The sequence below is a fragment of the Urocitellus parryii genome, chromosome 5 (assembly GCF_045843805.1).
Source record: "Urocitellus parryii isolate mUroPar1 chromosome 5, mUroPar1.hap1, whole genome shotgun sequence".
Lineage (NCBI taxonomy): Eukaryota > Metazoa > Chordata > Mammalia > Rodentia > Sciuridae > Urocitellus > Urocitellus parryii.
The window spans coordinates 32,661,133-32,805,311 of NC_135535.1; positions in this window are offsets into that span (position 1 = coordinate 32,661,133).

The following is a 144,179-nucleotide window of genomic DNA, read 5'->3' on the forward strand; positions in this document are numbered from 1 at the left end:
ATTGAACTACAATGAAATATGCATGTTTAAGCAAATAAAAACCTCACACAAACTTTCTTTTTACCCATAAATATTGGAGTCTACATACACAGTATTGTCATAAAATTGTTTTTAGAATGAAAATAATCAACTATCATGCAATCTTTTTCCCATTGCCCACTATAGTTACCCTTTAGTCTTCAGCAAGTACCATTTTCCATAGTGTCTCTTATCACAATTTGCTATATATAGTGCCAGAAATTATAATTGTGAACAAAGGTGCTTGATTATATACTCCATGAGAACATTTTAAATAAATGCATTAAATTCTATTATATATTTTAAAGCATAAAATTTAATAAATGAGAATTATACTTGGTCCTTATTTAAATATACTATATGTCTTTACAGATAATGGATTGATTAGGAACTATTTGAAAATTGGATATGTTATAAGAAAATTGCAAGACAGTTACATTTATTTAAAGAAATATAGCACTTCCATTTAACATAGTAATGGAATGATTGTTTTATATATATATATATATATATATATATATATATGCTGTTTATTTTCAAAATTAAATATTGATCTCATGGTCATCACTAACATATAAAGTGTCCAAAGTGTTGTACCTGGGTTGAGGGTGTGTAGCTCAGTGGTAGAGCACTTACCTAGCATGGGTGAGGCCCTAGTTTCAATTCCCAGTACCAAAAAAAAAAAAAAAAAACAATGTTATAGCTAATGATTTATAAAATAACGGTAGTAGTTTGTAAATTTTAGATTGTTTTGACTATATCCAATTAAATTTCATAAGAATTTTCAAACTGATAAATTTCAGATGTATTTTTGTAATCAAAGACTATTTTTCTGACTCTGAGTAATTAAGGCCAAAAAGAAATTAAATTGACATATAGGTATATATTTGCTTTGTCTCTTTTCAGTTAATAATGTTAATGAGATTTTTTTAAAGTCTTGTCATGAATTAAAAATTGTTTTTATCAATGACTGTTTTATTATATAAGAACAGAAAATATTTTATTAGAAAAGAGTAAAATTGTTATATTTTGTTGTTACTTAAATACTAGCCTAAGAACAAAAATATTTGCATAAAACATATTTCATTCATATTAGAATCAAAATGAACAATTTTTAAAGCTTAGATACCCTTTAGATTCATTTCTCTGAATGGTGGTATAAATTTTTTAAATATCAAAATAAGTAGAGCACTCTAGTAATAATTTAATTGACATAATACTTATTATACTCTTTAAATCATAACCACAAGAAACATCTCATTATTTTGGTCCATTCTCTGACATTGCTGATATCTTAATTACCATTTGGAGATGGCTTAGTCCAGTGGTTATAGTAGAGAATTTACATTTCCTAAATGACTATCATGAATTTGATGCCACATGAGACACTTCTTATTCATCAAATCATCATTGGTATTTTATTGAACTTGAGATAATAGACAATGGAGTTATGACTTAAATGTAGTATTACTTTTCCCCTCAAAGTCTGTTATCCTAGGCCTGCTATACTGCTCCCCTTGCCAGAAAAATTAGCACTGAATGTTCACTTCTGGTTTCTCATGATTGCTTATTTTTTGACTTGGTACTTCTTTTGATGGGTTTTCAGTTGTCTTTTCCCCCTTTATATATTCTGATTAATTACTCTCTGACAAAAGATTTCTCAGAGTCAGAATGTGAAGTCTCTTCATCTGTTTTTTTAAATTTTCTTTAAGACATTTTAAGAAAGAAAATTTTAATATGCCTTTATACCACAATTTATCATATATCTGTTTGTATAAAAGATGTATTAAGAATTGTAATGCAAAACTAAGAGAACTCATGTATAATGGCATAATTTGGCATGAACATACTTTATATAGAGAGTTATGAAAAAATGTTCTGTGAATGGATAATAATGAATGTAATACATTCCACTATTGTCACGTATGAAAGAAATAAAAAAAAGAAAGAAATTTTTAATTAAACTTTTTATTTTGAGAACATTGTATAATCACTTGACATTTAAACAATAATTCAGGAAGGTAACATATACTGCATACGTCATGTCCCCTAATTGTATCATCTTGCAAAACCATAGTCTAATATCACAAACAGAATATGGACATTGACAAAATCAAGATGCAGAACATTTGAATCTCATCTAGTATACCTGTTACAGCCACATTCACTACCCATCCCCCATTTCACCTTTCTTTAATTTATGACAATCATTAATCTGTTCTTAGTTTCTATTATTTCTGTTATTTCAGGAATCTCCCCCCTCCCCCGCCTCAAGAAGTTTTAACAATTTTATTTACATTAATGGCCATTTTTAATGTTTTCAATTTTCATTTTTTATAGAGCTTTATGATTATACATAGTAGGTGGGTTCACCCTGACAACTTTATACCTGTATGGAAATCAATTTCAGTTTTAAGTTGAATAATGCAGTTATTAGTACAATATGTAATCTTTGGGGATTGGCTTTTTCACTGAGCATCTAACTTCTTGGAGATTCAACAAGGTATCAATAGATAATTCAGGAGTACATTGTATCTATCCTTTGATGAGCTTCTGAGTTGGTAGAGGTATCAAGGGCTGGGAGGGCAGTACACCACAACTCCATAAGGATGGGCATACCTGGGTTTGGGACCCTTTCAGATCTCACCCTATATGCCTCTTCATCTTGTTGTTAATCTGCAGTCTTTATAATCTCCTTTATAATAAACTGCTAAATATGATCCCCTGAGTTACATGAATTAGCATAGAAAATTCATCTCATTCAAAGAGAGAATTGTGGGAACTCTGCTTTATAAATAGTCAGTAGTATGGGTGACTAACATCTGAAGAGGGGGTAATCTTGTGGCAAACTGCCTGGCAGAAATCCTAATTCAGTTGAATCAGAGGATACCAGGTATCCTCAAGTAATGGAAAAATTACTCGATGTGTGGAGAAAAACTGACACCTATGTTTAGTCACAGAAGGGTTCTGTGTTGAAAGAGTAGAGAAGAGGAAAACAAATGGTTTTTCCTTTACAGAATACAACTACTTAGTTTTATAAGGTGCGTTTCATGCCAAACTGATTTCAGGAATGGCAGTACTAGTTCACGTTCTCAACAATATTGGAATGAACCAGTTTGCCTACTTTCTAACCAGCATTTAATATTCACTATTATTTTTTATTTTAGCCATTCTGATGGGTGTATGGTGATTTAATTTCCATTTCCTTAATTGCTAATAAAGTTGAACAATATTTTAGGTGCTTGTTTGTCATTTGTATATAATTTTCAGTGGCATGTCTCTTCATTTTTGGGCATGTTTTATTGGGTTGTTTGCTTTTCTACTGTTGTGTTTTGAGAATTCTTTATATATTTTCTCTAATAGACTTTTCCATATATATGGTTTACAAATATTTTATACCTAACTGGAACTTGTTTTTTCATTTCCTCATAGAGATTTTCACAGAGCAAAAGTTTTATTTTTAAAGAAATCCAATTTTTCAATTTTTTTCTTACATCTCATACTTTTGGTGTCAAGTCTGAAACACTTTTTAACTAGCCCTAGGTTCCAAATATTTTCATTCATGTTTCATATTTTATATTTAAATCTATGATTTATTCAGGATTATTTTCTGCTTTAGCTCTAAGACTTATGTCAAAATTAATTTTTTTTGGCTGTATGGGTCCAATTGTGCTGGCACCACTTGCTGAAAAGCAATCCTTCCTCCACTGAGCTGCTTTTACAACTGTGTATATCAGGCTGAAGGTATATCTCAATGATAAAGAGCTGTAGGTTGAAACCCCAATATTAGGAAAAAAAAATCAGTTGGTAGCTAGGAATGATGTCATTTTCCTATATTTCCAGCACTCAAAATGCTCAGGTGAGACAATTCCTTAAATCTACAAGTTTTAGACCAGCCTGGGCATCACAATTAAAAAAAAAAAAAACAGACAAACTCAATTGTCTATTGCTATTATCAACCTAAGATGAATGACAGACATACCAGCCACCAAACAAAACAAAATAAAACAACACAACACAAAACAAAATTAAAACACATCATTTTATTCAGGAATGCCAAAGGATTGCAATTCAGGATACCCATGCCATGGCAGACCACAGGCATATCTAGGGAGGCAAAAGAAGGCTAAGGCATTTTAAAGGCAAAATGAAAAAATTACGTTAATTGTTTTTTATCCAAGGTAACAAGAGCACCAAGGATGAATTAGTAGAAAAAACAGTTGCTGGTCAGGCATCCTTGAGCAAGTACTCTGGATGCAAATTTGTGGTGACATTTGTACAAAGTTGTGGTTTGGCAAAATCTCTTGTGATAGTCTCTGGTTTTTGGCAAATGCATATAATGGGCCTCCCTCATGGCCTACCAGTTCAGTGTTCTTAGGGTTTCATGTAAGATATTTCATTTGGTATTGGAAATTTTCATACTGTATAGATTTATTTCTGAGATTTCTTTTGTTACACCAAACTATGTCTCTATCCCTCCAACAACACCACACACTTGAATTACTGGAGCTATATATTTAGTCTTAAAATCAGGTAGCCTAATTCCACTCACTTGATTATCCTTTTAAAACTGTTTGTAGGGCTGGGGTTGTGGCTCAGCAGTAGAGCGCTCACTGAGCACATGCGAGGCCCTGGGTTGGATCCTTAGCACCACATAAAAATAAATAAAGATAATGAGTCCAACTACAATTAAAAAATAAATATTAAAAAAACTGTTTGTAGCTCTCCTAGCATTTTCTATTTCCATATCAATTTTAAAATAATGTCCATATAAAAAGAAATATTTCAGCGATTTTTGATAAGAAATGTACTAAATTTGCATACATTTTTAGGGGGCTGATATCTATACTATGTTCAGCTAATCAATGCATAAACATAATATGTTTCTTCATTTTTTAGATTTTTATGATTTATTTTATCCATGTTATATTGTTTTCAGCGTACAAGTTCTAAATACATCTTGTTATACCTATATCTAAATGGTTATTTGTATTAACAGTTCTAAATGTTATAATATTTTAAATTATGGCATTTAGATGTTCATTGCAGATATATAAAAAGACAGTTGATTTATGCATGATTATCTTGTATCATGTAACCATTCTGAACTTACTTCTTAGTTCCAGGGGCATTGTATAGATTTCTTGGGAATTTTTACATAGGTACTGATGCCATTTGCAAATGGGCATCCTGATTCTTGCCCTTTTTTGCATTGTCTGGAACTTCCAGCAATATTTGGAATGGAAGCTATGAGAGTGGATGCGCTTTATTTTTCTGAAGGAGGAAAGTATTTCATTTTTCATTAAGTATTACATCATTGTATTTTTAAATCTACATAGATCTTCTTTTTCGACTTGAGGAATTTATCATCTTGTTTTTCTGAGAGCTTTTATTGTCAATGGGTATTGCATATGGAAAAAAATGATTTTAATTAATATATATTAATAGGATCATCTGGCTTTTGTTCTTTAGCCTGTTCATATATGAGATTGCCACACTTGCATTGGTTATGGTATAGAATATTTTTTTTAAATTATGCTGAATTCTATTTTCTAATATTTTGTTAAGGATTTTTATTTCTATATTTAAGAGGAATAGTATGTTGATTTTAGTTCTTTAGGATAAATACTAAATAGTGATATATCTGGGTCATATGGTGGTTCCATTTCTACCATTTCTAGTCTTTTGAGGAATCTGCATACTGCTTTCCAAAGGTGTTGTACCAATATGCAGTCCCACCCACAATGTACCTTCTTCTCAAATCCTTACCAGCATTTGCTATTATTTACATTCTTTTGCATTCTTGTTAATTGTCATTCTAACTACTAGAGTGAGATAAAATTTCAATGAAGTTTTCTTTTTTTTTTTTTTTTTTTCCATTTCTGGTACCAGGGATTGAACCCAGAGGTGCTCAACCACTGACACACACCCAAGCAGTTTTATTTTTTATTTAGAGACAAGATCTCACTAAATTGCTTATGGCCTTGCTAAGTAACCAAGTCTGGCTTTGAACTTGCAATTCTACTGTCTCAGCCTCCCAAACCACTGGGATTATAGGCTTGTACCATCATGCCCAATATCAGTGTACTTTTGATTTGCATTTCCTTGATTACCAGGGATTGAATATTTGTTCATGTATTTGTTGGCCATTTATATTGTTTTCTTTGGAGAAGTGTCTTTTTAATTCCTTTGCCCATTTATTGATTGGATTATTTGGGTTTTCTTTAGTGTTCAGACTTTATATATTCTGAATATAATTCCCTATTGGAGGAGCAGCTGGAAAAAGTCTTTTTCCATTCTATAATCTCTTTCTTCATACTCTAAATCATTACCTTTCCTATGTAGAAGCTTTAAAAATTTAATGCCATCCTACAATTTGTTCTTGACTTTATATCTTAAGCTTTAGAGTTCTTGTTAAGGAAGTTGGTGCTTGTGCCCATATGTTAGCATGTTGATTCTATGTTATCTTCTATCAATTGCAAAGTTTCTGTTCTAATTCCTAGGTCTTTGATACACTTTGTGCAGGGTGATAAAGAGGCATCTAGTTTCCTTTTTCTATATATGGACATACAGTTTTCCCAGCATCATTTCTTTTTTATAATTTTTAATTTATATATGACAGAATAATGCATCACAATTCTTATTACACATATAGAGCACAATTTTTCATATCTCTGGTTGTATGCAAAGTATATTCATACCAATTTGTGTCCTCATACCTGCACTTTGAATAATAATGAGCATCATATTCCACCATCATTTATAACCGTATGCTCCCTCCCTTATCCTTCTATCCCTCTGCCCTATCTAGAGTTCCTCTATTCCTCCCATGCTCCCTCTCCCTATCCCACTATGAATCAGCCTCCTTATATCAAAGAAAACATTCGGCATTTGGTTTTTTGGGATTGGATAACTTCAGTTAGCATTATCTTCTCTAACTCCATCCATTTACCTTCAATCTCATGATTTTATTCTCTTTTATTGTTGAGTAATATTCCATTGTGTATATATGCCACAATTTTTTTTATCCAACGATCTACTGAAGGGCATCTAAGTTGGTTCCACAGTTTAGCTATTGTGAATTGTGCTGCTATAAACATTGATGTTGCTGTGTCCCTATAGTATATTGTTTTTAAGTCCTTGGGTATAGATGAAGGAGAATGATAGCTGGGTCAAATGGTGGTTCCATTTCCAACTTTCCAAGAAATCTCCATACTGCTTTCCATATTGGCTGCACCAATTTGCAGTCCCACCAGCAGTGTATGAGTGTACCTTTTCCCTCATATCCTTACCAACACTTATTTTTGTTTGTCTTCATAAATAGTTCCCATTCTGACTGGAGTGAAGACTCCTATGGTGCAAGAATTAAAATCAAGAATCAATAAATGGGATGAACTCAAACTAAAAAGTTTCTTCTCAGCAAAACAAACAATCTGTGAGGTAGATAGAGAACCTACATCTTGGGAGCAAATCTTTACTCCTCGCACATCAGATAGAACACTAATCTCTAGGGTATATAAATAACTCAAAAAACTAAGCACCAAAAAATCCAAATAACCCAATCAATAAATGGGCCAAGGATATGAACAGACACTTCTCAGAAGATGATGTACAATCAGTCAATAAATATGAAACAATGTTCATCATTACTAGCAATTAGAGAAACCCAAAGCATCATTTCTTTTAAAACTATTTTTCTCCAACATATGTTTTCGGTACTTTTGTTGAGTATCTAATGACTGTATATATGTAGATGTGTACCTATTCCATTTGTCTTCAGGTCTGTTTTGATGCTAATGACATGCTCTTTTTGTTACTATAACTCTAATATAATTTGAGATCCAGTACTGCAATGCCTTCAGCATCACTCTTCTGTATTGCTCTGGCTATTCTGGGTCTTTTATTTTTCAAATAAATTTGAGGTAGGACTGTTTTTTGTAGTTCTATGAACAATGTCATTGGTATTTTGATGGGGATTTGTTGAAAATGCATAGCACTTTTGGCCACATGGCCACTTTTTTAAAAAAGTATCTTTAGTTTTAGATGGACAAAATACTTTTATTTTGTTTATTTAGTTTTTTTTTTTTTTAATGTGGTGCTGGGGGTCAAACCAAGTACCTCATGCATGCTAGGAAAGCATTCTACCACTGAGCCACAACCCCAGCCCCACATGGCCATTTTGACAATTCAATTCTGCCTACCCAAGAACACCAAGGTAGGTCTTTCCATCTTCTAAGGTCTTCAGTGAATTTCTTTAGTGCTGTATAGTGTAGTTTTCATTGTACTGGTCTTTTAACTCTTGGTTAGATTTATTCCCAAGTTGTTTTTTTTTTTTTTTTTTAGGTTATTGTGAATGGAATACTTTCCTGATTTCTTTCTCAGTAGATTCATTTCAGAGTATGGGGATGTGATTGACTTATATATGTTGAACTAGTATCCTGCTACTTTGCTAAATCCTTTTGTATCACCCCTTGAAGTCATCTGGAAGAGTTTTTTTTTATTTTATTTTAGATGTAAAATAATGTCATCATCAAATAGAGATAATTTGCATTTTTCTTTTTGTATTTGATTTGTATTCCTTTTATTTCCTTTCCTTGCCTTATTGCTGTTGCCAGAATTTTAAGCACATGAATAGGAGTGGTAAGAATAGATATCTTATCTATGATTTTAAAGAAAATATTTTTAGTTTTTCTACATTCAATATGATGTATGCCCTTTATTTTCATATGTAGCCTTTACAATGTTGAGGTAAGTTTCTTCTATCCCTAGTTTCTCTGGCATTTTTAGTAAAAATGGGTGCTAGATTTAGTTGAATACTATTTTTCTGAATCTAATGAGATTATAATTTTTATCCTTAATTCTATTTATGTGGTGAAACAGATTGATTTTTGTATATTGAAGCAAGCTTGCATCCCTAGTATAAATTCTATTTGATTGTGGTATATTATTATCTTAATGTGTTATTTTAAATTCAGTTTGCCAATATTTTATTAAGAAATGTTTGCATCTGTGTTTATCAGGGATATTAGTCTTAAGTTTTTTTTCCTATTAATGTGTGTTTGTATGGTTTTTTGTATCAAAGTTATACAGGCTTCATAGAATGAATTGGCAGTGTTTTCCCACCCCCTTTATATTTCACACAATAATTTCAGGAGGATTGACATTAGTTCTTTAAAGGTCTGGTAGAACTCAGATGTAGATCCATATGATATTCAACTTTTCTACATTGGAAGGCTCTTAATTGCTGCTTCAGTCTCACTGTTTGATATTGGTCTAAGTTTTCTATATCATCATGTTTCAACTTGGTTAGGTCATACGTGTCTAGAAATCTGTTATTATATTCTATATTTTCTAGCTTATTGGAATATACATTTTCAAAATAGTTTTTAATGATCCATTAATTTTCAGAACAGTCTGTGTTGATATCTCCTTTTTCATGTCAAATTTTATTAATATGGGTCTTTTCTCTCTTTAGATTGGCTAAGAATTTATCAATCTTTTCACAGAAACAACTTTTGTATTTTTATAGCAATAGTCACTTATTTCAGTTCTGATCTTATTTATCTTCTATCTTCTAATGATTTTGAAATTAGTTCTTTTTTCTAAGATATTGAGGTACAACATTAGATTATTTATTTGGCACCTCTTTATTGTGTAAATGCAGATACTCAATGATATTAATTTGCATCTTAGAACTGTCTTCATGCTCTCCCAGAGATCATGATATGTTGTATCTCTTTTCTCATTTGATTTAAAAAAATAATTTTATTTTTTCTACAGTCCATTTTTTATTTAAATGTACATTTTTAATCTCCTTGTGTTAAAATGGTAAATGGTTTCTGTTTTAGATCTTGGTTTTGAATCCTAATTTCATTCCATTGTGATCTGATAAGATGTGAAGAATTATCTCTGTTTTTTGTATATGCCAAGATACAAAAGATGTGCTTTATGCCCTAAGCTATGATCTATTTTAAAGAAAGTTACATGTCCGGCTGTGAACAAAGTGAATTCAATTGTCATTGGAAGAAATATTCCACAGTTATCTGTTAGATACAGAAAGAACTAAGAAGTCAAATAATATAAAATAATTGGTTTGCTCTCTTGTTTATACATTTTACCTATTACTGAATTAATTTTGATCTTCCTGTACAAAACTAAAAGTTTCTCATCTTACCTTTAAATGTAATCTAAACTCTTTCACAGATAATGAGTAATATTTTATGTTTATCAGTAACTTCTTTTAAATAATTTTTATATCATTTTCTTTTCTTTTTTATATTTAATATGAGTGAAGAAGGTATTATATTCCTGTGGTGGATGTGATGAATTACCACCAACTGGGTAGTTAAAATGACATGAATTCATTCTCTCACAGTTCTGAAGCCCAGAAGTTCAACCTCAGAATCACTGAGCCAAAATTAATGTGCATCAGTAGGGCTGCACTTCTTCTGCACACTCTGTGGGAAATCCATTTCTTACTCTTTGAGACTCTGGTGGCTACAGGTATTCCTTGACTTATGACCACATTATTTCAATTTCTGTCTCCCTATTCACATTGCCTTGTGCTTGTCTGTGCTTCTAACTTCTGTCCATCTCCTTCTTTTAAGGTTACATGTAGGGCTTTCATCCATTTAAGATCCTCCTGCATAATCCAGGAGCTCTCTGTATCTCAAGCTCCTTAACCACATTTTCAGAGTTTCTCTTACTAGGTAACATTTAAAAGTCTCACAGTTAAGACCTGAAACATTTGTGGGCCATTATTTACACTCCCACAGCAAATTTACCTTATCTTATTTTGGTAATGTTAGTTTTATCATAATATTAAACACTTATGACTCAGTTCATTCAATTATGAAGTTTTAATATAAATCATTATTCTCTTGAGATTTTCGATTCTCTTATTAGCACACATATGCAATTCAAGATCTTCTAAGTGATTTTAGCAAATTTCATTGCTCAGTTGCTTTATTATAGAAAATTCTCCTGAGGTAATGATTTTAATGTATTTTATATAAGATTCTCTTCTTGCTATATAATTGCTTTCATATCAATGTCTTCCAATTATGAATTAAACTATCATGATTTTTAGTGCAATAAAAAGTGTAATTCATACAATAGATTTAAATATGGTTTGAGAGATTTTTCATCTTCTTTTAATTCTCCAAAACATGATATATAAGTAATATTTAGGTATTATTTATATTTTACTTCTTTTAGCCTTCTTTCCAAAAGGCAATAAATTTCAAAAATTCAAATGTGTCTTGGTCCCAATACAGGCATTGAATTTAAATAAAAACAATTTTTAAAAATCAGGAAAACACATTGGAAAGGAAATCCTGTATTGAATGCCATATGTAGAGCACAGTTCTGTTATATGATATTATACCTTTTTATGGTCAAAATTTCTGTGATCCTAGTAAGTGCTTCACCTCTGCCCTCACAAAATGTTCACTGAATTATTTTCTTTGTATAAGGAAAGAGAGCCTTCTAATGTGGGATGTATATTTATTTTCTCTCAGTACAAATAATAATTTATAGAAATAGTTCTTGACACCTCCCTTGGTTTTATGTGTTTAAGAATACTTTTCTGAACTTATTAAAGCCTCAGTCCCTCCCTGAAAGAAAATTGTCCTCAGGGCAGGCTAGGGCAACTAATACCCATCAACATCAATTGGTGGAACAATTGGTGGAACGCAAACTTTCTCATTCATTGAGCCAAGTATATCTACTGCTAAGGAGGTAAAACCGATTGCAGTTTCAAATAAAGATGCTACATCAGTCAACTTTGCATCTCTGTGACCAAAGTACATGAAAAGAACAACTTAGAGGAGAGAAAGTTTATATTGGATTACAGTTTCAGAGATTTACTCCAGAGTGGGCCAATTCCATTGCTCTATGCCTAAGGTGAGGCAGAACTTGGGGACAGAAGGACGCAGCATAGGGACACTGCTCAGAACATGGCAGCCAGAAAAAAGAGGGAAAGAGAGGACGAGGGAAAGGGGCCACAGAGAAGATTAACCCTTACAGAGCATGACCTCAATGAACAACCTCCTCTAGCAGTGGCTGACCTACCTATAGTTAACACCTAATTAGTCTATTCAAACTAGGATGCACTGATTAGTTTACAGTTCTCATAATCTAATCATTTTACCTCTAAACATTCCTGCATTAACACAGGAGCATTTGGGGACACTGCAAATCTATTACAGATGCCATGACAGTACTGTATAGAAGAAATAAAATGGGCATTGAATCAAAGGGTGAATTCAAATTTGATACTAATTGCTTATATAAATTAAGCAAATTATTTAACTTGCCACAGATTCACCTTTGCCATAAATATTAATCAATATTATCTAAACTCAAAAATCCAGTGTGAGAGTGAAAAGAGTGGTTAAATATGTAGTTCTTAGTTAAGAATCAACTGGGAGTAGATGCTCAACAAATTACAATTGCATTTTTAATAATAAAGTTTAAAATTTTAAATCACCTTAAAGGAAAGAAATTCCATCAGCAATGCTGCAAGTGCTCAAAATACTTGAACAAATTATCTTTTAGATTTGTCTTCATGACCAGTATAAAATGAATTAGAAAAGTTAGGCTATAAATCAATAAGAACCCACTATATATTAGGTTCTTTGAAAAGTTGAGAAGTGTTAGAAATCCATAATAAATAATTGAGGCAGTCATTGCTTATAATCAAGAAGAACAAGAACAAAAAAGAATATCAATCATCTATCTACCTATCTACATTCCAAGAATACCAAATTGTCTATTAATAATTATGATAGACTTTCATAATTTTTCTACTAGAGATACATTGTTTTTTTGAGATTAGAGAGAAGGGAAAGATTGAACTATTCTCTACCTCTATACGTTTTTTCAAATTGAAAAGAACATTAGTCTGCTTGTTCAGTATTTTAAAGGACTTTGCATAAAAAGTCAAGTACATGCTCAGAGACAGAGTTTTCAATATTAATAGTGTTCAGAAAAACATATCATTGTCTGTCAATGCAGGAAATGCAGTTTTACAAAAATATTTTTAAATAGTCAACAGTTATTTACATACTTGCAAATTCTTATGTAAGTGCTAAAATATCAAACTGACTTTTGAAAATCTTACAAGTGTGCTTTTATACTCAAAGTTTACTTTTAGTACCAGCAATTTTTATTGTTTTCATGTTTCATATATTCAAATAATAAAATATTTTTCTTAGTTGCAAATTTTTGTAATAATTTTGTCTTCAAAGGCATAATTTATCAGAAGCCTGTCACTAATATTATAATATGCTTTAAGCTATAATTATATCGGAAAATGTGAAATGACAATTTTTTTCTCTTTTTTTCATAATCAGAACCTAAAAGTTATAAAAGTGAATAATGTTTTAAAAATAATGTTTTAAAAATCTATTGCACTTTTTGTCTAATTGGGCACAGTTTTAAAGAGGTAAATAAAATTTGAAGTGAATCATAGTGAATCATTTTATTTACTTGACTTTTTCTCAAGTTATGTAATAAATGCAACATGGTAACATGGAAAAATACAGGGAATTTCTGTAGTTCAAATCATGTGTACTATCGAGATTCCAGGATTTCTTTTACTATGCCACTAACATAACAATGACTTTAAATGTATTTGAGAATCTAAGAAACAACCATAACAGAAATCTGTGCATGATCTACAACTTTTATATGGGACCTTTAAAAATTTAATTAAATTGAAATTTATATCCCAATAAATGAACTCATTGAAAAATCAGTGAGTTAAAAAAATCCAGTTTACACTTGTAAATACTGTTGTTGAATACCTTATCTTAAAATACTGAAATAAATTAAAATTGGTTTTTAAACATAATAATTTCTTTATAAATGAAGGATTTGGCTTATCCTTGGCAAAGCTTCTCCAAATATGCTGATGCAAGGAGGGAGAAAAAGAAACTCACTAAACTCACTAATTCTTACTGTTGGATCACCCTACTACCCTACTCAAAGCCTCATGATCAACACTCCAAATAACCACATAACCATTATTCAGCTATTAGTACCTGAATCCCAGAGAAGCCACCTATCTCTTTCAGCCTTATGTAGTTTGAGAAAGATTCTATGTTGACTAATGTCATTATTATAACTGTATATGCTTATCCTGATGGTTATAAAATACACCTAGACTTCATCACTAACTTTACAAAACTGCCACATTTGAAAACATCTTTCTATTATTTGAGATACCATCACTGGGTATATGCAGATAACTCAAATGAGTAACAGAATTTTTCTTTCTCATGTGTATGTTCAAGTTTATATGGCAGCTCTGCTCAAAGAAGTCTCCAGGAGCTGATGCTTCTTTGTTTTTCATCTTCTATTTCTTGGGATTAGTGTGGTGTGTTTGGTCCAGCAGGGGTCATCACCAAATCTGCAGGGAGAAGAGTGGAAAAGAATCAAATCTCTCTTCTCCCTAAAGGCATGGTCCAAAAGTTTCCCACTTTAAAATGGCCCTAATTTCATCATCTTTCTTTGCCTGTGAATAAGGGAGTTTTACAGATACAGTCCTTATTCAGTAAAAATCCTAATGATATTCATTAAGAAGAGAGGTGAATATTGGGAAAAAACTGAAAAGTTAGGTGTACTACAATGTAGCAGGCTGAAAATGCCTTCTAGAAATTATCAAGTCCTAATTTCACAGACCTGTAAAAGCTACTTTAGAGTGAGAAATAGTCCTTGAAAACTAAGTTGCAACAGATCTTCATAGTTAAGTTAAGGATATTACAGTGGAGAAATTGTCCTGAATTGGACAAGTGGGATTTATATGCAGTCCTAAGGGTCCTTAACAAAGAAAGGCAAAGAAAGGCAAAGGGAGATTTGACATGGATGGAAAAGGAGTAGGCAATTTTTCCAAGACTACCCAATTGTCTATAAGTAATTGTGATAGAATATAAATAATTATGATAGCATGGAAGAAGAGAATGGTGTGATGTGGCCAAGGTCAGAGAATGCTGGCAAACACCAGAAGCTGGAAGAAGCATGAAATGAAATCTCATCTAAAGTCTCTTCTGAGACAGATTTCAGCCTGGTGATACAGATTCCAACTCCCGATCTCCATAACTGTGAGAAAATAGATTTCTATTGTTTTAAGCACCAAGTTACAGATGTTTGTTGTAGAGAATTCAGGAAACTAATACAAACCTCATAATATTAGGGTTTATTTTTTTTTCTTATTATTGTTTTTGTTTTAACCTACTAAATGATGTTAATTGTTTCTTAGGATGCAAACTTCAAAATAAGCCCATCCTAAAAACTAACAAACTGTTATGTAATTCTAATAAAATTCAAATTGTAATATTATTCCAAAAATTGTTATTGAGGAACTAATATACACAAAGCAGGAGTGAGAGAAGAAGAGCAAATCTACATATGTCTACGTACCAGATAAGGGAAAGGTTTGACTTATTGCGTGGGTTAGTTTTGATCTTTTAATCTGTGATCCAGGCCCCGGGGGTGGGAGGGGGAGTCAAGAATAAAAATGTGGGTTTGAGACAAAAGTATATGGCTTAAGGAAAATGGTAAAAATCAAATAGGTAAAAACAAGTTTTCAGAGGCAAAAGCACTGAGTTATTAATTGAGAGTTTGAGTGTGATGCATATCCTTGCTTAAACCATTCTTTTATTCCATATACATACATATGTATGTTACATACATACACATATACACAGTGTGCTAAACTTTGCTAGTTGCTGGATATACAAATGAAAGGAAATATTTCCTGCTGCCTACAAAGTTTCTCTGTATTTGGAAACACATCCAAAAAGTATGGCAAAAATAGTGTTCAAATATGAGCAGGCAGAGAATCAATATAATAATAAAAATATAGGCAACCATCCTTGAAAATTGGTTTCATTATGCCTGAATAAAGTTTTAAAATGTGTTGGAATTGGTAGTTTGAATACAAGTGGTCTTCAAACTGCACTTTGAAGAATGCTTCAGTGAAGCAAGGGAATGAATCCCAGCTGAAGAATAACTGTATTATAAAAAAAAGGGAGGGGGAGACTAACCAGAAATGAGACACAGTAGGTAGAGAAAGACATAGCTTGAAATTCACCTGAACTTACTGTCATGGAGCTATTTCGATTTTAACAGTTATGGCTGCCATAGAAGTGAAAGGTGTACCTTTTCTTGCTTTTTCATGAATGTATTTAATTATTTCTAATTTAATTTACTTGAAAGAGGTAATTAATTATATAAAACTAAACTACAGTGTGGCATTGTATCTTTATACCTTTTTGCCCCATTCCCCATCTGTCACCTACCATTTTTCTGTATTTTGTCACATCTACTTCCCTACCTTTTTGTGCCCACCCCCCACACCCACTATTTTTTTTGTAAGAATGACATGGTTTGAACATGGGTTAAATTATTCCATTAGAAATGTGAGTGGCCAAATATACATGGACATCCAGATAATGGTCAATGGCATTGATTCCATGCTGTTGGTCCAGTGCAACACCAGTGTCTTTTGGCATTGGCCTGAAATAAGAATGCAGCTTTTTAAGGTTTATAAAACTTGATAATCTCCAAATCTTCTACAAAATGGTTTGATGCCTAACACTTATTTATATAAACAAATAAGTTTTTGGTCAAAGGCTCTCAATTTGGTTAATACAAAAGAATCACTTAGAATGTATTTTGAAAGTATTGAGAGAGATGCTTTAGTCCAGAAAAAAAATTAGGATTTTGAAATGTAATTTTTCTATTACAATTTTTTGTTAGACCTTATAGTTATACTTAGTAATTGGGTTTATTCTGACAAATTGACACCTGCATAGAATTCAATTCAGTTCACCTCTTTTTCCCTCCAGTCTTCTCTCCCCTCCCCTGTTCTACTTTATCTTCTCTGCTAGACTTCCTTTCACTCATTTATTTATTTATATTTGATTTATTATTTTTACTTATTTATAAGGGTGTATATTTACATATGCAAATATATATAATTCATTCTGCATTACCTCCCTTTTCCCCTCCCTCCACTCTTCTCTCCATCTCCTTTTCTACAATATTGATTTTTCCTATATATTCATTATATTCTACCCTTTCCTCTTCCTTTCCTTTATTTTACTTTAGCTTCCAACATATGAGAGGAAAACATTATACCTTTGAGTTTCTGAGTCTGGCTTATTTCACTTAATATTATGTTCTCTATTCCTATCCATTTACCAGCAAATGCTATAGTTTCTTCTTATGGCTAAGTAAAATTCCATTATGTATATAATACCACAAATTCTTAATCCATTCTTCTATTGATGGGAACCTGGGTTGATTGCATAATTTTGCTATTGTGAATTTTGCTGGTATAATGCATTGAGGTGGCTGTATTGGTATAGTATGCTGATTTTAGTTATTTTGAATAAATATCAAGGAGTGGGATAGCTCAGTCTTATGATTGTTTTCATTCCTAGATTTTGGTTGTTGGTGTTGTTGCTCTAATTAGTTACATATGACAATAGAATGCATTTTGACACATCATTTACTAGTGAAGTATAACTTCTCATTTTTCTGGTTGTTTATGATGTAGAATCACACTGGTCATGTAATCATATGTACATAGGGGGATAATGTCTGACTCTTTCTACTAGCCTTCATACCTGTACCCTCCTTCCCATTTTACTCTCCTCTGCCTAATCCAAAGTACCTCTATTTTTTCTTAGCCCCACCCCTTATTGTGAATTTGTATCTGCATATCAGAGAAAACATTGTGCCTTTGGTTTTTGAGGACTGGCTTATTTTGCTTTGCATCCATTTACCTGCAAATACCATAATTTCATTCTTCTTTAAGGCTGAGTAATGTTCCATTGTGTGTGATAGTGTGTGTGTGTGTGTGTGTGTGTGTGTGTGTAAAATATTTTCTTTATCTATTCATCTGATGAAGTGCATCTAGGTTGGTTCCATAATTTGACTATTGTGAATAGAGCTGCTATAAACATTTATGTGGCTGTGTCACTGTAATATGCTGAGCTTAAATCCTTTGGGTATAAACAGAAGAGTGGAATAGCTGGGTAAAATGGTAGTTCCCTTACAAGTTTTCTGAGGAATCTCCCTACTGTTTTCACTAATGGTTGCACCATTTTTCAGTCCCATCAACAATGTATGAGTGTACCTTTTTCCCCACATCCTCACAAGATTTATTGCTGCTTTCAAGAATGGTTATACTAATCTGCAGTCTCACCAGCAATGTTCAAGTATATATTTTTCCCCACATCCTCACTAGCATTTATTATTGTTTATATTCTTGATCATTGCCATTCTGACTGGAGTAAGATAAAATCTTATTTTTTTATTGCATCTTCCTGATTGCTATAAATGTTGAACTTTTTTTCATGTAATTCTTGGCCTTTTGTGTTTCTTCTTTTGAAAAGTTTCTGTTTAGTTATTTTGCCCATTTATTGGTGAGGTTGTGTTTTTTGTTGTGGATTTTTTTGATTTGTTCATATATTCTGCCTATCAATCCCCTATCAGAGAAGTACCTGGAAAAGATTTTCTTCCATTCTGTAGGCTCTCTTTACACACTTAATTGTTTGCTTTTATGTGCAGAATATTTTTAATTTAATGGCATCCCACTTATTGATTCTTGGTTTTATTTCTTGGCTTTGGAGTTTTGTTAAGGATGTTAGTACCTGCACAAATACAACAGAAGGTTGACCTTATAGTTTCTTCCAGTACTTGCAAGGGTTCTGATCTAATTTCTAAGTATTTGATCCATTTCAAATTGAATTTTTTGGCATCAGTATTTTTGATGTCCTAAATAAGTCTAAGAAGCAGGTTTTAGGTCCATCAGATGAATATAAAAGCATGTACATTTTCATTTTTACCTTCAAAGTTCTTTATAGAACCTAAAATATTATTGTTGAATGTTAGTTATTATCCGGAGCAAAAATTAATAGAAGAAAAATAATGGGAAACAAATAAACAGAACCTAATGATATTTACTGCAAATTTTAAATGTGGCCAAAAAAGCTAGCAGGGTAGAAATTAAATTAAATAAAAATGTCTAACTTACAAAATTTAAAATGTGAAATTAGCATGACAATATTTCTACATATAAAACAGATGGGTTTGTGTGGGGAGCACACTTACTTTTGAACTGTGTTATAGATTTCAAGGGAAAGAAAATCAAAGACTTATTATACTATTATAGTTATTGTGCACTGAATTATAAATCCAAAAGGCCACTGCACTTATTTAAAATATAACAGTTCAGTCCTACACATCAAAAACCTATATTGGTTGATGGTGCATCACAAAGTACAGATTTTACTGGAGGAGTTTAAATTGTATTCAGATTTGAAGCCGAAAATCTAAGCTTCAATAATTCAGTTCAATTCTTTCTTATTTTTGGATTGCACACAATTCCTAGAAGTATAGTATAGTTTCTGTTTTTCTTTGCATATTTAAAAGCGTGATTTAAAAATGTGCTAAATGTGCCTTAGTTTAGCTGTTAAAATGTTTTTTTTTTCTTGTGAATGCTTATAGATATTGGAAGGATAAGTAACCCCAAGCTATCATACAGAAATAAAAGTTTTTTTTAAATAAACCAAATCATTTGTATTGAATAATGCAAAGGATAACTCTTCCAGTTCTAAAACTTAGCAAAAATTTTTACTAAATGGGAAACTGGTATTACTGCAATCACAAATCTTTGTTTTCTAAATTAGTTGGATTATCTGCTTTCTCAAAGTCATTTATTATGTTCCATTTTTTCCAACTTTACAAGCTTTACTAAATTATGTAATATCTCTATTATTCAAAGACCATGTTTTTTCCTTTTTTTAAGATCTTACACTATAGTTTCTTTGTAAGAAAATAATGACAAAAGGGAGGAGAAGACTCATGAATGTACTCCTAAAATATCACTTAAATAGTGAAAAAAAATTACTCTTTTGCCCTTCTCAAAAAGTGTTCCTCAAAAGAAAACAACAACAATGAAATTCAACAAGATGTTTAATAACTTAAAACTCATTGAAAATATTCAGTTGACTAATACCAATGGATCACATAATCACTTTAAGTTGCTGATGGTGTCTTTTAATTTCTAAGGTTGGCCTCAGACTTGTGATCCTCCTGCCTCTGCCTCCCAAGTCACTGCATTACAGATGTGCACTACCATGCATGGCTCATATAACCCCTTTAAAACAAGCACCAACTTTAGAATGATTTAAAAATAGCTCCAAATCATTCCTATATTTCATTTCCAACTATGAAATTTATCCGAGATACCTGTTATTTCTGTTAGCATGCCTTGAAAAGTGAATGATAGGTACCCTGATGAGCAGTACTTAGTTAATTCAGCTAAATGTTGTTTTTTAGTTGAGAATTACAGAAGTCTGCATGCCCCAATTTTGTTCAAAAACCTTTCCATCCTTGTTTTCCATCCTTTTCTTTTCCTGTTATGCTAGTGACCTCCTCCTCTTCACATGGTGACTGCTCAGCATCAAGTACTATATCCTATGAGGAGAGTGCTCAAGGCAATAAGAGTCCAGGAGCAAGCATGAGTTTGGTTCATGGGCTTCCTGTATACTGAGAAGGAAAATCAATGAAGTCTGTAACAGACTATTTTACATGTTAGTGGTAGGCACTGGGCAACATACCCATCCCTACATTAATTCCTGGTAAAATGGGGCAAGTTCACCAGGATTAGTTAAGCCGGTGTTTCCAATTGGCAGCATTGGCATTTTGTATGAGGTACTTCATTATAGTACAGGAGAGTCTTGTGATCACTGGGAACAGAATGCCTGTGGCCAGACTCCATGACAGCCAACATCACTGTGCATGCAGGATGAAAGAGCAGCCTTAGCACCCACTGGGAACCTGAGATTAGAACACTGAGGTTGAGTACGCTATCCATAGAATAGAGCCTCTGTTAATCAGGGGAAGGGAGGACTGGGCTAGTCTGCCACACCTCTGGAAGATAATATACAGAATGTGTTAGTCTCAATTTCAGTTTACTGTTTCATTGGGAAAACACTTTCATCTCTAAGAATTTTGATTTTATTATCTATGAAACAATGGCTTGGGATTACAGGATGCCTATAGTGCTTCCAGAACAATTAACATCAAGCCTCAGGTGTATAATTTTTTTTTCTTTTTGCATTGGATATTGTGAATGGGGTATGTTATAATTGAAAAGTGATACAAAAAAATTCCTATTAGTTTCTGTAGCTTTTCACTAAAGAGTATTTTGTATTCTTCAATTGCCTTTCATAGCATTTAAAAATCTTTTAAGTAGAACTGGTACAAAATCATGACTATGTTTACTAGCAATTACTCAGTTACCAGTGATTTTCAGGGGAAACAAATTTTGAAAATCCCATGCCACAAAATGAGAAGAATAAAAAATTTTAAGTGATTCAGTAGCCCCACATTCTGTGGCACTTTAAGTCCTTTTGGAAAAGTAGAAATAGTTATTCATTAAACAACAACAACAACAACTCCATGCAAGTAATGCATGAATAATAGAGAGGTCATGGAATCAGTACTGAGTTCAGCTCTTGGTTACAGCATGTGAAACCTCTATGTCTTTGGACCTAATATTTCATATTAAGTTATAATCCTATTTACTATATGACTAATTATTGTTCCTTTATGACTAAAATTTGAAAAGTGTAGAATGGGATTCACTTGTTCTTTTATCAATAAAGAAACACGTGATAAAGGAAAGGTTATAAGTATTAGTCACCAAATTTGTTTAGGTAATCTTCAATAGGTAGTGATTCAAATTTTGGGTTGAAACTGGCATTCCAAATGTTTGCTATTTTTGCATAGATATGATTTGTATTTCTATGTAGATATCACCTTAAAGTTTGTCCAAATGTATTGTCTATTGAAGGTACTTTAGCATTGATAAAATAACAAATTTTGTAATGTAGAAATCTTAAATAAATTTCAAATGATGTATGAGTTAGTTATTTTATTGTTTATTCATTTCTCAAAAATATTTACACATGTTTTTCTCCAGTTATACTCTATATAACAATAAAATACTAAATATTTCACCTGAACATTTGAATTTAATCTAGTAACTTAATAACATTAAAAGATTCTCATAGTAACTAACAAACTATAATTTAATTTCTTAAAAATAGTATTCCAGAAGATACATGTGTGTTTCTGAGTTATAGAACTACAATACTGTATAACGAAGTACCTCAAAACTCTGGCTAAAAAAGGGAGATCAGTAGAGAAAAGAGATTAGGGGTGGAAGGTGGGTATGGAGGACAGAAGGGCTGGGGAGTGATATTGGTCATATTATATTGTTATATTATTTGCATGTATGAGTATGTAACAACAAATCCTATAATTATGTACAACTATAATTCATCAATTATAAAATGTGGGGGGAGGGACTGGCTACAACAAAACTCACAGTCCCATGTGTAAATAGTGGCTTTGAGCTCAGCTGGGAGAGACTTAGTGGCTCTCATGTAAGCTGTGGCCATCTGGGTCTGGGCCTATACATCCACTTGGGTACAGGTCTGCCTCATGAGCTATATCAACAGAGAGCTACAAAAAAAAATTGCATGTTGCTTCAAAGGGGCTTCTAGGGGCCATTACTCAAATGAAATGGCACAAGAACATTTAAGATTTTTGTCCTCTTATGTTCTTTGATATAGACAAAGCAAGTCCCATGGTTATTCCCAAACGCAGTGTATTGTGGACGTATTCTATGCCCCAAGAGAGAGAGAAAAAAATAACCATGCATAAACAATAAATTCATTACATGAAATGTTCATTCGGAAATGATGTACCATTTTGGCAGTCATGTTCGGGAGACATTCCTCAGTATTACACATAATTTTGAAATATAACTATTTGATGCTTAGTAGCTTCAGTGAGAATTTACTAGTTTTCAATACTTTTCCTGTACTAACAGAAATATTAAATTTGTAGGCAGGAATGAAGCCAAAAGTTTATTAATCATCCCTGTCAGGTAGCATGGTTCCATAGAATAAACTTAATTTGGAGGCAGTTCGTAATTATTTTCTATGAACTTCTCAGATGAATTTAGGTGGCCCATGTGTAAACTAAGTTGCATGATTTGATAACAAAAAAACCTGCTCTTTGAAAGTTCCATTCTTGCTTCAAATCATCACTTCATTGTTACCAATACTACTTTACATATGAAAAGAAAAATCCTAATGAGCTGACTTCTCATTTCAAATCTTGAAAAATATACAAAATGAAGTAATTGTTCTCATATTGGAAATCACATTGCATTTCCTTTTCTATAAGGATGATAAAATTAAAAATTATGCAGTAGATATTGGTTTATTCATCACATTTATATTTTCTCTTCAAAATGTATATTTCAAATCCAACTCAACATAAACTCCTAAATAACATTGTGAGAAGCTGATTTTTTTTCACATTTTCCTTATGGAAAGATAACTCTAATATATTAATAATGTATAATCATTATAGTCTTCCTGCTGCATTCATAAAACTTCATTGGAAGAATCATTTAAGATAAATGACTTGGATATTTATATTATGAAGGAGAAAGAAATTTCAGCAGCCATGTCTGAATTATAAACATATATTCTGTCTTGTACATAAGTGTCTATGCATTAATATCTTGAAACTATACTCTTACTGAATTTCATAATACTAGCTCATGTTCCTGCTTCGTAAAACAATAGAGCATTTTGTCACAGTGCCTTTACGATATACATTCATCAAATTATGATTAGCTAAGGTCAAGCTTGCAGCTACAAATAACATCCACAGTATTTGATAAATAATGCAATAAAGTATCATTAACTGCTCACTGTAATGGATGATCTACTTTTTTCCCCTTCTGTTGCTCAGCTATAATCTTTAGGGCTTCAGAAGTCACACTAGAGCTCCAGTAATAATGGGCTTGTTATTGAATCCATTAACTTAATATTTTCCCATTTTATTGCACATTCTAGAAAAAATAACCAATTGACAACATTTATAAATAATGTCATTGAACATTGGCTAAATAGGTTTTTATTATGCTTTCTCCCTCAGTTTTTTGTGTATTATTCATAGATTAATTTAAAAACAGAAATATATCTAAGATATAAATCTATAATATATGCATAAATGTTTTTATAATCCCATGTACAGAAAAAGTCAATATAATGTTTTTGTAAATGCTTTATTTTTAATTCTATTTTTGATAATAGTATTATAGTGTAACTTATATATTAAATACACACAGACATATGTGTTATACATATTTATATAGCAATAATAGTATGAAAAAGAAGGTTCCTTGAACATTCACACTTGTGAATCTAAAAATCAGAGATACATAATCATCATTGCTGATGGATTAGGGTTAGTAAGTAAGTAGGTAGTAAAATGTTCATTGCTGTGGGCTTGAGATCACTTGTAAATTCATCGAGACATAAAGGAATTAATTCAGACAAGTATTTACATTTGTATTTAAAAGGGTGAGAAGCTGGTTATAGTGCCTGAAATGTTGACATTAGATATGTAATATTCATAAAATTGTGCCAATATTTAAGCTAATTTATATGAAATGAGAAATAAATATGGAAAATTATATCCATGCAACTTGCTTAAAATTTTATTCATTTGAGAGCTTAGACTACTGAGAGGAAAATTATTTTTAGTGATATATTTTATTATCTAGGCAAACACAACTGCTGAATTGAGCATTTCATGAATATATTTGTGCAATGTAGTTAATAAGTCAAATGAAGAGACAATTTTTATCAACACTTTGGATATATAATAATGTAAATTCAATTTTTAGTATTTTACTGAGAACCTTTAATCACCATCAAGTTTATTTTCCAGAGTTTCTTCTTCAATTGAGAACAGTAATCCAAATTATTAACTTTTTGAGTCTAAGCAATTTCTCATCTTTTTTTTTTTCTTTTGGCCTATGGTCAAAACATGAAGCAAACTTTGAAATAAGCAGAAAAAATGTAATTGAAAGAGAGACAAATAAGCTATGTATATAATGCTATTTCACAATGTGTACCTGGGATAATATTTCAAAATAAAATATGTTTCACTGTGATCTTAAAGTCCTGAAAATGAGCAGAGACTATTCCATATGGGACAGGGGCAGCTCATTCATCAATGTGCACTTATTATCTATTATGTGACAGAGACTAGGAACATAGGAATGAAAGGCAAGTCCCCTTTCTGCCTAGGCAAAGGCAGTGGTCTTCCCACCTGGACTCTGAACTCTGTGAAGACACACAGGGTGAGCTACCATTGTGTTCGCCACTGTATCTCCTGCGTTCTTGGGAACTAGCTGTACAACAGCTAGTTGAGCCTCAAAAATATAAAGAGTCATGATTTTGTTAGTACACATTTCAGAGGGAGCACATAGGATGCTGTCTTGGTCAAAGATGCAAGACAGAAAGGTTTCCTTAAGAAGCCATTATCTGAAATTAATTTCAATAAAGGAAGAATTAACCAAGTGAATGAAAGGACCTAATGAGACAGGTAGAGGACACAGCATAGAGACAAGAGGAGAACAGACAGACACATCAATTTTATGGTGCTCTTTAGACAGTTTCCCATGGCTGAAGTACAGCAAGAGGTGGGACTGACAAGGCACCAGGACTAAAACTTCAAAATATTATACTTGCCATGTGTGAGCAATTAAGATTTTCTCTTATAGACTGTTGAGCCATTGGAAGGTTATAAGCAAGAAAGGTTCAGGTTAATATTTTCTATTTGTAAAAAGCATTTTAGGGTGGATGATGTAGCTCAGTGATAGACTGTTTGCCTAGCATGAATGAGGTGCTGAGTTCAATTCCCAGCACCACAAAGAAAACAAAATAACAACAAAAACAACAACAAAAACATTTCAGCATCCAATTGAAGGAGCAGAATTGAGAAAGGTATCTCAGGAAGAGATGGTTGCACTAACTGTTGCATGACATGGGCAGGGACTGAAATAAAGAACATTTAATAACAAATTAGTATACATATTTGAAAACTATAATTAACAGGCCAGAGGAATGGGATTTATCCTCAAGGCAAATATGCTAGTATAGAAGAAGCCCAGATGAACTAATATACCTACAATTGTTTTATAATAATATAATTAATAATATATTAATTATATTATTATGTAATTTATATATTTTTTCATTTAATTGATTTACATGATCATGCTATTTTTCAGTTGTCAGTTTAAAAAAATGTCTGATTTAGTTTCAGAAAATGTTTCTGTGTTCCTACTGCGTAAGGAATCCTATGTCATGTTTTAGAAATACGTAACATGTTAAATTTCTATTACTATAACAAATACATAAGAAAATCAACTTACAAAGTAGGACAGATTCGTGGCTTATGGCTTCAGTTCATAATCCTTGGCTCCACTGCCTTTGGGCCTGTGGTAAGGCAGTATATCATGGTGGGGAGCATATGAAGGAGAAAGCTCCTTACCTCATGATGGCCAGGAAGCAAAAAAGAGGAAGAGGAAGAGACTGTAGTACCACAATCCCCTGTGAAGGCACACCCTCAATGAGCTTACTTCCTCTCCCTAGATCTTCCCTTAAAGGTTTCACCTCCTCCCAGTACCACAGGCTGGCAAACAAGCTTTTAACACAGGGGCCTTTGTAGGACATTAACCAAACCATAGCATGTAGGAAACTGGCATAGAAAAAGGTGAAGTATAGAAGAATAAAGATAAAGGATAAGAACTTAAAGGAAATGAAGTGTGTCCAAAATTAGTAGAAATTGACATGGTAAATCAATCATGTAATAGGATCCTGACTATGGTAGGTAAGGAGACAGCTATCTACAGTGACTTGGGAACAGGAGAATACCTGGGGAGGATCTGCGTAAAGAAGCCCTGTAAAAATGAAGTAGCATTCACAAATTTGCATTAAGCTTAGATCCTTTCCCATGCAGAGCACTGGATGTTAAATAGAAAGCTTCTTCTATATCTATCTGATTAATATGTCTAAGCACTTGATTATGCTGATACAGAAAGGAAATCAGGATATGTAAATATTTTCTATGCTTTATTGTTAAATTGGGTAAAAGAAAACATTCTTAAATGATAAAATTGATTTTTAAAATTGCTGAAATTTTATTCTCTCAACAGGAGAGTATTTTTGCAACTTAGATTTCATTTCTGGCTCTATCACCTATTGATGAGAGTGTAAGTTTGATTAATATATTTGGCATCCTTTAAGCTTGAGCTTAAAGTAAAGGCCTGCCTTATTGTTTTTTGTTTTGTTTTGTTTTTCTTTTTATGAGGATTAAGTGAAATGATGCATATGAAGGGCATAATGAGTACCTGGCATAATGTTTAGGTTTAATCTAATCATGATGTTTCATTCCTTTACTATCATAGGCAATGAAGAGATAGTGCTTATTAAAAAAGAGAAAAAAAATCCATGCCTTCAATGAACTTACCTTCTACTGAATGAAATCATTATAATCATTAGTTTATTTTAGCATTGGTAATATTTTCACCTCTTACATGCTAGCAGCATTCCAATGCCTGGCATGATTGGGGAAGGTATAGTTAATGCCACAAACCAATGAGTTAACTTATTTCTATTAAGAATTATTAAGAGAGTAAGTCTATTTAATAAAGAGAAAAAGAAGCACAATATAAAAGCATTTCAAACAATTGATGAGTTTCTAATAGCAGTGAAGCCTTCTGTGGTGCCTCTCATTCTTAGCATATTCTCCTTTAGAGGAAGAAAATGCATTGTAATGTGGATCAAAAATTATTTAACAGAACATATTTAAAATAGATTCTAGTGCTACAGCACATTAGTCAATGTTAACCACAGAAATAAGAAAAAATGAATCATGTAAGAAATGAATGCATTAGGCCTACCCATTTCTAGTGTTTGCTCTTCCAATAATATCTAGGTACCAGCACATTTAGAAGTCATTGAGTCAAAGATTAGGGTACTACTTAGGGAATACTGAGGTACTCTCTCCTGTCCAATGCCTGATAATGAATCTCCACCATTTTTCTACTGTGCTATGGATTGTTCGTTTGTTTATAAGTTTCTCTTGGGATATTTAAGGAGGAACTTTAATAAAAGCCCTATATGTTCTCAGGAAGAAAAAAAATATCTATTTAGATTGGATAATAGTAGTATAGAAAAAGTTATAGCAACATGTAACATCATTAAAAACTGTAGTAGTAATGAGCAAGCTTTAGGTCATAATGATTGAAAGCATAATTTTAATCTATATTAAATTAAAAAACCTCATATTATTTATATAAGGTGCCTTTAGAGTGATAAATATATACAGCTTTTTCATTCACTCATTCACTCAGCAAATATTACCTAATGATTACCATGTGCCAAAACCCATTCTAGACAGTGCAGATATAATCATGAGCCAGTCAGGCATACCCTATATCAGAAACAGGTGGCAGTGATGTTTATGTCAAATATGATAAAGTCTGGCACATAATGCAATTTTCAGTCATACCTATTCATATACCAAGGCACAATTTGGAATAAATTTTCTTAGGATCTGTTTTACAATGACTAATTTCAGTTTTAACCAATGGATTCATCAGTAGCTGAGTGACTGCTAAAGTAATAAGGGAGAATGTGGTCCATATAGAGAAATTGACAACTAAAACCATATTTGGGTCAGGCATAAAATTATATTAACCTACATTTAGGATTTCCTTTAAATACCTTATATGTATTTATCCATTTAACTTTTAGACAAAACTATGAAGTAAGTCTCAGTATCATTTTTATTTTAATTCTAAAGAAACTGAAGAATATGAGGTTATTCTAATTACCTACTGCATTGATAAAAGACAGTACTCAGATTAAAACAAAATAGGCTGATTTTAGAGACCCAATATTAGTTTTAAATCTGTATTGCCACTAGAAAAAAATAAAAATTTTAAAAAAAAAACATCAGATTCCCCTTTCTTGTCTCAAGGTGAATGATTTAGTCTATTTTCTTTGTCTATAAGAGAATACCAAGACTAGATTATGGATAATGGAAAGAGATTAATTTGTTTGATTTATGATTCTGGATGCTGGGGAATCCAAAAACATGGTTCCAGTATCTTGTTGGGGCCATCTTGCTGCATCATAACAAGGTGGAGCACATCACATGGGGAGACAGAGAAACGTGTCGATTCAGATGGCTCTTCTGCCTACAAAGCTATCATAGGGGCCCCACCCTCAGGACCTCATCTAATCCTAATTACTTCCAAGAACCATTCACCTATAAAATTTAGGATTAAGTTTCCAACACATAAACTTTTTTATGTTGTTATTCTTTTATTTTGTTTATTTATATCACCCCCTCTTTTTATTTCAAGTCATTTTTTTGAAGAAACTATATCTTTGTCCTTTACATTGACCACATTTTTAAAATTTGTTCTAATTAATTATAAATGACAGCAGAATGCATTTCAATTCATTGTACATAAATAGATGAGCTTTGAAGAGATGTTTTCAAACCATAATGGAAACTTTCTTAAGCTTTCTTTGCCTTAGTTCTTAATTCCTGTGACTGCATTTGAGGACCAAGGCCTTTTTATCTTCATCAGTCAACAAATTGTACTTAGTATTATATTTTAGATTGATTAGCCTTTTGCTTTCCATTTATCTTCTGGGAATAGTGGAGGGTGAATTGCAAGGTGAATTTCTGTAACTCCAACTTTCTATATAACCCACATTAACCTTAACAGCCATGTACTATCCTCAACACTTTAACCTCACAAGTCTTGGATGAAGAACGTTGAAATAAATTCTTTGTACACTGCTCTATTTTTTTCCTTTCCCCCATTAAACTTAGAATTCACATATATGAAGTTAAAATTTAATATTAAGCTCACTTTGTGCAACCTATCATACACACCAAAGGTCTCAAGAATCTTATGAATCACCGAAGGTACAATAAAAGAAAAATTAACTTCAAATTCAAGCCCAATATCATTACCAATACACAATGGCCCTTCCTATCTACAGATAAAAATAATAATTAATATTATATTGGCCATTCCTCAAAAAAAATGTTAAATTATCATTGGATCCAGCAATTCCCTTTCCTTGCATACACTCAAAATAATTAAAAGTTGGGTCTAAAAGAGTTATTTGTATATCCATATTCATAGCAGCACTTATCACAATAGCCAAAAGGTAGAAGTAACTGAAATGACCATCGACAGATGAATGGATCAACAAAATGTGTTTATGTACACACTATGGAATATTATCTACCCTGAAGAAGGAAGATACTGCAAGGAGACCACAATGTGGTTGAACCTTGAAAATATTATACATTGTAAAATAAGTCAATCACAAAAGGAAAATATTATAAGACACCACTTAAAAATATAGAAAATACTCAAATTCATATTGAGCAGATACTATAATGGTGGTTGCAGAGCTGGAGGAGTTAGTTATTTAATGTATTCTGATTTCAGTTTGGGAGATGAAAAAAATTCTGGAGATAATAGTGGTGATATGGTGATGTTTTCACAATATTGTGAATGTAGTTAATTATACATTTGAAAATGGTTAAAATGGCAAATTTTTATATTATGTATATTGTGCAATAAAATGTACTGAAATAAATATTTAATCACTATTGGTCTTTTATTAAAAAAACTCAGTGAGATGAAAAATTATAAGTATTTTCTGATGTATAAGTTATCCTTAACATTACAGTATCATGTAATTGAATGTATGTGTGTGTGTGTATTGCTATTCTCTTTGACATAGTAAATACTCTGAAAGACCTAGATCTTATTTAAGCCTCATAATAACTTCTGATTATTTATTCTAATTTAATTACAAACTAATGGAAAAATACACTTAATTTTTTAGGGGTAAGAATATAGATAGCTAAATACAGAAAAAAAATATTTTTTTCTTTTAACAAAAGAAAAATCTAAAAAAAAACACAGAAGACTGGAGAGGAACAAATATCATAAATTCCACCAGTGACAATTATTTAAGACTGCATTTTTCCCTACAGTTAGTGTGTGTCTATGTCTGTCTGTCTCTCTCTCTCTCTCTCTCTCTCTCTCTCTCCTCTCTCTCATAGATTGTGTTGAATGATATCAATTTACCTATTCAAGTCTTCTTTATATTTTTCCTATGGATTTACTAATGATTTTCTTTAAAGAATCATAATGTATCTTATGGTGCTAAATTTATGGTTATTCCTCTGATTTTTCTTTTGTCTAGAGACTTACTTTTTGTTTGTATTTACTATATATACTTAGGTGTCTCCCATGTAATCATTCTATAAGTATTTATTGAGATCTTCATTAGATTTTGAGCACTGTTCTAGATAAGGAAATATAATAATATATAGAAATGCCTTTAAATCGCAGGAATATACATACAACAATTTTTGTTTCATTTTTAAATTTAAATATACATTTGGATATTTAGGGGCAGGAAAAGAACATATTTACTGACTTTCCATCTTTTTTACTGACATATTTTTCTATTCAAGATATCTTTTTTTTTCCTTTTAAGTATCATTTCTAGAAGTATATATATTGTCCTACAAGTGGAGCAGAATGTAAAGATCACAACATAGAAGGTTCTCATTGTTGTTAATGACAATATTTATTTTCTTTATTGTTTCAAGGTTTGTTTATATGAAAATCCTGTTGTTAACTTCTAGTTGTAGGACTTAGCTTAACTTCTAGAAATTAACATTTAAAAATAAAAACATAGTCCCGCAGCCAGCATCCACTTCTGCAAGCGGCCGGCATCAGGAGTGGCGCGGCTTGCCCCGCCCAAACCCGCAGGCGGCCTCCGCCATCAGGGCTCTCACAGGAGGCCTGGCTCTCGCTCTGCGAGCGAACGCCACTCCCGCCCTGCGAGCGGCCGCCCCACCCGCCCGGCTCTTAACCACGCAGCAGTATGAAAAGACAAGGAAAGAAAGGACCACAAGCAATGTAGGTCAACTCAACTTTAGAAGAGGCAATAGCTGCATCAGATGGAATGTCAGATAAAGAGTTCAGGATATGATGATCTGGAGTCTCAAGGAAGACATGAAACAGCAAAATCAGACAATGAAAGATCACATTGACAAGGAACTACATAAACAAATACAGGAAGCAAAAGATCAATTACACAGGGAGATAGAGGTAATAAAAAACAAACAAATAGAAATCCTAGAAATGCAGGAAGCAATAAACCAACTTAAAAACTCAATTGAGAATACTACCAGCAGAGTAGATCACTTAGAAGATAGAACATCAGACAATGAAGACAAAATATTTCAACTTGAAAAGAACATAGACAGCTCAGCAAGTCTGCTAAGAAACCATGAGCAGAACATCCAAGAATTATGGGATAATATTAAAAGACCAAACTTAAGAGTCATTGGGATACAGGAAGGCACAGAGCTCCAAACCAAAGGAATAAATAATCTATTCAATAAAATAATACGAGAAAACTTCCCAGACTTGAGGAATGAGACAGAATCCCAAATCCTAGATGCCTACAGGACGCCGAATGTGCAAAATCATAAGAGATCCACACCTAGACACATTATAATGAAGATGTCCAACATACAGAATAAGGAGAGAACTTTAAAAGCTACAAGAGAAAGGAAGCAGATTATATTTAGGGGTAAACCAATCAGGATAACAGCTGATCTCTCAACACAGAGTCTGAAAACTAGAAGATCCTGGAATAACATATTTCAAACACTGAAAGAAAATGGGTTCCAACCAAGAATCATGTATCTGGCGAAATTAAGCTTCAGGATGGAAGATGAAATTAAAACCTTCCACGATAAACAAAAGTTAAAAGAATTCGCAGCTAGAAAACCTTCTCTTCAAAAAATCCTTGGCAAAACATTACAGGAAGAGGAAGTGGAAAATAACATTGAAAACCAACATTGGGAGGTAGGACAGTAAAGGGGGGAAAGTAATCAAAGAGGAAAACAAATCAGGTTTAGTAACATTAATAAACAAATATGGCTGGAAGAACAAACCATATCTCAATAATAACCCTAAATGTTAATGGCTTAAACTCACCAATTAAGAGACACAGGCTAGTTGAATGGATCACAAAACAAGACCCAACAATATGCTGCCTACAGGAGAAGCATTTGATAGGAAAAGATATACATAGACTGAAGGTGAAAGGTTGGGAAAAATCATACCACTCATATGGACTGCGGAAAAAAGCAGGAGTGTCCATACTCATATCTAATAAAATAGATTTCAAGCCAAAGTTAATCAAAAGGGATAAAGAGGGACACTACATACTGCTCAAGGGAACCATACACCAACAAGACATAACAATCATAAATATATATGCCCCAAATAATGGTAAAGCTATGTTCATCAAGGAAACGCTTCTCAAGTTCAAGAGTCTAATAGACCACCATACAATAATCATGGGAGACTTCAACACACCTCTCTCACCACTGGAAAGATCTTCCAAAGAAAAGTTAAACAAGGAAACTATAGAACTCAATAACACAATCAACAACCTAGACTTAATTGACATATATAGAATATACCACCCAACATCAAGTAGTTACACTTTTTTCTCAGCAGCACATGGATCCTTCTCAAAAATAGATCATATATTATGTCACAGGGCAACTCTAAGACAATATAATACCATGCATCCTGTCTGATCATAATGGAATGAAACTGAAAATCAATGATAAGAGAAGGAAGGAAAAATCTGGCATCACTTGGAGAATGAACAATAGGTTACTGAATGATCAATGGGTTTTAGAAGACATCAAGGAGGAAATTAAAAACTTCTTAGAGTTAAATGAAAACACAGACACAACATATCGGAATCTATGGGACACATTGAAAGCAGTTCTAAGAGGAAAATTCATTGCTTGGAGTTCATTCCTTAAAAAAAGAAAAAACCAACAAATAAATGATCTCATACTTCATCTCAAAATCCTAGAAAAAGAAGAGCAAAACAACAGCAAAAGAAGTACAAGGCAAGAAATAATTAAAATCAGAGCTGAAATTAATGAAATCGAAACAAAAGAAACAATTGAAAAAATTGACAAAACTAAAAGTTGGTTCTTTGAAAAAATAAATAAAATCGACAGACCCTTAGCCATGCTAGTGAAGAGAAGAAGAGAGAGAACCCAAATTACTAGCACATGGGATGAAAAAGGCAATATCACAACAGACACTTCAGAAATACAGAAGATAATCAGAAATTATTTTGAATCCTTATACTCCAATAAAATAGAAGATAGTGATGGCATAGATAAATTTCTTAAGTCATATGATCTGCCCAGAGGATATAGACAACCTAAACAGACCAATAACAATAGAGGAAATAGAAGAAACCATCAAAAGACTACCAACTAAGAAAAGCCCAGGACTGGATGGGTATACAGCAGAGTTTTACAAAACCTTTAAAGAGGAACTAACACCAATACTTTTCAAGCTATTTCAGGAAATAGAAAAAGAGGGAGAACTTCCAAATACATTCTACGAGGCCAACATCACCCTGATGCCTAAACCAGACAAAGACACTTCAAAGAAAGAAAACTACAGACCAATATCTCTAATGAACCTAGATGCAAAAATCCTCAATAAAATTCTGGCGAATCGGATTCAAAAACATATCAAAAAAATTATACACCATGATCAAGTAGGATTCATCCCTGGGATGCAAGGCTGGTTCAATATACAGAAATCAATAAATGTTATTCACCACATCAATAGACTATAAAATAAGAACCATATGATCATCTCGATAGATGCAGAAAAAGCATTCAACAAAGTACAGCATCCCTTTATGTTCAAAACTCTAGAAAAATTAGGGATAACAGGCTCATACCTCAACATTGTAAAAGCAATCTATGATAAGCCACAGGCCAGCATCATTCTGAATGGAGAAAAATTGAAGGCATTCCCTCTAAGATCTGGTATAAGACAGGGATGCCCTCTCTCACCACTTCTGTTCAACATAGTTCTCAAAACACTGGCCAGAGCAATTAGACAGACGAAAGAAATTAAAGGCATAAAACTAGGAAAAGAAGAACTTAAATTATCACTATTTGCAGATGACATGATTATATACCTAGCAGACCAAAAGGGTCTACAAAGAAACTATTAGAGCTAATAAATGAACTCAGCAAAGTGTCAGGATATAAAATCAACACGCATAAATCAAATGCATTCCTGTATATCAGCGACAAATCCTCTGAAACGGAAATGAGGACAACTACTTCATTCACAATATCCCCCCAAAAAATAAAATACTTGGGAATCAACCTAACAAAAGCGGTGAAAGATTTATACAATGAAAACTACAGAACCCTAAAGAAAGATATAGAAGAAGACCTTAGAAGATGGAAAAATATACCCTGTTCATGGATAGGCAGAACTAACATCATCAAAATGGCGATATTACCAAAAGTTCTCTATAAGTTCAATGCAATGCCAATCAAAATCCCAACAGCATTTCTTGTAGAAATAGATAAAACAATCATGAAATTCATATGGAATAATAAAAGACCCAGAATAGCAAAAACAATGCTAAGCAGGAAGAGCAAATCAGGGGGTATAGCCTTACCAGACTTCAAATTATACTACAGAGCAATAGTAACAAAAACAGCGTGGTACTGGTACCAAAACAGGCAGGTGGACCAATGGTACAGAATAGAGGACACAGTAACCAATCCACAAAACTACAACTATCTTATATTTGATAAAGGGGCTAAAAGCATGCAATGGAGGAAGGATAGCATCTTCAACAAATGGTGCTGGGAAAACTGGAAATCCATTTGTATCAAAATGAAACTGAATCCCTTTCTCTCACCATGCACAAAAGTTAACTCAAAATGGATCAAGGAGCTTGATATTAAATCAGAGACATGGCGTCTGGTAGAAGAAAAAGTTGGCTATGATCTGCATACTGTGGGGTCGGGCTCCAAATTCCTCAATAGGACACCCATAGCGCAAGAGTTAACAACTAGAATCAACAAATGGGACTTACTCAAACTAAAAAGTTTTTTCTCAGCAAAAGAAACAATAAGAGAGATAAACAGGGAGCCTACATCCTGGGAACAAATCTTTACTCCACACACTTCAGATAGAGCCCTAATATCCATAGTATACAAAGAACTCAAAAAATTAGACAATAAGACAACAAATAACCCAATTAACAAATGGGCCAAGGACCTGAACAGACACTTCTCAGAGGAGGACATACAATCAATCAATAAGTACATGAAAAAATGCTCACCATCTCTAGCAGTCAGAGAAATGCAAATCAAAACTACCCTAAGATACCATCTCACTCCAGTAAGATTGGCAGCCATCAGGAAGTCCAACAACAACAAGTGCTGGAGAGGATGCGGGGAAAAGGGCACTCTTGTTCATTGCTGGTGGGACTGCAAATTGGTGCAGCCAATTTGGAAAGCAGTATGGAGATTTCTTGGAAAGCTGGGAATGGAACCACTATTTGACCCAGCTATTCCCCTTCTCGGTCTATTCCCTAAAGACCTAATAAGAGCATGCTACAGGGACACTGCTACATCGATGTTCATAGCAGCACAATTCATGATAGCAAGATTGTAGAACCAACCTAGATGCCCTTCAATAGATTAATGGATAAAAAAAAAGTGGCATTTATACACAATGGAGTATTACTCTGCATTAAGAAACGACAAAATCATAGAATTTGGAGGGAAATGGATGGCTTTAGAGCAGATTATGCTAAGTGAAGCTAGCCAATCCTTAAAAAACAAATGCCAAATGACTTCTTTGATATAAGGGGAGTAACTAAGGACAGAGTAGGGACGAAGAGCAGGAGAAGAAGATTAACATTAAATAAGGATGAGAGGTGGGAGGGAAAGGGAGAGGGAAAGGAAATTGCAGGGAAAGGGAAGGTGATTCTCAGGGTTATACAAAATTACATACAAGAGGAAGTGAGGGGTAAGGGAAGAATAATACAAGTGGAACAAATGTTTTACAGTAGAGGGGGTCGAGAGAGAAGAGGGGAGGGGAGGGGAGGGGGGATAGTAGAGGATAGGATAGAGAGCAGAATTCATCAGACACTAGAATGGCAATGTGTAAATCAATGGAAATGTAACTGATGTAACTGATGTGATTCAGCAATCTGTATAGGGGGTAAAAATGGAAGTTCATAACCCTTTTGAATCAAATTGTGAAATATGATATATCAAGAAATATGTAATGTTTTGAACGACCAACAATAAAAAAAAATAAAAATAAAAACATAAATCCCTATGTTCAGGTATACAAGTACTCTAGTTCCATGAAGTTCCTAATGTCATCTACTGTCATTTGGCAGAAATCTGTCAAATATTTAATTACACTTAGATAAATTCCTCTTTCTTATCTGAAAATTTTAAAATTTTAGTAAACAGACTTATCAGGTTTAGAATAAAGAAAAAGATTTGGACTATTAAGTCCAACTGCAGTCAACTAATACCAGTAGGCATTGTATCTATTCAAATAGCACTTTGTGTTCCCATTTTTATTTTTTGAGGCGATCTACAAAGGAGTTTCCCTACTGCTTAGTAATGACACACAGCATTTTTGGGCATGGAATCTCCATGTCATCTCTCCATTCTCTCTCTGCTATTATCTCCAGTAGTGAATACAGCTCCTTGAGTGCTCTGTTCTTTTGTGTTCCCGATTTCTATGTCTCTGTATGCAAAGCTGCTTGAAAAGGAGACTTAGGAATAGTAGTTTCTTCTCTTAAATAACCCAGCACTCACTCTCTTTCTCATTCTATTCATAAGAAATCAAAATTAAATGACAAAGTGTAACACTTAACAGAATTTTTTTGAACTGCAAGAGAGAATATGCTGGCAGTAAAGAGTGCTAAACACAGAGAAGTGTTGCCAAGGGAAGTGGATTATCATTCCTAGCATTAAAAGGCACAATTGTTTCCCCTCAGTTTTTGTGTCCTGGAGATAATTTGTTCTTGAGGTTCAGTACATCCTCCGGAGAGTCTGTGAGAAGTATTCCTATACAATGGAGCAGTCCTTCATCGTGCCTACATTACAAAATTAGTCATGTTTTTAATAACCCCAAGAATTAATATTTTGAGTAGTTAGGGTAAGCCTTCAGTAGATGCACCATTAAACAGAAAACTTCACCCCAAATCCTGAAGGTGTACTCCATTTTCTTCTTGAAGGGCAAGTGTAAATAAGCTATGTAGCCAGAAATGACTGGTTTCCAATCTAGGCTTAGAAAACTTCTGAACTGAACTTCATTTCCTCGTTTATGAAAATAGAATCAATAGCAAACATCTTTCAATATATATGTAATGAGTGCAAAATGCTTGTAAGATCAGACTTACTGTCTTGATAGATCATTTTCAGTGTTTAAAGAGAACTGCTATTGTTTTTATTGTACACATTTATGAAAGAATAGAATACCCTTTTAAAAGATTGCAATGTCTCTCTTTATAGCACTATTTCATAAAACTCTTGGATATATAATAAATTAATTCACTTGAGTGCTGGACATTTTATATTGTGTGTACTCAGAAAAATTATTTGTATTAAACTATCACTTTCAATGTATTTTTCCAGATCAATTTCCTTCAGTGTTTCCATATCATCTATGGGTTCAAGTTATAATCCTTTGCATGAAATATAAGTATTCTGTAATTGTGTTTCAACACATTGTTCAATCTCACCTCACACTGGCTGGAACCTGCATGACAGCCAAACACACCTCTCATTTTTATATGTGTACCTTTTGTTTATATATATATATATATTTTTTTTTTTCTACTTCTTCCACAGAAAAGACAATAGGCAAGCAAAGTAACCTAGACCTCTTGCTTCTCTGATAGGTCCTCAAAATAAGAGTCTATACTATTCATTTTTATACCATAGTAATAGTGGTTCCTTCCTTCACCTTCTGAATATAGCCCTCCTTGCCTTATTTAAAAAACAAAAACAAGGGGCTGGGGATGTGGCTCAGGCGGTAGCGCGCTCGTCTCGCATGCGTGCGACCCGGGTTCGATCCTCAGCACCACATACCAACAAAGATGTTGTGTCCGCCGAGAACTAAAAAAAAATAAATATTAAAAAAAAAAAAAAAAAAAAAACATTTTTTTCCTCTCTCTCTTCTTACCTCTTCCCCTCCCTAACACGATTAGGGACACACTTTTATCTTTTCTTCTGCTAATTAATTGCCCTTGAACACATCCCAAACAGGAAGGAAATGCCTACTGAAGATGTGGGAAATAAATATGTCCCAAATTAACAAGTGAATTCTAACAAGCCATCTGGGTACCCTGGGATCCCCTGTCTGAGCATACCTGGAATGTAGCCTTTGAAGACCTCATTTAAAATCCCCCTGTTCCTCCTGATGGGACAAGAAATTCCCTGTGTTTCTCCTTTGCTAGCAAAGCAATAAAACATTTTTTTTTTTTTTTACTTTTTCTCAAAACTGTGTCTTCATTATTATGTTGTCATTATTCGGCACTGGGGACAAGGACCAAGCTTTTGGCAACAACATTATACATAACACGATGCTTGATACCTAGTAGGCACTTACTTTATATTTGGCAAATGTAATAATGAAAGTTACAACTATTATGTACCAGGTTACAACTATTATGACTACTGAATAAAATAATAGCAAGATGTTAAAAGAAGGTGGGTGAAATCTTCCTAAATAGCCTTATTTCAAGTTCTTTATCTATTGGCCTCCTCACTATGAATTTCCTAGCTATTTAAATCTGCTTTACTATGATTCACTCATTAATAGTTGAGAACAGTGCTATATTCCCAAAATACTATTTTCATTCTTTTTGGTGATGACATTTTTGTTTTTCTATTTATTTAATAGGAGTAATAGGGATTGAACCAAGGGGGCACTCTACCACTTAGATATATTTCTCTTCTCTCTCTTCTCTCTCTCCTCTCCTCTCCTCTCTTCTTCTTCTTCTTCTTCTTCTTCTTCTTCTTCTTCTTCTTCTTCTTCTTCTTCTTCTTCTTCTTCTTCTCCTTCTCCTTCTCCTTCTCCTTCTCCTTCTTCTTCTTCTTTCTTTCTCTCTCTCTCTCTCTCTCTCTCTCTCTCTCTCTCTCTCTCTCTCTCTCTCTCTCTCCTTTCTCTCTTTTCTGAGACAGTTTCTCACCAAGTTGACCAGGGTGACTTTGAACTCATGATCCTCCTGCCTCATCCTCCTAAGTTGCTAGGATGATAGGTTTTGAATCTTTTTTATAATCACTAGTCTGAAAAATTACACAGAAATATACATTTCTTCTTTAATCTACTAGGAATATGCTATTTATACTCTTATACAAAGTTTAAATACTTTATTTTATATACATATATATGTATATGGAAAAATAAAGACAACAAAAATATAATGTAACTATATGTCATCAGGATGACAGAGATTCATTCTGGTCTGTTACACTTTTGTGGCCTCCAGTGCTGTACAATCATAATAAATGTTCAGAGTATAGTCAGTCTCAAGAATGATCTCTGAATAATTGAAGATGAGAAAGTTTTGTTAAACTCAAGTTTTAAGGAATGACATAATCAGTTTAGAAATGTTACATTGAAAATGATATAGGATTTGCTGTCACAAACATTCTAAATCTGTTTTCTTGAATCTCAGCACTCTCAGTTACTCATGTGAGCACTGTAACTGAATATCTCAGCCTCAGATTTATCATTTGGGAGGTATATGATAAGGCTTTGTTCTTGATATTCCTGTGAAAATTAAATGGATTAATATGTGAAAATACTGGTACTAAAACATTATAGAGGGAAAATATATATTGAGAAATATTAGCTAATGCAAGCTGTTGCAATTGAATGCAAAGTTGTATAAATACATGGCAAGGCACAATATATGAGATATATTTGATAATATGTTACACATCATTGTCCAATTCGGTTGTTTTATTAGAGTGCCACTATATAAGGACCCAAATCCAAATACATAAGACTTCACATACACTTGGGTTTTCTGCCTATATGAGCTTTTAAAGCAGAAATATTCCTTATTCTTTCAGTAAATGGACTGCATAATTTATCATTTCTGTAGTGAGGTCCCAACAAAAAACTGCCACTGTTTTTACTTTGCATCCTCTATGAAATATGTAACGTAAAAATGATGTGATTTTAAAGTATTAGTTTTGTTCTAGATTAATTGCTTTTTTCCCTTTTAATAAGAAGTGGGAGACACATTATAGGATTAAGATACTCCAGGGTGTGTTTTATTGATCCACTAATACATGATTTGGGCAGTTAAAGCACTTAGCCTTTAAGTTTGCAGCTCATAATGTACCCCAGGCATGAATAAATGGAATAATAAAGTGTACCCTGGAGTGTCTTGGTGTCATATTAAAAATAATAAAACACATGAACTGATATATTCTGAATTGAAATAAAGAAAAGGTTAGCTATGCAAACATTCGGTACTCTGATTTGAATTAAATTGACACTTTGTAAAAGCCTAATAATATGCTTACTACACACAAAATATTATTCTATACACTATAGTTGGTTATATTTGTTTTCTAAAAGTCTTCTAATTGACTTGAAAAAAAAAAATCTTGGTTAATTTCAAAAGACCCAAAAGAAAACATTGAGTATTTAAGTACTGAAGTATCCTACAGAAACATAAAGGTTTCTGATTTCCAAACACTGTTTCTTTCATGATTTGTTATATTATTTCATTTCTGAATCCTTTTTTAAAACTATGTTTTTCTTTTATATTTTATTTTACATTAAAATGTATTACATACTGTCCATATGATAAAAACTGAGCCTGGAACTGTGCCCAAGTATGAGGAATCAAAGGTTTATAAACACATTCTCTACCTTTAAATGTTCAGGGTCAAGAAGTGAAACTGATATACTTGTACAAGCATGGAATAAATTTGATTCTTATGGATGTACACGATGTTGGGCTTTACTGTAGTGTATTCATATAAGTAGACAAATAAAAATGAATTCTATTCTCATGTATAACTAAAAAGAACCATTAAAAAAGGGAAACTGACATATGGGTAATTTCATGTGCAGAGAAAAGTTCTGTAATTCAGAGTCTTATCTTTTGGATATCTGTAGGATAGAGTGGAGAGAGGGAAGTTTTGCAAGAAAGCACACTTTTTGTTGTTGTTGTTGTTAATGAGGTTGAGAGAAAGAGAAAAAGGCCAGTCCTTTTTGCCTTGAGGGGTGTGCTACTCCCGCACAGGAGTTTGGACTTCTCCCTGAAGGCAACAGAAGATTGCTGAATGCTTTTGTTGTTGTTTTATTTTTTTTAGCAAGGGAATCATAAGAACAAATTTATCTTTTCGAAAGATCCCTCTAGCAGCAGTATGGAAGATTGATTGTACTGGAGTGAGGTAATTACTGAAGTTTAAGTGAGAGCTGGTGAGGGACTGAAGAGAGAAAGAAGGAAATGAAGGGCTGCATTTGAGAGAAATGTCTGAGTTAAAGCATTCTTCCAAGATGCACAAAACTTGAACAAGTCTTAGTCACTAAGAAGATATAAGATGTTGGGGGCGAAGGGCACAAAGGAAAGCAAGAGAACTTTTAGAGTATTTAGTCCTCCTTAGTTAGAGTAATAACTAACACTAGCCCCAGGTCAGTTATCACCTTTACAGTTTTATTAATCTTACAAGACTCAGTATAAATTTTATTTCCTGCTGGGAATATATCCTCAGACAGCTGGTCCAATCTCTCTGTTCCCATATATACAGCACTCTGTCCATGATTTTGTAGAATCATTTTGATATATTAATTGAAAGGGCCATCTCCTACTTCCTCGCTACTAAAGAAGTAAGGCAGGAAGCTACCTATTTATCTTAGTATTTCTAGAGCTTAGTATTTCAAAACTTCTTATAAGACATCATCAATATTATTGAAAAAAATTATCTGGGGAATTATGCATGCATATTGATTCAGAGAACTTTCTGGGATTAAATAGGAAAAGAATAAGACAAGCAGATAAACAATCTACTAGGGAGCAGTAGAGCTACTTTCTCTTGATCAGAATTATTCATAGATATTTTGCCCTCAGAACTCTGTTCTGCCCCTACAATGACCTTTCAAATTGTAAATCTACTCAGGTAATTTCCTTTGTTAGCACTTGTCTCTATTTCTTTATTGCTTTCCAAAGGAAAATCAACTCCTTTTAGCAAAGACATTTTGAGGTCTCATACATGCTTACACCTGGAAGCTCACTGAAACCCATCACTGGTGAAGTTTTCACATATAACGTGTGGATTGATTATCTACACTGACATAACTGCATTTGTCTTACCCATCATGTTCATTGGATGCCTGATATTTTTGTGCATGCTATTGTCTCAAGCTAAAGATTTCTATTTCCCTTTCAAGTTCCAGAATGTCACTCCCTGGTAGAAGACTTCTCTACCACTCTGTGAATGAGATTTTTGGCTTTCCCATTCCATAATGCATCTTTATTGTATATGGTAATTATATCATTACTCCCTTGTTTTTAACTCTGAGCTGTACTTCATTTCTGGGGAAGCACTTGTTACAACGTTGCAACTCAATATCCAGTTGAATCAAAGGGAAGCTTTCTTTCTCAAGTCCTTTATACTCCATTCAGTAGTTAAGTGTGCCTCTTCTATACTCTAAATAGGAAATATGAAAGAATAGTGAACTGAAATTGTTCTTTAGGAAACTGAATTGTTAGTCAAAATTTTTTTAAAAGGAAATAAAAAAAAATATTAACAGGCGTTCAGAGTACCTATCCACAATCTGGAATCAGAGAAAATAGTACTAAATCTACTTTTACTAAGTGAGCTAAGCACTTTATGAAAGAATCTAATGGGTAGTCTATTGAAGAGTAAAAAAGCTCTTTAAAATCATAAGCAGACATTTTTCATTTCTTTTTCAAATTGACAAGAAAAAAAGCAGTGCATTATATAGGATGGAATTATAAAAATACATGAATACTTATTTCCAATATGTTTTAAATTTCCAAACATTTAGATATCTTTTTATTGTAGATTTTTTAGAATAACTCAATGACATAAAAACATACTTTGCATGATTTCAGTTCTTCTAAATTTAAGTTCATTATGCTATCCAAGACAGGATCTATTTTCACAAGTGTTCCACATACACTTGAGAACGACCTGTGTTCTGCAGTTGTTGGGGTGGTATTTAGTTGATTGGTAATATTCGTCAGGTGCTTTATTATTTTTGCTTTTTTTCTGTGTATCTGTTATACTATTTACCATCCATAAGAATACTGAAGTCTTGAGGTATAATTTTTGGATTTTTCTATTTTTCTTTGTGGTTCTATCAATGTTTTTCTTCATGAATTTTCAGCTTGGTCATTAGATATGCACACATGTGGAATTATCATGCCTTTTGAAGAACTGACCTTTTGATTTTTATGTAATTCGGGAAAATACAACCTGTTTAAAATTGGGAAAATACAACCTATTTAATTTACTTATATATTGGCTATTTCCTTAACTCTTTGTCATTACTCATTGTCATTCTGAAATCTGTTTTATCTGATATTTTCATATTTACTTACACTTTCTTTTGATCACAGTTATGACTTTTTTAACTTCTTTTTATAATTATATTTAAAGTATATGTCCTGTGTCACTAATAGGAAAAGAATAACTAGGTCTTGTTGTCTTTTTTTTTTTAAATACTTTTTTAGTTGTAGATGGACACAATATCTATCTTTCTTTCTTTCTTTCTTTCTTTCTTTCTTTCTTTCTTTCTTTCTTTATTTATTTATTTATTTTGTATGTGGTGCAAGGCAAGTGCTCTACCACTGAGCCACAGTCCTGGCCCTTGTTGTCTTTTTAAATTTAAACCAATCCAACAACATCCGTCTTTTTAATTATTTATTTATTTATTTATTTATTTTTGTGTGTGTGTATGTGTATGTGTGTGTATGTGGTTCTGGAACCCAAACTAAGCCCTTGCACATGTTACTCAAGTACCCTGCTACTGAACTATATCCCTTTTGTTGGCTCTTTTAGTTCATTTACATTTAATGAAAATTCATTTACATTTACATTTACATCATTCACATTTATTTACATGATTGGATTAGGTTTACTTCTTTATTATTAGGTTCTTGCAATGTTGCTGGTGGTAGTAGATCTTGGCATTTTTTTTTCCTCTATTAATTTCTGTATTTCCTTAGATTATTGAATATATATATATATATATATATATATATATTTTAATTATTTTTTGGCATTCAACTACATATTTTAAGAAGTAAAGCAATAATTTAGGAATATAAACTAAAAATGTAACTTCACAATCTGTGTAGAATTAATATTTCATCACCTGAAATAAAATATAAATTATTTATCACCATATAATTCCCTTTATTTGTGTCATTTCCTCTATTCATATAGTCGTTATCATGTGCTAGATTTATATACTCTGAAAATACTCTTAATTTTATAGTGTTTTGCTTTCAATACTCATACATATTTTAAAGAACTTAAGTGAGAAAATACAACCTATTTAATTCCCTTATATATTGGCTATTTCTTTAACTCTTTGGACATCCCTAAGATTATAGATTTTCCTGTTATTATTTTCCTTTGTGTTTTGCTTTTTGTTTTTTGAGAGCCAGATTAATGACAAAATAATCTGGCAGTTTTATTTAAGAAGATCTCTATTAGTCTATCATTCTTAAAGGATATTTTCAGGAAGCATAGGTATAAACATTTTCAATTTTTTTTATTTCATCACTGTAAGCATTTTAATCCTCTTTTGGTTTTATATAACATGCATTTTTTTTCTCCAGATGCCTAATAGTCTTTCATCTATATACTTGGTTTTCAGCAATTTGTGAGGATTGAATCTGGGTAGGGTTTTATTTATAATTTTCCTCTTGAGAGTTTTCTGAATTTCTTAAATCAGAGCCTTTATTTATTTTGCCATATTTGAAAAGTATTTAGCCTTCATGTCTTAAAAATAGTTCTTCTTTATTTATTTTTTCTCACCCTCCGGGACTGCAGTGATATCTTGTCATCTTGTCCTAGTAGCGATCCCTCATGTTTCTTTTTTTTTTTTTAACTTCATCCTCTCTGTTGTGCAAATTGAATAATTTTTATTAATCTACCTTCAGGTTAACTGCTTGTTTCCTCTATCCATTTCCAGTGAACTTATTTATTTCTAATATTATAATTTTGAGAGTTAAAATCTGTATGGTTCCTTCTTACAACTTCTAATCCTTTCTTGAGGACTCCTACCTTTCTACTCTTTTCAAGAGTTTTTGACCTTCATGGAGATACAGTTATAAATATCTGTTTTAAAGTCTTTGCCAATAATTCTAACAGGTTATTGCCTTATAAAAACTGTTTTTCTCTCTCTTTCTTGTATTAACACATTTTAATTGTATGTATGAATGGGATTCATACACACAATGTGTGTATATCCATATATGCAGACACTGTGCCTCGATCATATTGAATCATCCTTTCCCCATCCTATTTTCCCACCCAGACACCTCTCCTAGTCCGAGGTAATTGAAATTGGATTTTTCAGTCTCTACTACTGGAATATCACATCAGAGCATAGCCTCCTGCCAGTTTCTTCTTTATAGGTTTTTGTGTTGCAGATTCAAGGAATGACATCCATAGACAAGGAAGAGTAAGAGTCAAGAAGTAGGATTTATTCAAGTGAGGAGAAAGAGACTGAGCTCCCTCAGTGAGACAGGGGACCCTGGAGGAGTAGCCACTTAGGTGTAGTAGTCTAGGGGCTTGTATAGCTACTGGGTAGGGTCATTGGTCAATATTAGGCTAGTCAAATATTGAAAAAGTACCAAGGATATTGGTCAAAATGTATGCTACTCAGGTATTGGAAAAGTGCCAAGGCTATTGATCAAAATCTATACTAAACAGGTTTTAGAAAAGTGTTAAGGGCTATTCGTTAGCCCTTCAGTCTATATCTTTCACTCAAGTCTGTCTCACCTCCTTTTTCCCATCAGAACAAAGGGAGAATGTTTGGAATGTTATTACAGGTTAATTTTCTGGAGTGGCCTTTACATTTAGTATAGCCTTTTTGGGTCCCATTTCCTTAACTGTCTGCCTGATTTACTGTCTACCCATTGTATCCTACTCATAACCACTATTCTACCCTTAAGTTGACTATTTTATTTTATTCTTTTCAGTTTCCATATATGAAAAACAAGTGGTACTTATCTTTCTGTGGGTCTTCTTTTAGTTAACACAATGGACTCCAGTTCCATCCATTTTGCTACAAATAACAAGATTTTATTTTTAATGGCTGAATAATATTCCATTGTGTGGTGTGTGTGTATATGTGTGTGTGTGTGTGAGTGTGTCTGTGTGTGTCTGGGTGCATATGTGTGCTTGTCTTATATTTTCTTTATCCATTCCCCTGTTGAAAGGCACCTAGGTTGATTCCATATTACATATTTGATATTGCAAATACTGTTTCAAAAAACATGACAGATATCCCTTTGTGTATTGATATCCATTTCCTTGGATATATACAGGTGTGGGATTAATGGATCATAAGATACATCTATTTTTAAGTTTATTATTCTCTATAGTGACTACGCTAATTTATATTCTCACTATCAGGGTATAAGAGTTTATTTTTTCCTATATTCTTGCTAGCTTTTTCTATAAAATATGTAATTTTATTCTGACTCAAAAAATATAAAGATTATGGAAAGAAACTAAAATATAAAATATAATGAACTTAAAAACAGCAGGAAAAAAATAAGAAAATGATTCAAATAAATACTTCTGAAAAGAAGAAATAGAAATGGACACTGTTTCTTAATTGTATTAAGAATACACAGTCTCTCACAGTTACTAAGCTTTGCATAATTCCTTGATGTGTTGACTAACAGAGGATTAGACTGCAGAGATTGTTAGTATTATGAAATGAAGCTCTGGGTTTTGTGGAAGTCTTCTGGATACATTTTTTTGGTTTCCTGTTTTGTTTTGTTAGATAGTCATCAGATTAGGTTCAGACAAAGTGATTACCCACTTTCTAGTCAACCTTAACTCCAATGTCACTGTAGTTCCAAAGCCTTGGCAGCGGTATTCTGGCTGCATGCTAATTTGTCACCTGGAAATCTCTAAATTTTTGTATATCATATATTAGTTCTCAAAACTTCTGACATGTTGCTTCAGTTCCATATATGCATAGTTTAGGGATGAACCTCAGACACTAGGTGTAGACCCTTAGCCCTCTCTCTGTCCCCTCCATGGGTGCCCTACACTCTCTGGGTTTGGAGTCCTCAGTTTTTTGACATTCTGTTAACCTCTTTTGTACTTCCAATCACCAGGTACAACTTGGGGCGAAAAGGAGACTGTAGGGAAAGCAGAGTGTTACTTCTCCCACATGTCAGAAAACAAAGATATTATTTTCCAGTTTCTGTGCTAAGAGCATTTTGTGTTTCATTTTTTTTTTCCTGAGAGGTTTAAGAAGTTTGAAGTCCACTGATGCCACCATCATTGCTCCCCACTCTCACCACCTTAGGGATTCAGATTTGGGACTAGAAGTTCCTGGAGGCATGTCTAGGAGAGTAGAAAGAGAAACCGCAAAATAGAAATTTCTTTTCATTCTCTCCATGTTTTAGAGGCCTCACTTCCTAGTGTTCTGCACCAAACAGTGAACTTTTTCCTTGAATACGTTTTACTGTCTGTGCCAGTAACACATTTTCTGGCTTCACGCTGGTACAGAAGAGATGGGAGAACAACAATAGGAGAACTCACCTCCATGTTTATTTTTCCTTGAGTTTTGATTTTTCTCCCCAGTCAACTGTTGCTATTTATTTTTCAGCATCTCCAAATAAATGCTTTGTATTCTGCTCAGGGTTTTTAGTTTTATTCAGTGGAAGAGATGGAGGGATATATGTTTACTCCACCTTATCCAATTCTGGCAGTGCTACCATAACTTTTGAAAAGATAATTCCTATTTTTCTATTGTTTTGAAACTAGATTGTAAAGCAGACAAGCATTGGAAGTATGAGATCATTTAAGAGGCAATTATATTCATCCAGGTGAGAGATGATGACAGCTTAATGTAAATGGGAAGTGGTTGAATTATGGATATATTTTTAAGATAAATCAACAGAATTTCCTAACAAATTGACATTGTGTGTGAGCAGAGGCTTTAAAAAAGAAAGAAAGCAAGAAAGAAACTTCACTTTTGACTGTGATGGCTTGCAGCAGCCTAATAAATATTAGAAAAAAAAACAACAACTAAAAATGCTGGATGAAATATTTTAGACAGATATTTATGAATAAGGACAGAGTGGATGCATCCATATAATGGAGAACTATGTAGTCAATGGGAAAGAGGAAGCACAAATTTGCACTGGTATGGAAATGTTTCCAAGATATATTGTTAATTGAAAAAATCAATCTACAGTAAATTATATATAGTAGGTTATCATTGGTATAAAATAAGGTAAAATTATATACACAAGTATGTGTATGTATATATGGATATATATGTGTATATATATATATATATATATATATATATATATATATATAAAATTGACAAATGATGGTGAGAGGGAAAAGTAATTTCACTGTGTATTATTTTACCATTCTTTGCTTCATATGTATGTGTTACCTACTCAAAAATAAACTAATTCTTAAGGGACTTCAAAGTTTTATATTCTCCTAATATAACAGACAGATATTTGTCAAAATCTTGCCATTTAAGCAAAGTAAGGCAAATTAAGTTCAATAAAATACAGACAGATCTTACTTTTAAAAGTTATGTGGTAGCATCTATTTTATTTTGGTTGTCTAGTACAAAATCTACTTATACCAAAACTTTATAAAAGCAATTGGTAAAGTTAGAAAGGTTTCAAATCAGTATCAATTAATAGGTATACAAGCTGCTTATTCTAATGGTATAATATAATTAAATTCATTTCCTGTCAACTTAGAATTTCCTTGTTTTATTTTTACCATGATTTGTACATGTTTATTACAAGAATAACAATGAAAAATTGAAGGAAGCTCATAGCAGTTCAAATAGCCCAATGCTATTCTTTCATGTGTTGAAATGTATTAGACCCCTTTCACTTCTTGACCACATAAAGGAGTACTTTTGATTTTATTCTGATGGTCTTGACAGTTTTTCTGCATACAAAATGGATTTTACAATATAGCTATTATCATTACAGTCTGGATTTTAAGGATGATAAAGTTGGTGAAGAAAATTTTACTATTTTTCTTGCTTTAGATTAAAACATCCGTCAGTAAAATCAATATTAAAAATGAGCATCTCAATACCCAAAGCTGTATTCTTTATTTGATTTAATTCCTTAGGATTATTTAACAGAAATAACATTATTGTGTGAACATATATGCATATCTATGCTTCTCGATAATTCTTTCTAAACTGCTTTTCAGTATCATCATACTGAAAATAATTATATTAGGATGTTGGGATTATGTATTATTTAATTTTAATTTTAGATTTTAATTAATTTTTAAATTTTATTATAATTGAAAAATATATTTAACAATCTGTTTTAATTTTTATTGATTATTTATGTACCTCATTTCTACATATATACTATGGGCCATCTCTACTGTTTATAATAAAAGGTAGAAAGTGATAAGTAGAAAAAAAATATATATATATATATTGACAAATTGCAAGGTGAAACAGAGTGTCTTACAAGACAGTCTCAGAAGAAAAATAATAATAATGTTAATGTGAATTTGGCCAAGGTTTTGAACTAAGTAACTTCCTATACCTAAGGAGGCCCCCTGTTTTAGGCCAGAGATCTCCTTTTGTTACAAATACATTTGTTAAAAGAAATATTATCTACTGAGGTTTACTAGAGAGAGGTTTAGGAACTGTTTTGGTGAATGTGACAATTTCATTCATTGTTATAAACTTGTTACCCAAGGACATCCAAAACTTTTTTACTATAAGCATTCAAGATTTTTTTTTTCTTTTTCTTTTTTTTTTTTTTTTGAAACCAGAGGATGGGCTTAGAGAAGCAAGTCCAAAAAATGAGGTCAATAGGTCTCAAGGTTTTGCTAAATTGAATAGATAACTACTCAAAATGTGCTTTTATAATTAAAACATCAGTGATTACTGCCTGGGAAATACTTATTTCCTTAGGAGCTTTCTTTACTATGTAAAGTGTCTCATTCCAACAGATGAACCATAAATTTAAATGTCATCCATGCTTTCTGCCAAAACTAGAAGTAAATATGTGTCAATGTGAGATGACAAGTATTTAAGTCTGAAAACATCTCATAATGTTATTGGCAGCTAAGAAAGCACTGGCAAGTAAAGTTCCTATGGATTCAAGTAATTGGCCATGTATACCCTTGGAATTGAGTCAATGGACCTGTTCCAAAGATATATAGATACTGACTCTCCTTATTAAGCATGGAACTGGAAGGCATCAGTATGTTTTTCCACAGTTGATATTTCTCCATGAGCCTTGGATTCAGAGAGCTTTACTAAAAATTTTATAATTAATCTTAAGGTAGTAGTGTTTTTAAAATATACCATGCATAATGTAAAAGTATATTTTCAAATTTCTCCAATGAGAGACTTGAAAGCATTTTATATTAAGTGACAATATTTATTAATTTGTCATTGTTAATAAGAATGTCTCAACTTGCCTGGATAAATCAATTACATTTTGTTAACTTTAGTAGATAAACTCTCCATTATGGTACTTTATATTCGTATAGCAAGTAGTAGATAACCTGTTTCTCAACTGTAATTAAAACTCACTCCAGATGAAAAAATAATATGCATAAGTTATGTGAATAAAGTTCAAAATAGTTTAAATTTGAAAAATAAATTGATTATTGAAATCCTTTATTTGTTACTTCCCTAAAAGATATCATTTTAAGAAGAATAAAAATTTTTAAGAAAACAAGTAATTTGAGTTCAACTGTGAAATCCATTTAGAAATTTAATGTTAGTCACTAATTTATATCTGATGTTCTTAATACTTTTTTAACAAATGAGTATATTACATTAACTTGACTATAGTATGTGGGAAATATATATATATATTTTTTTAATTATTTATTTATTTTCTATAACTGGTTGTGTTGAATCCATGGGGCTTTACCTCTAAGCTACATCCTCATTCCTTTTCATTTTTTATTTTGAGAAAAGAGCTCATTAAGTTGCTAATTTTGAGATCCTTCTACCGTAGCTTCCCAAGTTATTGGGATTACAGGTGTGTGTCACCACACCCAGCAGAGATTATAATTGTGTGTTTTAAATATTTTATGTCAAAACTTTAAAAAGGTAAATGAACACATAAGTAATATAATATCTTTAATTATTTTTTCTTCGGAGTGCTCGTAGAACATGCACAAACCAAGCCAAACCAAAACAAAAAATGTGTGTATCTGTAAATACTTGTCCAATTAGTCACAAACTAAACAGAAACAACATATATATTTGATGCAACATATTATATATAATGTGACATATATATATTTATCCAATGGGTAAGAGCCTCCTCTAGAGAAATCTTATGCTTGGTCTTTCTAATTTCAATCGTTTCTGTCCCTTCAGAGATTCTCACACACATACATACACTGAAAACTGTGTGACTAACACTTAAAAGAAGTAATATTTTTCTCAACTAAGTCTTTTATATCTTAGGAAATTTTAAACATTTTTGTAGTTTTTATTCAATGTGTGGAAGGTAGAATCAATGGAAACCTGTCTGATATTTCTGACACATTGAAAATAAGCCATAGAGAAAGAGGATTTAATTTTAACTGTATTGTTCAAAAGTGTTTGGCAAAAATGTTTAAAGTACTATTTTTCAGAAGTCAATTCACTTTTCTTTTGCTGTAGGTACACTTTTATTTTTTGGATTAGCAAAACTGTCATAGAGTAAAGTACTAGTCTAGTTCTTGAGGGCCTTACCTAATCAATTTAAAATAAATTCTCTTTTCAAGGAAGAGTTCCTGAAGGAAAGTTAAAACTAAGCACAAATGTAAAAATGATTTCATTTCAAATTATAGTTCACACTAGATTTTTTTTGACAGCAACTTGCTTTCAAGTTTATTAAGACCACCCAATTAATTTTCAAGTCAATGTCTTTGATTTTCCTGAAGAAATTCCCTTTGAATTTCATGTATCAGGCTTCCTTTTGGAATGGGGCATAAAATTGTGAATCTGTAATCCTCCCTTCATTGTGCCAGATAATTCAGTTTTCATTTCAGAACTAGTAACTGGAAAATTAAGCAAAGAGGTAAAATGAAGAAATGGCAGAGCTGCCAAACTTCTGATTCAGGTTGTGTCTTGTGTGGATTCATTGTTTGGTGAGAAGAAAATAGCCAAACTGCAAGTATTCAGTCACACATAAGTACACAAGCATATGAAAATGCATTCGAATCCCAGGAAGAAAATGCTCCCCAGTGCTTTGGCTTAACATCAGTAGTTTTTTGACATCAAACATGGACTGAATAAGCCTTTCAAAGCATAGAGAAGAGGGTAGTTGGGGAGAGAGAGATGAAATGTCAATGTCTCATTACTTTGTGGAGATACACTTGAAAGTGGACAGAGTGTATGTTGTTTCTTTGTGGGTATTTCTGGAATCTACAAGAGTTTGCTTTTGGGCTTGCCACGGTAGATTGCCCAATTCTTAATATTCAAAAGCATGAATCCAGTTCTAACCTAGAATTCCCTCATTTAGAATTTTGGCATGATAGGTTTAAAAGAAAACTCATAATAAAAATTACTTGCAAAAACATATTTTCAGGCTTAGTTAAGAACAAGTGAACACAGTTGATGATGTGTCTGTTCGCCCTCATTTATTTCTATTTTCTGCTTTCTGGAACCTATAAAGTTTACTTGGAGCTGAAGTAGCAAAATTTTAAAATCCTTGAAGGTAGAAGTCATCAGCTACCAGTAGCAAAGCAGGAAGGAAACTTGGTTCAATGACTACAGGCTGCCAAAACAGCCTTCGATATCCTATCTTGAGCTTGTTTGAGTCACTGAATTAATTATTATTAACTATTATATTTTGTGTTTATCTGTATGTGCCATTTAACAAACACAGTTATTAAAAAATCATAACAAGTCACACCTTTTGTCTGTAGAATCACTCTTCCTTTGGTAATTTAATGGGTAGTTTCCACTGGCTATTTCTTATGAATCACTCAGTGTGAGTACATGACGTGGTGCTGAGTCACACATCAGTTAATCATCAAATATTTATTGAGCTGGCCTTGCATGAGGTGCTGGAGATATACAATATCAAAATCAAAAAGGCCTCTGTCCCTGTGGGAAATATGCCCAGTAATAATTTTATCAATAATCATAAAAACACATGTCAAATAAGAACTATAATACCTAATAGGAAGGAAAGAGATTCTGTACATCCTTGCTGCCATTAATGTGTCCCCTTCAAAACTCAGGTGTTGCCAACTTGATGGGGTTAAAAGGTAGAGTTGTTAAGAGGTGATTAGGCCATGAGAACTCTTCTCTGATGAATGGGATTAAGGCCCTTGTAAAGAAGCTTCATGCAGTAAGGCTCTCTCCTTTCCATCTTTCACATGTGAAGACACAGTATTCCTTCCCTTTACCCCTCCATGGGCCATCTTGGAAACAGAGAGTGATAGTCCTTAACCGGTAATAGAACCTGTTGATACCTTGATCTTGAAATTCCCAGCCTCCATAATTATAAGAAATAAATTTCTGTTCTGTATAAATTATGGAGTCTCTGGGATTCTACTATAGCAGCACCAATAAAATAAGATACTCATGAAAGGAGACAAGGAAATGTCTTTATTTGGAAAGTCACATAATGACCTTCTCCTGGTACAGGGTAATTATCTAACCATGAAGGAAGTGTAGGGTTGATCTAGGTAAAGAGAAGACAGGATTAAAAAAGCATGCAAAAACCTGCAAAGGCAAAGATAGTAGAAAACCAAAGGACTGAAATATGTGGATTTGTATGAGGTAAGAATAACAAAAATAATAGCAATAACAAAAAACATCAAACAGTATTATCAAACAGGCTTAAAATATGTTTTATTAAAATATCATATATATAAAAAGTTTACAAGTCTTAGGTTCTGTGAATTATTGCAAAATAAGCACCCACATGAAGTGACAAACATTATCAAAAATAGAACATTACTAACACTTCAGAGCAAACCTGTCAATAATTCCTCCATGACCACTTTGCCATATGTTAAATTCTAATCTTATAGATAATATGAAATATTGTTTTTGCTTGTTTAACTTTGTACAAATGGATAGCTATCTATTTATTAAATTGTCCTCTATCTAACTTGACTTATTTTCTCCACATTGTGTTTGTGGGATTCCCTCATGTAGTGAGGGAATAGAACTAGTTGGTTCATTTCTTTGCTATGTGATATTCCATTGTGTGGGTAAGCAGTACATTAATTAATTATGGATGGATATTTGGACTCTCCTCAGTTTAGAGTTTATTATAAATAGTGACATATTTTGTCACATATATGAATACAATGCTAAAGTGTATACCTCACAGTAGAAATTGGCAATGCGTATGCACATTTTAACATACTTTCCAAAAGTTCATCAAATCAATTGTATCAATTCATACTACTTCAAGGAGTATGTACAAATTTCAGTTGCTCCAAACCCTTGTAAGTTTGACATTGTCCATTTTCTTTATTATAGCTATTATGTTGGTTGTATCTCAGTGTGATTTTGTTCAAGAAGGAATAAAGTAACTTTTCATACTGTATTAACTATTTGTACATATACTTTAGTTATCTAGTCTTTTAATTATTTTTCTATTGGCATGATTTTTAGCCTATTAACTTTCTAAATATTTCTTTATGTATCATTTGATCCATAGGGATCATGTGTGTTGTAAGTTTTCTTCCTTATTGTTACTGGTCTTTTCACTTTCTTGATCACATCTTCCAATAAACAGAGCTTTCTAATTTTAATGTCATTTATCAATTCTATTCATTGTGGTATTTATGTCCTATATTTGTCCCAGGATCATAAAGCTTTTTGATTTCATATGTCATTTCCAGAGCTTAAATTTTTTACTTTTTACAATAAGACCTGTAATGTTGTTTTTTGATCATATAGTTGTTTTGAGGCTAGAAGCTATTTCCTTTATATAATAATTCACAAAGACCATTTTTGGAAGTCCATCTTTTTTGACTTTTGTTGAAAATTAAGTGGTAATGTGGATCTATTTTTAAACTTCCATTGTCTATTTGTCTTTCAATATTATACTCTTTTGTTAATAACATTATATTTAATTTTGATATGCAGAAGAGTAAGAATTCCGACTTTGCTTTCAATTCTATTTTTATTTATTTATTTTTCTATTCTTAGCAAAAAAGAAAATCTATTGAAATGTTGGATTTAGTATTTTAGTTACCACAAAATGTCTAGTGGGATTTTGGTTATTCTTTTCATTAATTGATATAACATATTAAGAAACATTAGGATTTTTATAGTATTGGTTTTAATGTTTTATTTAAATCATATATACATCCATTAACTATATTTTCTTAAATTTTACTGGATAATATTTTAAATGCTTTATGTAGTAGTTGAGCATGTCAATTAAAAAAATTATTCCTAACCTTTCTACATCCTTTGATGATACTTTAGTAAATTTCTGAAACCATTCTTCCTATCTTCATTTATTTACTTGTAAAAGAAATGGTATTGATTCAATATTTACCTTGATAATTAATATATCGATTATAATATTTTGTACATGCTTTTGAAATCACACTTGTATAACTTTGTTTTCTACAAGTAATATCAGTTCTTTTATATTTTTGTCTTTAGTGTACACTAGATCTACACTAGATGGTAAATCAGTGATAGTGATAGCTGATATATTTGCTTTGATCATTTGTCATTGTATAGAGTTGTGCAATCATCAGCCTAATTTGAGTTTGAGAACTTATCCACTATGTCAGAGTTTGAGCTTTTTGTAAATGCCCTTAATACATGAAGATATTGTAGTGCCTTGTATTCTCAATTTGTTGCATTTTTCTATAAAATAGCAGAATTTTTAGAACATGAAAGGTTGCTGTGAATTTATCCTTTATTGCAATTCTATGTGTATTATATTAATTGAATTTCAAATGTTACACCAAGGTATCACTTTTAGACTAAATCCCATTTGGTCTTAGTGTATAATCCTTTATAAATGGTATTGGGTTTTGGTTTGCTAGATAGTTTTTGGGAAAGGGATTGCATCCATATTCAATGAATCGTTTTCCTGTTATTTCATACAATGAGTTTGAAAACATTCATTCATCTGCTATTTTCTTATTCTGTGAAGATTTGTATTATTATTTTTGCTTTAAATGTTTAATGTAATTTAATCTGAAGCCACTTTAGTAACTTTTAAGTATAGAAAGCCCAGGCACGGTTCTTATCACAAAAAGAAAAGAAAGATCATTAGCAAAGAATAAAAATATTCCTTAAAATTACAATCTATTATTTAAAGAATATTATAAAATCACATAAAAAGAAGAAGAAATATATGTGAAAGGGCTGGCAATGTAAGATTTGTGAGAAGATTAAATAGGAAAGCAACACTGGTGGAATCTTCATATATTCGAAGAAAACAAAAACTATTGTGGCAAGAATATCTTAGATATTGGAATTTGTTTTATGTTTGTATGTATTTGTATGTGTGTGTATGTTTGTGTGTGGGTACTATAAGAGAGAATGTAATCAGAAAGATCAAGTTCAGTAGTTTAAATTTTAGATTTTTATGTGACTATAATAGAAATACATCAGAACAATACTGGTCCCATTGATTAAATATTTTATATTATTTTATAGTTGTTTAATACAAGGTCACTTAGAAAATTGAATCACCATATTTGATTGGGAGGATCAAAGAAAGGCAAATACCATTATACATTATTATTTAAAGTAAGCCATATTATTTTTAAGGAGGCAAATATCTTGTTCATTCTTTAAAATCTAAATAAAACATCATTTATTTGTGAAGCTACTCTGATTAACCCTTTTTGTGCTTTCAATCTTATTGAAATTGTTTCTTCTGCTTTCGCCCTAAATGCTTTCTTTGATTCTCTACTATTGTATCCTCACATTGTTGTAATCACCTCTGAGCTTTGCATACTGTGAAAATTATTTTAGTACTTTTTTCATACAAGTTAAGTGCAAAAACTCTGAATCCAGACATTGTAATTTGAATCCATGTTCTTCTACTTACTATGTCACTTGGGCAATTTGTTCAACTTCCATATGCTCCAAATTTCTCATCTGTAAAATGAGGACAATACTTATAACCACTTCATAGGCTGTTTTCAGGATGAAATAAGATAATATATGTAAGCTGAACAAAATAATATTGGACACATGTCCCAAATAAATATTAGCTATTTCTCTTGATTTTATTTTTGTATTATACAAAATAAAGATGGCATCCACTCAACTGATCTATTTGGTTAAACAAAACTTCCTTATGAAACATGCTAATTGATTCTCACAAAGACTTCTATAACAAAGTTTATCAACATCCAAACCAGGACACTTTTATTAGTTAAAGGTTTTTCCTGCTACTACTAATTACACTCAGACAACAGTTTTAAAACCAAAGTAGATACACACACACACAGTATATATATAATCTAAAAATAGGGTAAATGTACTTCTGTTTAGAGGTGGGATGTAGCCCACTGTTACAGTAGTTGCCTAACATGCCTAAGACCAAGAGTTCAATCCCTGGTGCTACAAAATATATTTACCCTATTATTAGGCCATCTGATTATAAACTTATCACTTCTGCACATATTGGCTTTTAATTAATATATCTAACAATATTTACTCAAACAGAATTTCAGTTTCTGCTATATGTTCTCAAGCCATTATCATATCTTGCCTGGTTATAAAATTGACTTCCTGACATTCAAAACATTTTTCTGTCATCAGAATGCAATATTTTTGTTTGTTTGTTTGGTACAAGGGATTGAACCCATGGGCACCTAGCCACTGAGCCACATCCTCAGCCCTCTTTTATAATTTATTTAGAGACAAGGTCTTGCTGAGTTGCTTAGGTGTCCCATTCCTGGTGATTCCCGACGACTTAAAAACTCAAACTTGCCCACCCAGGGACACCATCTGCCGCATTGAATGGGACTAAAACACTCAGGGGTCATTCCAGGGGATCTGAGCTGCATGAAATAACCTCACAAGAGACAGAAATACCTTTTTCTTTGGGGGTGTTGTGATGGCTCCTCTGACCTTACGGGCCTGCAGAAAGAGAGAAAGGAGCATGTGCTGACCTCTTTGATTGAGGAGAGGCCATTCAAATGAGGCAAGGGGTCAGGTGTCAAGGGGCTGGGTTTTGCTTCATGATATCTGCTGTCAGCAGGATGACTGACATCTAGGAAGGCCACACCCAAAGGCAGATTAGGAGAAGGGGACACACAAAGGGCATTTCCATGGGACATTTTATACCAAACAGGGCAAGAGGTAATATCACAAAGGAACAGGTGAGTGTAGGTCGATCCCTGGGAATGTAGGAAGTCACACCCATGTATGAAGACACATTTGCATTTTCTCTACCCTCTACCATCTTCAGTTACTTAAGCAACCAGATCACTGGGTGAGGGACAGTGCCACACTGATCAGAAGGGGAAGCAAATGCTGGTCACCTGCTATGTTGGCCTCCTATACTTGGGGCCTTGCCAAATTGCTGAACCTGGGTTTCAACTCATGATCCTCCTGCCTCAGCCTCTTGAGTTGCTGGGATTCCAGGTGGGTGCTTCAGAGCCCTGCTAGAATACTGTGTTTTTTTTTTTTTTTTTTAATGTATTTCAAATATAAAATTAACAATATATCTCCATTTTTTTAAACTTCAGCAATTTCTCTTATTTTCAAATACTTCACCAAGACCTTCAAGGCCTGGGATACAGTATATACCTCATCATAAATACTGAGGACTATTTTCTGTTATTACCATCATATATATTTGTTGGTTGATTTTATATTATCTTCTGAGAGGTGTCTGTTCAGATCCTTGGCCCACTTATTGATTTGGCTATTTGTTTGTTGTTGTTGTTTTGGTGTTTAGCTTTTTGTGTTCTTTATATATCCTAGAGATTAGTGCTCTATCTGATGTGTGAGTGGTAAAAATTTGCTTCCAAGATGTAGGCTCTCTATTCAGCTTATTGATTATTTCTTTTGCAGAGAAGAAGCTTTTTAGTTTGAATCCATCCCATTTATTGATTCTTGATTTTAATTCTTGTGCAATAGGAGTCTTATTAAGGAAGTTGGGGCCTAATCCGACATAATGGAGTGTTGGAGGCCACGACCAAGTCAAGATGGCGCCTGGCAGTTTGCCAGGAGGAGTGGCTTGTGAGGCAACGCCACCGAGCCATCAAGATGGCGGGGACTCCTTATTGGCTGATTGCTGTATCTGTAGGGGAGCAATGCTATGATTGGATGATGCTGATTGAGTCATGCTTTATGTAAATCAGTTAGATATATATACCTCAGCTGTTCCGCAATAAAGCAGTTCCTGCTTAAACCTTCACAAGTTGCTTATCACCTCCCAGTTATTTGGCTCAGCTGAACTTCGGCAATAGAGATTTGGGCCTAATTTTTCTTCTAATAGACACAATGTCTCTGGTTTGATTCCTAAATCCTTGATCCACTTTGTGCATGGTGAGAGATAGATGTTTAATTTCATTTTGTTGCATATGGATTTCCAGTTTCTAGCACCATTTGTTGAAGAGGCTATTTTTTCTCCAATCTATGTTTTTGATGCCTTTGTCTATTATAAGATAACCGTAATTAGGTGGATTAGTCTCTGTGTCCTCTATTCTGTACCATTGGTCTATCAGTCTATTTTGGTGCCACTACCATGGTTTTTGTTACTGTTGCTCTGTAGTATAGTTTAAGATCTGGTATAGTGATTCCACCTGCTTCACTCTTCTTGCGAAAGATTATTTTAACTATTCTGGGTCCCTTATTTTTCCAGATAAATTTTATGACTGCTTTTTCTATTTCTATGAGAAATGTCATTAGGATTTTGATTGGACTTATATTAAATCTGTAGAGTGATTTTTGTAATATGGTCATTTTGACAGTATTTATTCTGCCTATCCAAGAACAAGAGAGAACTTGCCATCTTCAAAGGTCATCTTTAATTTCTTTGTTTAGCCTTCTGTAATTTTCATTATACAGGTCTTTCTCTACTTTCGTTAAGTTGATTCCCAAGTATTTTATTTTATTTTATTTTTTTTGAGGTAGTTTGTAAATGTAGTAGCTTTCCTAGTTTCTCTTTAAGAGGATGTTTCACTGATGTACAGAAATGCCTTTGATTTATGGATGTTGATTTTATATCCTGCTACTTTGTGGAATTCATTTATTAGTTCTAGAAGTTTTCTGGTGGAGTTTTTTTTTTTTTAAATCTTCTAAGTATAGAATCATATCATTGGCCAATAGTTATAATTTGAGTTCTTCTTTTCCTATCTAAATCCCTTTAATTTCTTTTGTCTGGCTAGATTTTCATGGTGGAAGGGGTGCGTCCCTGTCTTGTTCCAGTTTTTAGATGGAATGCTTTTCATTTTCTCCATTTAAATGATGTTGGCCTGGGGCTTTACATAGATAGCTTTTATAATGTTGAGACATATTCCTGTTATCCCTAGTTTTTCTAATGTTTTGAACATGAAGGGGTGCTGTAGTTTGTCAAGTGCTTTTTCTGCGTATATTAAGATGGTCATCTGAATCTTATCTTTAAGTCTATTGATGTGATGAATTATATTTATTGATTTCCATATGCTGAACCAACCTCGCAGCCCTGGGATGAACCCCACTTGTTCATGTTGCATTTATTCTTCACATCTTTTTGTATTCAATTTGCCAGAATTTTATTAAGAATATTTTTCATCTATTTTCATTAGAAATATTGGTCTGAAGTTTTCTTTCTTTGATCTGTCTGTGTCTGGTTTTGGAATCAAGTGACATTGGCATCATAAAATGAGTTTGGAAGTGTTCCCTCTTTTTCTATTTTATGAAATAATTTGAGGAGTATTGATATTAGTTCTTCTTTGAAGGTCTGGTAGAACTCAACTATGTAGCCATCCAGTTCTGGACTTTTCTTGGTTGGTAGGCTTCTATGATATCTTCTATGTCATTACTTGATATTGATCTCTTTAACTTGTGTATATCATCCTTATTCAGTTTGGGCAAATCATATGACTCAAGAAATTTGTCAATGCCTTCAATATTTTCTATTTTATTGGAGTACATTTCAAAATAATTTGTAATTATCTTCTATAATTCTCTAGTGTGCATCATGATATTTCCTTTTTCATCATAAATGATACTAATTTGAGTTATCTCTCTCTTTGTTAGCTTGGCTATGGTTTTATCAATTTTATTTTTTCAAAGAACCAACTTTTTGTTTTTTTAATTTTTTCATTTTTTTGTTTCAATTTTATTAATTTCAGTTGTGATTTTAATTATTTTCTGTCTTCTATGCTTTTGGTATTTATTTGTTCTTTTTCTAGGTCTTTGAGATGTAATGTTAGGTCATTTATTTTTTGACTTTTTCCTCTTTTAAGGAATGAACTTTCCTCTAAATTCTGCCTTCAAAGTGTCCCAGAAATTTCAATATGTTGTATCAGTGTTCTCATTTACCTCTAAGAATTTTTTAGTCTCCTCTTTGATGTCTTTTACAACCCATTCTTCACTCAATAGCATCGTATTATTTAGTCTCCAGGTATTGGAATAACTTCTATTTTTTATTTTATCATTGATTTCTAATTTTATTTCATTATGATCTCATAGAATGAAAGTAGTATCTCTACTTTTTTGTATTTGCTAAGAGTTGCTTTGTGACATAATATATGATCTATTTTAGAGAAGGATCCATGTGCTGCTAAGAAAGTGTATTTGCTCATTGATGGATGAAATATTCTAGATATGTCTGTTAAGTCTAAATTGTTGATTGTATTATTGAGTTCTATAGTTCCTTGTTTAGCTTTTGTTTGGAAGATCTATCCAGTGGTGAAAAAGGTGTGTTAAAGTCACCCAGAATTATTGTGTTGTTGTATATTTGACTCTTGAACTTGAGAAGAGTTTGTTTGATGAATGTAGATGCTCCATCTTGAGGGGGCATATATATTTATAGTTGTTACGTCTTGTTAATGTATGGTCCCCTTAAGCAGTATGAAATGTTCTTCTTTATCCCTTTTGATTAAATTTGGCTTGAAGTCTACTTTATTTGATATGAGGATGAAAACCCTGGCTTGTTTTCACAGTACATGTGAATGGTATATTTTCCCCCAACCTTTCGTCTTCAGTTTGTGGATGTCTTTACCTAAGAGTCAAGTCTCTGGAAGGCCAAAAGGTCTACAGTTTCTGATGGCAGGAAAAAAACTGAGGATGAGTATGAGATTTTGAGGGGCTAAGAGTTGAGGATATAGAGTTATTACATCTTAGAAAGTGTGGAATAGGAATCTGAAGAAGTTGGTTAGTAGCAGGAGAAGAGAAAGAAAGTGATTTGGGGAATACAAGTAAGTGGGAAGGCAGTAGAGTACAAAAAACAAACAAATATTAAGAAAAGTAAATAATGTAAAAATAGGATATAAAAGAATATACAACACTACTGCAATATACAATCCAACCATCCCAATCCTCAGTAGCCTAATTTATGAAAAGTAATTGGTTTCACAAATGTAAGGGGATGTAAGGGCAGGAGAAGAAAGAGAGAGAAAGAAAAAAAGAAAAGAAAAAACAAATCTCAAAGGAAAATACAAGGATTGATTTGTTGGAGATCAGTATCTTCCAGGCTTCTCTTCTCAAGTAATAGGTGGGGTTGTCTGTTGTTTGCTGGTATCCACCTTCAGGATGGTGAAGGTTATTAGGGTGAGAGGGTTGGTCTTGGGGATGGGGCTCCTGGAGGTGGGGCATAGTATGTGCTTGTCCCCAATGGAGACTGCACCCCAAGGACCTCCTTTGGGGCCTGCTCATGTGATGTGGGCACCTGGTCTTATCTCCTATAGACCTCACAATTCCTGGTCTTTAATTTAGTCTCTAAATTATATTTCACTCACCCCCTCCCTTTCCGCTTTTCTCTCCAGATGTCTCCTGTGCTGCGCTCTGTGGGCTACACACCTGTAGGAGAGCTATTTTATATTGGGCAGTTCAGGCCTGGGTTTTGTGCATGGGTTTTGCAACCCAGTTTTCTGAGCTACAGAGGAACTGTAGATTGGCTTTGTAGCAGCAGGCACTGTACCAGGTTAGTGGCTGCTGGGGAGAAGGGGGAGTTGTGGACTTTCAGTATCTTCATATTGTTTCTAATCTCCAGCCAGTGTTCCAAACTGGGTTGCCCCTACTAAAGATGGCAAAGAAGGTGTCCCAAGATGGAGGTGTCTGCTTTCAGCGATAGGGTAGAGTCAGGCCTTTGCTTTGAGTGGTGTTTTTAGAAATGCAGCTCTGTGGCATGCAGTAAGTAATATGGCTGGCAGCTGTCATGGAACCCAGTGCAGTGTCCCCAGGTGCAGGCTACCACGTGTATGGGACTGTGGCAGTGGCTGCAGTGCCCCAAGATGGAGGTAACTGGAGGAGCCCCATGTTTGTAGATAGTGGTGCACACAGGAGTGGCAGCCTTAGTTTCTGCACTTGGACTGCTGCCAGGTTTTCTGGGAGCTGCAGACAAGATTCCTTTGTGGGAGGAGTGACCAGGAGTCCTGATAGTGCCGGAGGGTCCTATTCTGGAGGACCTCTGTGGACAAGTTTTGGGGAGTCCTGTGCTGACAGCTGAGGCATGGTAGTTATGATTCCTGTGGGGAGCAGCTGTTGGGGATCTTCTAATCACTGACAGAGAAACATTATTTTCACTACTTGAATCCCAGGTCCCAGAGCGACTCAGAATGCAGCCTCCCTCTAGCCTGCCATCTTGAATCTCACAACAATCTATTTTAAATGTGAATTTATTTGTATCTGTCTTTCACAAGATGATAGGTGCTATGAAGAAAAATACTGCGTCTTGCTCACCACTGAATTAACAGAATTCCTGCTAACACACAATAGACACCTGAGAATGTGAAAGCAAAATTGCACTCAAGAGTTAAACAGGTGAAGACAGCTTACTTCCAAATGACAAAAATAGAGATATTGAATTTAACTGCTAAAACAAAGATTGGCAGGATCTTTAACAGTCTGAGTGATTGAGTGGAAAGTGTTAGAGGACATTAGTTGGGAGGTTGGTCAATGGGATTAGCCATCAGTGTTTGCTAATTATGCTTATCTAAATTGGGCTCCTACTTTTTCATAGAGACTGGGAATTAGGGGCACTATTTTCTTGATCACTTTTCCAAAGGTCCTAGAGAAAGACTTTCTGCATAGCAAAATTGGCAGGAGACAGGAAGAAGATTTACATCTCAAAGGGGAAAATAAATTATTTATAATTGCAAGTTTTCTAAAGTAAGTAAGAATAAGAAGGTCAGGGCTTAGAGATAGTAAGAAGCCTGTCTACATTTTGATCCAGCAAAAAGGAATGAAAAGGGCATCTTGGTCAAGATCTGTTTGTTGAGTTAGTGGATAATTAACCAGCAAAATGTAACATTTCATTATGAAGCATCAAAATCTTGGCATATAATAATGAAGGAATTATTATGACTTTGTGTTGACATAATTCAAATAAACAGTTACACAATACTTACCTAACATTTAACTTCTTAAACATTCAAATCTATTGTTCTGATTACATTTTTAGTTTTTCTAATTCCTAAAAATAAAATAATATTAATATAATATGGTGCTGCACAAGTAGAGTTTAACATTTTAATTGAACATTTTAGTTCTATATTTACTAAAGCTTTTAAGAAATTACTGATAACTTTGAAGTACATTGTAAATAAATCAGTATAAGCGTAGTAGTTAGAGCAGAAATAATAATTTTTATTGCCAGTTAACTGAAATTCTTTCATATTTAAAATGGTGTTTAATGTTGCTTAAATTATTGAGGCTATAAAGAAAATATATCCAATCTAATTAAACTTGTGTAATTTCAAAGAAGGTAAATTTAGTAGCTATACTTATATTCCCCAAAGTGTCTTTGGATATGGTATTGGTAACATTTTCAAGTCATTTTTGCTTTTATTTTTTGCATATTTGAAATACTATGAATCACCTCATATATAGGACAACATTTAACTTAGCTAAATCTATCATATTGTACTTTGATTAATTTATATGGCTCATTTTGTTTAGATTCCAGCATCACCATGTCTCTCCCAATTGCAGATGCCCAACTATTTTGCATGTTTATGGAGCTTAATCCCAGGCCTGAATTTCATTAACTGACCATAGCTTTACATGAATTTCTACAGTAATGAGTTCATTCCTGAAATTTTGCAAAGATATGTGAGGAGAGGAGGGGAAAACATCATCTACATTTGAAAAAACCAAATTTACAAATCAGTACTCCTTAAAGCAATTTTTTTTCCCCTTGACTAGATGGAAGTTTATTTGCATGCATTCTAAGTGGCAGTAGAATGGGAAACTAAGATTTTTGTCATTTTGATTTAACACAGACTCGCCCAGAAAGCACAACCCTGATTTTGTATGAGAAGGACTATCTCTACAGAACCTAAAATGTGAGTCTTGTTGGTTTGTGATATTGAATTATTTAATGCTATGTCATTGACCTAGTGACATGACATGGAATTTATTAAAATACTTAATGAGACGGTCTCCAGTAAGTATAATTGTAGACTACAGTAGAATTTGTTTTATTGTTTGCTTTTAAAAAAATTATAGTAATTAATAAATGTTTGACTTTGCAGATGATAAAGAATTTTTATGCTATTTATTGATATTTAGTTTAATGCACATGGTTTTGTATGGTTTTGATATTCCAATGTGTTTATAGTTGATAAGGTATGTCAATATGATCCCTCATATATCAGCTTTTTCTGTGTGTGTGTGTGTGTGTGTGTGTGTGTGTGTGTGTTTTGTTTGGTTTGGTTTTATTGTTTTTAATTTTCTCTGTTACCAATATCCCTAAGTACTTGGAATATATCTTTAGCATCTCAAAATTTCCTCAGAGTTTTTTCAAACAGAATAAATGGTCAGTTAAAGATGAAAGCTTGATACACTGTTCTGTGTATCTGTCTAGATCTGTCTTTCAGCTACTCACTAATGGTTGGCATCTCTTTTCCCTGTATGGCCTCTGATAAGTTGTCTTTGATAACCTGCTGTTTTGTTCTTGAACCTTGCCATGGCTATAAGTCTGGGATATCAGAACTGTCAAAAATAAAAGTAAAAGAGCAAAAAGCACACAGCCTGTGAAAGTTAGAGAAGATATAAGACGTGGTAATCGACTGATGAATTTTCAACTGGCAGATAGCTTTCACTTTATCCCATTTGCTGTCACAGTAACAGAAATAATAAGGGGATTTTTCCCCCCAATAATGGATGATGGGGGTTGTTTGCTTTGTGAGAACTGCCAAGGCGACAGGCCACATGGAGTTATCTTTGAAAGTGAGGGTAAAACAAGCTTGCCTGGCTGTAGATAAGAGACTTAGAAGAAATCCTATTCAGATGTACCTGTCACTAATTTATCTGAAGGTTTTGTGATTCATACATACTGTTCTGTGTGCAATGGAGCATTAAATTGCTTTCCTCTGGGAGCAGGTCACGTTCAGGGATTCTCAGACCCATGCTGTTGGGCAGTGCATGTTTGATTCATATAGCTGTTTGCTTTTGAATTTATATCTATTAGAAAGCTGGTAACCTGAATATATGTGAGATGATCTCTTGGAACTTTTCAATAGTAAAAGGATTGACCAAAACTGTACTATCTCTTAATATACAAGTATTTGCAACAAAAAAAATTAAATCAACACTTCTGTTACCCCAGTCAATTATTCTGATAATTATGTAGCTATATATAATATATAGAAATATATAGATATATAATGTATATATATACACTATATATATATATATACACACACACTATATATATATATACATGTATTGGCCTAGATATAGATCCTGGTGAATATACTTTTATGGTTCCTTTATCTATTTAAACAGAAAAGATGTTCTTAAACTCATGGATTTATTCTGAAGAAAAAAACAAATCCAGAGCTGCTTTAAAGCAAGACTCATTAAACAAAAAGCTTTAGAAAAGAAAGATCTTCCAACACCCCCATCCCCAATTTACAGTTGTTTTCATCTATGAAAATTCCACTTTATCACTCGGTGTATTTTGTAAAACAATGGCATACCTTCTGAAATGAAATAGATACTGGCTTTAATTTGAACAGAGCATAAAAGTAAGAGATGCTTATTTGTGTGTGTTAAGATTATGCTGAGAGATTTTAGTATGGAATTTTCTTTCTGGATGTGGGTTCTTTTGCAAATATAGTACCAAGAAAAAAAAAAAAAAAAGGTTTTCTTCATTTTATTATTTCCATGATGAGGTATGTAGAACTAAAACCTAATATCTTATCGTGGGTCTTAAGTGTGCTTCATTTTGTGCAAAATTAAGTCAATAAATGGCAAAGTGGCAGTTGGAGGAAGCAATCAGTGAAATCTTTCTAAAGTATTTTTAGCATGCCATGACAACAGTCTTTAGTGTGGGTAAATGAGCAACATAAACTGATATGTTCTATTTTTTTTTTAATTTAAAACTGTTCATTATATTCTGTATCGAAATGCAAACCAAATGTGAACATTTCATGAAGTGGCAAAAACAAGACTCTTTCAAGTGGATAAAAATGATGATTTTATTCTGCATTTACGAGGTATAATTCTTTAAATTCTGTCCCAGTTGTGAGAATGTGGAGCATCCAATATAAACCAGAATTTTCCTATTAATGAATTAAAGCATAATTAGGGCATTGCTGTGGGGAACCTATTAGATCTTTCATGCATAATTCACTATATTTAAATGAGATATTCCTCACATCTCCCAATCCTTAAATTAGACTGTGACCTGAAAACCTTCTAAGGCCTCCTATGAAACAGGAGCACAGAATCAAAATATTTAATGATATTATTGTAGAACTTCAAAATGTTCTGGTAAGCATTTCTCTTATGGAAAAATAAAAAGACAAAGAAAACTAGTTCATAATATTAAGGAAAGAATACCATTAGAGCATCTGCAAAGTACATGTAATGGGCATATTTTTGACATGTTCTCACCATCCTAAAATTGTGCTTTTCACATAGAAGGAAAAAATGGCTAACTTAAAATTTTCCATGTTTATAAAAACCCATGTGGTGTCTTAGAGGATATATTTTCTTTCCTTCATTAATTTCTTCCTTTCTGTCTTCTCTCCTCCTTCTTTCTTCACTGAAAACTATTTTAAAACACAAACTATATTTATATTATTTTTAAAGCATTTCAAACAACAGACCACTTTGTTAGAGATATTTAAAATATTTTGCAAACATTTTTCTGGTCAAATAATAGCTATTTTTAAACAGTTCTATCATATTAATTTTCCTCTGTTCTATAATAACTAACTCTCCATTTCTTATATCCTGCATAGAGAGCTTAGAGACCTTTTCAAAAAAGTCTTTCCTAACCATTTGACCTACTCATCCTCTTGCAAGCTTCTCTGACCTCATGTCTTTCATCATAATTATTAAGGATATAAAATATATACAATTATATATTGCTTATTTTCAGATCACTTAAAAAAAATAAGAGTTAAATCTGGTGTCCTGCAGAGTGCCTAGACTCTATTAAGTACTTAGTACAATTTGTTGACTGAGTCAGAGGGAATGGTGTGAGCCTGTTATCCCAGAAATTTGGGAGACTAAGTCAGGAAGATCACAAGTTCAAGGCCAACATCAGCAACTTAGCAAGATTCTGTCTCAAAGTAAAAAATAAAGAACTGGGTATGTAGCTCAGTGACAAAAATGGTCCTGGGTTCAAACCCCCCCCCCAAAAAAAAAAATTGTTGTTTAGATGAAATGAGATAATGAAAACGAGGTAATTCTGCAAATAAGAATAACAGAAATATAAAGTCCATATTAAATATATAAGGCTAAGAGTTATATAATCACTGATTTAACTAAATATTTACAGACCTACTTTGTATTTAATTAGAAAATTCAGCAAATTCCATACCTCAGCAGCTTCTTTACTGTATAACTAAAGCTACAGTGTCAGTCAGATTTTAGTCTGTGGAACAAATACCTGAGAAAAGGTTCTTAAAGAGAGGAAATATTTATTTTTCATGGCAGTAGCTTCAGTCTACAGTCAGCTGGTTCCATTACCCTGAGCCTTAGGTATGACAGAACATCATGGTGGCAGATAAAGCTGTTCATGTCATGGTTGCCAGAAAGCAGAAAGACAGAGAGAGAGAGAGAGAGAGAGAGAGAGAGAGGGAGAGAGAGAGAGAGGAGAGAGAGAGAGGAGGAGAAAAGAAAGAGGAAGGGATTAGGGATGAGATACAGTTCCAAGGGCGTGCCTGAATATTGCTTTATTTGGTACCAAACTTGGACACACGAAACTTTGGTGGACATTCCATATCTAAAATATTATAGCTACCAAAACTTATTAAATATGAAATGCAATGTATACAGCAACAAAAGTAGTATCTTTTCTTCTGCCTTTACATGGTTCATGGCTGATAACCCCTGTCACAAAGAAAATATAATAAATTCATTAAGAAAAGTTTTTTATGGTATAGGAATGTTCAAAAATGAAGATCCAAAGAAATGGGGGACTACGTATATTTTTGTTTTCGTTTGATGAAAGTTGTACAATTCTGCAGAAGTATGATTGAGTAAAAAAGGTGTAGGCTAATTTAATTAGCTGGGGGAAGAGAGAGTTATAGGTCCATTTATTCAGGTTATATTGGGCCACTCTGTATAGCATTTCTTCCCTCCAGGTCTACGCTAAGATACCTTACATGGGAGTCCTCAAAGGAGAGTGGGCAGGAGAAGATAAGAGAGACTTTTCTGATTCTGTAATTTTCTCAATTTCCTTCAACTTAAAATACTTACTATGTCAAGATGCCGTATTTTAGAGTAGTATTTTCTTCACCCCCCTCACATAGAAGTTTGAAAAATGAATTTTGAAATTTTCTGTGAATATCTTTTAAAATAGTTTAAAGAAAAACTAAATCATCTATGATTCATTGAAAGCATTCATTAGTTTAAGTCCATACATTGGAGATATTGGTTTGTTCCAGGTGACCACAATTAAGCAAATATTATAATTAATAACAAGACATGTGATTCCTTTTTTATTCTTTGTTTCCCAGTACATATAAATGTTATGTTTACACTATACTTTCCTCATATTCAGGGTGTGATGGAATTATATCTAAAAGGTCAATAATTAAAATATACTATATTGATAAAAAGTAATAAAAATCATCTGAGCCTTCATCAAGTCAGCATCTTTTTGCTGTTAGAAGGTCTTGCCTTGATTTTTTTTTTTTGACAGCTGACTGATTAGGGTGTAGTTGCTGATATTTGGGGTGGCTGTGGCAACTTCTTAAAGACAACAGTGGGATTTGCTATATCCATTGACTCGTGAAGATTTCTCTGTAACATGCAAAAATGCTTGTTGCTGTAAGGTAGGCTGGTCAGCCCTGAATTGGGAAATGGGTATGTCCAAAAACCCTACCAGGTAACCTGGACCCTTCATTATCACCAAAAAAACCTCCAGTCACCCTGTCTACCAAAACATCAAACCCTCAAAAAGAAAGCTGGCTGAGGACTCTTCAAAAGGCAATAAACAGATTAAGGGGCAGGAAATTGAGTCCCTTGCTTTTGCCTCAATTTTTTTGCCCCTTAATCTGCAGGAAATTGAGGCCAAAACAGGGGACTCAATTTCCTTAACTCCAACTAGGTAAGCAACCATGCCATTCTATCCTCCACGTATCCATGCAGTTCCCCTTCTGTTACATTACATTCACTTTTCACTAGCTCTGGGCCCACTGTGCTCACTCCAATAAGCTTCCTTTTAAAAAGCAATTTTCCCAGTCAAGTGCAGTGGCGCAGGCCTGTAGTCCCAGCAGCTTGGCACCAAGCAATCCAGTGAGACCCTGCCTTTAAATAAAATGCAAAATGGGGCTGGGGATGTGGCCCGGTAACCGAGTACCCCTGAGTTCAATACCCAGTACCAAAAAAAAAAGGAATTTTCCTGAAGCCTTGCCTGGCTTAAGTCAACAGGTATGCAACAGGAGAAATGCAAGGTCCAAAATACAAACAAGAACACAAGTTACCTGTCAAACAGGCCAAAACAACCTACAGCTATCAGGCACATTAAAGACTTGAAAGTCTAATGTCTTCTGTTGTCAATCAAAAGTCAAAAGGTGGACCTGAGTGGACCTCTCTGGAAATTTCCTGGGACTCCCAATAAAGGGCAGGAGAAGCTCACACCAGCTCTACGAGAGGGTCCACTCTTTCCCTTAAGAGTGTCCCCTTTTCCCTTTTCCTATTCCTTCTAATAAACTCATGCCTACTACTTCAAGTAACATGAAGGAAATCTTTCTGACATGATTTCAAGAACCCATGAAGAGGCCACCTTCACAGGTTCCTCAGCTCTGTGCAGCCCATCCATGCCTTGTCGGTACCATTTAACTTCGAGGAGAACTTCTTTCAGAACTGGAATCCATTCTTTCAAATTCTTCTGTTTTACCAACTAAGTCTGTATCGTATTCTAGATACTTTTTTGTCATTTTATCATTCTTCACAGAATAATTTCTAAGAGTACACTCCCTCTCAAGAAACCATTTTTCTTTTCTCAGCCATGAGAAACAATGTCTCATCTGTTGAAGTTTTCTCATGAGATTGCTGCAATTCAGTCTTTTCTTCAGAATCTAAGTCTATTTCTATTGTTATTTGCACATCTTAAGTTTTTTCCCTTCACTGAATTCTTCAAGTCCTCAAAGTCATGCATGAGAGTTGGAATTAACTTCTTACAAATTCATATGAATTGTGATATTCTGACCTGTTTCTGTGAATCAAAAGTTTCTTCATGGCATCTAGAACTGTGAATCCTTTCTAGCTTTTCAATTTACTTTCCCCGGCTCTACAAGAGGAACCACAATGTATGAGAGGTATAGCTTATAAAATGTATTTCTTAAATAATAAAACTTTTCAAAATTGCTTTTTGATCCATGATCTGTAGAGTGGATGTTGTGTAAACAGGCATGAAAAAAGCATTAATCTTCTTGTAAATCTCTGTAAGATCTCTTGGGTAATCCAGTATATTTTGTCATTGAGCAGTAATATTTTGAACTCCTCCCACCCAGTAGTAAGTCAACCTTCTTAACACTTTGAGAGTATACATGGAATAGCATAGACATGGGCAAAAAGTTGTATCTCCTTCTTTTTACATACATAGCTCTTTGCCCATGTCTATGCTCTTGCATGTGTACTTCCAAAGTGCCAATAATTATGTGGAGAATCTCTACATAATTGTGTGACTCCCGTGCCGTTTAATAATTTAAAAAGCACATGTCAAAGTTTCTATTATGTAAGTTGCCTCAGTGAGACCAGTGAAGGGTTAATTAATTATGAATATATAGACAATGAATTCTCAGTGACAATTTCTTGGCAGAAAATAATTAAGATTGACAATGCCACTTTTAGCAGTGCACCAAGAAGTTCGAAGTTAAGATAAGGTAAAGCAGTTTGAAACTGGCATCTCCTAGTCATTTTGTGTTCTGCAGATAAGTAACAGAAGCAAAGCACTTAGCACCTGGGTATAAATAAGCTTTTTAACTTTCTGAAAACCAAGACTTTTTTTTAAATCTATTTGTTCTAGTTATTCTTCTTGACTATATTTTTTTTTCATAAAGGTAAATTTTAAGAACCAAGAGAGGCTCAGTGGAACAAAAGGTCATATCAGTTTATTAGAAAGCTTTGTCAGGACTCTAATATCTTAATGGAAAATCAAGAGTCGATTCATGCTTCCAGTATTTTTTTTTCTTCCTAATCCACTAATGTGTCTTAGATCACATCTACAGAAGGTAAAACAAAGATTTATTTGGCATTAGTTTATCATGCTTCCTTTCTAAGTTGCATAACTTAAAAGTTTCTTCCATCTACAGTGCATGTACTACAAATGTTATCCTCTGGTTAAAGAAACCTAAAATTCAGGCGATAGCCTAGTATTTAGCATAGAGTCAATTCACCCCTTTAAATCTTATTTATACCTTTATTATCAATGTTCAGTGTTCTTATTCAGTATAGAGATAGTTTCTTTATTATTTGCCTCTAGTCCTGAGATAAAGTTTAGAAGAGATGACTTACCCTTTAAGGAGGGGTCTTGTTAGTTCTTCTTCTTCCTTGTCTTTCTGGACTTTGTACTTAATGAACTGTTAAAAGGCTTCCTTGATGGTCTTGTTCTTCCCTGGTGGAATTTCACATGCATTGTTATTACATTTGACTGAAAGTGTTCTGTTGTGTTCTTCATCATTTTTCTCTGCTTTCTGCTTCCCCCGCCCCCCACCAGTGGTTCAGTTTAGATGTTATCTTTCCTGGGAGATTATATCTTGCTTACTGCACTGTGGTCCACTTCTTTCTATTTGTACCCATAGTACCTTGAGATTTTTCTCCAATATCACAAAATTCAGATTGTAAAATATGGTCATTTATAATTCTATTTTTTCCTAAGAGTTTGTATGTTGAGAAAAGAGTATCTTTTACATAGTATATAACTTGTAATCTTTTTAAAAAAATGAGTACATTTTACTCATCTTGACTTTCATTACAACACTTTTGGCTCACCTCATTCTATTGTTGTGCTTTTAAAATTTATAGAATCTTAAAAACACATTAAATGTTTACAAAGCCAAATTTCAGTAAAGGTAGTAGGTCAAACATTTACATCTAATTCCATCCTTAAAATATTGATACTAAGAGTCTGTTTTCATTTCTTTCATTCCTTCCTTGCTTCCTTCCTTCCTTCTTTTTTTATTTCATGACTCATATTTCAAGTAAGAGAAATCAGGAGTCATGAGTGATTGCAACAACATTTTGAAAGCTGGGAGATCTCAGGACTAGAGGCAAATAATAAATGTGTGACAAAAATAAACCCAAGTTGTCAATAAAGAAAGATGAAAATAGTATCATAACACCACACCACAGAATTCCCCGTTTTTAAGAATTTACAGCAAAGATAAATTTTATGCTGTGGATGAATGATGGGAAGGGTGGATTTAAAGAAAAAGATTAAATAAACACCAAGAACTCCTGTTAATTTTGATTCTTCCAAATTTTGAAAGCAACTTCCAATTCATGGTGGCAATATCTTTGTATATATTTCAGCATATTAACCCAGAATTTTTGTTGGTTTTAAAATTTTATTCTCTTTCTTATCTCAAATCCATGCAATTTTCTATTTAAAAATCATTTCTATAATTCCAGTTTTACTATACTAGAAATTATGTTTTTGATTTGAGTTAGCAACCAGCTCATTAAAAACAAAAGGCTTCAATTAGCATCAGATTTACTAAGCACTAAGAAGGGGTAGTCAGGGCTAAGGTAGAGCACTTGTCTTGCACATGTAAGGCACTGGGTTAGATCCTCAGCACCACGTAAAAATAAAGCAAAGGTATTGTGATCATCTACAACTAAAAAACTATTAAGCAACAAGAAAGAAGAGGTAGTCAGCTTGTATGTTAAGCAGGTGGGAGACTAGAGTGAAAGAAGTGACATTCTAACTGCGAAGTTTGAGCGTACACCAGACAACTTAATAATAAAATGAATTGTACTTCAATAAAATTATTTAAAACTTTTAATACTTTAAGTACCTTAACAAGATAATCTTTAAAATAATGACAAGATCAGTATACCTGATTTTTTTCTTTTGCCTCAGCTCTAATATGACTTAGCACAGGACTGCAATGTAGTGTTGAAAGGAAAATGAAGGCAATTCCCAGGAAGCAAAGTGAGAAGGCAAATAATCTAAAAGGAGGAATAAAAATGAGCAAACTATTGTATTCATCCTGAAATTCCAGTATCTAAATTATACAATGTTAAAAAAACAGATATAAGGGACTGGGGATGTAGCTCAGTGGTAGAGTGCTTGCCCATGGTGTGAGTGACTCTGGGGTTGATCCCCAGAACTACAAACAAAGTAAACCCACCAATAAAGAAGATGAAAAGAATGGGAAAATAATTACTGAAATAATTCAATACAATTTGCAAAAGCCTAGGAACATAATTTTTCCAGATTGCAAATAACCACGAGATATACATGGGGAAAGTACCTAACTTCACTAATTATCAGGAAAATGTAAATCACAACCACAGTGAAGTATCACCTCAATCTATTAGAATAACTCTCAGGAAAATGAATTGTAAGCATAATTAGCTAAAATCCTTGATCACTGCTGATGGGTACTTAAATTGGTGTAGCCATTGGGGAAAGCAGTATGGAGACTTAAAGACTTATTAATTTCTCAAAAAATTAAAATGGAACCATCTTTTGAGCCAGGAAATGAAATCAGTGTCTCAAATATGTATCTGCAATCTTGTTCATGCCAGCACTATTCATAATAAGAAAGATGTGGAAAACGCCTAAATGTCCCCCAGTGAATTAATAGATGAAGAAAATTGGCCAAGGGAATATTAGTCAGTCTTAAACTAGAAAGAAACTCTGCTATTTGCAACAACATGGAAAATGTGTTATGCTAAGAGAAATAAGCCAGACACAGAAAGACAAGGAGATATTAGCCAGACACAGAAAGACAAATACTTCATTATTTCATATATTATGGAACCTAAAAATGTCAGTGTCATAGAAATAGATAGAAAATCATTGCCAGAGGCTTAGGGTTTACAATTGGTCAAATTGTAGAATGTTAGATTTAAGCAAATTAAATTCATTCTGTAAATAACATGGACAACAAGGTAAATATGGTTACTAATACAAAATTGCATTTTTTCAGATATGCTGAGGGTAGATCTTAATTGTTCTCTGTATTCAAAATAATTGGTAACTACATGAGGGGATAGCTATGCTAATTACCTTAGCTCATAAATATTTCACAGTATCTACATATGACAAATTATCAAACTGTACAGCTTAAATAAATATATTTTTTGACAGTCACCTGAATGTGAATAAAGTTGGGAAAGTAGAAAAAAGTTGAGTGAGCACTTGCTGAAGTAGCACAAATACATGCAGGTTTCCAGCAAAGATGGCCTATTTCAGGTGAGCCTCAATGATTGGATGATTATGTGGGACATGTTGATGAAGCAAATGAAGGGCGGCTCCAAACATAGCACCCAAATCACCTACAGGACCTCTTTACAGATACTAGAATCATGGACAAGCTTTTCCCCTCAGTCCAGCCCACCTCTCCCTTACAGAGTACTGTAGTCTAAGTCAATAGATGACCAAGAGGATATATTTGATTTAAACAAGCTAATTAGAATGGGTCCCAAATGGAAATCTTGCAGAAGGCTCTTGTCATTTCCTGTATATAAAGCTGCTAATCTTTGCATATCCATGGTGACAGCATATTGTGGTCAATTTACAATGTGGGGCATTCTAGTACTTAAAATAATATTGAAGTAATATGATGTCTTATGATATGTTTATGATAAAATGATAGCAAGATAATAGCAAAAGCATGTTCTGCAGTCTCTTCACATTAGTGCTTGTATGTCTCATATCTAGGTATACTTAATAACTGATTATAATCATTTTAAATATATGGTCTTAATTATTTTGAATGAAATAATTTAAGAAAGGGAAGCTGAATGCCTAGATAGACCAGTTTTGTTCTATTGTTTGAGGCAATCATTTAAAAGTTTTCCTGACACTTAAAATAAGTTTTTTCTAAATTACCTTTCATAAGTACTTTCAACCACAATTTGCTTGTTTATGGAGCAGTGAAATTGGCCTCTTTTAGAATAATTTTATTAGTTAAGAAGTTTTGGCTTCTATTGTTAAAGACTTTTATTTCAGATTATTCATGTTCTGTTAAATTATTTTTTAGATCAAGTAGGAAAACTGGTATGATACTTGCACACTTCCGAATATGCAGAAACTCAAGGGAATTTCTTAATTTTTTAAAAAATAACATTTTTATATAAACAACTTCTCTTCTGTGACATAAAATATGATCCACTGTATTTGGAAACTTAAAGACTTATTAATTTCTTCAAAAATTAATTCCATATACTTTTCCATATTATAAATTTTATCATTTTATTTCAATCTAATGGGTTTAGAGCTTATAAGTCTTCTTTTGTCTTTGTGATTACTTTTATTTATTTTTCAGTTTGAGTATATATGTTCAAGTAGTATGTTTTGATATAAATATACATTGGAAAATGTTCACTACAATCAAGCTACTTAATGTATACATATGTCACAGAGTTATGTGTGTGTGATTGTGTGTGTACATGTCTGTGTGTGGTGAGAATGCTTAAGAACTACTCTAAATAAATTTCAAGTAACTATTACACTATTATTAATATAATCATCATTCTATACATTAGGTCTTTTAATTTTCTTCATCCAAATGGTAGAGTAGGGAGTAAAACTAACGTTTATTGGATACTTATTATGAAACGTAATTTATCTCAGTTACTCTTCCAATAATATTGTGTAAAAAAAGAACATGATCCTCCTTTTTCTAAATAATTGGCATAGAGATCAGTAACATACTTTGCTTGAAGTTACCCAATTAGTACAGTTAAGAAGGTCTTTCTAACTCTACAGCTCATGCGTGTTCATCACAGTGTTCTGACATGAAGAATGTAATAGTAACAGAATTGAAATGACTCTATGGAGACCTGTGTCTAGCACTATTTTTATTGATTTCAATGCTCTATCTGCTTCAGATGCTTTTACTTCAACCACTTTATAGATGAACGAACTGAGCTATAGTGATCTTTGGATTTGCCCATATCCAGAACAAAACAGTAAAGTCAACATTAAACTGTAACCTTTTTAAATCAAAAATTTAGAACTGGAATGTTTTGCCAATATTCTATTGTGCATTAATTTGTGAATTTGGGCAAGGTATTGTTTTTACCTTACATCATGAAGCTATAGTAGATAAGGATGTAACTGTTTGATATGTCACTGGAATATGTAATGATTCATGAGAAAGGGGTAAGGAAAGACTTGGAAAGGAATCAATATAACAAGGTTGCACATATCAAAAACAGCTTTTATAATCTTCAGTATTAGGAGTTACTGTGAACTAATTTACATTAACAGAAAATACAATGTAAAACAGCATCAAAACAAATGCCTGTATTTGAATGTCTACCTGCTCCAAATAAACATGTATAGAATTGGGTCTGTTAGCTTCCAATTGTTGTTCATCCTTGTGTGGAGCATAAATAAAGAAGGCAGCATTTATATTAAAACAATGCCCTGCTTGTAAACATCTACTGTGTGTCACAAAATTGACATTTATTTATAACATGCATTAAAATACTTGAAATAATTTTTTAAAACAATCACTCAGAAACTGAACATGTCATTTTAATACTGCAGGGCTGAATAATAATCACTGGGAAGTGGTACTTTGGGAAAAACAAACAATTGTCTTTAGATTTCGAAGACTGCCATCCAAGTGGCTCTAATAAACCTCATCTCTTGAGAATGATACAAACCAAGTAAACATCCCAACATAAATCTGGGGCAGAGAGCAAATGTTTCTGGAAAACAAATATTGATTGTTTTTCTAATTTTCTTTGTATAGACAGAAGAAAAAAAAACCTGTCTCTATGGATCAGTTCCCAAAGTGTTTATATTTGTACTATTTTAGCTCCTACTACTGAATAAGAATATTATAAATGGTACAAATACTGTTATTCAAAGAATTTGCCTTTAGAATTCACTCTGAATATAATGGCTTCTTTGAAATACACTCTATTCCTATTTAGATCAAATGTTTAGCAATGAAATCTACAGCTAAGAACAATTTAGAACAAAACATAAATAAGAAATTATATAAAAATCAACAAAAATAAAATGACGTCAAAATAACATTTAATAAATAAGTTACTAAAATGTAAAAAAAAAAAAAAACCAGAATGAAAGAAATGCAAGAATGTGAAAACATCTCATGAGGAAACCAGAGATACTCTCTATTCTGAGTCCAGAGCACTTGCTTTCCACGGGGGTATGTGTTGTCACAGTGTCCCCAACCACTCCTTCGGCATCCTTGATATCTTTGGTGAACATGTGAGATAAATAACTAATATAGAGGGCCAATATGTAACCACAATAAAGAAGCTGTACTTTGTTTTTAACTACGGAAATTTAACTTCCTGTTTAAGAGATCAATGAGTTTGTGACAATGTTTGATTTACATTGTTATACTCAATTCAAGGAAAATACATTCTACTTCTAGTAATAAACCAAGAATAAAACCAATTGAGGTTCAATTTTTATTCCCAGATTTCTTTATATATAGAAAGTCTGGGATAAGAGCAATTGAAAGATGGCAAAAGATAATAATCATATTTGGAAATGACTCAAATAACTTTCCAGGAGTTGATTCACTTGACCATTTTAATTTTAAAATTTTTCTACCTGAGAATACCAAGAAAATCTCAATTTGTATACGTAATCTCATGCTGTGTGGCCATCAATTTATATGATGTCTGTGTTTCAGATATGTTTTTCTAAAATACAATTGTAAATATTTTGTGGAGCTTTAGCATATTGAATAAATATGTATATTATAAAAAACAGCTTGAGGTCTCATGAAAATGCTGACCTATAGCTTCCAACAATTCTTGACTTAATTAAAATAATATATATTAGGACCTATATAATTTTTAAAGCAAAATTATGTAAAGTAAAAGAAGAAACTCCAGAAAGACTTTGTTAATAAGTCTTGCTATTTTTTTTCTTGCTTGTTTTCTTTTATGGAATATATTTATGAAAAATATAATTTAAGTATTTGAGGTTAGAAATATATGCACATAATTGTGGACTTTTAGTGCCTTATAGCTTTATTATTTTTGTAATATATTTGTGGACATTAAGTTTATGCTAATACTCAGTGTACATACATTGTAAATGGAATAAATACAGAATCTATCTGGAAATAGATCTGAATTGATATCACTTAAGAACATTGTATAAAAACAATGTCAGGTCTATAGCTTAAGAAGATTATAGAATATATTTTTATACAATGTGTTGATTTTGGTCATTGTTCATTGATAATCCTGAGAAGAATACAACTCTGCAGCTAGAAAAGCTGCTAAACAGATTTTCCCCTGGTAGCCCAGTTCTCCCCAAGAGCCACTAAAACAAACAACCCTGCTGACAAAGTGATTTCAGCTTACTGAAACTCATTTTGAACTTCTGGCCTCCAAAAGAGTAAGATAATAAATTTGTGCAACTAAGTTGTGGTATTAGGTGGTAAGTTTGGGGGGGAATTAGGAAACTAATGCTCATGCTATGGACTGATTTCTATCTGCTTTAAAACTGTCTCAAGGCCATTCTCTCTACATCAATCAATTTCTTTCACCTTTTAAATCTTTCTTTAAATGACAGAGAGTTCCATCCTAAATACTCTATTAAAATTAAAATTGCAGGGCTGGGGGTGTGGCTCAGTGGTAGAGTGCCTAGCATGTTTGAGGCACTGAGTTCCATTCTTAGTACCAGGTAAATACATAAAATAAAGGTCCATCAACAACTAAAAAAAATTTACAAAAAAAAAAAAAAATTTAAAATTGCATATCCTTCCCTTAGTCTTTTCTATTTTTTCATATAATTCATAAAATTTATTATATCTTATAAGTTTTTACCTATATTTGTTTTTTGTCTCCTGCACTAGAATATAATTCTTAAAAAGTAACATTTGTTTTTACTCTCATCCATGCATTTTCTGAATGAATGAATGAAAAATGAATGAATGTTCTGAGGTAGAAAGAGTATTGATTGTACTAGTGAATTAAATTAATGAGGAATCTGGATATAGAAAGTAGTGAATACTATGGGTTTTTCATATATGGATTTTTATTTGCCCTAAGCCCATGCAAAAGAAGAATGGAGACACTGAAAGTGAAAGGGTAAAGTTTCTAAGCTGGAAAGCTTGAATTAAAATGTAAAAGATTAGGTATTATTAAGTTCCTCTGTTACACCCAAATTCCTGAGACAGTTAAGACAACACCCTACTGGCCATTTAGCCTAGGGCCCTGTGCAGTTCATCACAGGGCCCCAACCAATCAGTTTGAATGTGTAACCCGCTTACGAATGACCAATCACCCCCGCCCAACCTGTTCCCGCCAATGAATATGCCAATCGCGTCTCAGAGTTGTTGTTCAATTTTGTTCAATTTTCCCGCACCTCATGATGATTTGTTCTGATGTATGCAAAGCCTCCCGCCCTCCCCAAAAAGTGTACTTAAGCACTGCTTAACCCCTGCTCGGGGCTCTGGGCCACTCTCCCTTCCTGAGTGAGCCTTGAGCCTCAGCGCGCTGAATTAGGATCCTCTTCAATAAACTCCCTCCTGCCTATTGCATGAAGCTGGTCTCTTGTGGTCTCTTTTTCCAACGATTCGCCGGATCCTTACAAAAGTAAGAGAAACAAGAGAAATATTTGTGAGAAAGGAGTGTTAAGAACACACTCTATGACTGACCTATTCTCATGTGAATTTATTAAATAATAGCATTTTTAAAGCTGACATTATCCTTTCTTAATATTACTGTCTTCAAAATATAATTGATTTTTTTGGGAAAAAGAAAAATGTGAAAATTTTGCTAGATTTCTCAAATCTTGAAATTTTCAAATATATAATGAAGTGGAAAAGTTAAGTTTCCTTTAGATTAAATATTTTTCTAAATATTCACTTTAATTTTATAGATAACTATTACATATATGATACATGTTTTATTTAGGATCACTAAATAAAATAAATAAATAAAGATTCTAAAAATCCTCCTCTTTTTCCTTTTTGTCACAAATGTATATGGCTAAATAACATTGTGTAGTTAATACAGCAAACAAATTCTCTGAGAATAATGCTGTGCCCTTTATTAAGATTTTCAAATCCCTCTAAAATTATAGTACCCATTGAAACTTGTGTGTTACTAAATTTTTACAGTAGCATTTTTAAACTCTAATACAAAGCCAATAAAAATGAGCAACACTTGTGATGGGTTTGTAATCTTCTTAATAATTCCTTGAATAATGAATGAAATCTGAATTAACTCCCTCCCCCATTTCCTAGCAGTAAATTAAACATATACACAGAAACTGAAGCAGGCATTACTATACCTTTAAAACTGTTATTTTTACAATCTAAAGTGGTTTTATCTCACACTTGTACAATTTCGCAATCTTAAACATTTATGCTCTATGATTCATAAAGGGACATGTTATCGGGCTTGCAAAAATGGCAGGAGGTAACATTTGGGGAAAGCGTTTTGCATTTTCCAGTCAAAGCAATTGAATTGGCCTTCTTGTTGATCATTTCCACTGAATTTCAATAACGTAGCAGCAGCGACAGCTCTACCAGCAGGAGTTTTCTTAAAAAAAAAAAAAAAAAATTCAAGGAACCTTTAAATTTCTTGTTTCTAAACAATAAATTCAATATAATACTGACCTTGCTAAAATCTCTTTAAAAAGTATGGAAAGGAGCAAAGCTGCTGATAGGATTATGAATCTAAAAAATGTATAGTGACCATATTAGTTTAATGTATAGAGCAGTGAATTAGAATACAGAAACATGAAAGCAAAAAAAAAGGATACAGTTTGAGGACATTTTTTCAGAGAATTTATTGATAATTGAATAAATATACAATATACTGAAATGAACCTCAGCATGTCTTGAAAATATCCATCTGATAGTATTTTCAATGATATTGTCCAAATATCTCATTAGCTATTGATTAAAAGTAAATAAATTCAAGAATAAATAATTTAAAAAAATAAATAAATAAATTACAAACTATCAAGATTTTTTTCCTAAAACTCAGAAGAAGTCAATCGAAAAGTTTTATTTAGTCTAGGAAATGACACATGTTTTTCTCTACAGTCAGGAGTAAATGATTGAACCTCATTAATATGTACTGTTTATGTATGCTAATCACAAATAAAATAGTAAAAATGAGTAAATGATCTATTTGATGTCTGAACATAGCTGTGATTAAAATAAGGAGCTGAATATTAGCATGTGAAAGCTGGATTTTGTATGTAAGACATTATGTTCCTGGGAGGATACTTTAGATAACTTGATATGCAAATTATTTATTTTGCTATTAGTTATTTGATTGCAAAATGTTGAAAGACTGAGTTTTACATAAAGAATACTTATTTGGACTCTTAATATTAACCAAAGTCAAATTAAAACCATGTTTTAAGAAATTGAAATAACACCTATAAGTGGAAACACATTTTAATTAAAATGTTTGCTAACAATATTGAAATGACCTTTTATCTGAAAATAAAAATTCTCATTTTTTTCTTTTTTTTAAGAGAGAGTGAGAGAGAGAGAGAGAGAGAGAGAGAGAGAGAATTTTTTAATATTTATTTTTTAGTTTTCAGCGGGCACAACATCTTTGTTTGTATGTGGTGCTGAGGATCGAACCCGGGCCCCACGCATGCCAGGAGAACGCTACCGCTTGAGCCACATCCCCAGCCCCTCATTTTTTTCTCTTAATGTCAAATTTTTAAAATAATTTTTCACATATAGATTTTAGAAAATATTTGAAGGTAAAATACAAAGATTACTACCTTAAAATCTTTTATTATTGAAAAAGCATAGTATATTTCAGTAGATTTCTTTTTGAGGGATGCATTTCAAGACATCCAGTAAATGCAAAAAAATGTCTATGTATGTACATGCATTTTTTCTCTTGTATATGCATCTGTATGATAAATTTCAACTTATAAATTAGTCACAATAATATTTAGGTTAACAACAGTAACTCATAGTAACAAAACACTGTACTAAGGGTCATGTGAATGTGGTCTCTTTCTCTCTCCCACACTATATTATTGTACCGTACCTAACTTTCTTTGATGATGATGATGAGAGATTATATAAACACCTCTGGATGAGAAAAGGATGAATAACGTAGAATTTTGGGATAGCATTAAGATAGTACTTAAAGATTACTTGAAGATAAGCATTAGTATTCTGAAAGTTGGTCTGATCACCAAGAAGGTCACCAAGTGATACTAAGTAACTAAGAGTTGGGTAGCATATATAGTATAGATATATTAGACAAAGGGATAATTTGTGTCCTGGATAATCTGAAGCTATTTGAAATCAGTTACACTAATTAGAATGGTATGCAATTTGAAACTTATGACTTGTTTATTTTTTCAATTTTTCCATTAAATTTTGTTGAACCACAATTCACTAAGGGTAACTGATACTTTGGAAAATAAAACCATGGACCAAGGAGAGACTATCATATTATATAACTGTTAATTTTTGATTCATTAAGAAAAGATGTGATGTGGTAACATCAGAGCAAGATAAAAATATAAGTTGCTACTTTATGATAATGTGAGCTCTTATTCTTTACAAGAAAGGGACTTTACGACTATTCAGGGCTTATTATTGGGGGATTCTTGCATAGACTTCAGTGAAAGATAAGTTATAACCCAATTCTAAGACTTTCTTTTCTTTGTGAGAAGGTGAAGAAAATTATCTTTTTTAAATCATTCAGATCAAATGTGAGTCCCAGCCCCACTACTCACTGGCAGAAATACCTTTAAAATGCTACATAACCTATTTAAGCCTATTTTTCTATATAAAAATTTTGGAATGAAAGTGATTTTCTTTAATATAGCTATGCAAATGAAGTGAGATAATGTTTGGAAAGCATTTGGCAGAGTTCCTTACATAGAAGATATAGAAGATCTTTGATAACTTAGAATGATAAATTTTAATGACCTGTATTATTATCGTTCCCATTAAAAACATTTGAATCCAAATTAGTATTAGAAGGAAATGTCTCTGCTTGGTGGTCTAGAACAACTTTAGGTAACCACCTTTTTAGAGGCATAATTTGAGCTGAAGGAAAGATAACATATGCCCTGCTGGGAATTCCAACCAAAATCTCCTTTCTTTGGGTGAATGGTGGCTGTTGAAAAATATAAACTTCTGAAAAAAGGTGAATTTAGCCATTATCAGACATCAGTAGTTTAGTGCCGAATGGAAATATCTGACTAGTTCTTTCACTAATCTGGGAGTCAGAGCCGGAATTATAGAATTTAGAAGGTTGTGTGATGAAAGTCTTGTGATGGCAGGAAGTTTGGGTTGGGCTACAAGTGCCAATGTAGAATTGGCAGTGTCAGTCTGTCCTTCCTTGAGACTTGTAGCATTCTATACTCCAAATGAAAAAAACCATAAGGACCATAGAGCGGGTTTTCCATAAAGCTAAATTGACTCCATATATTATGAAGTTATGTCCTTGCTACTTTAAGGAAATTGAAATTTTTCATTTCTTTTTCAAATTAAAAATACATTTTATTTTTTTTAATTTATAGTTTTAATTTAAAAATTAGCATTCATTGAATTCTTACATAGTAGGGATTAAAGAGATGACCACTGGGTCCTTTCCAACTTTCAAATACTTGATGCCAAGAGGGGAAAGTCTGGGATGTTCATACAATTACATGTTTCACAATATTTTAAATACAGAAACATTTGTTCACTCACTTACTAAGCTGTTTATTCATTCACTCATTTAGAAAACAGGCCGTGTTACGGATGTTAGGACAAGAACAGGAAGGAAAAACAATCCAAATACCTACTTTATTATATATACAATATATTGTAAAGAGCCAGAAAACAAACTACCAGTATTGGCATCAATAAATGCTGAGTGATATAAATAAAGGCAAAGGAGTGAAAGGATAAATCATTTGTTATAGGCATCAGTAATGCCTTACTAAGTACAATAAGCTTAGATCTAGCACTTAGATCTGAACAGTACAAAGAATCATCTACTGCCTGATGATCTAAGAGGAAAAAATTGACAAGGTTTTGAGATGGTATAAGGAACAGTGTAGGGTATTTGGATGCTATCAAGAAATTTACTAACACTTAAATATAAAGCTAGTAGGAAAATAACTGCAGAGGATAAAGCCGCCTAAGCCATCTAGAATAAGATCATGAAAAACTTTGCATTCTATGCTGAATGTGCTAATTCATTTGAATTTTACCCTGTAAATAGTGGGGAAGGATTTTGAGGGGAAATGACAGAATCAGAATTGCACTGTAATAAGATGAGACTGGCAATATGGAGAGCCAGTCTTTGTGTGCAGAAAGAGGGAGATCTTAAAGGAATTTGTTGAGTGCCCAGTACAGGAGTGCATTCAATGCAGCACAAAGACTAGTATTACGCCTAATTCTTGCAAGAGAGGAGTGTTAACATTTCGGGGGAAACAATAGGGCTTGGATGATAGACTTTGAAATTCCAGGCAAAATGAGAAAATGCAGACAGACCTGGAAATCATGTCTGGATCACATATCACTTTCTGGCTCAAGTATAAGGTCATAGAGGTAAAAGGTCACAGAGGTAAAAGGTCAAAGCTACAATTGGAAATCTCATCTCTAAGAACAATGCCCCCAAAGCCATTATTGACAGGAACTTAGAATGATTCTGAATAATTTAACAGCAAAAGACTGTACCACTCATTATGAGGGTGTGGGTGAATTCTGAGAAGAAATATATTTTATTTTATATAATGTAATACAATGGAACATAATTAATATAATATAATGTAGTATAATGTCAGTATTTTTTTTAGTTGTAGATGGACAAAATACTTTTACTTTATTTACTAATATTTGTGTGGTGCTGAGGATCAAACCCAGTGCCTTACCTGTACTAGGCAAGTTCTCTATCACTGAGCTACAACCCCAGCCCCAAAGATTTTTGTTTTTTTATTAGTGGCATAGATCTGAAAGACATATAGTAAACTTATAGTACAAAAATCATAGTATTGAAAGAAAAGACATTTACTTAACTTATATGGTCTAGAATGGAGCCCAGTGAGGAAACATAACAACTGGAGTTCTCCAAGAATAAAATGGTCTGGCTTTTTAGCCAGCAGCAACCCTTCCTGAGAACTAACTTCATTTAGATGTTATCAGTCATCAGGGGGCAGCCATGTATAGCCCAGCTGTGTTCCAGCTGTTTGCACAGGCACAGGCTGTGCTGCTTAATACCAATGTGCCAGTTCTGTGAGGAGTCTTAGAAAGTTCAGGATAAACAGAAAATTCAACATGATTTTATCCTCTGAGGTGTGGATTCAAACTGAGAATGAACAATAAGAAAATCCTCATAAAATACATTATATATCTTATATGACCCAAAGAAAGTTAAACCAAATAAATCTATCCTTATAGAACCAATTTCCCCTTTATAACTTGTTTATGTACTTCTAGCTTCTTTTCTCCTTTGATTTCTCTGAGAGGTTTTCAGCCAAAGAATCTTCAATGGAAATTCAATATAGGCTTTATTTTGCCTTCAGTTAAATTAAATTTGTTGCTTTATTTCTAAAAGTTGAAGTTCTTTTTATGTAAGATGAACATGGAGAAGGAAAAGAAGTTTGAGATTTCTCATTGCAAAAATGAAGTTATTATACTTTAAAAAATAATTTGGTTTAACATCTAGTAGCAGTTCTTTGAAAATCTTTCTGCTAAACGCATGTTATACCAGAAAACCTCTGATTGGAATGTCTCTTACATGTTCAAATTGTCCCTCAGTTATCATATGGTGAATTCGCTCTTTATACGGTATTTTATTTCAAGGTGTTTTATTTCAGTATTATTCATTAGAAAAGCCTTCTGTATTTTCATTAAAAGCTGCTTCATAGTGTACACTTCAGTTTTACATACTAAATATTATAATATCTCCATGAAAATGTTTGCATTGCTATTTGCATAATATCTACCCAAGGTAAAAACTTCCTTCTCAGGTATACCTTCTTCCCATTACTAAACCCATCCCCAAAAGAAAACACATTTTTCTTAAACTTGTTTTTTTGAAACATTGAAGTCTTTTAATAAAATTCTTATACTGTTGAATATTGTTATGGTTTGGTGGTGATGTGTCCCCCAAAAGCTCATGTGTTGGACAATGCAAGAAGGTTCAAAAGAGAAAGGATTGGGTTGTGAGAGCTTTAACCCAATCAGTGAATTAATCCCTTAATAGGGATTAATTGAGTGGTGACTGAAGTGGGAGGGTGTGGCTGGAGGAGGTAGGAATTGGCACATGGCTTTGGGATATGTTTTTATATCTGGTGAGTGGAGTCTGTCTGCTTTCTGATCACCATGTAAGCTGCTGTCCTCTGCCACACTCTTCTGGCATGATGTCCTGCTTCACAGGGAACCCCAGGAATGGAGTCTGCTGTCTATAGATTGGGACCTCCAAAACCCTGAGCCCTCGAACAAACCTTTCCTCCTCTATAATTGTTCAGGTTGGGTCTTTTCGTTACAACATGGAAAACGCTGTTTAAAACATATATTTTATCTTATTTTTCATAGAACATCTGCCTTTTTTCTACCAGGAGTTTATATTGAACCCAGAAATGTATATCTATAATTTTTAGTCTCAAACCACATTCTTGTTTCTTCCACCAGTGATACTATCTGTTGACTGTCCTTTTTTAAAATTATATCTCATTTCTTCCTTCAGTTTTCCCAACTCTTCTGACTCATGACTTATGTCATCTGAACTCATATTTTTGTTCTCTTAAGGTAGTAACATAAATACTGTTTTGAAATCAGACTTTTCTAAAACCCCTCTTTTGTTAATAGATTGATTAAAAATTGAAAATTAGTACATAATTTTACCATTATGCACATTTGTTGTTCTTATGTAGTTGTGCTTTTCTAGAATTTTCTTCTCTATCTCTGTCTGTTTCTCTCACAGATATTAGAAAATATGTGATATGAAATCTACCTTCTTAATAAAATTTAAAGGATATAATATGGTACTGTTAATTATAAGCAGAGGCTTGTTCAGATGTTATGGGTTACATGTGAGGTATCTCCCAGAAAGCTCATTTTAAGCAATGTAAGATTTGTAAAAGAATTAGATTCGGAGGGCTATAAATGCATTGATGTATTAATCTATTTGATGGATTAAAAATTTGAATAGATTACTATGTGGTAATTGTAGGCAGGAGCATGAAGGGAAGAAACAGAAGCCTGGAAGCATGCCTTTAGGGATTCTATATTGTCCCTGGCTCTCCCTTGCACATGTATATTCTTGTCTCTGCCCCTGCTCCTCTATAGCTGCTAGGGTTCTCCACATTTCTCTGCCAGGCCCTTTCACCATGTTGTTCTGCCTTGCCTCAGGCCCAGAGCAATGAAGTCCTTAAATCCTGGACTTAGAGAGATCACAGAAATCATCCCCCACAAATAACCTTTCTTCACCTAAGTTGTTCTTGTCAGGCATTTTTGTTACAGCAGTGGAAAGTGTACCAAGACTACAGATTTCTAGAACTTTTTAATTTTGCTTGAAAAATATAGGTATAAAGTTTCAGTCATGCAAAATAATCTATATATATATATATATTTTCTTTTTAGATTTAGATATGTCAATAGCTGTGTGATTGTTATTGACTGAGTTATGGCCCCACAAATATATTTACTGAAGCCCTAATTCCCAATATGATGATATTTGGAGAAGAGGTTTAGGGAGAGAGGCTTATATAAGGCAATGAAGGTAAGGCCCTTATGAAGAGATTAATGTCCTTATTAGAAAATATGAGGGGTTCCTTTCTTTTTCTTTCTCTGCCATCTGAGGACACAACCATAGAAAGAATGCAATTTTCTACAAGCTAGCAAGAGAATTCTTGCCCAGAATTGACAATGCTGGCACCCTGTTCCTGGACTTCTAGTCTCCTGTGAAAATAAATTTCTGTGAACTGCGCTGCCAAATTGGTGGTATTTCATTATAAGAAGCCCAAGGAGATTAATATAGTAATCATGTTAGGCTATGGTTTAAATTTTCATTTCTCTAATTTTTAAAATAAGGTATTCATGTTTAATGTAAATTATGTTTCTATTTTAATTGGAATTACAGTGAATCTATAGTTAAATATTAGGTGAATAAAATGTAATTTTGTGTCTTCCTAATCCCATGAAAAATGAGAATTAAATTTTCTTTTTCTGTTTTAGATTTAGATCTTCTATTTTTTTCCAGTAACACTTTATAATGTTTTATATTTAAGTGTCATACTTCTTTTGTTAATATAATTATTGATATTCTATAGCTTTGCATTCTTTTTTAAATGGAGTCAGATAAATAGTGTCAGAGTTCATCTATTTATTTATTTTGCTATTAACTCAGAATTTTTTCTCAAGATTTTTCCAACCCTCTTTACTTATAAGTTATTTTAAAGTGCTACTCAATAATAACATGATTCTATTTTTATTGGAAATCTTAAAAAAATATTTTAAATATCAAAGTCTAATGATATTTAAGCTGCTTCAATCAATCAAAGTTTGTGCAAGACAAATTTATCTTTTTCAAGATTTTACAAAGTATTAAATCTTTGCAAGTGTCTGTTGAATATGTTTAATTCTCTATTATTTTGTATCACACAGCATATATTGTTGGTGGGAGTCTGGAGATTACAAAGAGAAACATTTTATTCAGGTGTTCTTCAATATACTTTGTAAATCAAAGATCTTAAAAAAAAGGTGAAATAACTAAGCCTTTTCTTGAATTTTGAATCAGACATTTTAGATTTTGTGTGTTCAAACACAAGAGTTTTTATTTACTAGGGATCAATGTTATTTCTTCCTGTCTTTACCATCTTCTATCTCCCTATTTTTATCAAATCCACTCTATGTGCTGTTACAGAGTCCTATAGAAACTTCATTCTATTGTGCTAAGCTTTTAATGACCTCTACAAGAAGGCAGAGAGTGATTGAAGCCAAAGATTGAAAAAGATATGTGAAAAATCAGAGGGGGAGTTTATTCTCTCTTGAAATATAGAAAACATTTGTCCATTTTCATTGGATACAGAACAAGAGGACATATGCCTAAATTAGAGCAAAGTTGGTTCTGTTTAAGTCATTGAAGCAAAAGTGTTTCATTTAGTTACTTTAATAGAAATTCATTCCAATGACTATTTAGGTTCCTACAATTTCAACAGTGATTTAAACTTGTCTCATACTCCATTTCATGGTACTAGCTCTCCTTCCATAGACATTGCAGATCATTTGGAAAATGCTTTTAGATATTCATAAGCTTTAACGCTTTCGAGAATTTTTTTTACAAACCAAATGATTATTTCTAATAATCTTGGCAATTAGAATGTAGTTATCTTTATTATCTTAGCCCTTTTGCTAAGATGTAATTTAGTTAACCAAGTTGCAGGCAAATGCTGAATAAATTATGTTAACAAAATCATTTTCCCATTTTTTCAAATAAACTCTATTGGTTGTATATGTTTTTTTTTTTCAAATTCTAAGAGAACTAATTAAAATTTTTATTTTGGCTTTTCTCATTTGTGATAATGAGATCTGTTCTTTTAGGTAACTGCCTCTGTTGATTACTATCCATGGTTTTAATAGGTACATAGCCGACACTTAAGCACTGACCTACAGGACATCATTTAGTAAGCAGAATAAGAGTTACTTAAGGCTAAAAATGCTAATTTTATGATCTTGTGAAAAAATCATGAATTGGTAATACAAGTAAAATTTGTCTGTAAAAAATTGTTTCTATATGTCTGTGACCCAAGTTGTGAGTTTTCATGATAAGATGGAACAAATTAGTTGTTGCATTTATGAATACCCACAGTCTATTCTCAGATTAAAGGTACCCAGTAAGAGATTCATCTTATTTAGAATTTAATTTTATCTACTTTAATCTCTTGTGATTTCACTAATGTTGTTTACTGTGTAGTATATGTGAAAATTATCTACATGCCTACTCTGATTTTGCTAATTTTCAATTATCACAGACATTAGCCACCACTCCACTTTTATTAAAGTACGTACACAGCATGGGCTAACTAACATACATCCCCAATTTATGCAAACTAACTGTTACACATCCAAACAGATGAGGAATTTTTCATTATTTAAGAAAAAACTTTTAAGTTGAAAAATTATAAGTGTCGTGCTTGAGGTTAGCTTTGCCACTAAAAGGCACTCTTGTCATCTCCATTCTTCCTTACAGGGGAAATTGAGGGATCCACCCAGGTCTTGGGATAAGGACCTTAAAAGCACTGTACAATGACTTCTGATCATTTCAACTATGATTACCAATGAGTTGTATTTTACACAAAAAGCAGTTTACCTTGTAGGCTTTAAAATATTAGAAGTATAAAATATTTAAATTGCTTATTGCTATGATTTAGATATGAAGTGTCCCCTAAAAGCTCAGTGTGATACAATGCAAGAAGGTTTAGGTGGGGTTATGAGAGCCTTTATCTTAATCAGTGCATTGATCCACTGGAATGGACTAACCAGGTGATAACTCTGCAGGAGGAAGTGTTTTGCTGGGGGCTTGTCTTTGGGGCTTGTCTTTGGTGAGAAAGAGTTCTCTCAGCTTTCTGATTGCCATGTCCTGAGCTGCATTCCTGTGCCACACCCTTCCATCATAATGTTCTGTTTCATGTTGGGCACAAGGCAATGGAGTTGTCCCTCTATGGACTAAGACCTGAAATTGTAACTCTAAAACAAACTTTCCTTCCTCAGAAATTGTTCTTGTTAGATCTTTTGGTCACAGGAATAAAAAATCTGACTAAAACACATATGTCTATTTTTCATAACACTATAACTGTGTTAAAAGCTACGCATTATACAACATATTTGTTCCATTTGCTAGACCACATTTAATCTGAACAAACTCTAATAATGTTATTAAAATTACTTTATAGAAAAGTTAAATTGGCTAAGAAAGACTAAGTAACTTTCCACAGGTCACCCATTTTTAGTAAGTGGTAGAATGAGAATTTGAATGAGGTTTTTCTGAATATATCACAGCTCTATCCTACACACACTACATGTGTAAGAAAATTAAAGTGAGCAAACAGGTGTATTAACAGCAAGAAAAAGTGCTAGTTATGATCTAGGTAGCTGCTTTTCACACTTCCTCGATTTAGAGTATAGAGCAAAGTCTGCTTCTAAATAAAACCACTTTTCATTTCTCTTAACAAAACTCTTTAAAACTCTCAGGTTTTGTTAGACTGCTTAATTTTTTTGTTTTGTTTTACACAAAAAAAGAAAAGAAAAGAAAAGAAAGAGGTATGTGGAGGAAAGAGTAGGTCAGCAAGGATAAAGTACCTGGGAAAGCAACTTAGCCACATAAATAATTTCAATGCCCAGATTAAGGAACAAAAATCCAGAACCCATTGTTAAAAAGGTAGCCATGCATCTTTGTGTGTGTGTGTGTGTGTGTGTGTGTATGTGTATGTGTGTGTGTGTCTGAGTTGACAGTGTTTTCATTTTTTATTTAATATTCTGACACCTCTAGTATGGTATACTTGCAGAACAAGCTTTGTGCCTCACAGGTACCTGGGACCCAGAACCATGAGTGTTCCTGGAGTGTATGTACATTACCCCAATTCTAATAGCACCAGGACCAGACCCCTGATGGAGTAGAGAGTGGCAGTGGTACCCAATCAAGAGCAGGGCATCAGTGACCCATTTGAGAAAGTGAGAAGACGGTGGAAGACAATAAGAGGTAGGACAGCTGGTGAGCAAAAGTTTTAGACTCCAGTTATGATCTATGTCCTATCAAATCTCAAAAAACACATATTTAAACAAAACTTAATAATTTCAACAACAACCACAGAGTATTCATAAAACCCAAGCTCAGGTCTGAGTGCACAATCCTTTGCAAATGTAGTGACCCCAAGCCCTTGAAGCCAGCCCTATGGTAGCCCATATGCAGTTGGTGGAAGAGGCTGTATAGTTGTCCTGGTTGCTTCTGTTTACTTGCTAAGTCCTAGATCATAGATGACAATTATGAACCAGAATTTTGGACATAATATGACTTTTATTAAAAAAACAAGTTTATAGTAAAGCACAGTACAAAAATTCTTTTAAAAAATCAAAAAGCTAATGAAAACAGAAAACAGGTGCAGTTGCAGGGCAACTTCTCATAGCCCATGCCTGGAGCACTATGTGCTAATTTCATGAGTAGGAAGATCACCTGGAGCAGAGCACAGAAAAGAGTAGGGTCCATCAGACCTGAATGAGAGTTAGAAGTAAGGTCAAGAATATTATTTTCTTGCAGGACGAGGTGCCACACACCTGTAATTGCAGTGGTTTGGGAGGCTGAGACAGGAGGATCATGAATTCAAAGCCAGCCTCAGCAAAAGCAAAGTGCTAAGCAACTCAATGAGACCCTATCTCTAAACAAAATACAAAATCGGGCTGGGAGGTGGCTCAGTGTTTGAGTGCCTCTGAGTTCAATTCCCAGTACCCCCCCCAAAAAAAAAAAAAGAATATCATTTTTTCCCCTACCTCTGACTTTTTATTTTTTTTAACAGTAAGCATGTAATCTAGTATCATAGGCCAAAATTCCCTCCCAAATTGTAGAAGTAAAATAAATATAGGATGATGAGAATGTTCTCATCATTTAAACTTTTTTTGAATAAGTTGTCAATATTTCAGATTTCTTGTATCATTTGAATTTCACTTTCTTTAAAAATCAGAACTACTGTCATTATTGGTATCATGGTTTAGATGAAATGTTGTCTGCCCAAAGCTCATTTGTGAGATAATGCAAGAAAGTCCATAGGTAAAATGATTGGTTAATATGAGCCTTAACCTAACTAATGTATTAATCCACTGATGGGATTAACTGGATGGGAATAGGAGGCAGGTAGGATGTGGCTGGAGAAGTTGGGTCACTGGCAGGTGGCAGGCAAAACTTTGAGGTTTATATTTTCTTCCCGGTGAGCAGAAATTGCTCTTTCTGTTTCCTAATTGTCATGTCCTGTGCCGCTTTCCTCCACCACACCCTTCTGCCATGATCTGCCTTACTTCCCGCCCAGAGCAGTAGAATCAGTCATCTATGGACTGATACATCTGAACCTATGAGCCCCAAATAAACTTTTCTTACTCTATATGGTTCTTGTCAGGTCTTTTGGTCACAGAAACAGTGATACTAAGTTGGCTACAGCATTTGGGCAAAGATGAATCGTGCCAGTCCACTGCCCTTTTCTACAGCCAGCATGAACACCAGCCACACTATTCTCTATTCTTCTTAAGAGGCTGAGGATGACACTGTCTATAATCATTTCAGTGTTACTGTTTTTTTAAAGAGAATTATTATTTATTTATGTTTAGATCTCTATCAAATGTGAGGAAAGCCATATAATGTAGACCAGCTGTGTTGTTCTCACCGCCAGCCCACTGTAATTATTATTTGTACCTGTCTGGCATCCAAACAACAACAACAAAAAAATGGAGTCTGAAATGCTGATTTAGCATTTCAATCTTGCCTCATTTTACCATTGGCTCCTGGTTCCTCTATTTTATATCTTTCTTTTTCACCTTCTTGCCTTTTTGCTATTATAGTTTTTTTTTCTTCATAGAATCTTTTCCTTCCTCCTTTTGTAACTTTATTCCATCTTCCTTTCCTCTTTCTTCTTTCCATTTTCCTGCCATTGCCCTTTTCTAAGGATTATATACTTCCTTATTATTATTTTAGTTTTTAGTGGACATTATGCAAAAGAAAGCACAAGAAATAAAATTATCTTTTTTACTTTAGTCTCTTCTAGGATCAAACCTGATGGAATCTGGGGGTTTTACTGAGGTAATAAAATTATCAAAGAGAAGAGACAGGCAGTTCCATCATTTCCTAACATATTTGTCACTAGGTTTTATTGTTTCAGAAGAATTTCAAATACTGTAGAAAACTCAGTCTCTGGGCTTCTGTCTCTGTCTCTCTGTCTCACCCGCTCTCTACCCTCCTCCACAATCTTGTATCCAGAGATTGAGACACTGGGTGCATTTGAGTGGATCCAGATTGGTGTTCATTTCTGCATGCACTAGCAGATTCCCACCTTGTAGAGTCTTAGAATTAAAGGTCAAAATATTTATTCAATTTGGTTTTGTATCATCAGGCAATTTAAAGATTAGAGGATTGGCATAATATGGTACTTTTGTGGATACTGTTAGCAGCTGACTGAAAGAATTTTTTTGGTAGAAATATACCTGATAGTGTGAAAACAGAATGAGTTTATATAAAAAATATAAATAAATTTGACCTTTTTATTACTAACTTAAAAACCAGCACTAAATAATCTTTTCAAACAGTATCTCCTTCTGGTTACAGATATTTGGTTCAAATTTGCACTGATGAGTTCAGACAAGTCTCTTCCTGCCCAAAGTTGTCTCTGCAAAAAGAAATATATGAAACAGGGGTAACAATCTAACATCACAAAGTTGTTGTGAACATCAAACGAGATAATGGCTATAAAACACTTAGCACAGTATCTCAACAGTAGTAGATTCATGCTAAACATTAGTATAAAAGAAAAGAAACCGCAATTACCCCTTGAGGGCTCTTGTATTTGATTGAGGCAAGGAAAAAAAATGACTTTCTCTGTGTTTACTATTCAATTTTCTTATATTCTGCCATTCTTTTTTTTAATGGTCTATTTATTAGAATCATTACCATCATTGTTAGATTGTTACATGACCAAGAAAGCAATCAAGGTTTTGTTAAAACAACAAACACATAAATAAATGCTGAAATCTCAATTTGAATTTTTTTCTTTGCCCAAGAAAATTCCTCTTTTTATTTTTATTTTTTTTTCTCTGCCTGAGATCTCTTTTAAGTGAAAGAAAGTTTGAATTCATTACTGGTCTCATAAGCATTTAGAGATTCATGTAAATACAAAGCTTTCAGAAATCTATGCTTTGAGAGAAATTAAATGTGAATCCTTGAAACCACCAAGGATAGGTTTGGTATTTTATTTATATTTTTCTCTCTAATATGTACCTAGCACAAAATAGGCATTTGGAAATTCTTTTATTTTAAATGAACATAGTAAAATAAAGTTATCACAGTTTTAAAAACATAAGATATTATTCCAGTAAGAAAGGTGTTCAAAGTTATTATATATACATATTATGTATGTCTCTGTGTTTGTGTATGCATGAATATTTTTTTCAAATTATTCTTTAGGTGTCATACATTATAAATATATCTATATCTATATCTGTATATATCTAGATAGATATATATATAATAACAAAACAAGGAGCTGAAAATATTGTCTTTAAAAATCTCAGACAAAATAAATAGAAAAAGTTGTTAAATTCTACATAGAAAACTGTATGCTTCCTCACTTAACATAAAGTTATTGAAGAAAAGAAGTGCCCACAATCTTGCATTATTTGCCTGGGAGTGTGACCTTTTGACTAGCTCCTGTTAACAGTTAGATGGTGATGGTTCTTATCACTTTGAATGCAATGCATTTTCCATAAACATTTATTTAAAATGTACTATGATGAACTCTAGACAGGGCAGAGGGGTTAGAGGGGAAGGAAGGGGTCTTGGGGTTAGAAATGATTGTGGAATGTGATGATCATTATTATCCAAAGTACATGTATAAAGACACAATTTGGTGTGAATATACTTTGTATATAACCAGAGATATGAAAAATTGTGCTCTATATGTGTAATAAGAATTGTAATGCATTCTGCTATCATACATAAAAAACAATAAAATTAAAAAGATAAAATGTTCTATATGATAACTAATATATTAAATAAGATTAATAAGGATTTAAGCAGTGTAACAATGAAGAAATATAGCACGCTGTATTCAATTCATCCTAATGCTTCTAATGAATAACTATATATTTGCTATAATATTTTACTGATTTCTCTTACTCGTGATGAAGCAACTGTCAGTGCAAACATTGTATTAGGGAGTATGTAATATAAAAATTTAAATATAGATGTTTAGTACAACCTATCAGTAACAAAACTATCTTACATGGTGGTTTTCTGTTCTGAGTTCAATGAATGTATATATGTTAAACATTTATGGATAAGTGACTCTGGAAACAATTTGGTTGAAGAATTGTGCACATAGAAGTAGCACCTTTCACTGATGCTATTAAGAAAATACACTCTGAAAACTATTGGTGCACATATGTGAGAGTTTTAATAAAAAATTTCTAACATTTTTAATGAAAATTGTTAACCATGCTAAAAAGTAGAAAGGATTTTATAATGCTTCCATACCCACATTAGCATTTACTTAGACTTAATATCTTATTACTTTTTATTATACTTGCTTTTTCATTTATTGCTCCATCTTTTATGTAATTCAATCGTGTTTTTAATTTACATATTTCAAAAAATATTTGTAGAGATCAGTATTTGTGTACTTTAACATGTACATAATAATTAAGGTCATTATTATAATTTATTTAAAAATAAAATTTTAGATAATAAAATTCAAGTCTTAGTGCATCATTTATACATTTTGACAACTGTATATACTTGTACAATCCAACCCTCTATAATAGGGTAGAACTTTACCATCATACAAGAATAACCTTCATGCATTTTGATTTTTTAACCTAATCCTAGAGATAACCACCATCTCAATTTGGCCTCATAGGATAGAACTTTACCATCATACAAGAATAATCTTCATGCAGTTTGATTTTTTTACCCTATCCTAGAGATAACCACCATCTTAATTTGGCCTCTTAGAATAGTATATCAATGAAATGATGCTACATGTACTCTTTCTGGAAGTTTTCCTTCAGTTAGGCTGTTTCTGAGACTCATTGATATTATTGTTTATATCAATAATTTCTTTTTTTTCTGAAGTTTATCATCAAATAAATATACCTCATCTGGTTTATTATCCTGTTGATGAAAACCTAGAAAGTTTTCAGTTTTTATTTATTTTGCTTAAATCTGAAATGTACTTTTGAACAAATCTTTGTAGACCTATGTTTTCATTTCTCTCTGATAAATTTCTAGGAGTGGGACTGCAGGGTCAAATGTAGGTATCTCTTTAGATTTATAAAATACTGCCAAATCTTGCAACCTCCCCACTTCTATTTCTTTTATCAAGTTCCAATTTGGAAATTAGACTTTTCTACCTAATCAATACTAATAGTTCCTTTTTTGTAATATATACCTATTTCTTCATTATCCAGTAAAGGAGGGTTCGCATTAAAGATGCATTGCGTTACCTGGCAGGACACAGGGTACGTCTGGAAGACAAGCAGTTTCTTTTTTTCCTTTCTACTTTTTTTTGTGTAGCAATTTATTTTAAAGATTCATAAAACTGAACATGAACTGTTTTATATAAATGCAAGCACATTATTTTTTATATAGATTCAATTTTAAATCATTATATATAATACTAGGGATTTTATTGAAAATAATAAATCCCTGTAGATAATCAAAATGTAACAATTTCTTAGGTTAACCTTCAGCAAAAGTGCTGAACCAAAAGTACAATATTGAAATAAATAATATAAAAGATAACTAAAGCCAAATTTGTTTGGAATATAGACCTTGTGTGTTTGTATGCACCTTTGGAATATAGACCATGTGTGTTTGTATGCACGCATGTGTTTTATCAGTTTCCTATGGCTATCATAACAAATTACCACCAACTTGGTAACTAAAAGCAACAGAGCTTTATTGCCTCATAGTACTTCAGGCTAGAAGTCTGAAATCAAGATGAGGGCAGGACTGTGCGCATTCTGAAAACTATAGGAGAGAATCTTTCCTTGACTTTCTCCTTGCTACTAAAGGTAAGCGTTAGTCCTGGGCATCATGTGACTTGCAGCAACAGCAGTTTGATCTCCGTCCCCATCATCATGTAGTACTCTCCTGTCATGTGTGGGTCTCTTCCACTTGTATAAGACCAATCATATTGATTAAGGCTACCCTAATGACCTCATCTTAGTTTGATTAATTCTTCAAACGTCTTACAATCTCCCCTTAACTGCTGATTTGCTTTTGGAAACTTCCATTATCAATGGTCAACCAAGGTCCATAAATGTTGCATGGAAATTTTCAGAAAGAAACAATTCATAAGTTCTAAGCTGTGCATTGTTGTGAGGAACATGATGAAATTCAGAGCTTCTCTCACTCTTTCCCTTCTCCAACATGAATCTCCCTTGGTCTAACATATCCTTACCATATATGCTATGCACTTATAATCACTTCATAACCTTCTAGGTTATCCAGTTGACTGTCACAGCATCTTGGTGATTGTTATCAAGGAACCCTCATTTAATAGTGACCCCAAAATGTAAAATCAGTGATACTCATTATTCAGATATATTGAAGAGATGCTTAGATAGCCCCTTATAGGGGCTTCCTTTAAGTGAATACATGAAAGTTCCTAATTAAAAAAAATTGTATGTTTATTTTACTAAGGTCTCTAATAAAAAATAAGTAGGTAGGGAAAAACATTGTATATGTAGGGTTGGGTAATATACGAGGTTACAAGAATCCACTAAGAGTTTTGGAACAGGTCTTCCATAGATAATCAGAAACTGCTACAGGAATACAGGAATGGTCAAATTCACACTAACATGGTTTAAGATTTCAATACTTTTAGTCGTCACAATCAACCCATAGCACAGACTGAATGATATTTGATTTATTTCCCATCATGACTATGTTTGAGATAGTGAAAAGATTAAAGTTTTAGTCATTACTTCTTAAATATATTAAGATGCTTGATGCTGCAATAAAGATATAAGTGTTAGAATGAGTATATTTTGTACTTAGCTAAAAGTTTATTTTTATAATTTTAGTCTAATAGCTTTAGAAACAATAATACAGAGAGTATATAAATGATTTCTTCCTTCAAGTTCTTCTATAAAAACACCAAAACCAATAACAGCCTCTTTCACAAAATCGGCAAAACATTATATTACTGATTGGAAAAAAAAAAACAGATTAAAGAGTAAGCTTATAGAATTCTACAACTGGGAAAACTATCTTCACCAAACAAAATCATTTGTAAAAATTTAATAATAATTTCTGATTTTCAAAACTAGTAGACCACAACTTCCAGATTGGACTAATAATTATAGTCCTGGAAAAGCCACTTATTTTCTCTCTCAATCAGACTAACAAAAATTTGGGATGAATACTGAGAAAGCCAGTCAGGTGTGGACGCACACGCATGTAATCCCAGCTACTCAGAGGGTGAAACAGGAGTATCACAAGTTCAAGGACAACCTGAGTAAACTTAGAAAGATTCTGTCTCAAAATAAAATGTAAAAAGGACTAACGATGCAGCTTAGCAGCAGGGTCTGGGCTCAATTACCCCTACATGTGCCCCCTCCCTGTCACCACACATAATAATATGGAAGCTACTTACAGTACTGAAATTCTATAAAGAAATAGAGCTTCCTCAACCCTGTATTTTTCTGAGACGTTTACCTATTATCACCTCAAAGCTTTACTTACAATGCCTAACTTCTTACCTAGTAGACAAAAGAAGCATGATAAGGATAATTAAAAAAGAGAAACAGAGACAAAGATTGGTTTAAAGCAGTATAAGATGGTAGTATAACTAGCACCTGGTAAGATACCTAATTCTTTGAAAATTATTCTAGCAACGATAAAAGAAAATGTACTAATTATCTTATGAATCATGAGCAATCTTGTAATTTTACAACAGGAGTTTTCCTCCTGTTCTTGCATACAGGAGATAGAATCTGAGAGCCTCTATTACCGTGTGCAGAAATTGAGGGCTAGAGTTATCCAAGGTTACACAGCTAGATAAGTTTGGGAACCAGGAATTTATTTTCTTTAACTCCAGAATTTAGTAATTGTACTTGTCCGTTTGTTATCATATCTTCCTTTACTATTCTCTAGGATTTGCCTGATAGCTCAGTTCTAAACTTCAGCAGAATCAAGGTAGAGGGACTTTCTAATAACATGTAATACTAATGTAATGCTGTCTTAAGATTCCAATTTCACTATTCCTATAAGCACAGTGTGGGTAATAGTCTCCTTTAAAGATTTAAAGGCTTATATCTATGTCTAAGTAATTCCATTAGATTCTAATTTTTGTGGCTTATTTAGAAAAGAAGGCTGCATAGTTTGGGGGTTGAAGGGAGAATATAGATACAATCAACAAATGGTAACAACTTTGAATATTCACTTGAAATGAATAGGTGAGTCTAAATCAAATACTAAGTTCTGCTATTATTTTTATTAGAGCACATTACTGAATTCAGTTCCACTAAAGAAGGGGATTAAACTGTTATCCAAGTTAGAATGAGAATCCTAGAAAAACCTATCAAAAATATGAGTAAAATTATTATCAAAAAATAAGAATAAAAGAGGATTAAAACTCAAAATTCAACAAAACCTTGCCTCTTTATAAAATGTGAGGGAAGGATTCAGCCCTTATTTTTTTTTTTTCCTCAGAATAAAACTCGTCTTTGCTTCTTGGAATCTTGGTCTCTGCCTTTTTCCCTAATAACACCATTCCTCAAGTCCACAGTTGAAAGTCACTATTTGGCTTGCTGTATCAGATTCCCTAATCTTAAGACAGAAAATAGATCAAGTTAGAAACATACATAAATAGCAACAATGAACACATAAAATAAACCCTAGCTGTTAGCTCTCCTTGTCCAAAATAAAGATCCTTATACATCAATGGCTATCAAATTCTCCTAAGGCTAATTTACAGTTTGACTACTTTGTACATAGTCAACTATTAAATTACAGATGTTAAAACTTAGTTATATTTGAGTATTTTGAAAATTCTAAATAAATAATCATTTCTATTACCAGAAAGTGTGAATACATTTGTAATTATACATTTTTTGTAACAAAACACCAATTTGGAAAATAATTAATTTGATGGCTCAATATTAATGCTATATTAGATGAGACAAGTGGGGTTGTATTTCAAGATAGAATTATTTTATAGTTTCAAAGTAAATAAAATGGATTAGTATTTGAGTAATTCAGATCATAAATACCTTTGTTTTTAGGAATTTACAGGGAGTAGATGGTGACTTTTCATTTGTTGGTAAATATTCTTAGGAATGCTATGTTTTGTCTATTCTAAGGTACCATCAATAATAAGCAATGCCATAAATATTGATTGCACATTTTGTGTGAAATATTATATCAATGCACACAGCAATTTAGGATACATCTTGATTTGAGAAACATTCAAATGAGAAAAATATATTTTAAGAAGTAAAGAAATAATGGCACGATAATTGTTTCATTATTTATTAAAGTGGAAACCCTTTACAAAGCAGGAGACTACAGCCATCCTGAGGTATATCATACATCCATATACAGAAGCTAATGAAGGTGGAGGACATTTTGTCTTTCAAAGAAAAGGGAATGGAAGAAACATCCATGAAAATACAGTGTCAGACATTGGGTAAGAGACTATGTAAATGAAAAGCAGAATAATTTCTGTGGCAAGAAATATGACAGTAATTGCAATATATTTTAGAGTGGTGCTAATTTGTAGCTCATAATAATCCCAGTATATTGCACTGGAATTTGCTTTCTATATTATAAAAAAAGGTTTTCTAAGCAAATTTACAATGTAAACAAGGAAATCATTTATCCTACTGAAGAGTGAAAGACAGCAAACTTCAAGTCTTGGAAACAAGGCTTCAAAAAATAAATGAGCTTATGATAAATGATTCTTATCTCTAAAAGTACTAATAAGACTCCCTCAGATACAAATACCTGCTTAACACTATACATTCTGTTCAGCAATCCTTTGAGATGGTCTGTATTTCAGACTTTTCATAGTTAGTTAACCTCTGCTTGTGGATGAGTTAAGGAGGGCCCAAGACCTTGTGTTGCCACCAGATAAAGTGTGACATATTAAAAGGTAGAATTAAGAATTAATGTCTCTAATGCTACTTCCTTCCCTTGCCATACTAAATTTGGGTTCACCTCTCTCTGACTCTACAACATGCAGTAACTAGATTAGAGTATGAAGCCCACGATTTTTGATTGACTTGGTCATTCTTAAATGTCCCTTCTTAGGATATAAACTTTTCTAATCTAGGATCCTACAGAGCATTACTTTGTCTCTCTCAGTAGCTAAATGCTGCCTAGAATATTATGATGTTTCAAAGTGTTGAGGTGATTTAATTGAGTGTTATTTTGGATTGTTCATGAAAAAAAAATATGCTTCAGTTGAGTTTCAGGTGAATTTTGATTAAAAAAAAGATAGCTTTCAGTTGTGGTTATTGATCATGCTAGTTTACATTGGTAAATATATATGAATATATATATTTATATTCATATATATATGAATAGCAGTATTTTCAAAGCCAAGTTTTATTTTATTATTTGCATTGATTTGGCAAAACCACATTCAACTGTACATTATTAAAACCATACATATATTTTTAAAGTAGTAATTTTTTTTTTCTGGTTAATTAGTGTTTGTTGTACATGTAAGAAGAAAACACTCACCTCTGTCCCGGGCTTGGAAAAGTGAACTTTTCTGCATCCTGTGTGTATATTCATCTGTTTGAATTCTCCAGCATTTGTCTACAGGGCCCTCAAATATCCTTTGTTTTAGGATTTTACTGAGATCTCCATACTATGAATTGAGATAATAGTACCTCTCACTTGCTGGATTTGCTGCTTTACTCAGTGCAGCTTTGTTTTAGATCCATTTCATGAAATGCAAGTAAAACTGAGTTTTCATAAAAATTCAGACAGGGGAAGGGGAGAGCTTTGGTTACATGGTAGATTATATACTTTAGAATATAAAATGCAAGCTATACTTTTCAGGGACAGAATGTTGACAAGTTGAATGTATATGGAATTTGAAGTTGCTTAGTAGTGGTATTATTTCTTGGATAAAATGATCACTTCAAATATGTCATTGTCATAAAAGAACCTCTCCTCTCTTTTACTTTCTCACTTTTATTTCTGAATAAATACTCTCTATATAGCTAGACATTTTTTTTTGGATCAGTTTCTGGTTATCTGATTTAAATATGCAGTATTCCATTTTATTATTTTACAATAAGACATGATGAAATTTTCTGATGTTTTCTTTACTTTTTTATTTATTTATTTATTTTTAATTTCATGACCATGTCTTAATGGTCAAGGGCAGACAACTGGTTTCTGCTGTAATTTACTTTTTAATAGAAGAAAATCATGTTATTCTTCCATGACAGGTATTCTGGATGACTTGCATCTCAGTGTGAAGTTCCTTTCAATTTCTAACTAACAACAAAAGAAAAAGAATAGAAAAAACTGAATGCACAGGGAGTAAAATGCCATTTCACACTGGGTGCTTTGTAAATGTGAGCCAACTCACACAAATCCTTTAGGCATCAGTAGAGATGGAGCTGAGCCAGAAGAGAAGAAAACATGTCCAAATAGAGAGAGTTTGCTCAGCAAATTGAAATTCAAGCCTAAAATTGAAAAGTTTGAGTTAAATCTACTGCAAAGGGCACATTTTATCCTTTACTCATTTTTTAAATGCAAAGCTTAATAAATATTGATTTTGTTACAAATTCTTCGCATATTTACAGTTTCTCCTTTAACTTGATTTTCTGATATAGTAATTATCACTCAGATAAATGGGAATAAAAACATAATGATAAATATTTGAACAATTTTACCTGAGTATGCACACAGAAAAGTAAAATGTGTTACTTACTGTAATCACCGCTCAGCAGGGAAAATATAATTTGGCATTCATTGTTCCAAAGCAAATACCTCTTATATCATTGAATAATATGTTTAATTTAGAAGAACAGTTTACTTGTAAATTAGAACACTTTTACATTGAATATTACATAATTTCATTATTTGAATTATGAATATTAAGTTTATGAATGTGAAGATATTTTGTAATCTAAAAATTAAATTTAATATGAGAGGAGGGTTAAATATTACCAACAAAACCAAAAAATGAAAGTGAAGTTAATAATATACTAAAATTATTTTGCCCCAAGTGACCCAACCTAAGACACAAATATAGCCCTCTCCATTTCTGAATTCTGACTGACAATAGTATTTATCAACATGTGGGATAGGCTTGATAAGTTAGAGTGTTGGTGAAAAATCAGAGTTATCTATAAATTATACGATTCTTGAACAATAACCCAAGCAGAGTAAAGCAAAGAATATGTTTATTCCTAAATCTTACAGGAAGTTGTGATGAATAGATACAGTCAGTATTTAAAGTAATATTATAAAAAATATGCTCATTGGTGAGAATTTCTATATTATAGAAAAATATAAGAAAAGCAAATAAATAAATAAATATAAATTCAAATGTGTTATTTACTGAGTGGCTAGTATATTCCAAGTGCTAGACTAAGTGTTGAACATTTAGAGTTATTATCCTCATTTTTGTTTGATTTATTATCAGAGTATATACATCACTACTATTAATATATTATTTTTTTCCTTTCGACATAACAGGGTTTCTTATTATGCCTTTTCACATTTAATATAAGGATTTTGAAAAGTTCTTTTAAAATTTCCCCCAATTTTTCACAACTACATCTGATAGACTGTTATTAATTATTTAATCTTTGTTGTATTGTTGAAACTTTAGGTTTGTTCCAGTGCTCACTCTATGAAATAATGCATTAAAATATAATTTTACATGCTTTGATTATTCCTTTGTCATAGAATTCTGGAAAAGGGATTCCTAGGCAACCTGGGTCCTGCCTGTGCTAGGCAAGTGCTCTACCGCTGAGCCACAATCCCAGCCCCAATTCTAAAGTTTTAAAGCCCCTGATGAAGAATATTAAATTGATTTTTAGAAGGTTACAGCAATTGCATGTAATGTTTAAAGCAATATGCAAGTTAGTATTTCATCAGACATTTGTAAAATTGGAATATTATAATATTTACATTTGATTCATTAAAATGTTGTATATTATATTTTCGTTCTTTAGGACTAATTTGAATACTTTATTAATTACTTGTATTTCTGCTTCTGTTTGTCCCTTATTGAATGTCATCTATAATACTGGTTTTAGATATTGTACATTAAAACCAAATCTCACCAGGATACTTTACCCTATTAGCAAGGCATAAAAATTTTAATTTCTTCATATTTTTATAATATAATTTATAAATATTTCATTTTATTTAACTTCCTAATTTTTTAGTATATTATTAACTTCACTTTCATTTTTTGGTTTTGTTGGTAATATTTAACCCTCCTCTCATATTAAATTTAATTTTTAGATTACAAAATATCTTCACATTCATAAACTTAATTTTTTTCTTGATTACAAGGATTTGGGCTTCCATCTGTAAATTTGTTATTTATAGTCTAAGTCAATTTGTGTTAGGTTTCTTTTCTTTTTCTGCTTCATTTACTGGAAACAGTCTAATATTAGTCTGTTAGATATAGATATTAGTCTACAGTCTGTTAATATAGAGATGAGCCTTTTGCCAGATTTGTTGCAAATTTTTTTTGCACAATTTTGTCCCTCACTGAGTAGAAATCATTACTTTGATATAGTTAAAGCTATCTACTTACTTCTTTAAATTTCACTCTTCTTTTTGTAAAACCTCTATTGTTTTTCTTAAAACCATGATCACAAATATATTGCCCTATATTTTCTTATGTTAGTTGTATGAATGTATTCATGCATGTATATATCTATCTACTTATATTTATTCACTTATCATTTGCATCTGCCTGTACTTTTATATTTTTATCCATATAATGTACTATTTTTCTAACACCATTTACTTTGATATTCATTATTTATACCTTAACTTTTGTTCCATTTTCATTACGTATCAGGCTTTCATATTGAAATGATCTCTGTATTCTCTTTCATTTATGTGTGTTAGTAGCATAACATTTATAATGATATGGCCTTAGAGTATGTCTCAATAAATAGGACATCTCTTTGTTCTTAGTTAAAACTGAATTAGATTTCATAAATTTCCCAAGCTCTGTGTAAGTTGGAGAACATATTCAATGACACAACAAATATTTAAATTTTATTAGGATCTGTTCTGTTGTCTAACAATAGTTCTTCCTCTTGGTATCATAGGAAATCTCAGTGGGAATTCCTTCAGTCTCTAATACATATGGCATTACCCGTGAGTCAAGGATTTAGATAGTCTACATCCAGATCTTAACCTTTTTGCAATGAACTTGTTTTCAGAATTTCTTCTTTATAAATATGCAAAGACTGAAAAGTAATTCAAATAAAACATCAGCATGCAGATGGGACAAAATCATAAATAAAGTTCATTTATAAATTTTTCTCATAATAACCATTTATATTCAGATGTAAACATATACTATATATCCTATCAAATATAGAATCATAATATTACTGCACATTTAACATTCAGAAATATGACTGTTGTCTCCCCTCTCCTTTAATTTATTTATTGCCAGAATAAATTCTCTAGGACCAAATCAGCACAATTCTTTTCTTTTACCTTTTTTGTGGGGGTGGCGTGGGGGAGTACCAGGGATTGAACTCAGGGGCACTTGCCCACTGAGCCACATCCTCAGCCCCATCTTGTATTTTGTTTAGAGACAGGGTCTCACTGAGTTGCTTAGTGCCTCAGTTTTACTGAAGCCGGCTTTGAACTCATGAACCTCCTGTCTCAGCCTTCCTCAGCCACTGGGATTACAGTTGTGTGCCACTGTGCTCAGCTAAGTACAATTCTTAAATATTCACAAGCTAATGTCAATTATCAATTTTCACATATTGATAACTTGGAACTGTTATATAGGATTTAATAGCTTAAGTCACTCTGTCAATAGTGAAAATAGAGTATTAATTTGAAGCCTTGTGGATGTCTTTTGTATTTATTTTCTTGGAGTTATATCTTCTGCCATGCTTTTCCACTGTCGAATTTAACCTTTTCTTTCTTCACTTGGGAAATATTTTCTTTTCCATGGAAAATTAAATATGTACAATTTCAGTTTATCTTTATCTGGGTTCTTTAATTTAATCCTTGCCTGTTACACTTATGAAATAGTGCAAAGTCCAAGTCATCAAAAATATCTTATAATTTTATAAATTAAGATATAACAGAATAGAATTATTACAATAAAAGGCCCATGTTTAGCAAAATACATATGTATGTCTACAATTATATACATTATGTATGTACAGTTGAATATTGAATGACTTGGAGTTTCACAGCATGGAGTTTAGGAACATCAACTTCCTGCACAATTGAAAACCCAGATGTTTCTTTTGACCCTCCAGGACTTATACTAATAGCCTGTTGTTGATCAGAAACTTTACCAATAACACATGCCATTCACTAGCTTATATTTTGTGTACTGTATGTATTATATATAGTGACTATGTGTGAGAACTGTGAGAGATCACTTTTTATTATGATAAGAAATATATAGAAAGAACAACTGTTTACTAGGAAATAATCAGCATCACTGAGCTCCAAGTGGATACTCACAATACTTAAAATCCTATAGTAGCAACAGGATATGACTACAAAATTACTACAGTGGTAGAGGATGTATTCCACTTAATTTAAGCAGTTCTGATATAATATTGCAGTTATATTTGTCTACATTTCTTTTTAGTATGACACTGTGTATTAACTGGATTCATGTAAGTTTTGATAAATTTTACTTTTTATATTTGTATATATTTTATGATAGTAAATAATAGAATAGACTATTATCTATATGTCTGGTGCATTTTATGGTGGAAATAATTGGTGCATAGAGTTAAATAGTGGCACACAATAGATTTAAACAGTTTAACAATAGAGTTAAATCTTCCATTGAAACAGGCAAGGAGGCATACATATGCCTAATTTGTTCTTAATATTTCCTGATATTTCTAGGCTATTCAATTCATCTGCAAGTTTCCAAATATTGCAGATCTCCAGAGAAAATTTATATTTAAGGGACCTGTTGAGTTCAAGCTCATATTACTTAAAGATCAACTCTATACTATTTGAATAAATTATTTGCAAATTTTTTCCAGGAACTGAACTATATTGAGATAAAGGTCTGAATAAGATATCAAGTTGTTAAAAGCTTTTATTGCAAGGGGGTTATGGGATCACATGAACTTGAGAAACATGCCCTTGTAAAATGAAGGAAATGTGCAAGCAAAGGAAAAACTGTCAGTAAGTTGTGGAGCTCCATCCTGCTTCCATCTCTGTCTGCCCCTAGCACTGGCCCTCTATAAATATTAACACTCCACACCAGCAGGTTGCTGTCTCTCCCCTGGAAAAGACCTGCATCCTCCCTTGAGTGCATATTCCTTGCTTTTTCCCCAAAGATTTCTCTCTTTTGAGATTGCCCCCCATTACACACACACACACACACACACACACACACACACACACACACACATACAACCCTTCTCTCTTGACTGTATATCTACTTTCCTAAATAAACCTCTGCTATGCCTTTGACTGGTTCATGCTGAAATCTTTTCTTTCACATATACCAAGAATCCTGCTGGTCTGAAGTCTTGCCCCACTTCTGAGAACTCCTCAAATCTTTCTTCAAAGAAATCTCTTTCTCCTGAAACATGTGGTTGGAAGTTAACCAGACTAATTAATAGATTTTATAATGATTGAAAAATATTGTTGGGTCTTGCTTTTCAATCCAATCCTTCAGTTTATGCCTTTTCATTGATGAGTTTAGGCCATTTACATTCTGTGTTTTTATTGAGAATTCTATATTCCCTTTCGTTTGGATTTCTTTCTGGTTTTTAATTTGAATTAGTTTCTCCTTTGATTGCCTATTCTTCAGTGTAGTTCCCACTTTTGTTGGTTTTCAATTTTGTTTTCCATTTCTTCTTCAAGAAATATTTATTAAATATGTTTTATAGTGCACTATTTCTTGTTATGAGTTCTGTTATCTTTTGTTTATTTTGGAAGGTTTTAATTTCATCATCAAATCTAAAGCTTAATTTCTCCAGGTATGGTATTCATGGTTGGCATCCATTTTCTTTCATTGCTTGATACTTATTATTCTAAGGCTTCCTAGTTTTTAGGGTCTGGGTTGAAATATCAGCTCAGATCTGGATTTGTTTCCTTTTAAATGTGTCTGGTAATTTTTCTCTAACAGCTTTTAAAATTTTATCAATTTTATCTTTATTCTGCATTTTGTGCATTTTTATGATAATATTTCTTGGTGTAAATTTTTTTTATTTGGAGTTCTATAAGTCTCATGTATTTTATTTCCATTTCAATATTAAGGTTTGGGAAATTTTCTAATTATTTATTTCATTATTTCTATTTATTTATTTCAATAAATGATTTCATTAAAAAGGTTGTGCATTTCTTTGGCTTGTATTTCTGAATCTTCATCTATCCTAATGAATCTTACCTTTAGTCTTTTCATGTTATCCCAAATTTCTTGAAAGTTCTGTTCATGGTCTCTTAATATCTTTTCTCCATGGTTGTTTTAATGGGAATAAGGAAGGAAATCTGTAGACAAAGATATGACTGGAAATGTTTAGGGTTGATTTCATATGGGGTAGATGAGGATGTAGGGGTACATAAAAAATGCTAATAGGTTTGTGGTCTAGCCAGCACATTTTGTGTTCTTTCTTCCCATCTTAGAGCAATGTATTCTGAGATTAAGATGATGATTTCAATTATAGGCTGGTTGAGTTTATCAGAATATTATCCAAATGCAATATGATCTAAATACATAGAGGAAATAAGTGTGGCATAGCCTAGAAATATTTTGGAAGTAAACACCTGCTGTTTCCTATCCAGAACTCTTCTCCAGGATCTGACAGCTGACTTGATTTTTGCCATCTCTTCACATGGTTCTGAATTCCCATTTCTATGAACCTCACACAAGGATTCTTCCCATTATAATATGCACCAAGCTTTTATCAGTCTTAGAGTTTTTCTCCAACTCTTCCTTCGTTACAGAAGATTATTTCTGCCTCCCTCTCTTCACATTTGCTTCCTATGTTAACTATAATTTATTTACTTTCCATGACTAGTAGTTAGAGTCATATGTGAATGAATGAATTCAGGAGAAGATAAGATTGACCAGGGAATGCTAAGTGAGGAAAAGAGGAGGTTTATAATCAAATCATGAATAACATTGTCTTTTGGCAAGGTAGGAAATCCTATGAAGGTGTAAAAAAGAGGAACCCTAAATATGGCGGAAAATCTCTGAACAGGAAAATAAAAATCCAAGTTGAAATCATTGAGAAACCAGTGGGAAGTGAGAAAACAGCAAAATGAGAACATTTTCTCATAAAAAATTGTTTTTGAATGGAATGTGGAATCTGAGGTGAGTACTCATGCGTTTATTTTACCTATTTTGTCTTGCTTTGTCTCAAATACAGTATAGATTTAAGTTTATTAAACTATAATTAGGAGAGTGGGAGACTGAGTCCAAATAGAAAACTTACCTTAGTCATGAGGAAATAGAGTTAATCTTCCATTGAAACACAGTAGGAGGCAAAAAGAGTGGGCACAAATGCAGGTAGATTTTCAAACTTGGAGTCAATAAAATGGGGGTGTTCTTATGAGTAAGTGTTATTGACTTGCAAAATAGGAACTGGAGTGATCTACTCAGTTGGCACAATAGGTGAAAGAATCTGAAGTCTGAGACAAGTGGTAAATAAGAAATATTAAGTTTTTTTCTTCTAATATGTAGTTGCCTAAAATTCAGAGATAATAACAACTTACTAGCCATTTTGCACTACCTTATGAAGAATGCTGTACTGAGATCATCATAGTAATTTATCTGAAGCTACTTTTGTACTGGATCATATTCAGATCTTTGTTTTGTTGTTATTATTGCTCATGTTGTTGGGTTTTTCTTTTATGCTGTTATGTGAACTTCAGATTTTGCTTTCGTCTTTATACTGGGCCTATCCCTCAACTACCCCTAAACTCACAAGAAATACTTTTTAAGAAAAAGTTGATATTTAGTATTTTGCCTGACAGAGTGGAGACAAGCATGAAAGAGTTAGATCAATGATTAGAATCAGGATTAGCATGACAGTATAAATTCATGTGAGATGAAAGCAGGGTTCTATTCTAGGGATGTGTCATCTATGGAAGGAGAATTTGATTACATTTTGGGACCACATCCCTTAAACTCTGAGGAAAAGACAAGAACCTTGACATACAGTTTCGAGTATGCTTGAAAACTAAAAAAAAAAAAAAAAAAATCTGTAAATTTGGGAATAAGAACATAAAATCAGTGTATTTGCAACAAGCTGAAACACAGTGTTTTATAAGATGAGAATGAAATGCAGGAAGGAGGACTTAGGAGAAGAAGACATAGGAAAAAATGTGAGCAATATTATGAATCAATGTAAGGCACAATGATAGAATACAAGGAAGAAGCAGGTTTCAATAAGAGGGTAAAGGTGCAAACTGGAGAGTGTAGCAAGAGGCCTTGAGAAATGAGAACCCAGAAAAGACCATGAAATTCTGTAATTAGGAAATATGAGCAGCTTGGAGAGGGCAGATTCATTAGGAGAGGCATTTGGAAGTCTCATTTATACAGTTAAGGAAAAAGTGGCTAGAACTCGTATGGTGGCCATGAATGTTAATCATCACTCTAAGAGTTTTGTATAGTTGCAGAAAAGAGAAAACCAAATTGGGAGAAAAGGCAGTAGAGTAACGTGAACCACTTTTTGCTGCTTTTTGCTTTCATTTTTCAGAATAGTCAGGCCCTGTGTGTACTTGCATGCAGAGAAGAGTGAGTGCAATTGCAAAGGCATGTGGTGCTAGACAGGAAGTTAATAAATTCAGAAGCAAAGTCCCAGAATAGAAAAACTAATAAAAAAACAAGGATTTAGAAGAAAAAGCAGCTTTAGTGAGTGTGACTAATACTTTTCTCCCTTTTACTGAAGAAATACAGGAAAAAAGGAAGGTACAGATAAAGACAGATGACTTGAATTTGAGACAAGCCAGGGGAAAGGTGGGAAAGGAGGCCCAAGGAGAATAGCAATACCTGTGGTGATTTGAGTAGCTGCTGGTGAGCTAAGTAAAACAGCTTCCATAAGAGTCAAAGATACAGTTGAACTACATAGCATTATCTTCTTAAATATCAGAAGTTCTATGAACCAGGCACCCCTCTCCTACAGTATTTGTTTTAGTCTCTGTCTATCCTGCTGTAGTTAATATTACATAATTGGAGAGATGATAGATAGATAGATAGATAGATAGCAGAATGTCTAGCAAAATAACTAAAGGAGAAAAGCGAGAAAATATTGGATGGAATGTGGACTATTTACCCTCTTATTCATTGAATAGCAAATATAGCATAATGGGAAATGACCCAAGGCAGGGCACTGTAGTGCATACCTGTAATCCCAGCACCTCTGGAGGCTGAGGCAAGAGGATTGCAAGTTCAAAGACAGCCTCCCAACATAGAGAGGCCCTAAGCAACTTAGCAAGACCCTGTCTCTAGATAAAATTTATAAAACGGGCTGGGGATGAAGCTCAGAAATTAAGCACCCCTGGGTTCAATACCCAGAACCCCCAAACTCCCCCCCAAAAGAAAGTGACCCAATTGTTGAATTTTTTCTTTACAGAGTGAAAATATTTTTCATTTTATAACACACACACACACACTTATGCACACGTGCACACACACACATACACAACACACTCTGAGTAGAAAATTCCTCAAAATTTAGAATTCCAACTCTTCAATGGAAAGTAAGTATTCTTTTATTGCCAAATAAAGTGAAAACCCTGAGTTATTCTTGTTAAAATGAATTTTGCCTTATAGTTATTTAAGAAAACAGATTTAAAAGGAAAATATGAAAAGAATGATGATAAAGGTGAAAGACAGTATTTTCTTGGAAAAGCCAATGCACTACCTCATAATAATTAAGCAACATTTTATAGGAAGAGGTCTTAGGAGACTCACTATTGATCCAGTGTTTTATCACAGAAATAAAAGAAAACTAGCAATAACTATCTATTTTCTTTTTAACATCTAGCCCTTTTCCTCTCCCTCATACATGCATGGTGAACAACTGATTCAAATCAGTTAGAAATGAGATAAACCCATTTTTTTCTTAAATTTTTAATTTGTTCTTCTTACTTATACATGACACTAGAATGTATTTTGGCATATTATACATACATGGAGCATAACTTACTAGGATTCTATTCCTGTGATTGTACATGATCCTTGGTTACCCTGATCATGTTTTCAAAAACAAGGCTAGGAAAGTTATGTTCGATTAATTCTACTGTCCTTTCTAACAAAAATCATTCTCAGTCTTCACTTTCAACCAAAATTTAAATATTAAAATAGTCGACAACACGTCTCTCATAAATAGCCTTTTTACCAGACATTGCTCTAATGTTTAGAACATTTTCAAATGTTTTCTTCTTTGATAATTTGTGCGTGTCTCTAAACCGTATCCAAATATTTTTCTCATTTTTCCTTGATAGAAATAATATAGCCGACTAGCTTTCATTCATTCTTTAGAGGTTAACACAAACACTTTAAACCCATTAGTAAATTTCCAGTTATAATTGAAAAGCCCCAAAGTTTCAGGTTAGGAAAACTCAGTCATTTTTCTTACATTTCTGTGTTCCCACTAATAACAGATAACTCAAGAAGCTGTTTTGTTTTTTTTCTGTCAGGAAAGCTGTACCTACATGATTAAAATGGCACTCTCAGCTCTACCTGTTATCAATTATACCAATTAAGGTCAAATAGAATGGAACAGCAGTCTTTGTGGAAAACAATATGAGCAATCCAAACAGTTATTAATTTAAAGGCGTCATATTTCCTATGACAGCTTCCCCAGAAGTTACCATTAATTATTTCTAGACAGTCACCTATAATCACTTCTCTAAAATCCTCACATAGAATGTCCTGTGTTACTTGAATTGTGGAGGAAAATAGGCCCCATGAAAATCAGTGCTTGCCAAGTGGAATAGCTTTCAAGATCTCTTCTCTGAAAAAGAATTATAGGAATCGTTTTCTTACTCTTTAAATAAAAGGCCTTGAAAAATTTGAAGGCTGATAACTTTGAAAAAAAATTCAAAATGGTCAAGTTGTTTATAAGTTTAAATAATTTTTATACTTAAATAACTAAAATGTGATGCCTACTTTTTTCCTCAAAAGTAACATTTAATTTTCCATGACAAGGAATATTTTAAAAATGTTTTTTAGTTGTAGATGGACACAATGCCTTTATTTTATTTGTTTATTTATTTTTTTAATGTGGTGCTGAGAATTGAACCCAAGTGCTCTACAACTCAGCCATAACCCCAGCACCCCCCCCATGACAAGTAATAATTTTTAATTACAACTATTTCTGATAAAAGTATCTGTCTTAGATAGGGTTGTAATTCTAAATACTGTGACACAATATCTCAATGGCTTCATATATATAATATATGGTTTATCTATTACTCATTTGTTCCTGAAGGGTTTAACTACCGGTAATGACCACAAGTTTCTAACACCTTCACATGTTACCATAAAACAGTTAGTGAATGTACCATAAAACAGTTAGTGAATGTAGAGAATTTTACACACATATATTAGTCACATGATCCTTAACTAGCCGAAATGTAGACAGAAAAAAAGAGCTTTAGCTTGAGTCCAGAAAGGAATGGAAATGGGTTGGTAAGTGTGAAGCAGGGTCTTACTTAGAGTCAACCCTCTCTCGTGTTCTCTACTCCCCAAAATGAGACACCAATTTAGGTCAAATAGAATGGAACAGCACAGATCCTCCCAATCACTGTATCCAGTTTCTGTTCTGGACTTTTGCAGGATGACAGTTGGCCTCCAAAAGGCCACCTGTAGAACTATATTTATGGTTCTGAAATCTGCAAATGAAAGCCCATGTATTCTGCTCCCTGATCCATCATGTACACATACTGACAGAGACAGAACAACCGAATTACAACTCTCCTTTGGAAAACAGGAAAATAGGAGGCAGAAAGAAGCTATTAATCTTTGGCATTGACAGAATCCAGCTAGTCAGACATTGTGAAGTCCCACTTCCTAGAGAGAAAATCAAGGTTCTCCATTAGACCTGATTATATTTCCTGGGAGGAGCTCTCTTGTCGAGAAAATCAATTTAATCGAGTGCTGTTTCTGCTTATCCTCCAGGGCTGTACCTAAAGTAGGCATTTGTAAATAAATATTTCTTTGCTGTCCAACTTACAGAACCCATCTGGAGAGTTCTTTTTTTCAGATGGTAGTGTCAAAGCCTTTTAATCTGGATTTGTGACTGTTCAGCAGTATAATTCTTTAATAAGTTAGCAACCATTTTGATTCCAGTTAGTTACAAGTAGCCAGAACCCTAGATGTTGTTCTCTAGTATGTTTAATTTTTTTTTTTTTTTTTACTACCTTCTTCCATGCCTCTCACCATCTCAATCTAAAGTCAGGGAAGCCTGAGGCCATCAAGGTTGAGTGGGCATGACACGCCTCTCCTATGATATTTGGCATAAGTCTGAATCACTTTGTTCTGCTAAGACATTCTCCAGGTCTTGGTTGATAAAGTCTTTTAAATCCCATTTCTTACCTACTTAGTTTTCTGGATTTCTCTATTGCTTTTCATTCCTAATTTAAACTTGCCAATTATTTTCTGATCTCATGTCTTTCTTATAAATACTTTGCTAAAACCATCAATAAAATAACGTGATGCTGGTATCTATTTTCTAAGTACTTCTATAGCTATAATCTCAGTAAGCTTTGGTTTGACTTCTAAGTTACTGCAGGTGACAGTTTTTAATTTTTTCCTCACTGCAGTAACAAACAGACCTACTTACTCTATCCAATTTTCTTGTCATCTGTTGCCTCACTAGTAAGCTAATACTATGTTTCCTAATTTTTATTATATCAGCACCTAACTTCCTATATTGCTTGGTATAATTAATGATAGTTGCTGCTATAAATAATTTCAGTCTCTGTGACATTCCTCATGCAAAATCCAGCATGGATATTCCTGATAACATAGTTTTCCTAGGCAGCTCTTACCTGAAATGTGAGTTACAGAGTCAGCATCCTTTCATTTACTAATGCCATTCTCTTTAACATGTGACCTATAGCGACTCTTTTTAAGGAGAAAACAAAACATGAATGATCTCCTATGAACTATTTATGGGTGGGCCTTAAAGCCCACATTTTATTTCCTATTCCTGTTCCCAAAGTAAATGAAAAGGACACTGTGTTACCTAGCTTAAATGTAAACTCAGGAAAACAATTGCCTCAATAGTAAATATCTCAAATGGAAAACATAATACAGCAAAATAAAACTTAATAATAAATGGCCCAAGGAGGTATTCTTATATATTTGATTTTATGTTTCCATAATTATGACTTTTGAAAAATTCACTCTCAGCTTATAAAGTATATTCAAAATGTCATTTATAGTCAATTGTAAAAGCTTTATGCTTAATAAATATTCACTTCACTGCAAAATTTAAAAATGTAAATGCTTGTTAGAGTAAAGAATGTTGGCCCATTATTTGTATTATTTTCTATATTCCAGTTCCTGTTTCTCAAGCAAATTGAAATATGTGCCAATTTTGGAACACATTTTCATGGAAAGCTTAATGTGGAAATAGTGCATAGCTACTAACTGGTAAAGGGGGTTTAATTAGGGCATCTCTAATGTTCTTTTTATTGCTATCATTTTATCATATATGACACCCTCAAACTTAAGCAAAAATGCTATCTAGAATTTTAATGTTATGAAGCATCACACAATCTCTTTACCTCACTAAATTTAATAATTGAGATTAGTTTTCTGATGCTATCTTAAAGAACAAAAAATTGAAATGGGGATTGCAAATGAAAGCACTTAGGACCATTCTTGCCCTGAATTGTAAGCAGCATGATTCTTATATAGATAAGAGGAAAAATAAAATAAAAAACAAACATCAAAGACCTCATCACTCAAAAATAGATAAACTCTTTCTACTCTCTGTTTATTTTGTACAGCATGGTTTTGTTTTATTATGAATATAATTTATAAATCACATTTCAGTTTTCTATTTTAAGTATTTCCACATCATTTAATATTCTTTGAATACATGGTTTGATATCTGCATAGTGTTCTGTTATATAGACTATATATTTAGTAATTTAATCAATTTTTACTAGATATTTAGGCAACTTGCAATGATTTGCTGACATGAAAATAACTGCAGAAAATATCTTGACATAAATCTACAGTTCTGAAGAATTTGGGGTATATTAATTTTTTAGGACTTTGAGTATATATTCTAGAATCAATGTATCAGTTTACACTTTGAACAATGTACAAATATATGTATTCTATCATTCCTATTTCAAGTGTTATTTGTATGCTTTTCTAAATTTTTTTATAATTCTAATCAATTATATTATTATCTTGTTCTGTTCTTTTTCACTCTGATGATTGAATAGTTCTTAAAATGTTTAATTTCCTGTACAGCTGAATATTTTTGTAAGCTATTTGAATTGTGTGTGTGTGTGTGTGTGTGTGTGTGTGTGTGTTGTGTGACTTGGTCATAGCTTTTTTTCATTTTATATATATGTTAACTTTTTACTACTTCTAAGGTCAAAATGCTACACACTGTAGCCACAGAAGTAAATATAACAGTCAGATTTCTACCCTTAGAAACCCTAAAATTAACAAAATAAATGCACATTGAATATGTGCACTAGCAGTCCTCTTTAACAAGTCTTTATGAAATTGATGAACTTAGTCAACATCCTTAATTCCAAGAGCAAAATATCTGATCTATGGGAAGGCAAATGCTTGTAACTGAGGCTGTTGTCTGACAGAGTCTGTACTGCCATCATGTAAAATTTGTTTGTCCAAGATATCTGCATGTAACAATTTTTAATTTTGATGGCTATTAGATAGACAAAGAAAATATAAAAGAAATACAATTGTTTCTATGAAATGTTTAGAAGAAAGTTCAGTTACTAAAATTTATATACTACTAAGTGGATATATAATGACTGTCTAGATGATATATGTACTTGGGATTTTCTGATTTAGTTTTTTCTTTCACTTAAAATTAAAAACAATTAGAGTTTTAGCATATTCATTGTGGAAGGTGAGAGAGACTGTGTAGATCTCTAGTCAGTAATATTCCCCAAAGAGAAAGCCTTAGTTATAAACTGGAAATGAAAACAAACTGTATTAAATGCTTATGTGATTTATGTCAAAATGTTTAATACATGCATATATGATTTTTCATGCTTTCTTTATTCCATTGATACTCTTTAATTAATCAGAGTTTGATAGTAAGAGGATTTCTAATACAATTGAATGTTAATAAGGATGAGGGGTAAAGGAAATTATGAATTATGTTCCCCTGAAAAATGTGATTTGTTTTCTGGGTAAGATTTTAACAAGTTTTCTCATAGTAGCTTAAACTTTATTTTTTCTTATAAATAGAAAGATTCTGGATTATATCTTACAAATAGGTAAAAATCACCATTACCAGAGAGGTACCTCTAGAGTTGTGACTTGCAAAGACTATGGTAATTACTTTTTACTTTCTCAAAGTAAAGGTAATTACTTTTTACTTTCTCAAAAAGGAGTATATTGTAACCCTTGAGCAACATAAATTTGGAGTGCAGGGGTTCACTCATGAGGATTGACTCTTTGGAGATCTGCAACAATTTGAAAAAAGTTTTCAAAGGATGTAGCCTAGAAGTATCAACAATTAAGAAAAATATAGCTATGTTAAGCATGCATTAAGTACATAGAGGTAATAGTCTATTTATATTATTTGCCACCATAAAATATACACAACTACATTACTAAAAGTTATGGACATCACTCTCCAAGGTACATGTATGAAGACATGAATTGGTGTGAACATACTTTATATACAACTAGAGATATGAAATAAGAATTGTATTGCATTTTGCTATCATTTTTTTTAAATCAATTACAATTTTTTTAAAAAATAAATAAAATTTTTTAAAAAGTTAAAATTTATCAAAAATGTAGACACAGAGACAGAACATACAGGACACCATTTACAGTTGAAAGAAATGTAAGCATAAAGATGTAGTATTATATTATGTTGCAAAAAATTAACTGTCATACAACCTGTTAATTCCAAAATACTTCTGTTGTTACCATGCTGAGGTCAAGCACTGAAGCTCTCTCCTTTAAATGCTATGTGACACGTGAACAACTTGTCTGTTCAGCGAATCACATGTCATAGTAAAATGATCTCTTAAATTACAACAGTTATAATATGTGATCTCTTAAGTATCTCACATATTTTTTCCATATATATATATATATATATATATATGTGTGTGTGTGTGTCATAAAAATATGTTAATGGGTGTATGTATTATCATCAAGTCTTCCAGTAATCAACAGGTCTTTAGTAAAGTTTGTGGGGATCAGAAGTACAAAGGCTTGAATCTGGAATGTCTTCCAAAGCCCCATGTGTATGTGTTAAAGGCCTTGTCTTCACCTTGGTGCTATTGGATGGTGGTGGAACCATTAGATATAGGGACTTGTGGAATAAAGAGAGGTTATTGGTACATGCCCTTGGAAGGCATGCCCTGGCCCTTTCCTGTGTGTCTTTCATTCTGGCTTTGAGGTGAAGGGGCTTTTTCTGCAATGAGCTCCCACTATGATATGCTACCTTGGTTGGCAATGAGGCCAACTTTACTATAGACTAAAGCCTACAAAATTGTGAGTCAGTATGAACTTTTCCTCTTTTAAGTTGATATTCTCAGGTATTTTGTCACGGTAATGGAAAACTGAGACTAACACAAAAAACTATATGCAGATTTTTTCTGCATGGGATTTCAGCATCCCTAATGCTCACATTATTGAAGGGTCACAAAATATATATATATATATATATATATATATATATATATATATATATATATATCCCCACACACATACACAGTTTTTTTTCTTTTGAGTATATAGATATATATTTTTTTTCCATTTTATTTTCTTACTTTCACTCAAGAAACTAATGGATATTTTAATTTTAATGTACTATTAGCTTTCTCTATATTTTATATTTTAAAGTTATTTTACAAAGAAACAACCTATTATATATAAATCATTGGTTCATATTTTCCAACCCTGGATCAAGTATTTCTGTTTTATATTTGATTTTATTCACAATAATGTTGTTTGACCTTATAGTTAATCACTGAATTATTATACAAAAACGTTTAAGTTTAAGCCCACTTAATTCTTCAGAAAACTTTATCTGTATTTCTTTTGGCTCTATAAAGTTCAGTGCAACATGTAATGTTGGTTATAGTAGATTCAATACATGCAGCAGATGATTAGATTGTAAACATTTTGAAGTAGCAGTGCTTTAGCACAAAGTGTTGAACATGCTTTGAATTCCATATAGTGATATACTGTATCTTTACAGAACTGTCAGGGTGAAGAAAAGAAGTGTTGCAACAGTTATAAACATATCACATACAGACATTTATTCAGACAAATAGAGATGTAGCTGGGTGTCATTTTAAAGCTCAAGTATTTATGCTCTTGGCAGATAGTTGAAAACAGAATGTGTTTGTAACTTGGAGTATTGAAAATATAAAAATAACCAGCAAACAATGCAGTACCCATGATAAGTGTGTCAGGATTAGTATGTTAAATCCTGAGGTATTTTTATTTCAATTTATTAATCAATCCTATTGATAGAAAATAAAACAGTTAAGGAAAAACTAAGTCATTTCTATTATGAGGGGTTTTTAAAATATGTTTTCCTTCTTCTATTCCTTTCTTATAGAAGATATTAGATTTTTTAAATCTAATTTTTAATTGACAAAATTATACTATGTACATATATGAATAAACCTCAGTGATTTCACCTTTATGTATGTCTATAAAGCAAAATTATTTTTTAAAAACCCTAAAAATTAATATAAGACTTGTAGAGAAGAGGAAGCCAGACACAGGGGTGGGGAAAGGAGAAAAAGAGGAATTACTGTGGATTTTAATAATGCAAATTATATTCTATGCATGTATGATTATGTCAAAACGAGCTCCACTATTATGTATAATTATAATGTTCTAATAAAAATACTTCCTATTTCATATAGTATTTCAGAGAAATAAGAGTTGTTTCTAAATATGATAATGGAAATGCCTTTATATATAAAGATACTTATTTATACATATTTATTATATACAGTATATATTATGCTATACATATATGTTTTTATATAGCATAATATAATATGAACATACCATTTTTATTTCTGCCCATGATAGACATTATTTAATAGTTCTTCCACTATAAACTACTCTAAGCCCAGATTAAACAGGTGGAGCAATAGTATTTGGAATTGGAATAACAGACCACATAGGTCTATGAAGAAATATAGGAGGTGAACCTCACAATGACATCAGACTCCTGTCTGGAAAGACCTTCTTGATCCTGGAGCAGGACTGAGAGTTGTAGCCCAAGTAAGACATGCTGACCTCACTGTGCTAGGGAGGTAGACAAGAGTAGAAAATAGTGAGTGGGTTGAAATTGATGATGCAGGTTTCATAGAGAAAGAAATATCCAGGACTTTGCATAGGTTTGCTTTTATGTCTTTGCCACACACTGAGCTGCACACACCCAAGGTAACATTCTGCAAGTCTTTGCTTAGTGCTTTGATCTATTTTCAGATTCTGAAACTCACACCATGTAGAATAAACCAGAGTGTTTTCCCAAATATCCTATATAATCAAGATTCCTATAAAGACATACCATATAGCAAAGCCTTTGCAGTGGGGCTGCTATAAGCCTAGAATAAAGGTCACTCTAGAAACATACTGAACAACCATCAAGATAAAACAAAACAAAACTACAGCTGAAAAACAAGACTTATGATAATAAGATACCAAGTTGATATATCAATAAATTTATTATTGCCAAAACAAAGCTCAGTTCCATAAAAGAAGACACAAAAAATCAGATTCTCAATAATACAATCCACAATGTAAATGTACAATAAATATTTACTAGATTACAGAAAAAACAAAATGTGACCCATAATCAAGAAGAAAGGATCATTAGAAAACAGAAATGACAAGTAAGTCAGAATTGCTATGCTTAAATATTTGTTTGCTCTTATAAATGTGGAGGTAGAGTAAAAAATCTTAATATGAATTAACAGAAAATAAAACTCACTGAAATAATGATAATCAGAAAGAAACCTAAATGAGGATTTCAAAGCTGAAAACTATAATATTCAGATTGATAAAGTAAAAAGCCCTGGGTGAGATTAACAGAAGAAAGTTTATTTTAGAAGAACTTGTTTCTCATATTGAATATTTAAAAATAGAAATCAGTGAAACAGTGCCGCAGTCTGGCTGGGCACAAAATAACAGAGCCACCACAAAATTCCTTGTAGATTCCAACAGCAACTCTTTATTCCCAAACTCTCACCGGCACTCTACACGCACCGGCACTCTACACGCACATTCTGAGAAAATACACTCCCTCCCCCAGCTCTCTCTACCAATACTCTCAGAACCCCACGAGAACTCAAGGGAACTCTAAAGGAGCGTGTGCCTGAGGCAGCAAGATACGCCCTAATCCTGGAGTTGCCCTATTCCAGCAGGATCCACCCTAAACCTGGAGCCGCCCTAATCCCTGAGCAGGGTCACCTTTCAAACCAAAATGCCATGCGTCATTCCTACTTGGCTATGGCTTTCAGCAAAACAGAGAAAAATTTTGAAAAATGAAAGTGCCTCAGTGTCAAAGAAAAATATGAAGCAGTTTAACTTCTGTGTAATTGAGATATCAGAGGGGAAAGAGCAAATATATGAGAAAAATAATGCAGATGTTCTTTGACATACAATGGTATGATGCACTGATAAACCCATCATAAATTAAAAAAAATAACATAAGCTGAAAACTGCATTTAATATACCTAACCTACAAAACATCACAGCTTAGCAGCAAAGCACTCTGTAGAGGTAGATGGTTGTTACCCTCATGATTAAGTGGCTGGCTTACTACATACTGGTATCTTACTACATACTGGTAGCCTGGGAAAAGATCCAAATTTAAAATATATCAAAGTATAGTTGTTACATTATACATATTGCTTTGTTTTGATCACTTTTACATCATCATCCACTTGAAAAAAATGTTAAGACGTATCATTGCAAGTTAGGGATGATGGTTACCCATCAACCTGCAAAGTAAAGAACCACAGCAAACCCTGAGTAATTTAAAGTCAGGAAGTCACACATGGCCACAGAACATCAAAGTGCTGAAAGTCAAATATAAAAGCTATTTTAAATATGGGCAGAAGATAACATCCTACTTCCAAAGGGAAGAATGATAACTTGGAATTCTTATTTTTTCATTAAAAAGTAAAATAAAACAATTAAAACCTAAAAGGAAAAATAATTGTTGAAATATCAGAAATAACTTTCTATCAAATATAATTCACACCAAAAAAAGCAAAATAAATGTTTTTACTAGTGAACAAATGTTCAGAGAATCTACAATTGGCAGTCTAGCATTATATGAATGTTGAAACAGGTTTGTTATTCTAAACAAAAATAATGCCATATAGGAATCAGAACCTATACAAAAAGAGGGGAAAAGGACGATTCCTCACATAATAAATATGTAGCAAATATCAAGTGCTTGTAAAAATCATATCTAAACATTTTTCAAAAGATAATTGTATAAAACTTAAATATATTGTGGTGATACATCTATATACACATTGATGTATCTATCTATCTATGCATGTAAAGAAGCCAAATGATTGTGTATGTGTGTGTGTGTGTGTGAGTGTGTGTGTGTGTGTGTGTGTGTGTGTGTGTGTATGTATGTAGGGAGGGAGGGGGGGGGAGAGAGAGAGAGAGAGAGAGAGAGAGAGAGAGAGAGAGAGAGAGAGAGAACACCAAGACATGACAACAACTACACAAAAAAAAGTAGAGGGAAAACTGGAAATATATCCATAAAAATCCTTAAATTATGTATAAAATAGACTCCAGGGTAGACTATTTTGACAAATCAAGGATATATACAGAAATTCATATTTCAGAACAGAAAGGATAGTTTTACTTTTCATTGGATAGTTTTACTTTTCATTGTATTTTTTTATATTTTTACATGTTTACCTTTGATAATAGAAATGTATTTAAATATATTCATGAAAAATTTCCTTCTGTTAAAATATAAATCCCTCATCCTATATAAGAGTATTTTCTTCAATATTTTCAACTAACATTTATTTACAAATTATTATGTTAATATACTAATTTTCTCTTGCTGCTGTAACAAATTATCACAAATTTGCTAGCATGGAACTATATAAATTTGTTATGGTACAGTTCTAAAAATCAGAAATTGCTATAGTTTGGCTAATGAATGTCTCTCAAAGGTTAATATTGACAAAGACTTAGTCCCTAAGGTAGCATTATTGGGAGATGGCAGGACCTATAGGAAGTGTGGCCCTATGGAAGATCCTTAGATCACTGGAGGCCAGACTTTGATGGGGATTGTGGGACTCCAGTTTGTTCTTCTTTCTCTGTTGCTTCCTGGCCAAGAGGCAACCAGTTTGCTCTGACACATTCTCTCTGTATAATGTGCTGCCTTGTTGGAGAACCAAAGCAAAGCATACCCCACTTCTTGAACTGGAATCCCTAAAACCATGAGCCAAAACAAGCCTTCTCCATTTTTAGGTTAATTTTCTTGGTATTTATTTATAGTAACATGAAGTTCACTAACCTACATCTAAAAAAGAGTCTGCACAACTATATTTCTTCTGGAGATTCCAGGGCAGAATCCTTGCCTTTTCCAGCCTGTAGTGGCGGACTGACATCATTTGGCGAATGACCCTGTTTCAGTTCACCTCAGCTTTCATCCTTACATTCCTTCCCCAATTAATTTCCTTCATCCTTCTTAAGGGAACTTTTTTATGTTATATTGTGCCAGCCTATATAATTTGAATAATATCTTTATCTCAAGAACATTCACTTAATTGGCTTGCAAAGTTCTCTTTGGCAAGTAATATTTTGTAATCACAGGTTCCAGGGATTAGGACATGGGTGTCCTTGAGGGCCTTCCTGACTAACACAACAATGCACTGTGCTAATTGCTTCATATTCCTTCTTTCTTTTATCTGCATAACATCCTTAGGAGATGACTCCATTCCATACAGGAAACAAGTTTAGAAGGATAAAGCAGCTAGTGTGTGTGTGTGTGTGTGTGGGGGGGGGTTCACACAGTGATTGAGTTGGGAAATATGGAAATAGAACCTTTATCAGAATGATTACAGAAGCCTATTCCAAATCATTTTGCTGTATCCTATCATTAATATCATCAGATTGATTTTTGGCATGGGTGATTGTGAAATTATATATTGATATTTGAATTTCCAGTGGCAGGTAATATTTATAATGAATATTACACATTGGCAGAACCTAAAGGAAGCGTGGCCTACTGATACTTTTGAAATTTAGAGGTGAATCCATTTTTTGTTAGATTAAAATTATTTGGTTCTAAATGGTATTTTGGCAGTTTTGGGGTCTCAATACTAGGCTCTCTTCTCATGTGAGAAGATAATTTTTCATTATAGGTTTTTATATGTAATCTATATACTAATTAATCTCCAAGTCTTGAGTCCAGGTTTGATCTATTTCTTGAGTTTTCATGCTTTTGTATTCTAATTTTCACTTAAAGTTGCAGCTTATGTATCTCACATTAAAATTAAAATTAAATTAAATTAAAATCAATAAAGTGTTGACTATATTTTTGCTTTGTTTTCCTTGAGCAAAATAATCTTTTTTTTTAAACAACTTAAGTTCCACAAGTCCCAAGTAGCTATACCAACAGTCTGTAGTCCCTCGCCATATGTAAAAATACACTTCAGCCAATCTTTGTGGTCCAATGACATGAAGATTTTCTACAAGAGGAGCTTTTGTTATTCTGTAAATGTTCACTTTTCTCACATTCTTCTTTTCACAGAATTGTGTTAACTCTTAGGCAGAAATTGATTTTCAAGCCACCTTATGTATTCTGCCCTGGCAAGTTTGAAGGCAAACAGCTGACCCCAGTGTTGTTTTTCACCTTACTCTAATAAGATGACTACAGCAAGTCTGGGTACATAATGCACACAGAGGATGGCCAAGTGTTCTCATGTAAATACAGATTTTCTTTTAATTTAGGCCCTGAAAAACTACTTTTGCAATAGTCCAACTGTAAATATGCCAAGGAGTTCTTGCCTACCTAGCTAGTCCCATTTTTACATGATTATCTGGTCCAAAATCTCAGCAAAATGTACATTGACTGGTTTATTCTACAACACTGATGTCATTTGAGAGCTGAACCCCCTTGCTTTATATTATGTTAATTCATATTTATATTTAATGCAATCTCTTATATAATGCCAGATGTGTGTGTGTATGTATATATATATACATATATAAAGTTTGTTATCTGAATGGTAGCCACCTTTTAAAGACTAGGTGAAAAGAACTACTGATATTTTTGAAATTTAGAGGTGAATCTATTCTTTGTTAGATTAAAATTATTTGTTTTTAAATGGTATTTTGGAAGTTTTGGGGACTCACTACTAGGCTCACTTCTCATGTGAGAAGATAATTTTTCCTTATAGATTTTTATATGTAATCTGTATACTAGTTAATCTCCAAGTTTTGAGTCCAGGTTTGATCTATTTCTGAGTTTTCATGCTTCCGTATTCTAATTTGCACTTAAAGTTTCAGCTTATGTATCTCACAGGCAAATTCAATATGCTCCTTATATAAATTTATCTTTTATTGCTTTCTATCATGATAAATTGTACCATTCAATCTTCTTACCATAAACCTGGGTAGTAATAGTAATGTCTTTCTCTTCCAAATATATTTAATCAACAAATTTGTTTAGTTCTCTCTAGGTTCCATTGTTCTAAAATAATTATTATTTGCTTCATTTAATTCTTATAAATACCAGTGAAGTAGATAACAATATTATTCTCATGTTATAAATGAGGAAATTTTGACACAGGAAGTTTAAGTAACTTGCCCAGGTCACAGATTTAGTAAATAATGAAGTCGGGATTTGAATTAAAAAAATATACCTGAGCATTGTATTTTTTTAATATGCCATTTATGCTACTTCCAGGAAACTAATTTTGCCAATTCTAGTTTTCAAATATTTCTTCATCCTGATTGCTGACATGCTATCTTCACCACTATCTCCTGTTTGGATGACTACAAAAAGCCTTCTTAACTCACCCTTTCTTTGCCTTGTCAGGGAAAAAGGAAATGATTAATTGACACCCAGTTTTTATTTAAGAAGAGATCTGTTGCTATTTATGCAGCAGAGAATTATTACCAGCCTAACCTGAGATCAGGTCCTCTTTCTGCCATCTGTGCAATGAATGCAAAGATTTATTTTACATATCCCCATTGCATTAGTTCCTGTGCTGAACTATTGTTTAGTTTCAAAGGTAAATAAGCTCTTAGGTGTCTTAGCTGAAGAAGCATGTGTTTAAAATAATATGTCTCAATAGTTTGATGATTCCTAAAACAGTGTAATATAGGATTACCACTTGATCCAGCAATTCCATTTCCAGAAAAATATCCCAAGAATTGAAAACACAGATATTGGTATTCCAATGTTCATAGCGGCATCATTTGCTGTAGCCAAAGATGTAAAGAACTCAGATATCCATGTGAGAATTAATGGATAGACAAAATGTGTCCCACATCAGTAATGGAATAGTATCAGTTTGAAAAAAGGAATGAAATCTGACACATGCTAATACACAGATGGAATTTGAACAGATTGAGTGAAATAAGCTAGATACAAAAGGACAAAATATTGGGTGATTCCACTTATATGAGATACCACAGTCATCAAATTCATAGACAGGAAACAACACAGTAGTTTCCAAGAACTTCAGGGAAAAAGGCATTGGGGAGCAATTGTTTAATGGTACAAAGGTCAATTAGGGTAGATGAAAAGGTTTTAGAAAGGGATGGTTGTTCAGTAATAATATGATTATACTTACTGCCATTGAACTATACCTAAAAAAAAGTTTAAAACAATGAATTCTATATTTTGTAAATGTTTTAGTCAGCTTTCTAGCTACTGTAACTAAAGACCAGACCAGAACAACTATAGAGAAGGAAAAGTTTATTTGAGAGCTTACGGTTTCAGAGGTCTTAGTCCATAGAAGACTATTTCCATTCCTCAGGGTTCAATGTAAGGCTGAACATCATGGTGGGAGAGTGTGGCAGAGAGAAGGAGGTCACATCATGATCAGAAAGGAGAGAGAGAGAGAGAGAGAGAGAGAGAGAGAGAGAGAGAGAGAGAGAGAGAGGAGAGAGAGAGAGAGAGAGAGAGAGAGAGAGAGAGAGAGAGAGAGAGAGAGAGAGAGAGAGAGAGAGAGAGAGAGAGAGAGAGAGAGAGAGAGAGAGAGACTCACTCTACTGACTAGATACAAATATATACCCCATAGCCACACCCCCAGTGAATCATTTCCTCCAGCCACACCCCACCTGCCTCCAGTTACCACTCAGTAATTCCCATCAGAGATCAATCCACTGATTAGGATAAGGCTGTATTCCCAAGCATTTCTCCTCAAAACTTTCTTGCATTATATCACACATGAGCTTTTGGGGGACATCACGTCTATTTCATAACTGTATATTTTACCACAATAAAAAAGGTATAATTCATATGAAAACAAAAGAAGTGTTCAGTAACACTATCTAAAAGGTTAGGAATCAGCTCCTAAAATATAAAGAGCAGAACATTATTGACCCATTCGTACAGATCTGCCATTCTGATGGACTAAATATCACCATCTCTTGTTTCCTATATTCCAGGGTCCATCTATAAGCCAACGAGTCTCCATGAGGTCATTTAGCATGAAGTAGGTACTGCCCTTTTTAGTCAGTTCATCTAAGAAGGAAAAAGGAGAACAAGTAAAAGAAATAGGCATTTCTAACACAACTGGAAACCAGGTGAAAACCTTAGTTGGAGAGTTTATAATCAAGGTAATACTGTCAAATTGCTTTTGTCCTACAGAGTATCACAATGGAATATGCTAGCAGTTCTACTTTATGATTGTAGTTAATTTTGGATTTTCTTTACTAATGTCAAGAATATCAATAGAGCTTAAAAAACAGAGCTAAACTTACTTAAAGTGACCAACAGAAAAAAAAATCTGAAAAAATATTTACTTATATATTTCTTGGTAATAAATAGAAATAAAGATATTAAAAGAAAGCCTAAAGTTAGAAATATGCAGATCAGATAAGTGGTGTTTAAATATATTATGAGTCACCTGACAATATAGAACATAATTAAAAATTTCTTTTCAAATAGACAACGTTTAAGACTGTTGTGCTGTAAATTTATTTTTTACTAATTTTCTGAAGATCTTGTCAAATCCTCTTCAGGCCTTAAACAAGCTCACTATGGATCAATAAATGATATGGGGTCATTAAAAATTCCACATAGTATTACAATTAAAAAAATTCCACATAGAATTACAATTATATATATATATATATATATATATATATATATATGAAAGAATATACACAAAAGGTAATGTGGGGTGTGTGCATGTGTGAGCAAGGGTGGTGGTGGGTGGCAGGGAGTAACTATATTGCTTTTTCTACTTGTTTTATAAAAAAAAATAACATTGCTTTTAAAACTTTAAATATATACATATCATTTTGATGTCACTATATTTTTCTTCAAATACCATTTTTTTTAGGAAAATAAGACTTATTGGTAATAACTGAAATAAACAATAAAATTAGGTTACTGATAGAACACAAAAACATGTAGTTACTATTTCTTCATTTATTTGAGCAACAACATCAATTAAGTATGTAAAACAAACTATTTTAGTAAGGTGGTATCTTCTCTGTATTGAGGTTTTTAATCAACTTTTCAAAACTCAATCAATCCTTAACTAAAAATATGGTAGAGAACAGCCTTAAAAGGGGAAAAACAAAGACTGCAAAATATATTCACTAAAGTATAGAAGAAAAAATAAATAAATCCGCCATTCACGTTAAGCTCTTTATAAAGACTATTTTTTTTCCTATTTATATGAGCAATATTTTAACAGGCTAAGCAATTCTCAACTGGGCCAGTTGAATCTAAGATAAGAAGCATATAACGAAAAATAGGGTTTTGAGCACCAGAGCCAGCAGGTCTAACTTCCAAATAACGATATCCTTAGCTATAATGCCCTAACCTAATAAAAATCCTGAATTTACTTTTTGTGTCTGTTAAGTATGTCATCTGAAAGAGATAATGATATCAATAATTTCTCAGGCCCTTAGCAACTGTACCATATCAATAGACTGTAAGACTAATGTCAATATTTTCCTTATAGCTGAAAAGAACATGCGATTCAAGGGTGACTGATGAGGCCTTCATTCTATGCATCTTCTCTGAGAGGAATCCCTAATATGTCAAAGCCAATCTCACCGGGATCTGGGGATGTCACCATGGGTTCCAACATATTCTAAAGCCACTGGAAACAGTATCTATCTACCTGTAACTAAGTGACTCACATTTTCATGAGAAATGTGATGTCACAGTTATTCAGAAAATTACATATCTATCTGGAACAGATATATCTGTGTAATACTGTGAATTTCATCTTTTTTTTTTTTTTTTTTTTGGAACCGAGGATTGAACCATTTGAGGACATTTCACTACTGAGCCACATCCTCAGCCCCATTTTGTATTTTTATTTAGAGACAGTCTCACTGAGTTGCTTAGTGCATCATTTGCTGAGTCTGGCTTTGAACTCTAGATCCTCCTGCCTCAGCCTCCTGAGCCACTGGAATTACAGTTATGTGCCCACAGCCCCAGCTTGAATTTCATCTTATTAGGGGAAAAGCAAACCCTCAGTAGTTTTTTGGTCCAGATATTCTCTTTACAAATATATTCATCTGTACTGATAAAGAGTTTTCCAATCTAGGCCAAACTATTGGCTTCTACTTTCTTTATATGCCTTTATTGCTTTCAATTTTATTTTAGTTTATTTATCCCCTCTTCACTGAGTTAATACTATTTAATGCATGTACAAAATATTTTAAGAAGATATCTCTTAATTAAGACAGGTTTGAATTATGGAGATTTGATAAATATAATATTTTGTTTAAAAATTGCAGTAACATTTATTTGACTTTCTTAAAATACACAGAGCTAGACCCAAATCACTGATCTGTGATTTCATTTACCAATTTATACAATTCCTTCACAAACTCAAGTTATTTTGAAAAAATGAGACAAAACCAAATTTGCCTTAATATAGTAAGGAAAAAAGCTAAGATTTTTACAGAAAATATAAAAACAAAACTTTTTAAACCAATAACACTGCTATCACAAAGTATCACAACTATATATGAGAATAAAGTTGAAAAATTTCCCTTATGGGAATTCATTGGGTCAAAATTTATGAAAGCTTAAATAAATAAAACATTTTATTAAATGTCTAGTAAACATATTAAGATAACTTTTCCCCTAATTCTGACATCAGGTAGAAATTATATTCTAAAAGGATTATAAAATAAAGATGATGTGAGCAGAATACAATTGATACTAGGATTGCTGTATCTATACACATGTATGTATAACCTGCAATCTATACATGTGGAAAAATGAGAATTAATATCCCATTGGATTCAAATGTTTGATATGTCAAGATCATTGTATTGTCTTGAGCAACTAATAAAAAAAGATGATGTGAAAATTAAAGGTAAAGAGCTATGTCATCCCTATGACTTTAAGCTTATAAACATATTTTGTGTGATTTACCAAATAAATGTAGACATTAGTTTCGTCTACAAAAATGTATTGAGTGTCTATCCCAGAAAGTAAAAGTAGAAAAAAAATCTGTTTTCTAAGGACCTTATATTCTGGTGAAGGATACAATTATTTAGAAAGTCACAGAAATTAATCTATTGCTATGATAAATAAAAGAAAGCCATTGGGTTATGAGAGAACATAATGGGTTTTGTTATAATTATCAAGGCCCAAATAAAATCCTTGAAAAAGTGATGACTGATGTGGAATGTCTATAGAAATCTAGATAAAGAAGAGGATGGAGTGAATACAATGATATTTAGACAGAATAGAAAACTTATGCAAAGGGCCTGTGGCTGAAAGATGCAACATGATTATGAATAAATGATGGGAAGTTCAGTTGACTTGAAGTATGAGAACAATGACCTAAGTGAAAAGAAGAAGGTATTATAAACATTCCAGGGATAAGTAACTGCCAGGATATATTAGCAGGCTCTATAGCAAAATAAATTATGGCAAGAAATGTCACTAACTCTGCCATTTGTAATGGAGAAGAGGGAGAACCAAAGAGTGAGTAATAAGGCTAATGAGAAGTAGGACTAGAGAGACTGGTGAGAACACAGAGGACATTCTAAACCATATTAGTATAATAACCTTCCCCAAGTTAGAACTTCTGAAGGATTTTAAAGATGGTATGGGTATGGGGGTGGTGGGGTGGGATGTTAAGAGTTTGCTTCATTTCTATTACAGGTCCCATTCACTGTGATTCTCACTCCTTTCCAGCACAGAGAGAAACCCTAAAGTGCAATATACCTCTGGTATACTCTCAATTAATCATGAACTACATTGCATTTAATCAATCCAAGATGATTCAGAAGGTACTTGAATGTCTTGATATGCCTCTTGGTCCCGGTTGTGCATATTGAAAATCAATAAAGTACTATGGATACAAAGGTTGCAGAATATTGGTCTGTATCACTCATGACATTATGGTACATCTTAAAAGTTGTTTTTCTCAGGAAATTGCTTCTAATAGCTTGCTGAGTGCTTTTCTTATTAATTCAAGACGGAAATGGAAATATTTGACATTTCAGCATTGTAAGTAAACTTAAAAACATTTATCTTAAGTGATCAATAAGAAAATTGGTGTGCTATATTTTATTTGATGTTTCAAACTCTCCCTTGGCTGAGAGTTCCTCGAAATCGAAGTATGAGTCATATTCATGTTTGTATCATACCTATTAATGCCATGTCTGACATCTATGACATCATCAATATTTGTTGATTGAATGAATGGGAATGAAATCAATGCAATTTTTATATGTTCTACAGATTTTCACTAATTCTTAAAATGTCAAATCAATTGGGTACATATTTAATGAGTTGGTACGCTGCACGAGAAAGTGCTAGACACTTATTTATAACTGCCTACAACTGTTTTCAGATTCTACTGCTATCAGACGTGGTTTTGTTTTACCATATGCTGTACTGTCCCTCCTGGTTCTGTTGAATACTTATGAGTAGTTCTATTTGGAGAACTAGTAAATTCTATTTGGAGAACTAGCCTTCTTCAGTGAAAAGAAAATCTACACTTTTTTTGCCTATTTCAAAAATAATTATGTAAAGGTAATGTGTCATTTGGGGAAAAATCCATGCCTTCCCTAAGTGATTAGCAAATAACAAGAGCAAAATAATGATCTAAATAAATTTCAAAATTTACTTCTTTTTAAAATAACTTTAAAAACTCGCTGAGATTGGTTACAGTTACAATTCCATCTTAAAGAAAGTTAGGCAGTCCTTTTTATAACAGATAAATAACTTGCCCCTTTCCATGATGACATATGGTGTCAATAATTGAACTCAGATATACGCTGTATGCTCTAACCTAATTCTATTATTAGAGGAGTTATAAAGAAAAATAAGTATAAATGTTAACTCAGTTTACTGTATGATCCCATAGAAACACTCTTGCTATTAAAATCTTTTAGATGGAAGAGTTCTAATAGGAAATCGGCATTTAGTAGGTTATTCAAGTTTACTTTGATGAAGTTCTAAAAAGAAGAGAAAAGGGTCTTAGGATTCTGGCTGGGGTATGGCCATGTCTGTATCAAATAAATACCAATTAAAGAACATTCTAAAAAAGCAATGGCTATAGGGAAGGATAAGTTGAGAGACTAGTTTAGAATTAAGATAGTATTTTAAGAGACAGGGACATTATTAATTTCAATGGGAATTTAGGATCCAGGCAATGGGAACAAGGGAGTAAAACAATAAAATCTGTGATGGAAGTCAGTTATGGAGAACAGGAACCTTCTTGCAATGTGTCTTTAACTCTCCTAGTACCACCTTTGTCCTTGCAAATCTATTTATGAGGTTTTGGATAAAATTTTTCATTCTATATTCCACTTATCTATTCATATTTTAGCATGTTTAACTTGACTATTGCCCCAGTACCATATTTGTCCTGTAGTTATGCCTGGATGTAGTGAAGTAATACTAGTGAATAAAGTCTGCACTTGAATTGGTTAGCTTTCTCTCACAACCCGCAACAAAATTTGTTCATTTGTTCATTAAGGTGTTATAATTTAAGTATTGTTCAAAAATAGAAAATTTTTTTCTCCACAATAGATACTCCAGGTTTTATTCAGAAGTATCATTAAAATAAGATCTTTTATCTACACTGTTGTATTTGTTTTGATATTGGGACATATGTGATCAGTCAGAGTCCACAGATGTGAAACCATGGAAAGACTTTGTTCTACTCATGCTGCTCAACCTAAAATTTACTTATTTATGATTAAGTCAGTCAGTAATAAGATTAATTCTTAGACTATCCTTAATATCAGAGGCAAACATGTTTCTTTAAGGTATTAAATGAATCACCCTGAGTTACACAGCTGACTTACATGGAAATACATGTAAGTCATAAATCACAGCTAATATCTATTGGCCATTTATTAAGTGCTAGGTGCTTTATATGATGCATGTCACAGAATTCACTCAGATGTTAAATAATTTCTCAGTTAAATGGGGAGTGAGGTTTAACTTAAAGCATCCTACATTTTATCTGTTGAAAAGCATATGCAACCATGCAACCATACACTTGATTCCTTAGTTATTTTTTACAAACATGAATACAGTATTTTTGTCCTTTGTCTCTCTACCCTTCCAATATACTTATGTTACATTTTAAAATTTAAAGAAGTATTCAGATTTATAGTAGTATTAATAGTGGTAGTAGTAAATCCCACTTACTGTACAAATCTTTTAGTTTTTCGTCATCTTAGGGCCTATTTTTTGTTTGTTTGTTTGGTTGGTTGGTTGGTTGCTTGGGTTTTGGTTTTATTTTGTTTTCTTTGTTTTCTATATATCTCTGCCTAATGTAGACTCAAGACTTCCTCAGAAAAATAAACCATCCTTAAATATATTCAAACCCATAAAACAATCTGTCAATTTTATTTCTTTATAGTTCGATTTTTATTCAAATATCTTTCCAAGAGACCACTAACCTCTGTTCTACTCTATACTGATTTCCCCTATGGTTCCTTATGGCTGTCATCCTAAGAATCCTTTCAATCGCTGTCAGCTAGAAAATTCCCATTGTCAATTCAGGTGTTAGATTCCTCATTTTCTGAACCTGCATTTTCCTCTTTCTTGGCTTGACCCATTGTTCTGATGGAGTAAATCCTGCAGTATATTTTCAAGAAAGGGTATGGAAAGGAATATAAATTTCCATGTGTTTATATGTATTACAATTTCCTGGTTCATTCCCTCACACTTATTTGCTAATGTGAATGAGTATAAATTTCTCAGTGTTTAAAATAATTTTGTAAGCATCCACTCTTCCTTTACTTCCTTTCTCAGTTTTGCTGTTGAGAAATCTGGTAATGGTATGACTCTGGAATTTCCTTATATGACTAGTTCCTTTCTCATATCAGACATCCAGAATCTTCTCTTTATCACCAGTGTTTTTAAATTGCATGAAGAGAAGACTTGGGGTGTAAGTCAGTAGTAGAGCACTCTTCTAACATGCATGATGCCCTGTGTTCAATCCCTATCCCTTATTACAAAAAAATAAGATAAAATTTTAAAAATAAATAAATGGAATGAATATATTTCTTAATGTCTTTTTCACTCATGTTTCTGGAGACCCTATGGGCACTTTGAATATAGAAATATGTGTTCTTTTATATTTTGCTCTATTAATTACATAGAAGCAGAAAAACAACTCTGTTTCTATTGTGGAAAAAATCACTGTGGAAGAGCCTAGGATCCTAAGATAATTTTGGCAGATGCCATGCTTTTGATTTTTAAGGTATCAACATACCTTACACAGAGATAAATATGAGGCATTTTTTTCATTGTTTTATAATTATATTAGAGTAATTTAGAAATAAAAGACTAATTTCTATGTCAGGGACAGTGTTGTTGGAGGAAGAGTAATTTATTTGAGAATGAGAAAAATTTAGCAGGCGTGGTACAGCATGGCATAAAGAGGGTGAACTCCAAACCCACTTCCACTCCCAATATCAGAGAGGCTCAAGAACAGCACCATAATCAATGGGAGAGAGCCATTGATTGGATGGCTCTGTCTGAGATCTACAATTTGGGGCACTATTAGTCAGCCTTTCAACACTATGACAAACTACCTAAGATAATCAACTTATAAGGAGGGAAGATTTATTTTGTCTCACAGTGTCAGAGATTTCAGTTCATGGTTGGTTGGCCCTGTTGCTCTGAGCCAGCCGGTGATGAGGCACTACATCGTGTTAGGAGAAGATGGCAGAGGAAGCTGCTTACCTCATGATAGCTGGGAAGTAAAAGAGAGAGAGAGAGAGAGAGAGAGAGAGAGAGAGGGGGGGGGGGGGGGGCTGGATCCCCAATATCCCTTTCACGGCACACCTCTGTTTCTTAATTTCCTCCCACTGTGCCCAACTTCTTATTGGTCCCATTGCCTCCTAATAGAACCATACCTAGGCTAGCAACTAAGCCTTAATGTATGCACCTTTCAGGACACTCATCCAAGTTATAGCTTGTACTAATGAGATCCTGTGATCCTAAAGCATACACAATTCCTGAAGGTTAGACTATATTTTCTAATATATCTTATAGTAAAAAAAAAAAAACCTGTGTAATACATTTATATTGATGTGTCTATTTCCAGCATCTTTTTAACCAATTCTGAATTCAAGCTGGTGGAGCGGTGGAAACATCTCCCTTTTAACCTACAAGCAGTTTTGTTCCTTTGGTAGTAACAGTGTAAAACAAATATACCAGGAACAGGTATCATCTGGCAGAAAACAAACAATTCCTGTTACTGCCAACATCTTCACATTGCACACCTATTGATTTTTTTTTTCTGACTTGACCTGAAAAAAGCTAGTTCATTTTCCATGTCTACCGTTTCAAACATGGACTCAGAGATGATAGATAAATATGCTAGTTATATCATAGAGGCTTCTATTGCACCTACTTGTGATTTATTTTGACAAAGCATAAAGATCTGGTACCCTTTAGAGTGACCACTTACCTTTGATGTGTTCATGGATTATGTTGAATAATGAGCTGCTGAACTACAGTAAACTGAGATCTTGTCTAAGATCATCAATTCATGTTGCCTCTCTATAGTGTCCTGAAGTGATGGATATAATTTAGCCACTTAAAAAATGGCTAAAGGACCACCTAGCCATTTTTTAGAATTTTATTTTGTGAATAGGAATACTTACAGGTAAACTATGAGATAAGCTGAATTAAATAATATCAATTAATAACAGAAATAGAAATAAGGTGCAAAAGTATAAAGGAGATTTATTCAATAAAGCTTAAGAAAAACATAAATGTTTAAAAAAATTATGCTAGTCCTTTCCGCTGAAGACAAGAAATCCCTGAGACATGGTTAAATGATGTGAGAGTTAAATGAATAGGGGAACAATAATGCTGCTGATAGATCATCATGACACAAAGAATAAAAAGTTTATATGTATCTATATATAGGTATATATATATATATATATGATATATTTCATCAAATACAAGAAGAAATAATCTAATAATGTTACTAATATAGAAAGAACTAAATTTGACATATAGAACAACTCTAAGAATTCACTAGAGTGTTATTATTAAGTAGCTTAAAATAATTATTATGTATTTATTTAAAACCTTTCATTACATTTACTCATTTATCTATTTATATATGTAGATAAAGAGATACATGCAAGTCATTATGAAGACTCAACAAAGAAGAGTAATCTCATTCATGTTTAGAAATGAATTAGAATCTACTTTATTACAGATGATGCTTAATGACTAATCCTGAAAATATATTTAAGCAAGTATAATTAAAATGTAAAATGGGGGCTGGGGTTGTGGCTCAGTGGTAGAGTGCTAGCCTAGCACGCATAAGGCACTGGGTTTGATCCTTAGTACCACATAAATATAAAATGAAGATATTGTGTCCACCTAAAACTAAAAAAATAAATAAATAAATATTAAAATGTAAAATGGAAAGCTAAAGCAGATCTCAGACATAAAGTTTATTAATAGAGTTCTATGAGATTACAGAGATTGCTATTATAGAATTGGTTTTCATAGGATTCAAACCTACCCAAATACAGATCCTGGTTCTTTTCCATTCCATTTTCCAACCCTCTGAGTCAGTGGGTTTATCTTAGGTCTTTGAGAAAGTGGAATATCCACATAGGGAATTTAGGATGAGACTCAGTAATGTTTTGTGGCAAGAAAGGACATAACTTTTGCCACATTGTGTGCAGGAGAAATCGTCACTCACATGAGGACTAATGAACTCTAGATGTTGACCTGGCTTTTAAGAAACTTTGTAACAGTAGCACCTGGTGCTGAAGAGTGATCTTTGGTTGCTGAATAGGCCTCTCTTTGTGTAGTTCCCTCTTTGGTACTTTCATTTTCTTAGCCCCTACTGACCTCTCATAAAAAATGCTCTACTTCCTGCTCCTCTTCAGAGTTACCAGGCAGGTAATACTTACCTTGTCACCTGGGTGAGATAGGAAATTCAATTTTTCCTTTATCCTATCTCCAAACTATTGATTAACATAAAAACTACACTCTTCTTTTTTTTTCAGCTTTCCTTTTAGGATTTTTGAACACTTTTATTTATTTTAATAAAATCTAATGTTGCACACCAAAACCTTTGGCACACATCTAGGGAAGACCCATATGTCAGTGACAACCATCTCCCATTTTCAGAGATTCTTACTCAAGTAGTTTGAAACAAAGAAGGTATAGTCATTCAGAGACATGGTAAAAAGCAAATTCCTATGTCCACAGGTCTTTAGGTTTCTTAAAGATTAACCATGGCATTTGAAGGAAGTCTAATCAAATAAATTAGACTTTATTAAATTGGGTATTTCAAGGAAATGTAATGTTTTCAGTTTTCATTTTAAAACATGGTGCTGAATCACTAAGACAGCATTAGCTTCTTACTTTCATGTCTAAGAGTTTGTATTTCTTTAACAGAGAAGAGAGGAAACCTTTCTTCACCCTTATTTAATTATTTTCTCTTTCTCCAGAGTAAAATTTGCTGACCCATAAACATAGCTAAAAATATTGGGACTACTCATTCCAGAGAAGAAAGGTGATATGGTCTAATAATTTTCAGCATTTTCAAACTTTTATCTGCATACAAAACAGAAATAAAGATAATAAACTGAAACTGCCACACAACAGATTTAGAGTAGTCATAAAGACAAGAGTGACAGAGAAGATGACTAAATATAAAAAAGGAATACAAGTGAGGTCAATAAAAAGATATTCTTATGAGGTTAAGTTATTTGCTGGCTGGTAAAAAAAAAATAATAATTCTTAGATATCTTTTACTGTACCAGTGAATTATCATTGGCACAAAACAGTTATTTGAGCACCAACTTTGCATTTTTATAAGGAATAGAAGTTCTTTTGAAAGAAAATTAAAATCAGTTCCTACACATAGACTACACTCAAATAAATTGGGGGAATGAAGCATTTGGGCATTTTGTTAGTCAAAACTATAATGTTTTGAAGTTATGCATTTTAAGATTTTTAAAAATAATTGCTACTTTTCAATAAGGTTTCTTAAATATCTATCCTTTACCACTTATTCTTAAACTGAAACATTACCTCATTCTGAAGATTCATACACAACAGTTACTTATATACTTGAGATATTACGTTTTGTTGGAAAAGGATAAACTAGTATATGGAGTGTTAGTGGCCACATAAACAGAGCTGCCATCTTGTGGATAACTAGGTAATGGGCTAGCTGCAAGGCATATCAAAAGCTGTATTCCTACATATCTAAGAACACAGAGTAAGTCATTATGTTAAAGCAGCTTAAAATACATTTACATTCCTCAGTTCTGTCTATAAAATCATCACCTGAAAGATATGTTCATTTCTTCTGAAGTTAGTGTTAGCCTAAGCCTTATTAATATGTAGACTGGGAAATATTGGAGGATGGTTTCTCCAGTTTAATTAGCCTGTAGTGCTGATTTGTTTTGATAATATAAATAATTAGTTTAACCACAAAATTGATGTAACAGAAATAATTGTCAGGCAATTAAATACGGCAATGATTTTAGCTCCTGGGAAATATATAGTATGTAAGTATAGTTATAAATTTGAGATGTACTTTGTTTGAACTATAAAATATCTTCTGCTTGATTTGTCAAAAATTATTCTTTATAAATTCCATGTTCTTCATCTCAGAAAAATGTTCACTGGTAGAAATTTACTAAAAAAAAGAAAAACAAAATTCACTCTACATTAACTCCAGAGGAGTTTCCCCATTTATCGTACACCTTTACATGTTATAACATTAAAATATTTTATATTCTTTGGAACTCTCAAATGCTTGCTGGTTATATAGTTGGAGAAATATAAATACTGAGACAGCACTGGTAAAATATATTTTAAAAGTTAATGTTTATTTTCCTTTTATGAAATTAGAGATTTTTCAGAATCTTACATGTCTATATTTCTGTGTGCATATATTAAAAAGAATATTCAAGAAACAACAACATCCTTGTATTTTTCTTGCAAGACTTTAATGTTTTGACATTTCTGCCTTTTGGATTTTTTTTAAACAAATGCAATCAGGTTGGATTTCTTAATAATATTTTTTATGACAGTAGTAAGCATTTTTATGATATCAATTTTCACATCACAGGCACACAATCTTATTTTTGGCTTTAACTCAGATACATGTACAGATTGATATTCAAGTATTATATTCAAGACTTTTCAAAAGGACATTTTGCAATAAATTACTGAAAGGCCTTGACCTTCAGTGTCCTGGCTCTTCCTAAAGAAACACTACCAAAGGATGACTAAAAACTTCATAATTTCCACTCTTCATTCATTTCTAACAATTACTACCCACCATAAAAAAATGTATTTTTCTTTACTTATATATAAAATACTACTCTAAAGTATTTAACAGATTTTCAAATCTTATCCATTACATCCTATATTTACCTGAAACCTCGTTGAGTGTATGCATGTAATTATTTAAAATTAAATATAAATTCTGTCCTAAGGAATTATAATAACATTTAACTTGATTTATTAACTTATGGGCTGAAGATTTATTCATA